General features: G+C 47.7%; 1 protein-coding gene across 2 annotated transcripts; it reads left to right on the plus strand.

Moving 5' to 3' along the window:
- The first annotated feature begins 52043 nt into the window (after positions 1-52043).
- Fyn (FYN proto-oncogene, Src family tyrosine kinase) lies at positions 52044-104976 on the plus strand. 2 transcript variants are annotated; one of them, XM_038340131.1, is made up of 11 exons: positions 52044-52296; positions 56863-56959; positions 65889-65987; positions 68080-68183; positions 69175-69324; positions 71825-71989; positions 74821-75000; positions 76498-76574; positions 76676-76829; positions 93484-93615; positions 104312-104976. In XM_038340131.1, exons 1-11 carry the CDS (start codon positions 52050-52052, stop codon positions 104518-104520), a joined length of 1614 nt encoding a protein of 537 aa, XP_038196059.1. In that variant the 5' UTR covers positions 52044-52049; the 3' UTR covers positions 104521-104976. The 2 variants fall into 2 exon arrangements, with proteins under 2 accessions (XP_038196059.1, XP_038196060.1); XM_038340132.1 differs by lacking the exon at positions 71825-71989 and adding an exon at positions 72358-72513.
- The last annotated feature ends 35445 nt before the right edge of the window (positions 104977-140421 follow it).

The raw sequence follows: 140421 nt of genomic DNA on the forward strand, positions 1-140421 counted from the left end.
AACTAGTTCTCAGGTGATGGAGTCATATCACTGGATAAAATCAGAGGCCCCCGAATTTGCCTGTCTGGGGCGGGGATGTTTGCCGTGGGAGTGTTTGATGTCCTCTGCAGAACTGGCGGTACTGTTGATATGTGGCACTCTAGGGAGTGGCGCAAGGATGCCGGCTGACCTGCAGAGCCTGGGAAGAGGTGTCTCTGTGACAGCATCTGTAGCACCCTGCTGAGGAGCACAGCTCTGTGCTGGACAGCAAGCACTCAGTGAAGCCAGGCACACTCTCACTGTTGGGATCTATGTAGCCCTCTGGGTTGAAGACCTCAAGTCCTCACTCCTGCTTCACTGGGAACTCTAGGCATGGAGTTCAGACAGGCTGTTCTACCGGCTGTGCATTGCTGCTCTGTGCACCAAAGCTGAGCACAGCATGCTGTGCATGTGCACAGATTGACGGATACCTTCATGGCATGGCCAACCAGTGCTCCATACTGCTCTTCCTCCATCATTGCCCAGCACAAGAGAATGGGACCCTTCTGTTTGGGGGAAAGATAAAGAGTCCAGTAATGCTCTGCCCACAGACTTTATCTAATCTCACCAGCCTGAAAGTGTTGGAGAGATGGTTCAGTGGTTACATGTGTTTCTTTGCTCTTCCTGAGGTCTGTTATTAACTCCCATCTTGGTCAGCTCACAACCACCTGTAGTCCCAGCTTCCGTGGACAGAAATATACACGTACACTTGCACACACATGCATACTATTTAAAAAGTACATTTAAGAAACCATCCTGATAGAGATTTAGGGGCCAGCATATTGATTTGGGATTTGGTCTGAGGTCTCATCCTGCCCTGTGGATTAGCACAGCCTGCCGACAGAGCTTTGTTGAGAGTTTGGTTTTGGTGTCGGCTAGCAAAGAAGCTGATAACACTGGTATGTTGACTTGAATCAGCACATGCAAAATTCATTAAAATGATAAAAGAAATACTGAATGAAAATCCTGAAAGGGAAGCTAGCCTGAATGTCAGTGTGGACAGCTTTTCACAGAAGGAGGTGCTGATACTATCTCCTCCCTACCCCTTCCTTCCATCTTTGGAGGCGGTAGTGGTTGTTTTGTTTTGTTTTTCCTGCCTTTCTCCCCCAACTTTTTATTTTTTATTTTGTTTTTATTATGTTTAGATATGTGTATGTTTCTGTGTCTGTGTAGGGCTTATGTGTATGTGAGTGCAGATGTACAGAAGCCAGCGGTGTAGGATTCCCGCTGGAGCTGGAATTACAGGTGGTCGTGAGCCACCTGGTGTGGGTACTGGGAATAAAACTCAGGTCCTGTGGAAGAGCAGTGCGTGCTCCCAACTTTGGTGCCATCTCTCTAGCATCCTACTTGTTATTTTCAAAAAGTGTCCAACCTACCGGCTGGTAGAGCCAACAAAGAAACAAACACCTCTAAGTCGTTTACTTAAAGTTCCCGCTTGTTCCATATTCACTATGTTCACTTTATTCTCTTCCAGTCGTACATAAAAATCACACTCATCTTATTTGTTTCTGAACCACCTAGAAACAGAGAATGTCTTGACATTGCAGTTTCAAGTGTTGTGCCCTGTCTAACCTAAGAGCGACAGCCTTCTTTTGTAACGGTACTGTCGATAACATCCATTAGTGTTCCCCATTTCCAGTCCATCTTCGGATTTCCCCATCTACCCAGGACTCTTTTATTTCATGAGATGAGTCCACTCCGTGTGTAGCCCTGGCAGCCTAGAGCTCACAAGTCAGATAACGTAGCCTCAGACTCAGAGATCTGCCTGCCTCTGCCTCCCACACACCCATGCTCTGGTCTTGGCTATTTCTTCATGATATCATTTAATCTGTTCTTCCCTTCCTAAAATGCATCAGATCTGGAGGGTTGCTATTAAAATAGGAAGAATCTGTCATAAGTGATGTCTTATGTCTAACATGACATCACATCACAGGGTAAGTGATGTTGGTTTGTTTACCATCCTTGGTGTTGTTTGGTGTCGGCTAAGGTGGGAACCAGACCTGGCTAGAAGAGGGTGCACTTTGAGTTGGCGAGTCACCTGTGACACCTGGGTACATTGTGAATGCTGTCCTAATGTTCTGCCGTCTGGTGGTGTGAGGGTCTGGATAGTCTTTGCCTGGATCTGTTGTTGTTTTGGAAGGCTGCCAGAAATTTTTTCCTCTTACTTGTTCTGAATTCTCTGCACCGTATAATATACGTCTTCATATGTTTGATTTCTGTGGTAGTCTGCTAGATCTTGTTGTAGTAACAGATTGTCCTACACAGTTTTCCTTCTTGCCTTAGGGATAGGAAGGAGTGACGTCCACAGAGCTAAATAAGCTAAATCTCTCACAGCTTCCTTGCTTGTACGGTTTCTTTCACTTTCTCCTTGCACACACTTCAGAGGGCTGAAGTAACTTGCACAGGTCACGCACGCCGTAAGGTAGAGCTCAGATAGAGCCACCTCTGTCTGCCATGCTTAACCAGGGTCTTTCAGCACCTTCTTGCCCAGAGTCCCCTCTGGTTGTGCTTCCCATTCTGCAGTTCCTGCCTCAGGCTGCAGACCCTGCATGTCTGGGAAGGTCCCTAAACTGCTAGAGAGATGCAAGCCCCCCACTTCTGAAAGGAATAGGTGCTGTTAGAGCCGAGGCGAGCAGGCCCAACACTGCTGGATCTGCCTGTTACCTACTCTGACTTCAGTATAGACCGCTGAGCTGAGCCCATTTACAGCCAGCACTGCTGCTGCCTATGGCCTGTTCACAAATGCAAGTTTTTCTTTCTTGTTTGTGTGTTTGTGTTTTTTTTTTTTTTTTTTTTTTTCCGAGACAGGGTTTCTCTGCAGCTTTTAGAGCCTGTCCTGGAGCTAGCTCTTGTAGACCAGGCTGGTCTCGAACTCACAGAGATCCGCCTGCCTCTGCCTCCTGAGTGCTGGGATTAAAGGCGTGCGCCACCACTGCCCAGCCTTGTATGTTTGTGTTTAACGTTCTCTTCTCCATGTAAGAAACTGTTATAATGGAACGAAACTGGAATACTGTTTTGACTTACAGGTAGTTAGATTTGGGAAGAAGGGAAAGTTGAGTTTCGAGGTCAAATGACCCTTTCACAAGGGATGCCCAAGACCATCAGAAAACACAGATATTTACATTCCAGTTCATAACAGTAGCAAAATTACAGTTCTGAAGTAGCAATAAAAATAATTTTATGCTTGGGGGTCACCACAAAATGGAGAACTATATTAAAGGGTCTCAGCCTTAGGAAGGTAGAGAACCACCGCTCTAAGGCATTGGATTTCCTTACATCAGAGTCTGAGATTTCTGAATTATAGATTAAAAGCTCACAAGTAGCTATTTCTTAGTTCACCTTTAAATAACACTTTCCTCTGAATATCTAGAGGATTTTTCCTTCTCAGACTTCCCCAAGTCTTGCTTTCGCCCATTTGTGCTTTCTCGTTCTTTCTGTGTGTATCAGTGAGCACACAGCAAGGGGAAACTATAAGCTTGTGCCCACGGAGGGGTAAAGCAGACAGAACAGGAACCGCGTCCAGGATGTCCCTGCCTAAGAACTGGCATGGCTCATCCCCGTTGTTCTAGGATCACTCTCTTTTGGATGGTGGCAACTGCGCAGACGCAGAGCCTCTGTCATGTTGCCTCGTTGTGCAGGGACTTCATCTTTCCACCATTAACAAACTAACCACCCTCTAGGCGCAGAGGGACAACACCCTGCCAATTAGACTTGATGATCTTGAATCTCTTGGCGTTGCTTCTCATGCTTCCTAAAGCAGAAATTGTCTGCCAGCAAGGAGAGCGTGTGACTTGACAGGTCATCTCATGGCTCGCTGTCTCTGCAGACCACCCGAGCCTTCCAGAAGCCGAGCCCCACCATGAGCTCTGACTCACAAGTGAAGAAGCTGTGGTCTGAACCAGCTCCATCCAATAGGAATCCAAACAAAGACTGTGAGTCATTTTTCTCAATACCAGGTTTGAAAAGTAAAACAGTGAACGTGGTTTTTATATTTTACTTAAGCCAATATATATATATAATATATATATATATATATATATATATATCCAAAACATTATTGTTTGCCATGTAAACCCAATATACAAAACGTTAATGTCTGCCATGTAATGTTTAGACTGCATCTCTAAAACTCAGTGCATCTTACTCTTCCAGTGAGCCTCACTCTGAGGGAGCTGCATTTCGGGTGTCTCCGTCCCTGGGCAGTGTAGTGGTTCAAGGTCACACCAGCTGGTTCTTTCTCTTGAATCTCCCCAGAGAAACCTAATCAGTGCTCTTGCCCCCCCATCCCCGCCTCCCCCCCCCCCCCCGCACTCTAATTATAGGGAGATGCTTGGGGCGACCATAACTGCCAGTTCAGCGGTTCACCTCCACCCTGGCAGCCACAGAGACCACTGCCCAGAAAGGCTGGTGCGTGCTGGAGCAGAGTTCTACTTTCTCCATGGTGGTTTCCATGTTTCTCTTTTTCTTAGAAGTTACTGGGTGGCATTTTTTTTTCAAGTCCAAGTTGCTGGTATAATGCGTTCTTTGTTAAAGACCTTCCCTAAGTAATAGATTCTTTAAATGTTTGTTAGTCGGTAGTTCCTCCGAGACATCATAGAGCACGTGGGTATTCTGTATTCTTAAATGGGGGTGATGGTGTTAGGGGATTGAATCTATAGCCTTGTAAGTGTCATGCAGGCACTCTAGCACGGAGCTTCATCTCTAGGCCTTTTACCTGCTCTTTGAGACTCACAGGGACTCAGCAAGTTGCCCAGGCCAGTCTCAAACTTGTTTAGTGGTCCCTGAATCTGCAGTCTTGCCTCGGTCTTCAAACGTAACTTGGGTTATAGACAACTCCGCCACACCCAGCTTTATCTCTCCCCTTTGTTGTTTATGGTTTGTGTCACATGCAAGCATGTGTTGCACGCATGTCTGTGGGGTTACACTTTCTCGTACAAGTAGATGTGGAGGCCACAGGTTGGCATCGATGCCGTTTTCTGTTACTTTGACCTCACTTTCTGAGACAAGTCTCTCACTGAACACAGGCTCGATGGCTACTGAGCCCCAGTGATTGTCCTGCATCCTCCCAGCATTAGGGTTAGAGATGGGTGTCACACACCTGGCTTTTATATGGTTGTTGAAGATCCTAACTCGGGTCTTTCTGCGTACATAGCAAGCACTTTATTTAAGGCGTCTCCTTAGTCTATGTTTTGTTTTGACTGGCCAACTATTTCTCAGTACATCAGTACCATGAGCATTGGAAAAGGTCAGGTTCTGTTTCTTCCAGGTGTCAAGTCTTTGTCTGTTGACCCCGTTGCATGAACTCTTAGACCATAATCTCAGGCTGGGGAAGAAGCTGGCAAGAAAATGGGACAGGAAGCCTGGGGTCTGTACAATGAGCTCCCATATACAAGCTCTGATTTATAAAAATTGAACTTTGGATCAGGAAAAAAAATTTTCATGTTTTTAACTGGAGCCCGGATCCACATCTCCCACTGCTCTCAGTGGTACGGGGGAGAAAGCAAGAATGCAGCAGCTGAAGGGAGGGTGGCTCCCAGGCCAGCCCCTCTCCTGGGAGCCCCATGAGTTTAGCTGATTCCCTCAGTGTTGATTGTTGAGGTTGTGACTTGGTGTGGCTTTTATATTCCCTGATTGTCCGAAACCTGCCATTTAAATTGCCCTAGGTATAAGGTGGTTTGGGATCAGAACAGTGTGAAAAGCCTTTCTCCTTACCCACCCCTTCCCTAAAGCAGTGCTTACTTAGACACCCCAACACACAACACTCCTTTCTCACACCTGTGTTGAAGTCATCTGTAGTTCCTTGAGTGAATAGCTCTTGTTCCTCTCACTGTGTCTTTTAGTGGCTTCTTGCTACGAAGAAGCCAGAGATTATCGCTGTCTCTAGAGAAGTGTCTTGGTCCCTAAGTTTAGTTTTCAAAGGTGGTCCTGAGTAAAAATGGTTTAGTTTTGTGTGTTATACTAATAGCTGAGAGAGGAGGCCCTGGATAAGCAGGGGAAAGGAAATAGCAAAGGCTCAGGCCAGACAGCATTTACTCAAGTGGCCCTTGACCTGGAACCTTTCTCCGCCTCTCTCGAGGAGATAGATTGTCTCAGTGCCCAGTTGGTGTCCTGGGAATGGGGACCAAGTAAGAGTGTGACAATCACCCCCAGCTCAATTGTGTCTTTTCTCTTAGGGAGACTGGGGAGCCTATACCTTGACCAACATGTCCTGCAGTCTGTGTACATATATAACTTCAGTGTTTTTCAAGCTTCTAACACAAGCCATCATGGAGAATATTTTGACTCTCATACCCTCTAGAATGCAGATAGAGTGCATGCTTGGAACAACCCTTCACTGCCCTGACAGGTCAGAGGGGCAGTCAGACGCGGCACGTAGTACAGAGGAATTTATTTCATGGATAAGCATAATAACCTGTAATTACCGTGTGTGTGAAAGTTGTGATATGAATGTACTTACAGAACAAAGTGGGAGCAGGAGACCCACAAACACACACACACACACACACACACACACACACACACACACCTGTACACACTCCTTTATGCATCTCTCTCACCGGAAGGGAGAGGGTGGTTGGTAGCACCGGAAGAATTCACTGAGAAACCCTAGCACCCAGCAGTGAAGGCTTGAGCACATCAGAAGGTGAAGAACATGTCACCTTTTTAGAAGCATTAATTCTTATTTCTAACCTAATTTTTAGTTTCAGTATATCTTAAGGTTTTAGGAGAGCAATAAGCAAAAAGATAAAGTGATCATTATATCTATCTTTCATTCATCACAGGAAACAGCGTTGTGCTTGCATGGATGCCGGATACTCATGGTATAGATAAGGTTTTCCTCACAAAATTTGTTGAAATTTGGTCTCCTGTGTAACCATGCAGAGAGGCAGGGTGTGTAAGGGCTGGTTCTGTTTAGATGGTTTGGTACTCCTCTCATGGGAATGGGTTCATTCTTCAGAGAGGGCTGCTGTAGCTGAGTTCTGCTCCTCAGCTCTCTCTTGCTCCCCCTCTCACCAAGCAGCCACTCTCCAGGTACCAACTTGCCTCCCGCAACCAGCTCTGCGCAGGTGCCAAGCGGCTCTGTAAAGCTGAAATCAGCCTCCCTTCTCTTACAAGTGGCCCAGGCTCGGGTACTCTGTTACCGCCACAGAAAATGAACTAGGATTGGAGAAGTATGGCGTGTTTGAGAGTGCCGGCAATGTTGCGCTGAAAATACCGTGTGGGACAGTACCCCTCCCTCCCTGCCACCTCTCTTCCCTACATTTCTGTAGCTGTCTTTCAGGTTCCCATTGCTGGTCTTTGATCCTACAGTGTACACGGGGGAAATTTCACCCTGACCTTTTCACTGTGCTGAAGCAGCAAAGGACATGAAAAACACAACTGCTTTGTTGGGAAGGCTGCTTTCCTCGGGTGCCTGTGTATTGGAGGCCCTTGTGGTTGGTTTTCCTGTTTCTCAACTCTAAAAGCAGTGTGAATTGCACATCTTCATTCTTATGAAAGGGAGGGTGGCAACCAGGAGCTGGCTTGGGACATTTTGTTTGTTTTAGTTTTTTGAAATGGTTTGTCTGTGTAAACCTGACTGTCTTGGAACACACTCTATAGACCAGGCTAGCCTCAAACTCACAGAGATTAGCCTGTATTTTACCCCCCAAGTGCTGGGATTAAAGGCGTGTGCCCACACTGGCCAGCAAAAGATGTATTTATGTGTTTTATGTTCATGAGGGCTGTATCTGCATGTATGCCTGCATGCGAGATGAGTGCATCGGGTCCCATTGTAGATGGTTGTGGGCCACTGTGTGGTTGTTGGGACTTGAACTCCAGATCCCTGGGAGAGCAGCGGTGTTCTTAACCTCTGAGCCATCTCTCCAGCCTGATTTGGGGCTTTAAGCAGAACAATGGGCAGGGCATCTCTTTGGTTCTGAGCTTGATCTGACCATCTGTGGAATCTTGGGCAAGACACATCACTTCTGTGAACCTTCCCTTGTATGTTTCCCATATCCGAGATGGTGGCCGTCTTGCAGATTAAAGAAGACGAAGAAACGTGTAAACCCATGCCGTATCTCTTCACTTTGCCCTCACCAGCCTGTAACAAACAGTCTCAGCATTCTTCAAACCTTGTAAGACACCCTTGGCCTTGCTCCCTGGCCGAGAAAGGCCCAAGCACTATTCAGGGCCTTTTGTGATTCCCGACCAGGCGACCTCTCCACCACATTCAGTGGTTAAACTTCATACCCAGTCCAGCAGCAAAACCAGACCAACTCTGGGCCTTCCTCGGTGCCCTCACCAGGCTGCGAGAGCTCCCTTTCTCCTCTCACCAGCCTTTCAGGGGAGCGGGGAGAATGGCCCAGCAGTGAAGATCACTGTCTGCTCTCAGAGGACCCAGGTTTAGTTCCCAGTGCCCACCACACTCAGCCTTACCCAAGGCTTATATTAAACGACACCTTCTTTCTGGTCCCTCAGGCTGAAACATTTACCTCTGTGGCCCACACTGTTTCTTTTTCATTATACTTGCTGGAAACAATGACTGGAGGAATGAGTCTAATATATTCTAGAACCTTTGGCACAAGCCAGAGAAACAAATAAAAGCCACTTTTGGATGCTTGTTTCCATCGAAGAGACGTCTGATGTATCAGTCAGGTCAGGGAGGTATAACAAAATGCCTGAGACTGAGGGCCAAGGGGAGTTTAAGCAACAGAAATAGATTTCTCACATTCTGGATGCTAGAAGTCAGAGGTCAAATTCCAACACGTAAGGTTTCTTGTGAGGCCTGCCTCCTGGGCCTGTAGAAGACAACGGCCTCCCTAAGCCTTCACATGTCCCTTTCTATATGTGCTCTTAAGTTCTTTGTCTCATTGTGTAGTGTAGCCCAGGCTGGCCTTTAGTTTGCAGCAATCTTCCTGCGAGTTAGTGTTGTATCTAAGCCAGGATTCCTCCTCCTATTTTATTTAGTTTTTTTGTTTTGTTTTAGAAAGTGAAGTAAAATTAAAAAAATAAAATAAAATAACCCCCCCCCAAAAAAAAACACCCACCAAAAACCTGGCTAGCCTCAAACTCACTTTGTAGTGCAGGGTGACCTTGAATTTGTGACTCTTCTGCCTCCACCTCCCACTGGGGTACAGATGTGAACCAACATAACAGGTTTTTTATGGTGTTGGGGAATCCAACCAGTTCTTTGTGCATCATGGTTAAGCACTCTGCCAGTCAAAGCTACATTCCTGTCTTCCTCCCCCTCTTTGAAGGACCTACCCCTGTGACCTTATTTAACATACTTACCTCTTTTAAAGTCCCTGTCTCCAAATGCAGTCACATTGAGAGACAGGGCTTCAGTACAGGAATTCTACGGGGACATATTCAGACTACTTCTGCTCCCGGGAAAGGGCTCCCCTCCATGCTGCCTCGTCCCTCCCTCCCCTCAGACATCTCTCTGCCTTCAGCTCCCAGTGAAGGCAGCAGAGAGACTGAGCCTCCGCAGGGAAGGAAGGAGCTGGGGGACAAGGACAAGGGTGGCCATTGTGTCGTGAAGGACACGACTCCTTCCTTTTGCTTCTGTGTAACACTGTCCCGTTCTCTGGGTCACTGAGTCTGAAAGCCGCTGAAGCAGCTCCTCGGTTGACAGAGAGGATGCAGTCCAGCCCTGACTTAACAGAGGGAGGCTCCTCACACTGTGTCACCCGCCGCAGATGAGCGGAAGGCACCAGCTTCGCGTTATGCAGAGTGTCGATTCTCACAATTAATATGCTGGAAAGTGTGGTTTCTACACTTTCTGCCAGCACAGAGGTTCTCACCCTGAAGCATCCAAATCACCTGGGGAGCTTTTACAGAATACCGCCTGATGTGTGCAGATGTGCACGCCCCCCTGCAGCACCCCGCCGGGGGAGATGATAAAGGCCTCCCAGCCCTGAATTAACCACAGCTTCGCCACTTCTCACTTCCTCAGACACAGGAAGTAATCGTCACAATTTTTATTTTTACTTGAAAAAAAATAATCAGTTTCCGATTTGTTTTTTGAAATATTTTATCACAGAAACTTTTAAATTACAGAAGCAAACAGAATAACCCAGGAGCCCTCCGTGGATTCGCCAGCTCCTACCGTGTGCTGTGCTTGATTCGCCTTATCTCTGGATTGATGCTATTACTTTTCAACTGATTCAATTTTGTTCTATAGCTAAGAAAGAAAGCATAGTTTGAGAACTAAAGTTGGCTGTGTGACTCTACCACGTACTGCGTCGGAGTGGGGCATGTATTTCCCATACTGTGTTGACCCCTTCGCAGCACTCAGAGATATCGCTGCCCACATGTCATGTGTAGAAACTGAAACTGTAAGAACCTACTTACCTGCCCAAGGCTCCCGGCCAGTAAAGGCCCAAGCATGCATCTATACCCCTAAGAGTGAAACCCTTTTTGGGGGGAAAAAAAATGAACAGTTGAAAGCTCTGTAATATAGCCAGATGGGCAGCTAAATCATAAAGCAAACACATTTTAATATTAATGGCAATGGCTAAGTGGTACCCACGAATGCTCAGAGTAAAACTTGAAACTTTCAGAGTGAAAACTCTCACACTAGAGTGTTGACGCAGGCAGGGGTTATCAGCAGAGTCAAGTTTCTCTTAACTGGCAAGCAGCGGCTGAGACAAAAGCTGTTTCCACAGCTTCTGTCGCTTGCTTTCTGCCCTATGAGGATGGGAGACTCGCTTAAACATCTCACAGGGAGAGAGATTACCCAGAGAGAGGATGAGGAGCGTGATGCCGAAGTGGAGCATCTCCCCGAAGGCTACTCAGCTGTGGGCCTGCTGGCCAGTCAGCTCTCACCAAGCTGCTCTTGGGAACTCCAAACCAAACGTAGGAAAGATGATTCTTTTCTCCAGTTTTGACTACTTACAGAAGAGTTCACGGTGATGTCTTTTCATCATACGTCCAAAAGAACACTGTGTACATAAAGCATATGTCCTGTTCCCGTGTGCAAGGGCATAACCACCTTTGTTTGTTTGTTTGCTTTTGTTTTTTGTACAACACAAGAAAGAGAGAAGAAGTAAGGGAGGGAGGGAGGTAGAAAGGAAGAAAAAAACCAGGCGCCTGCTCTGGTGTGCTTCAGTCCTGCTTTGATAATGAGCTGACTATAGTAACTGCTACATCATTATTCATAGGCAGTGGTGGTTGGGGTCAGACATTCTCAGTTGGGATACGTGAGGGAGTTTTCATGTTGAAGGGGAGAGGAAACCCGTGAGTCCCTCGTGTTGCCCCACAGAGAGCTCTTTGTGTCCCAGAAACTGGTGTGTTCTAGCTCAAGAAGGGCTCTGTATTTCTGCTTCAGTCTGCTAGGGAGAGGGGAGCCACTTGGGGAAGCCACCTCTTCAGAATCCCCCATGGTCCCTACAAATTCCAAAATGATGGTCCTCCCAGGAAACCAAGATGTTTTTAAGGACCACCCTTCTTACCAAGTACCAGCTCCACCCGCCAAATTCCAGTAGAATCTGGGAAAGCGACTCCGGCATTCATACGTTGAGGCAGTTCTTCCACGATGCCAAGAGCGCCAGGTAAAAGAGAAGCAGCCTTCTGCTTCATTCAGAAGCGTGATGAGCAGGCTTTGTCATCGGTCTGGGCCAGGAGTCCCTACACCATCCTCACTGCCTTTGAGATTTGGGGAGTTGCCCAGGTTGTTTGGGGCTCACTCAGAATAATTGTTTATTCTGAACTTGAAGGAAGTAAGTTCATAGACGTGCCACTCTTCTGACAGGTGTGGCATATGGTAGAGCTGAGGGGGGGAAGGGCTCTGCCCTTAGGTCCCAGCCCTGCTACTAACAACTGGTGGCACAACACATCTCTTCTTGTGCCACAGTTTCATCGTGTGAAAAGGGCCTGTTCTTCGAGATTCTGTGTGTGTTGTTGTGATCTGGGTTCTTTTTTATTTTCCTTATAAAAATACTGTTCTTTCGAGGTGTTTGAAGAGTTTTGCTGGGATTTTGATGGGCATTGCGCTGAATCTGTAGATTGCTTTTGTTAAGATTGCCGTTTTTACTATGTTAATTCTGCCTACCCAAGAGCATGGGAGATCTTTCCACTTTCTGGTGTCTTCTTCAATTTCTTTCTTCAAAGATTTAAAGTTCTTGTTACATGAGTCTTCCTCTTGTTTTGTTAGAGTTACTCCGAGATATTTTATGCTATTTGTGGCTATTGTGAGGGTGTTGATTCTCTGTGCTCAACTTATGTTCATAGCAGCTTTGTTTGTCATAGCCAGAACCTGGAAACAACCTGAATGCCCCTTGATCGCAGAATGTATAAGAAAAATGTGGTACATTTACACAATGGAGTACTATACAGCAGAAAAAAACGACAGCTTGAATTTTGCAGGAAAATGGATGGAGCTAGAAAACATTATTTTGAGTGAGGTAACCCAGACACAGAAAGACAATTATCACATGTACTCATTCATAGGTGGTTTTTAAACATAAAGCAAAGAAAGCCAGCCTACAAACCACAATCCCAGAGAGTTTAGACAGCAATGCGGACACTAAGAGAGACTTACATAGATATAATCTACAAGGGAAGTAGAAAGTATAAAAAGACAAGATCTCCTGAGTAAATTGGGAGCATGGGGACCTTGGGGGAGGATTGAAGGGGGGGGGATGAGGCAGGGAGGGGAGCAGAGAAAAATGTAGAGCTCAATAAATATCAATAAAAAATACCTTCTGCAGGGTGGTGGCGGCATACACCTTTAATCCTAGCACTAGGAGGCAGAGGCAGGCAGATCTCTGTGAGGTCAAGGCCAGCCTGGTCTACAGAACGAGTTCCAGGACTGGCTCCAAAGTTACAGAGAAACCCTGTCTGGAAAAACCAAAAATAAATAAATAAACAAACAAATAAATAAATAAAAAATAAAGATACTTTCCATGTAGCTACTTCCCTAAGAATGACCTGAGCATGAGAGTTATGGGAACACAAAAAGGGTGAAGGCTGGGAGGGATGAAAAACTGAGTTGGTGAGATTCCTGTCCAGAGAATAGGAGGACAGGATCAGAGCCAGCCTGAAATCAGAGGTTGGCATTTCTAAGCATTGAGAGTGGCGCTTGGAATTCTTGCCAAGGAAGGCTTACTTAGTTCCACCGTGCTGAAGAGCGTGGGTGCCTGCGTTTCCGGTCATTTCCCCTCTAGAAGGTTAATTGCAGTCTGGGCTCCTCAGGCAGCCTGTCGGGGGAGGCTGGCAGGCTGCTCAGGATGAGTGGCCACTGCAGCGTTCCTGCCCACGCAGGCTCCAGCTGCCTTTCTCCCCGCAATGATTTTTATTGTTTCTTGTAGTTGCGCTGCCCTGAGAGCTTGTTTGCTCAGCTTTGCATGACATACATTAAGCTTGCTGTTGGATCTTCAGTGGAGCCTTGCTTGTGGATGTCTGTCCTCGCTGGCCCTGCCTGCCACAGTCCTCCAGACACTGAGAACCTAAGTCCTGACTCCTCCACAGCTGCCAGGAGCCCAGGAGTTGGGTTTCTTTAAATGTAAGCAGCTGGAAGGGTGCCGGAGAAGTGTGGGGGCAATTAGAGGGCTCCTCCAGGCAGTGTGGGTTTGCTCACTCTCTCTGGGTGCGTGTCTCTTGCTTGGCTTTTATTTTCCATTTGGGCATTGTCAGGCTGTCAGGTTTGTTTTTTTTTTTTTTTTTTTTTTTTTTTTTTTTTTGGTTGCTGGTAGCAGGAGCTTGCAAAAAGTGGAGTAGTTTGCTTACTTCCAGTTTGACTGGACTTTTCATGGGGAGGGCCGAGTAGTGCACAACAGTAAATATGGTAACCTTCATATTTAAAGTGTTCTACAACTGAAACAATGTTTTTTTATCTACATCACTCTCTCATTTGGTGTGGACACAGGCTCAGAAAAAAAAAAAAATGAAGGCTCCACTCAGGATGGGAGAGCCGGAATCATCATAACCCCACCCACCCAAGGCTTTTCCATCGTCTCTGGTCAGACCACACAGGAGACAGGGAGAGAAACCTGCAGCCTCTGCCTTGTTCTCCTCTCTCGCTCTCTCTCTCTCTCTCTCTCTCTCTCTCTCTCTCATCTCAGCCAGTTAAATATTTCTCAGATACACCAGACATCCTTTGCTATGGGGAGCACCCCGTGGAGTTGGGGGAAACGGCATTAAAGCTGTGAGGTTTGGGGAAACAGTGCCTGGCATGTGGAAGATACTAAGTAACTAGGTGTTAAAGAGAAAAGGCAGGCAAATAGACAAGTGTGTGACATAGCCTGCTAGGGTCCTGAAAAGCAACAACATGGAGCAACAAAATGTTCCATGACCATAGAGGTTGCAGTATGCAGGACCTTGGAATGGGACTAGGGCCGGAGGCCCCATCCTGGGATGTCTGTATTCAGAATTTACCATCCATTTACATAGCTAAATGAGAGCTGAAGATCTTCAGGAAGAGAGTGGGTTGGAAGCAGGAAAATGATATTTTCTGATTTTTAAAAGTGAGATAAACAGCTGGGTAGTGATGGTGCACACTTTTAATCCCAGCACTCAGGAGGCAGAGAGAGGCAGGTGGTTCTCTGTGAATTCGAGGCCAGCCTGGTCTACAGAGCTAGTTCTAAGATAGCCAGGGTTACACCAATAAGTCCTGTCTTGAAAAATAAAAACAAACAAAAAAAGTGAGATCAACAGAAAAAGGAGGCAGATGAAGATAGACCAGGTGGGATAGATTATGCATAAAGACGAAAAAACACTTGGCAAAAATCACGGCACCTTGGCCATCCATCTTCTGAGTCTGAGAACCAATACCCTGTAGAAAACGTCTGTATTGCAGCCCTGCCCACAAACGACCAGTTGCTGGGAGTCAGCCTGGAGACTGAGGTGGGAGGACCTCTGCGGCCCGGGAAGCTGAGGAGGAGGCTTCCTGGAGGACAGAACTCCTGTGGGATCCATAGCTGCACAGCTGTGGGGACAGGGTATGTTACGAGCTGTGGCAGGTCGCTAGGGGAGATCTGGGCGCTGGTGTGACCACTTTAAAACCACACTTCAAGCCAGGAAAGCTGTTAAGCAGGAAGCGGTATGACAAGGGCATACACACAGTCGTTCAGTCCAGCACTCTGCATAACCAGCTGCCACACATCCTGGGCTAGCCTCGGCCATCTGTCATGCTGAATGGTGAGAGTAAGCAAGGCAATAGGCTTCTCGGGCTGACCATCTCTGGGTGTCACCCGGGGACAACTGGTAGACCTCGGTCCAGCATAGCTGCCAGCAGGTGTTTAATTGCTTGGGACCATCACGAAGGGAATTAATCACTATTTCAGAAGCCTCGAAAGTCCTTGCTAAATGGAGGTATTTTCATGATTGTGGGGTAATAACCTGTGTGAACAGTGCACACTCCATATAGAAGAACTTAGAAATACAGAAAACAATGGAAGTCACATGTTCTACCGTACAAAGATAATAACATGTTGTTAGGATTTTATTCATTATCCTTTTCTGCTATAAATCTAGATATTTTTAAATGTTTTTGAATTATACCAGGTGTTTTATATCCTACTTTAAAAAACTTTACAATGTATCATGAATGTTTTTCTGTCAGGAAATTTATTTCACAATACATTGTGCTATGTATTATTACAATATAAGAATGTACCAGTTAATCAGTCAATAGTCAGTAATCAGTCAATCAGATAGGAAGTCAGTCTCTCAAGTTTTGTTTATTTGGGTGCTTTCCAGCCAGTTAGGCTGTTAGCGTATTTTAAAGGTGACGTCATCATGTAGGATTTTCAAATAACCTTGTTTACTACTAAATGAATATGGAAAGTCAGTATTATTTGTATTCATTTGTATTTTGTACTTAATTTGTATTCACTTAATCAAAAATCACAGTGAACCAACCCCTTGGGAGAAGAGTGTGTGTGTTAAAGTTTGCTTTCCTGAGATGATTGGCAGTGTGCCCCCCCCCCCACACTCACTCCCACACCAACACTTAACACTGGAATGTGGACAAGGAGTCCAGATGCTGGATCAAGCCGTTCTTCACAGCTTCTTTCAAAGTTACCCTTAACTGTATTTTCAAGAAGATGAAGGAAATTATTCTTAGCCTTGGCTCTCTGCCCTCCTTACCCGTGTCTCCCTTTATGGCACCTGTCTCTTTCCCAATGTGGGTGGCGTTTTGGAGGCTCAGTTCCTGTTGACATTGCTTGTAAGTCATGCAGAAGAAGGGTATCAGCCTTGTTTTCCTTTCTTCTCATTGTGTGTGTGTGTGTATGGTATGTGTGTGTGTGGTGTGTGTATAGTGTGTGTGATTTGTGTGTGTGTGTGGTGTGTGTGTGCGATGTGTGTGTATAGTGTGTGGTGTGGGGGGCTGTGGTGTGTGTATGTGGTGTGAGTGTGCGATGTGTATATGTGTTATGTGTGTGTATAGTGTGTGGTGTGTGGTGTGTGTGTATGGGGAGGTGTGTGGTGTGTGTGTGGTGTGGGGGTGTGTGCAAGCACACATGTGTGGAAGTCAGAGGTCAGTGTTGAGAGCCTCTATAACCTCTCGCCGTAGTGTGTGTGTGTTTTGTGTTTTGTTGTTTTATGATTTTTGAGATGGGCTCTCACTTTGTAGCCCTGGCCAGCCTAGCGCTTGCTATGTAGACCACCAGGCTGGCTTCACTCCCTGAGATCTACCTGCCTCAGCCTATCTCTCTAGTGCTGGGATTCCGTCTTAGTGTTTGAAGCAGCACCTCTCACTGAACCCGGAGCTAACTGATTCAACTACCCTGCCTGGCCAAAGAGCTCCAGAGATCCAGTCGTATCCACCCTGCCAGCTCTGGGGTTGATTATAGATGGATGCCACAACACCCACCATTTATGTGGGTGCTGGGAACTCAGCAGGAACTTTGTCATCTGAGCCCTCCAGCCTCACTCTTCCTTCAAGGTGGAGATGCAGGATTGGAATTTCTGCCTGTGACTCTAATACTAAGTAGAATTTGGATTTTTGCATGGGACCTTAGAATAGACTGGAATCCTGAAAAGCTTCTGTGAGGTTGTGGTCCCTCTCTCATACTTTTGCAGTATGATTTGGTTACTTGTTTTAGTCATCCTGTGCTTATCTGGATAAGGTGCTTGGCGAAGAGGAGGAGATGCAGGTCAAGAGAAAGAAGCCAGTGTTCTCCTCTTAAATGACTTCTCTGACCAATGCTGTGCACAGTGTTTCCTACTGAAGTAATACTGTTTAGTGGCGCTTCTTCCCGGTTCCCAAACTTCACGGTGTTCTCTTAAGTTTTCTGTGTAACCAGTCGCACTGTCTTAATGCAGGGCAGTTTTAAGAAACATGGACCGTACAAGTTGTCTACTGATGATGAAGGAGGGTGGCTTTGCTGATGTTCCAGCCTTGAATATGATGCTTTGTTTGGGTTAAGAAAGGACCCCTTAGGGGCTGGAGAAACGGCTCAGCAGTTCAGAGGACCTGAGTTCACTTCTCAGCACCCTCTTTAAACAACTCGTAGCCATCTATAACTGACTCCAGAGAGATCTTCACTTCTGACCTTTGCCTTTGCAGGTAACTACATTCATGTGTATATTGCCTCACACAAACAAAACACGTATTTTAAAAACATAAAAGCTGAGTATAGTGATCCATAGCTTTAATCCCAGCAATCTGGAGGCAGAGAGAGGCAGCTCTCCTGAAAGTTGGAAGCTAGCCTGGTTTACATAGCAAGTTCCAGACAAATGGTGAGACACTGTCTCAAATAAATTATATATATATATAAATTATATATACATAAAATAAATATATATATAAATTATATATAATATATATATAAATTATATATATATAAAATAAATATATATATAAATTAAATATATATATATATATTCCCCTTGATTGTACTTTACTCAGATTTTACATTTTCAAAAATTGCAAAGAGCTCAAATTATTCTTGAATGCTTTTCAGCATCTATTGATTAAAATCACAGGGATTTCTCTTTTAATCTGATAAAAACAGGTGATTAGTATCAGTTCTCTAAAATTCAACTGTTGTTTATGTGTAACTCAGGACAAAGTTCTTTCTGAGTATGTGTGAAGCCCTGAGTGCTGTCCAGCGCAATAAAAAAGAACAGTTGCATTATTGGGGCTAGGGATGACTCAGTGGGTAAAATGCTTGCACACAAATATGAGGAATCCCCAAAATGCATAAAACCAGCTGTGAGTGGGAGCACCCATCCAACTTGCAGCGTTTGTGCAGGACATGGGACGTGGAGACTAAAGCTTCAGAAAAGTCTCTGGGCAAGGAACAACATAGAGACCCTGCCCCCAACATGGTAGTGGATAAAGACCCACAATAAAACAAAAATGGCATTATTGTTACAAACCAAATTAGTGGTGATATATTTTATGTACCCTTTAGCAGATTTTATATAGGAGTTTTACATTTGTGAAAATTAAAGAGGGTGGGTGTAGGTGGAGTTTTTCTTCAGTCAGCTCTGTCCCTCCAGCCCTGTCCCACCAGCCAGCTCCCCAAATAACCACACAGAGACTTATTAATAATTAATTGGTAATTATTATTAAGTTTTATTAAGCCAAAGTAAAAATTTTAATAACAATAATTAAAGTTATTGATAATTATAAATGTTCAGCTAACAACTTAGGCTTGTTACTAACGAGCTCTTACAACTTAAATTAATCCATATTTCTTATCTATACCCTCTGCATGGCAGCACCTTTTTCCAACACAGCGTGTTCATCTTGTTTCTCTCAGAATCTCCTGATGGCTCCACGTCCACCCCCCCACACCCAGCTATTGGCCCATCATCTCGTTATCAACCAATGAGAGTAATATACATTTACAGTGTACCAAAAGATTGTTCCACAGCAGGCGAGTTACTGTGTTGCTTTGTTTCTAGTTTTCTTTGAAAAATAATGGTTTTCTGATTTTTTCTTTCTCCTCTAAATCTCTCCAAGCCTAGTGTTGCATGGGTTTTCTTTGATAGGAAATGAATAAATTTGTAGCTACTGAACCAGTTGCTTCAACAGTTATACCCTGCCCAGGTTTCTTTCCTTATTTAAGTAATATTTGAAGTTTTCTATGATAGTCTTCATTTTAATGAAGTTTCAGACTTTATGGCCTGCAGTATTCAGAGTATGCTCTTGTTTTCCATCTCTGCTGAGTATTTTCTTTCATTCCTGTTATTAATATGTGCCTTTTTGTGGCTTTCTTGATTCATTTTGGTGAGTTAGCATGTTTTGTTAATTTTTTTCAAGTAAAACTTTTTATTCCTAGCTCTCCTTGTTTATGAATTTACTGATTTCTGTCCTTTTCCACTTCCTTCTTCTGCTACCTTTTCCTCTTTTGATTGTTTTCTTCTAAGTCCTACTTTAGAGGCCTCTGACACAGTATAATGTGGAATACTCTATCACAGTTACATAATGACTTCTATAACTCTTGCTTCTTTGATTCATGAGTTCTTAACAGTGATGTTTTAAAATTCCCAAATCAATGACAGTTTTTGATAGTCATTTTGTTAAGGGTTTCTAAATAAAACAAAACTGTAGTCCAAGAATGTTAATATGATTCCCACAAAATGTATTCTGTAGTGGGGCTGAGGTGACTGACTTCTAAATATATACACCTTAGAGTAACTCAGCGCACGCTCATCTCTTCTGACCTTATTATTCTCAGTTTCTAATGGAGTTGTTGATAAATCTCTTGCATTATTGTCGTTTTGTCTGTGTATTTCTCATGATAGCTTTTCATGTGGGTATACCAGTTGCCTGTTCTCCTCAGAACATGGATTTCTTGCTTTGGCTTCTAAGCAACTGGGAATCCAGTTTCTCACAAACCCTAGTCTCAGAGCATTATTTTCATATTGCGTAGTTATCTTCAGTACCATGGGCTATTTTAGAGAAGAAAAACCGTATCATAAAATCCTAGCACTCATGCCTGAAGGAACCCTTGGGGTTATCCAGTCCAAACAGTACCGATCATCTAGCGCTCCATCCATCCGTCTCAACTCCACCAGATGATCTAGTGTCTAGGTACGCACTACCACCTTAGTGACATCTCGTTAGAAATGAGTTGTAAGAGACTAGTTGTGAGCAAGGCCTGGTACTCTAGGACCGTGACCCTGGCTGCTATGGTGGCCAGTGCAGGAAGATTGCGAGTTCATTGCCTTCCAAGACTAAAGAGTTCAAGGCTTGGGCGAGCCTGTTTGAAAATTTGAAAAGAGAAAAAGGGGCTAGTGGAACAGTAGGCGGCTCGGGAGTAGGGTGAGTGTGTGTGAAGTCCTTGGTTCGGTCCTTCTCTGATGGAGGAGTGGTACTCTTCCGAATACCATCCATCCGTTTTGGGGTTACTTGCTTAACAGCAGCTTCAAGTGTCTCTGCTAAGCTGAACACATTTCAGTTTCCCTGCTAGTTTTTACTAACACACTCTCAGCTCTCTTCAACATGACTGCTCTTTTGTTGACAAGTCCTATTTTCTATATAGTCGAGGCTTGAGGGACAACTAAATTTTTCATGCATCATATGTCTATAGAGGCTGGTCGTGTGTCTATGTATGTATGTATGCATATTTCTATATGTTGTAAGGAATGTTTTATTGGAGAGATTACTAAGACCCGCTCTCAGGAAAATACTCTGTTCTGAGCCTTAAAGCGGCCTCTTGCATTGTAGGACTTAGGGAAGGACATTCAGGCTCAGGTAACAAGTGAGAGTAGAGGCTGCGGCTCTTGCCTGTCGTTCTTCAGCATGGACAATAGGTTCATGGGTTCGAGCTGAAGATAAGCAGCATCCTGCTTGAGGGAGGAGAAAGCACACAGCGGCAAGCTTCCTGTTTTCAGACATCATAACTGACAGTATTTAGAAATCATGCTGGCTGGCTCTCTGTGTTTCTCACCGAGGAGACGGAGACGGCCTTCGCTTGCCAACGTGAGGTAAGTGTTATGTTTGGAAGTAGCAGTTCTGCAGTTTACACACTGAGAACGAGTTTCAGAGACCAGCTCTGCATGGAACAGACCCTGCTGGCTTACAAGTAGTCTGTATGTAGGTCAAGGGTCACCCCGCCCCACCCTTATGCTCCTCTCCCGCTGTCAAGAGCACAAACCCGGATTGGGGTCCAGAGCTCTTGGGGTGACTGGAGAGTCTCTTCAGACAAACAGAGCAAGTACGGTATCTTCATATAACTTAGTAGTGTGTCTGAGGAGCAGCAGAAGGGCAGTTTATCGGTCCTGGGTCAGGTCAGTCTCATGATGCCTGAAGTTGCGTTATCTTTGCAGTTTAAAGACTAAGAGTTCAGACTTGCAAAGAATGGGCACATGTGGCTTCTAGTTTGTCCTTCCTCTTAGCCTCACTAGCTCAGTGGAGGCTTCAGGTGGGCAGAGTAATGACCAACAAAAGCGTTGCTTGGTCAAGTGTGGCTAGTTTATTAAGTAACTTGACCCAGCTTGTTCATATCAGAAGCACCCACTTTTGACATGGTTTCTGGAACAGTGACGCTGGAGCTAACACTGTATTTCACTAACCACCATGTTAAAGCACACTGTCAAGCAGCTGCGTTACACAGTTGACTCAAATTGAAATTACTTTCAGCTGATACCCCCAACGTCTTTCTCACACTTGCTGCTGCCAAACCACACGCCGCCCCCACCCCTATCCTGTGCTTGGTTACTTCTTGTCGAAGCCCTCATGTTTTCTCGCGTCACATCCCAGTCGTGACCATTACCCCAGCCTGTCCAGAAGCTCCTGTCACAAGCTGCATGAGGGGTAAGACGAAATGCTGACACACTACACCAAGATTCCTCAGGCACAGCTTTTCATCGGTGTGTCCTACCCTGAGACTTTTTCCCTAAGACCTTTCTTTCCTTATAAAACCAGTTATTACTGAGATTTAGAGTACAGAAAAGGACTAGATTTCACACAAAATTATCTTTACACATGTTTTGAGTTCCCCTTGCTCGCAGTAAACAAAACTATCAAATATCAGAGTGTATCACCTGGAATATTAGATAGAAATCCACCAAGTACCCCATCCATATCCCATCCCACCGACTGCCAGTCTGCCTTTGCATTCTGCCCTCGCCCTCTCTTCCTAAACCAAGGCTGACTTGAACCCCCAACCTCGGAGCTCTTTCTAGTCCCTGTCCCAGTGCTGTCCCTGCTGACCCACTCTGCAAGGGGCCTGGAGCTCCAGTCCAGGTCCTGTCCCTTTCCCTGGTGATCCTCTGCTCAGAGCAGCCATGGCCTTGCTCTTCAGACCCTACGCCACCTAGTGGACTCTTCACTCCTCCCTGGATCCCAAGTCCCCTGCTGCTTATGGCCAGGCGTGTCCCCACCTGCTTCTAAATACAGAACTCTTATTCCTTAGCAATAAACCAAGTGCTCCTCCCCGATGCCGCCTGGCCTCGTCTCTTCACCGAGAGACATTTCTGCATGCACTGAACTTCTCTCCGCTCCCAGTCACCGTGTTCTGTGTGTAGTTATTGTATGCTCTGGGGCAGGGTCACTGCTGAGTCATCTTTTTGGCTCACCAGGAGTAGACAGGCCATCCAGTGGATGTGTGATAGATGAGGAGATAGCGAGGATGTTCATTATGGGAGAGTAGGTGAAGAGACAGGATTGGCCCAAGACAGGATAAGGATAACTTGCTGATATCACTAATTTCCGCTAAGCAAATTAATAATAATGTTGGTCCCCAATTTTGTTATTAATATTTAACTAGCACCGCTCCGGAGTTTCTTCCATGGTTTTGCTTTGGTGTTTTTTGGATTTTTGTCGTTGTTGTTGTTAGATCTTTTAGATATTTTTGGTACTGTTGCTCACCACATTCTAAATGGATCACTCTTATGAAGATACAATTTGGAAGTTTCAGGAAGAATTTGAAGGATGTCTTTGTCATTACTTAAAGATTGTGCCACACAATTTAAAAACGTGTTTAGATGTTAGAAATATTTATCTTTTCAGCCCAAAAATCAGAATTCTCTTTAAAGAGTAGTGCCTTCTAGTTAGTTATGCCATACCTATAGTTTTGGTTTTTACTGTTGTTTAATGGCTGTTGCTTTAAATGATAGGACCCAGAAATCTTATGTTTAAATTAAGCCCTTGGATGAAATAACCCCCTACCTGAGAGAGTGCTTCTGGGGCTCTCTGGCATGATGCTGTCCCTGGGGCCCATTTGCCTCATTTGAATCTGAAAGGCAGCTGCATCCTTCCTGTGCCTTGGCCCTGTGTGCCCCAACAGTGCAATAGTGGGGAGTGAGGTAGAACAAGAAAAGGTAAAAGACTAAAACTACGTGGCGCTGTTAGAGAGCTTTGCTTTTTAACTGCTCCTCTTGGTGTTCTGTCCAGTGTGGTTCTGCAGATAATAGCAGCTAGAAAGAAACGTAGGGTTGCTTTTTCTACTTCCAAATAAAACTGTGATCATGCACAAGAAACCTACCGAGACTCACTGTAAGTCATGAGTTGGCCAGCTGTCTGCCACCCGTGAGCCTAGTAAATGAAGGTGGTGGGTTATCCTGTTTGAACCTCTTTCTTGCTTTCTGCAATAAGTTCCCCAGAAGTTATAGAATGGTAAAAGCATATGCTATTTGTTTCAGCAATTGAGTCAAAACTGCCAAATTATTAACTTCAGAGTTAACTAATGTAAACTGCCCTGGCGTGATATGTTGGTGAACTACATGTAAAATGAAGACCCGAGGGAAGCAAACAGAGCAGCCTGCATCCCACACATTTCCCTTCTCACCGGCCATTCCTTTTGTTATCTGCAGTGCAGGCAGGGCTGAGCAGTATCCCGTGTGCTGCCCCAGCTGCAGGGAGCATTAGGAAGAGCATGGAACCAAACACATGTTCCCAATGCATGGAGCAGGCCACAGCTTCTTCACCAGGGATTGGGGATTAGCATGGAGCACACTTCTGCCTGGTCAGAAGCTAAAGGAGTCAGATGCAGTAGAAACACAGAAAGGTTCTACAGAAATGGAGATATGAATTAGATTTCTTGCATGTTTGGAATTTCTGGAGATCTTCCTAACAAGCAAGGGATTTCTTTCCTTCTTGTGGCTCATTTATTATGACATTGTCTTAATTCCACATTTGTTTCCATGTATAGATTCAAGTGTGTGCTTTTGTAGAATGCTTACAGGACGTGAATGCTGATATTATGCTGAAACCTTCACCCTAGTCAGTATTTAAGTTAAAATTGTCTATGTAATTTACCCAAAAGATGTGGAATAATTTCTCACAGATAAGGGAATGCTTTTGAAGATGAGGGGAAGCAAGAAAGAGCCTAGGCTGAAGAGCAACTGCTCTGTTCCTTCCTGTGATGAATAGCTGGCCCTTGCCTGTCAGCTGTGTTTTGTCTGGTCATTAAAGAACTCTCAGGCTCTTCTCTGCTACCATAACTTTGTCACCTAACACTTTGGGCCATAGAGCAAGCAGCATCTCTCTTGCTTTCAGGGGCCCTGTCTGTGCACATGCCCCGCACACAGCGACAGCGGTTATTGTCATTGATAGCTGTTGCTCCAGAAGCCTCAAAGGCACATCAGCCATGAGGAGAAGCTGGCAACATCGGCGCTGCAAAGCCTGAGCAAATACGAGCTACGCATGTGTGGGATGCTTAATTCATGTTCACCTCCGAGCTGCTAGCTTTTGAGAATTGCCAGAGGCTAAAAATACCATCCCTAGAAGAACTTCCTAAGCATATTTGGATGAGCCACCGTAAAGGTTAGAGTCTGGAAATGGCAGCCAAGGCCGCCGTCAGGGCAGGGCAGAGCAGTGGGCGGCCTGACCTGCTCTGAGTCTTGTGTTTCCTCCCAAGGAACACACTTCTCTGCAAGGGACTCACTAGTTAATGCTATCAAGCCTGCAACTCAGGCTGATTTCTTCTGTCATGGAGTCTCTATACCAGTTGCTGTCCCAGGCATAGGATGCAAACTAAAACAGGGATAGATTGAGGAGTTGTCTCATTGCCATGACAAAACCCCCACCGCCGCGGTGTAAGCAAAGAGGGTTTCCTTGGCTCATAGTTTGAGGGTGCAGTCTGTCATGGCAGGGAAGTGCGGCCGCAGGAGTGTGAAGCAGCTGCTTAGATGATGTTCACTGTTAGCAAGCAGACAGAGGAGTGCCCATGCCCAGCTCACTTCCTCCTTTCCTGAGGAGGATGCCACCCACCCACACCCTGAGTCGGTCTCCCCTCTTTGTTTAAACCTTTCTGGCCGGGCGTATTAGACAGTGTGTGGGTCTGTGCCCTGATCAGGCCCAAACTGTACACCCAGTACACCCAGGTCTCTAAATTCTTGTTCGTGCTTCTTAGGGATTTCCTTCTTGATATGCCACAGTTGTCTCCTGGAAGCCCAGACAGGAAAGGCAATGTGAACACTGTAAAATGTGAGCACCCCTGGCAGCACACCCCTGTTCTCGCTCAGATGGATACTGTCTGATATATGAGTCCGCAAAGTAGCACCGTGCAGTTCTGCAGTTACTGTCAGCCGAGCCCTCGGCAGCTGCAGCTGCTTCCTGTGGGTAGCGTTCCAATGGCTTTCCTTGACGAGATTCCTCACCCTGGGAGTGTGCTGTCGGGATGATTATACATTCTAGAGGCTGCATCCCAAGTCAGTCTAATTAGCAATCTTCTAAGAAATAATTGTTCAGCTTTAACTGTATCTCTCTCAACAGTGGCATCGCTCACTCTGACCTAATTACAAGATGTCATGATAAAATGTATAAGGAGGAAGATCAAAGAGGGAGGTCACCGCGCCTTCGGTTTCTTCCCGGCTCCCCGCCTCCTCCTTGATCTTGCTTGGGGAAAGGCAAGGTAGAGAATAGTAATGAAAGCTGAAGCCCGGCCTGTTTATTTTGCTCATTTTTGAAACTGGGATCCCAATAGACTCATGAGAGTGAAACGTAAGAGCACAGTGTCTGGCCCATAATTGGTGCTCAACAACTACTAAATTGCTTCAAAACAATAGAGCGCTAACAAGTGCATCTCATCGGAGAAGTGAAAGGACGCCTACCAGGCATCCCGTAGGACATTATCCCCTTGGTTCTTGGAATCCACTAGGGCTCAGCTCGGTACTTCGTGTGTCTTCGGCGTGGCACTGTGAAAGGCCATCATTTCTGAGGGTGGTAGGCCTGTTGGAGTTAATGTGGCTGTGGTGTTACAGGAGAACAGTGGGCGATGGGAGCAGCATGAACTGACCCAAATAAACATTCCAGGTCGTCAGGACCCATCCACGCCTGGCTTTCATGGTGGATTCTGGAAGTGCTGCCGAAGACAGTGAGCTTCAGGTCGTCCCTGGGGCTCATCTGTGCTGTGCAGCTGCTTCTCCACAGAGTAAAGAAAGTCTCTTTAGATTAGGTCTTTTCAGCATCAGCTGCTGCCGTCCTCTGCCCCTGCCTCCTGGCCGTGCTTTCCCGTGAGCCTTTTTGGCTGAAGCTCACGTACTTTCTTGAGACTTCGGTGTATTATCCCTTGGTTGAGCATACATGAAGTTATCACGTGGTTACCGGCATGAATGCGGTTCTCTTAAAGGAAACCTACATGTGCTTTAGTAGGTGTTAATCGTTTCCTTTCTCGGCTGGACTGTCTTACTTCACTTCCCACAGTGTCACTTAAGTAAGAAAGTGACAGTAGGGAGGGGCTCTCACACCCTGAAAAGGCGTTGCTGTGGGCACAGCTGGGAATTTTTATTTTATGTGTGGAGTGCTCTGGCTGCGTGTGTGTCTGCACCATGTGCAGTTCAAGATCCCCTGGAACTGGGGTTACAGAGGGTTACGGTCCACCATGTGGGTGCTGGGAACAGAACCTGGCTCTTCTGAAAGAGCAACCAGTGCTCTAATCACTAAGCCATCTTCCCAGCCTCACATTTAATTTTTTTAAAACAATGTCTGCTTCCCAATCACCGAGATTCTTAGGAAGTCAACTTCTTTCTTTTAAGGACCATTTTCCATCTGTTCTTGTTACCCAAACTTAGTGCATTAGGACAGAGTGTTGTTGTTCGGGTGTGTCCTGGTTTACTTAAGTTTTGGCCCCCATGGCCAGTCACTAAAGGATTCGGAAGATGATGATTTAATATAGAGAACAGTTGACGGCTTCACCGGAGCTCACAAATACCATTGCCTTTCCCCTTTGCTTTGCTATGAGTCAGTGGTTGCATATCTAATTGAGAGAAAAAGAGAGAGAGATGGAGGGAGGGAGGGAGGGAGGGAGGGAGGGAGGGAGGGAGGGAGGGAAGGAGGGAAAGAACACTATTAAAAACCTGCCACACAGTAGTGGATTCACATTATAGAATAGCCCTAAGCAAGAAGTTACTGTAATGAACAAAGCAATGGGAACTCCTGCAGTACTCAGAAACAATAAACCATGTCAGGAACTACTAAGTACAATAGACACAGAGACTATGTATATTGTGTGGTTACATTTATATGAAAATCTGGACCAGAGAAAAACTACTCTGGTGGAGTCACAGCCTTCGGCTGGGACGGGGTTGGCTAAGTAGATCTTTCTAGAGTGATTGCAGTCTTCTGTCCTGATGGAGGACTATATTATACAGGTCTATCCTGTTCATGTTTATAGACAACTTGGTGGTGACCTTACAATCTGTAGTCTGTACTATATCTAAGTTGTATCTGAACACAGAGGGGAAGGGAAGAAGGAAGAAAACACTGAAGCTAGAAGATAAGGAGGAAGAATAAAGAAGACATCGGAGGGGAAGGTGGTGCTAACGAATGAAAGTCCACATGCCTTGTTCAACCTCCCCAGTCTACTGGAAATTCTTGTCGTTTATGAGATACTTCAAGACAGCCCCGGGCCACTAGTATGTGAGAAACAGTGTTTCCTGTTGACAGGAGGCTTTCCGGGAACTGTGTGCAAGATCAGTGCCTCAGGAGTAGTGTGAGGGAAACAGAAATCTCTGGAACTTTGTTAAGGGACAATGCATGTTCACTCCCCAAAGGGTTTATTTATATTTTCTACATCTGTGTGTGCGTGCATGAGAATGTGTTGCAGCATCGTGTGGGAGTAAGACTGACCTTGTAGGAGTCGGTTCTCCCTTTCCGACACTGTGTCTCAGGGATGGAGGGGAAGAGACCTCCCTTTCCAACACTGTGTCCCAGGGATGGAGGGGAAGAGACCGGGAATAGGTTCTCTCTCCAACACGGGGGGGGGGGGGGGCAACAGGGAAGAGACCAGGGGTCGGTTCTCTCTCCAACACTTGTCTCCTGGGGATGGAGGTGAAGAGACCAGAATTGGCAGCAGGTTCCTTAAACTTCGGAAATATGTTAATTTGGAGTACAGAAGAGAAAATTCTTAAACCAGGACTTTTCATGAAGTATTGGGAAATATAGGTATTTCCCTTTCATTTTAAATCTCCTTCCTTGGCCTTCTCAGGAGCAGGCTGCCTGAAGTTTAAATCCTTTAAAAATATAAATCCACGCTGGGCGACGGTGGCACATGCCTTTAATCCCAGCACTCGGGAGGCAGAGTAAGGCGGAGCTCTGTGAGTTCGAGACCAGCCTGGTCTACAAGAGCTAGTTCCAGGACAGGCTCCAAAGCCACAGTGAAACCCTGTCTCGAAAAACAAAAATAAAATAAATCTATATCTATATCTATATGTCCATATATCTATATATATATATATATAGATATAGATATAGATATAGATATATAGATATAGATATAGATATAGATATCTCCACTGTATGGCTGCTGCCTGGAAGCCTCCATGGCCTGCTGGCTCTTTCACATTAGGCCCTGCCCTTTACCTGACCTACTGGTCCCGGGATGGGTCCTGAATCTGTTCCTTTGTTGCCACCATTTCTCAGCTCAGGAAGCATGCCACCCACCCCTTCCTTCATCAGTTCTGTCTACAGACCCAGCCTGGGTGCTGTCTTAATCTGCTGCACATTGTCATAACAAAATACCTGAGCAGGCCCCTTAAGCAAGAGAGTGTGTGTTTAGTTCACAGTTCCAGAACTTGACAGTTCAAATGACAGCATAGACTTGTCAACAGCCAGCCCCTGACGATGTGAGGACAGCAGTGACAGGATCAAGGTCATGACTGGTGCTCAAACCAGAAGCAGAAAGTCCTAGATGGGGCATCCCTGGCTTTTAGTAACTCTCTGGAGAAAGCCACACACACAATCCTAGTAGCTTATCTCTGAAGGGTATGTTTTTAATCAGAAGGATCTCCCACTAGGCCCATATCCAAAAGGTTCTACCACCTCCCAGGACTACCAAGCTCTGGACCTTTGGGAGGATTCTCAATCACACCCAGCCTGTAGACCCTGGCTGAACACCCCCAGGCTGGTCTTACCAGCGTACCCAAGTTCCCTGAACACCACTGCTCAGCAACTAAGCAGAAAAGTTTTGTCTGTGTGGCCGCTGTCTCTTACACTAACCCACTTCATTAATGGGGACACGCTTTGCGTCTGGAATCCTGTGCACTGTTTGGATATGGTGTTGTTTCCTAAGCAGCGGGTGAATGGGTGCATCCATCCATTCATTTCGTTCCACAGCCTTGGAGCAGTCGGCTTCCAGGCAGTCAGTACCAGAATGCTCCAGACAAGCAGACTTTCTGGGGTTACTTTGTGGAGTTCCAGCCCTGCTCCCCTTGCTTCATTTTCCCAGGTGGTGACAGCCTGACAGTACTCCACCTGACCCGTGCTTTCTTTTTTTTTAGTTTTTCGAGACAGGGTTTCTCTGAGTAACAGCCCTAGCTGTCTTGAAACTAGCTCTTAGACCAGGCTGGCCTCGAACTCACAGAGATCCACCTACCTCGCCTCCTGAGTGCTGGGATTAAAGGCATGTGCCACCGCTGCCCAGCCAGACTTGGGCTTTCCACCTTGCCCTCTCCTCAGGAGGAAATCGCTACCGAGTTCTAAGAAAACAAAACCTACCACTGACAGTGTAATGGGAGGGGAAGGCTGTATGACAGCCATCGCTGAAGATAAGTTAGCTTCCTGCGTTTTCTCAACATCTTTCTCCTATGCCAGCTTATGTTATTTGTCCCTATCAGAATGAGAAAACCATGGGCGATAAGAGCTGGATGGTTTTCCGGCTTCCACATCAGGTCAGCTATAATACCGAGGGCGTGCCAAGAGCCCGCGTGTCCCCACCAGCCTGGCGAGGTGATGCAAAGAGTGAGTGCCCAGGAAAGATCAAATAGTTGCTGAAAAAGCACTTCGGAACAAGTCCAGGGAAGACAGATCTTTCCAGCCCAGTGCCTTCCCTGAGGCCGGAAGCGCGGCATCTGCCAAGTAGTTATTCTTTTGTCTCCTGCATAAACCACCCCAGGTCACGGCCCTGGAACCTGAGAGGCAGAGTGGCCACTGTGGGAATGAGCAACTGTTCACTTCCTGGTTAGAGAATGAACTCCCCCAAGGACACAGGTGTGGGCACTAATGCAGAGAGAGAGAGAGCTTTGTCCCCAACGTTGAGGCTGATCGGAGGAGAAAGTTATTTCTGCTACGTCAGTGTAAAACGTGAAAGCAAAGGATTAACAATAGGCTGCCCGGCTGCTAAAGCTGTGTTCTCAGCTGCAGCAGCACCATGCCTCTGGGGAGGATAAGAGGGCTCTTCTTCCAGTGCCCGAGAAGGAGCCGGGCCAGGAGCAGAAGACTCGGTCCTGCTTCAGGTTAAATGTCCAGCCTGGAGTCCACATTACACAGCCAGTGCAGGACTGACCGGAATGGTGGGTGTAATTTCAAGATCTTACGGGGACTCCGTTTTCTGTAGTAAATAAAACAACACACATCCTCCTGCGACTGAGAGCCCCCAAGCAATAAGGGACTACATGGACTGACTGTGCAGAAGCGACCACAGGCCGTCAAAACCTCAGACATGTTTATAGCGGTGTGTCTGCAAACTCGCTGTTGGAACCTCTTCTTCACAGCTCCGGGGACCCTCTCCATTCTCCCTTCACTCTGCCCTGCTCCCTCTTTCCATTTACCTTCCTCTTAGGGTTCCCTCTGCTGTCTTCCTGGGCCAACTGTCACAGCTGGAAAACAGACTTCCTGGAAAGGAGACTCAAAGGCCCTCTGCAGAGGGCATGGGAGACTGATCCCGCGAGCTATGGGCTACCTCGTGTGAAGCCCTTGTTCCTCTTGATGGTCTAGTCAGAATTCCCGTGAGCCATGAGCTACCTCATGTGAAGCCCAGCAAGGCTCTGATGGTCTAGCTGGAATTCCTGTGAGCCATGGGCTACTTCATGTGAAGCCCTTGTTCCCCTGATGGTCTGGCCAGAGTTGCAGGAGACTGATCCCGTGAGCTATGGGCTACCTCGTGTGAAGCCCTTGTTCCCCTGATGGTCTGGCCGGAATTCCCATGAGCCATGAGCTACCTCGTGTGAAGCCCTTGTTCCTGTTTATGCAGCTGTTTGGAAAGTCTAGAGCAACACGTGTCACAAAGTCACAAAGGGAAGAAACACGGGGAAACTGGTACAGAAAACATGATGGTTTTCTTATTCCTCAACCCACTAATATTTAACCTCGGTCTCAATTTGGAATTCCAATCAAAAGTATAATGTTAGAAAGTATCAACATATCTCTTTATGATCTCAGGACTTTGTCCAACTTGGGGTCATTTCTGACCATAAGGGCGTAGGACAAATTGTCAACCTTGATTATGTGGTTGTTTGTAGGTATGGAGACTTTGTCACCTAGACCTCTTGTCTCATTCATTTCTTTCGTGAGTGGAAAATCAGTAACTGGTTCCTAGTTTACTTTTGCCTAAAATAGAAAATTATATTCTCAGTTTGCACACATGCACGCACGTGTGGGTATAGGTATGTGTGTCCATGCACAAGAGTTCATGCTTGTGTGCACAGGTGTGTAGGTACAGATGTATGTGTGTACACATGTCTGTGGTAGTCCGGGATAGACTCGGATCCTTCCTCTGGGGCTCCCCCTTGTTTTTTGAGACAGGTTATCTGTGGAGCTCGCCTAGTGCTAGAATGACTGACAGCTCGGTTAGCTCAAGGATCCTCCCTCCTCTGCTTGGTCAGCTCTGGACTCACAGGTGACACACCACCACATCTGGCTGAGGATCCCAGCTCAGGTCCTCTGTGCAGTGGGACTGTTAACCAACTGAGCCATTCCCCAGCATGGATTGCATGTGTTCTCATCTTTGTGCTTGGCTTTTAGCCTTTCAATTCACGCTTTCTCTCAGAGAGTGGGGAGTTGTGTTCTGTGGCAGAGCCCTCCCTTTATAGGGTCTTCCCCCGACAGGTTGTATGTGGATTCTTTCTGTGTCACGGGTTAATAAAGTCTGCCTCCCACCACTTGCCTCACAGAAATCTTACTGCATCTCAGACCATCTTCATGTTGGATGCACGTTACTGGGAAAGATACATTTTTTATTATGTTGCTGAAGCACCATTCACACTCCTACAATCCACCCCCCCCCCCCCCGCCGCCTCTCCAGCAACTGGGATCACAGGCATGTGTCAACACATCCAACTTGTATGACATTGACTAAGTTAGGGTTCTATTGCTGTGAAGAGACACCATGACAACAGCAACTCTTATCAAGGAAACAGTCCAGAGATGCAGCCCATTAGCATCATAGTGGGAAGCATGGTGGTATGCAGGCAGACATGGTGCTGGAGAGGCAGCTGAGAGTTCTACATCTGGATCCAAAGGCAGCGAGTGACAGTGCCACACTGGCCCGGCTTGAGCTTCTTAGACCTCAAACCCCTTCCCCTCGTGACACGCTTCCTTCAGCAAAACCACATCTGCTCCATCAAGGCCACACCCCTAACAGTTCCTCTCCCTGTGGGGACCAGGTTTGCTCAGAGCATCACAGTCATCATATTCAGATTTCTTGGGGATGTTTATTTCTTCACTGGGGGCATTGATTCAACACTCTGGATGCACTGATGACAGATTTCAGTGTGAAAGTTGGAGAATAAGCATGGACTCCAAGGTCATGAAGCTCTGGCTTTGAACTAATCCCACTATCTCCTCTGAGTTCTCTAATCTCCCTGGGTATAGCCTGTTTGGTTGGCCATGTTGTTGCCTTGTAGTGGAAAGGGTTAAACAGACATAAAGTGTAGATCATCCAGCTACAGTGTCTAAAGTAATGTAAGCCTTCCTGCTCCCTTTCCTTCCTTCCTTCCGTAGACGATGGCAGAACGGGGTTTCCTGTGAGTTCTTCGATTGGAGCTGCTCTTTAAATTAGTCACTTTTCTACAGTAAGAGTCAGAAATACTGAAGGGAGCCTTGAGGGGCCGTGGGACACAGTCCAGTGGATTCAAAGCATAGCCTCGAGCTAAATAGCGACTGCACCCTCAGTACCTTCGTCAGAATGCAGCTTTCAGGGTTCTTCCCTTCCCTGCTACTGAGTCAGAAGTTTCAACAAGACCCAAGCAGTGTGTTTTCACAGGTCGTCCAGGAGACCGTCACTCCAGCATGAAGTCTGAGAACCACCAGTGTAGGGAAACACCTACACCGCAGGCTTCTCTTCTCTTCTTTTCTCTTCTCTTCTCTTCTCTTCTCTTCTCTTCTCTTCTCTTCTCTTCTCTTCTCTTCTCTTCTCTTCTCTCTTCTCTTCTCTTCTCTTCTCTTCTCTTCTCTTCTCCTTTCCTTTTTCTCCCCTGTGCTAAGCCTCATCCCCCCTTCCCTCTGAAAGGGGAAGGGCATGAAACCAAATAGCTTCTAAGGTCTTCCATATATATACACACACACACACACACACACTTTCTTGTCTTAAGCCAGCTGTGATGGCATTTTCTTAGCATGAGCACACTCTAAGAAATAGATGAGGGAAAACCTTAATTTGTTACCTCAAAAGAAAGCATTAATGGGATGGGACCTGGAGAGATGGCTCAGTGGTTTAGAACACTTGCTGCTCTTGCAGAGGACCCACATTGAATTCTCAGCACCCATACTGGACAGCTCAGAACCACATACCATTTCTAGTTCAGGTGATCTGTTGCCCTCTCCTGGCCTCTGAGGGCACCTGCACACATACACATGATAAAAATAAATAAGTGTTATTGCAGAAAATTGATTTTAAAAAGAAGAAACTTAGAAATATCCAGAATTTCAGTATCTTCAATACTGTCCCCTTGCCGCACCTCTTGCTTTGCGTATGTGTATGGAGGGGCACGCATTCACGTTTGTGTATGTGCCCAAGGGAGTCAATACTGGTGTCTCCCATGTCTTCCTCTATTGTGTGTGTGTGTGGGGGGGGGAATTGAACCTGGGACCTCTTACGTGCTAGGCAAGTGTTCTGTCTCTGAGCTGTATTGTTGGCATTCTCATACAGCTGGATTGGCTGGGCAGCGAGTCCCAAGGTGTCTTATGTCTTTGCGTACCTGGAGCTGGTGTGTGCCTCTTGGCTGGTTTGTGGGTATATCCACTTGCTAGCCTGCACACATGTAATGGTATACCCCAGTGAGATTACAGCATCCATCCACTGAGCGCTCTGTGCTAGAAGTAGTTCTGGGTGCTGAGGGCGCAGTCACGGAGAGCTTGAGTTAACATAGACCAAGTTCAAGGAGTGTGTGTCCAAAGAACAGGAAGGCACACGGTGTGTCTGGAGAGGAGGCGGCAGCAAGCATAGGTGGGAGCTGGAGCAGAGCTGCTAGAACACTTTAAACGTTTCCAATACAGGAGGAAAGCATTTAAAACTGTCTCCCGGAGTCAGTAGAGGATGGGTTAGAGGGCAGGGGAGAGTAGCTGCCAAAGTTCACTTCCCTTAACCATAGCATGGGCAGTCTACCACTCTGTCACATGGACATCTTAATAGCTGCATAGGGCTCTGTTAACATATGGGTGAGAGCCTAGATCATGTCCAGCTTTTCATTACCATGGATCGCACTGAATCTCTTACACATTTTTGTTCTTAGGATAATGTCTGACAGGGGAAGTCCTGGGCCGAGAATAGCATGCATTTGGAGACATTTTCCTGACTCTGGCAGTTCATTTCATCTGTAATTGTTTTATTGGTCATTTTCCAATATCTTAACACCTTTAGCTGATGACTCTCCCCAGGCTGAGCCCAGAGCGAGCCAAGTGAGGCCCTCTCTGGAGACACAAGAAGTAGTTATTTGTTTCTGGGTTTGAATCTTTTGCTGTGTGTTTGGTTTCTCTTATTCCCAGAACCATTTCCTGGCTTGTTAGTTACAGGTTATCATTGCATATGTTCATTGTCCTCCTTCATTCTCAGCTAAGTGTTGAACACAGCTACACAACAGATAACAGGTCCTAGGTACATGTTTGTCACTAACAGATATGTCTTGGGGCTGTTGTCTTCTGTGTCTTCCTCTTCATTGGCCTCATGATGGCCATGCCATGTGTGTTCCCTGGTCTAGCTCACTTGTTCTGAGTAGACTATCCGTGTGGCCCTTCAGAACAGTGTGACTTGAGTTTGTCACTAGCCTAATCCTTTTGTCCCCAACAGTGATCCAACTCCTCCCCACCACCACCAATCTATTCAGATTCTTGAATTCCCAGAAAAACTTGAGGACTGAAAGTTATATATAGTTGGAGCTGTTTTAACAAGCAAAAGAAATTAGCCAGACTCAAAAGGAGTGCCCAAACAGGTCCTCAGTTCTCTGTTTTGAGCCTCTTCTGTATATTAATCCCAGTTCTTGGTTTCTACCCAGAAGTCAGCAGTCTTTTAGATATTTTTCAGCACATAATTGAAGAAAACAAAGCTGTATCTTGGGAGCCATTGCCCCAACCTCTCAGGCACAGAGCTTTGCCTCATCGTAACACATGTACCTTGACTACATAGGTCCTCCTGTTTCTGCTGGGTGTCCACTGGACAGCCCATCACACCACACGACCAGGGCCACCGCCGCAGTCTCTCCATTGGCTAATAGGTAAACTGAGTTTCCCCTCTGTCCCTTTCCCGTTTCATCAGTAATTCTGGAGCCTCTCTGCAGTGAACAGGTGCCCGGTATGTAGTTCATTAGGTTGGTGGTTAGCAAGAACTTGTGCTGCAGAAGCCACAGTCCAAACTCTGAACCCAGAAAGTTGTAGAGCCACAACCGTCTGGGTTGTATCATGTATCATGGCTCCCTGTAGTCCCTCCATGTCAGCATAGGTGAAGACGGCCGAGCCTGTCTTGTTTAGATGGGTGAAACGGTGGCCTGTCCACAGCATCTAGAGACTGCTTGGGTTCCACAGCACAGCTGGTCTGTGGGAGTCATTGAGCCTCTTCTCCCAAAAAATAGAAAGGTCAGGATAGAGCTGGACAGCCCGGCTTTGCTGGGAACAGCACTGGAGGAGAGGAGAGGCTGAGGACCCTTCAAGGAGCCACAGAAGCCATCCCTGAAGAATTCAAAGGTGGCTGCCACAAACCCATACCATCTTGGTTCCCCATGAGTTGCTGACTGAACATCATTCTAGGCCACAAGGACGCTGCCTGACATGCCAGGGTTCTCAGAATGCCATTGGAGGCTTTAAGAAGAGTGGGCATAGATATAACCTTCCATCCTTAGACCCATTTGCTCTCCTCCGCTGTCAGTCATCAGAAACGAACTTCTAGAAGGTCTGTTTGAACATGGATATTTAGGTAAAATTAGCTTATTTCCTGTGGAAATGCCACTCATCCTAGTACCTTCTGCTGACTTTTTAGCCGGCCTGTGTAGATCTTGTCTGCTGGACCTGGTGTCTGAGGACCAGAAAGGATGGGGGAAACTACAGTTGGATGCTGTAGACACCCGGACTTCAGTTTCAGTGTCCTTTATACCCAGGTGTAGCAAAGAAAGCAGTGATCCCAGGAGGGTGTTTGAGCTGATCAGAAAAGCATGATCAAAAAAAAAAAAAAAAAAAAAAAAACCCCAAACAGACAAACATGCAAATAAACATCAGTAAGCACACACTAAATATTAACAGAGCATTCCTTTCCCAGAACGTTTTCAGGATAGATCAGTTTAAACACAATTTCCCGTCAAGTTCTATAGATTGTGTCTGAGAAGGCACAAAAGCAAGGCAGAAAAAGAAGGCCTTATACAGATTCAGGGTACACTGACCAGATTGGGCTTTATAGCTGTGATCTGACATCCAGCAAGAAGAAACATGTCTCGTGCATTGAGCGTAAATGGTTGTCACAGGAGGCAGGAAATCACACCCAAGAACTATCCAGGGAACAAATGCACCTGAGGTAAAAGGCCCTTTTGTCCTGGAGCCTCTCTCACGGTTCCCCAAGGCCGTGTGCACATGGGCTATTCTTCTGGCCCTTTCTTTTTAGTGAACCTGGAAACTGGCCCTCTGAGGATATGACGCCAGTGAGATTTTTCACGTTGAAAGATAAGTGATCCTCCACCACCGCCTCCCAAATAATACATCAGAGGTGTGTCAGCCTGGCTCAGTGGTGCACACCTGTTAATCTTAATGCAGGGGATGCAGAGGCAAGAAAATTGCCACAAGTTCAAGGCCACCAAGGGCTACTCTCAGAAAAACGACAGATGTGTTGGCTCATGTCTGTGGTCCCAGAGGTTAGAAGGCAGAGATAAAATTGCCTTGAGTTCCAAGCCAACCTGGGCTACATGGGGAGATGGTGTTTTAAAGGGGCAGAGGTGGCCTTGTGGGACAATAGTCCCACGACAGTAATTCCATCTGTAAAAGAGTAGGTTCCTTGCTGAATTGAGATCAGATGTGTTAGGCAGAAACACGGTGACCTCCTTCTTCCATTTTCTTTTTTTAGTTTTTAGCACAGCAAGCCATGTTGTTGTCACCTTAACTAACTCATTCCGTTCCGTCTAGGAGGTGGCTGGATGATGGCAATAGAGATCTACCTATCTTCCAGGTGCACAGCAAGGCTCTGGGTTCACTGGTTCCCAGGACAGACAGACTCACTCTGGCAACAGGAAAACACTTGGGTTCCAGCATGACAGGTCTCACCTGCTGGTGTCTAAGCAACTACTCTCGGTATGAGTAGATAATACCCTTAGATACCTGTTAGTCCGAACCACCTACAGTTGCCCCCTGGTACTGAGGGCCTCATCACGTGCTGGACAAGTCCCTAGCCATGATTCTGTCTTTGGCCCTTTTCTTTTTGGTTTTGCTGTGATGTTTTTTTAAAACATGCTCTCACCCAGTTGTCCAGCTGGCCTTGAATTTAGTCCCTGTAGCTCACACATGCACCCGTGGTCCTCCTGCCTCAGCCTCCCAAGGAGCTGGGGATGCAGGCCTGCCTGTGCCACGTGGCCTGCCCATTCCTTCCCTTTTACCAGTCGCCCCTCTCCAGTCGTTAATTGTAGAGCCGTGGCATTGGCACAATCCACGTTTTCCAGTGAATGAGCAAGTGATACCCTCACCGCCTTCCTAACCGAGGAGGCTCCTCACAGTCATGGCTTTCTGCCTTCCAAAACCTGGGTGAGTGGCAGCAGAGCCGTGGAAGCCATCCTGCCTCGGAACTGAGGGAGTGCAATGGAAATTTCACTCACATCTCTCCCCTACCTGCAGCCTCAAATGACGAAGTGCCAGGCAGGGGCCTCTTGGAAAGACAGACTTGGCAGTCGTCAGACAGCTCCCCACGTGGGAGGGGAGTGCTGGCGGGCTGTGGGACGGGGACCAGGTGCATGGGAATGTGCTGAGTGTCCTCCCTGAAACCATACCAGACTCCATTTGAGCTTCCATCTTCTCCTCACCTCGGTTTCCCCTTACCAGCCCCAGCATCTGGCGTCTTGCCAGACTCTGCTCTTAAGTTAACAATGCGAACAAACTGTTTCCAACCTCTGCATGTTACTGGTGCCGAGAGACAGGGTAGGTTTCCGGTGCCCGGTGGAAGCTGTACAGCATTTTTGACACGTTGAAGGTGTTTTTAAACCTGAAAGCCCTGTGGTATTCAGCTCTTTGCGCTGAGGGTATTTCAGTTCCAAGATAGAATCCTGGAGTGGACCTAAGAAGGGGGCTGCCTGGCCAGCCCAGGGGCTCCCCCACCTGTTCTCTAAGAGAAGGCTGCTGTTCTCGTTAGAAGGTGAATGGGAGGGAGGGTGATAGGGAGTCGCACAATTAACCCGAACAAGAAGTGGCAAAGCAGTGGCGGCAGGAAGTTACCCTTGCTTTGACATGCTGCCATAAAGTCAAGTCACCTGGACCTTGGGAAGTGTTTGCTGAAGGGTACCCAGCCTGCACAAATAGACACTTCAGCCTGTCTGTGCTCCAACCCCACTGAGGTGGGCCTTGAGTAGAACACCACCAAGCACTGAGAAGGCAGAGCAGCTTCTGGCCTGGATCACCAGCCTGCGGGGAAGTGCGGTCCAGCCCCTTAGCTCTAGCTCGGTGAGCTTTCTGGGTCTGCACCTGCAGGCCATGGAAAAGGACGGCCCCTCAGAGTCCTGGGCCTCATTCTAGGCAGTGCACGCATCCCCAGCTTCATTAGCCACGGTTCCTTCAGGTTGATGTAGGAACAGAGTGGCTGGAAAAGGTGGACTGCATCCTCAGTAGATGTGAGCTTGCTTTTTCAGAGCTGTGCCCGTGCGGATGCTGCCAGTTCTGTCCATGAGCTTCCTTGTTCCCCATGCTCACGATCACCTTTTCCTGGCACACTGAAAACCCTGCCAATACCACGGCCTCTTTATGTTGGAATTTCAGCGTTGAAATGAAGGATGATAGTTTGTGACAGGTGGTTGTGTTTTGCTTAGGCCAAAAGCCAAGTGAGTTGTTCAGGTTGAATGTCAGGTGGGATTTTTTTTTTCTTGTCTGTTATTTATAATGACACTTTAATTCTGAAAGAAAGGTGATAGCTCTGTCACCCGGCTTTGACAGGAAAGCCAAAGCCTCTGGTACCACAAAAGGAAGATAAAATTGTACCTATTTGTTTTGTCCAGAACCAGTCAAAACAAAGGGGAAATTTAAGGCTGCTGTTTGAGCTTGAAGAGTCAAGTGTGTGAAGCAGGAAAGAAATAGCAGTGAAGGAGCAGAAGGCAGGTAACCAGCAAGGGTGCCACAGAAGCAGTTGTGATACCCTGGCATCTTAGGAAAAGGTGAGCGAGAAGCCAGAGGAAGCAGGGCGTGGCATGACCTGTCTGTCCCAAGAGTTACAAAGATGCACAGTGGTTTGTAGCAACATTGTTACAGAGTAGACTCTATGGGGGAAAAATGTGGATCTTGAGGGAAGGGTGGGCTCTAGAGGGGTGTGCATCTGGGGACTGGCATCCATGTGACAGACAAGCCTGAGGGATAGGAGATACTAACTACTAGACCGTTGTATGTGGGACCATTTTTTCCCACTTGGCCTGCTAGTCTGTCTACAATCAGTCAGAGAGAAGTATGATAAAAACTGTTGCCTGACTTATTCCAAGCATACACCACTGCTGTTTACTCCGTTCATCTGAGTTGGCACTGAGCCAGAACTGGAGCAGAACACAAAGCCATCCTCTGGTCACCATCACCTGGAGTCTTGTGAGCCATGTTCCCAAGAACAGACCAGTTTGTTGTATGCTGGGAAAATGCACTGCTTCCCTGAGCCTCCCTCCGTGTAATGTCTCTTGCTGGTGGGAGAGCACCACCCTGACTCTGTATGTGAGCACAGCTGCCTGAAAACTGAACGGCGGATTTCATGCAGAACTGACAAGCAGCTGCCTCTTGTGTGCTGTGATAATGATGTTCCCATTTGACCTGACAGCACAGAGTCTCTGCAGATAAAGAGGGGAGGTGGACCCTTAGACTCCTAACCCCAGATACCAGTCTGCGTTGGAGACCAGCTGGTCCGTGCTTTTGTAGTGGGTGATGGTATCTCTTCCTGACGCCCTGCACTGCAGATGTGTATCTGCTATTATCCGTCCTCAGCACGGTTAAGCTGCCACCCACACAGCTGCACAACAAGCTGTCATCCCCCACCTCTAGCAGCCCCAAAAAATCACTGGCTCTTTTAGTGCGGGGACCTCCAGTAATGGAACTTACGTAAGCTCATGGAAAGTCACCTCTACGGACATCCATGGTTTCAGATCTTCATTCTCACACACAACAGAAGCTACCGCTTTGCTGTTGTGGGATGATTTATGGGGGTATGAATTATGCATAGATTGGTGGCCAGAATGGATGGAGCCATTTGTCCAGCTTAGGCAGTCACATCTCACTTAGCTGAGTCTCTGTCCACCGCCTACGCACAATCCTCCCACTCTTGGCCTCTTGACTGGCTGCTCTGTGCTCTCCTTCTCTCCCCAGTTTCAATGTGTATCTGTCATGGCCCATTTTACCTCCCACGAAATTCCGGATAACCGTGCGCTGGGTAATGTACAATTGCTCTGGTTTATTAGCCCGTGGTTAAGAGGGTAGGTCTTAGATTCTGCCAAGTCTTGGTTAAAATCCAGTTCAGACTAGCTGTGAAGCCTGATACAGGTAACTTGACCTCCTTCCGTTGACATGCCCATCTGTAAAATGGTGCCATTGGTATTTAAATGATGCTACCAATATTCAGCTCATGAGGCTGTTACTACATCACAGGGGGTAATTTTTATGTTGCTCAGAGTAAAGCTGCAGGCACTTGGTAGAATCAACACATACGATCTTGCTTCTGCTGCTTCTCCACTTTCTCTTCTGCCTGCTTCGGTTCCATTTAACTGAAAGCTTCACTTAAGCAGAGACCCAGTGAGGCTGGCCCGCCCGGCACATGCCTGAGTGCTCTATAAATAAGACCAAAAATGAAACCAGCCATGGGGCCGCTTACAGCTCCTTGAGAGCCTTGTGCTGTTTATGCACGCTCCAGTATGTTGATGTGTGCTCCACTGTGTTGTTCCTTACTTCCAACGGCACCGCTTCCTCTCCGAGCTAGTGGCCAGTCACCTTTTAAATCACCTCCTGACTTGAGACCATCCGTGTGCTTGTCTGTCTTCCTCCTCAGTATCTGTAAGCTCCTTGAGGGCAGAGACCATGCTCATCTGCACAGTGCCTGTCACGGAGAAGGGATCAGAATGGAGTTGCTGAGTAAGAACTGAGAGCAGAGATGAATACAAATCCAAGGGTATGGGCAGGACAAAACCCAAGAGAAATGAAACCCTGGAGAACTGGTGATTTGTTACTATGGTGATTTCTGGGTATCTTTTGTTGGAGAGATGGGATGGAGGAAGTTCCTTTATTCTTGCTAGTGTTTTCTTTCTTGCTTCCTCATCTGAGCTCAGTAGCAGCTGTACCCAGCAATGTCTGGAGTAGAACCAGAGTCAGTGGGCAGAGCCCCCCAAAGAAAGGGAGGAGGTAGGTGCTGAAGCCCCTGAGCCAGATCAGAAGCTCCCCTTCATACTAGCAACAAGGGCACATGGGGGTCTTCTGAACCTGCAGCTCGAAAGAACTCCTTCAGCCTACTCCAAGTGATCAGGTGTAAAACCGCAGGGTACAGGGAGCTGGCAGAGCACGTGAGCACTTACAGCGAGAGTCAACCCTTGGCCAGGTCACTGCATGAGTCCTCATGACCCAGAGGTTCAGCTTAGGGACATAGCTGTACTATTCAGGTCTGTGGACTCTGTGCTGCTACTTGAATCTGTGAAGAGAGGCTCTGGCTTCTTCAGCAATGTCTGCATGAACACAAGCCCTGCCAAGCTTCTAGTTGATGCCCATTGCTCATCAGTGAGGAACCTAGGCTTCAGGGTGTTAAAGGGACGTACTCCAGGCCACTCAGCATCCCTGATACTGGCTAATGCCACTGCTTCCGTCCCTTCTGTAAACAAGAGCCTGATACTAAGAAACTATGATGTCATAGACACTTGGGGAGATGTCCAAATGCAGAGTATGCACGTCAGAGACAGTGCGGTGTAGTATGTAGAGGCTGTGACTGCAGCAGTGTGGACTCAGATCTCTAACACACTCTTACACACTAGGTAATCCAGGCAAGTGCTTCAGTTCACTGAGCCCATTGCTCCTTACCTGAAATCCAGGGCATGGTGCCCAATGGTAGAGGGACATGCATGTGCCCAGCACATCCAGGCTTGATTTCCATGGTTACATTTGCTTCCCCCGATACTGTCCAAATACAGGCTGCCTGTTACAGCAGAAAAATGCACACTCCCTGCTGGCCCCTCTTAAACATGAGGACTCGCTCATGGCAGATGTTCTTGCTCGCCTCGCCCAAAGGTTAGAGCTAGTGACTTAGGGTGGATACGGCCATCCAAGGTTGCTGGTGTCTTGATGTCGAGCCCTTCCGTACTGGGCTGATCTTCTGTCTGTTCAAGCTGATACCCCGGCACCACACACGTCATCTGTGCTTCAGGAAGTAAGAAAGAAGGGGAGATACCCCAGAGACATTTCTACCTAGAAGATCAAGAACCTGGGTTTGTCACAACCACTTATAACCAGTCTGCCAGATGAAGTGACGTGGAGACAGGCATATAGAAGAAAATCTGAAAGTTTGCCTTTACTTGTATGGCCGTGGGCCTGCCTGAAACTCCCCCTGTGGGGTGGGCAGGGGCGGTCTAGTGGGATGCTGGAGCGTCTGGTGCATCTTCCTCCGCTGTGCCTCTGCTGTGCCTCACTGCCAGAGGTAGATTTGGGCCTCAGGGTTGTCAAAACTATTCTTTTGAGATATATATTTTTTAATTTTGTTTTTTAAGACAGTTTCTCTATTATATAGCTATCCTGGAACTTGCTATGTAGACCAGACTGGCCTCAAGATTCACAGAGGTCCGCCCGCCTCTGCTTCTGGACTGGAATGCAGGGATTAAAGATGTGCACCACCAGGCTTGCCCAAAATTATATTTTTTTAGGCCTTGGATAATCCTATCTAATACCAGAATTCTCCAGGCTCCTAATTATTCTATAAGACAATACTGATAATAATAGTAATGATAATAAAAATATTAATAATAATATACATGTCAAGTAAGGTCTCTGTTGGATTACCTTATCATGAATTTATAATCTATTAATGTGTATAAAAATGTATGGTAGGTCATAAAACATTTATTTTTTTTTTTAATTTGTTAAATTTTTTTTTTAACTGACAGGGTTTCTGTGGGGTTTCAAGCATGTCGTCAAGTGGATTAGCCACGGTAGCACCAGGTCCTTCCTTGGAGAGGAGTCAATTGTCACCCTGTCACTGTTCCTAAGGGCTGCTGGGAACCAATACGGCTGCCTGCAGGTGGCTCCACATTCTTATCTCCCTCCTGTAATTCTCTCTGACACTCCGCAGCAATCAGTGCAAACCTCTTAGGCTCCCCAGCAGGGAGGAAGCTCAAGGAAGGCAGGGACCAGCCTACTTTCCTCCCAGACTCAGCACCATGAAGAGGTGGGAGGCAGCTGGCTGGAGTCCGCCTCTCTGCTTCCTTTGTCGATGCTGCTTGCTCCCAGATCCCTGTAGAAGCCACAGAATCCAAGCAGAGTGTTTCCCCGACTGCCTGGTTTATCAGCATCCACAGTAGCAGTGAGAAGTGGTGTCTCCCTCGGATTGCTAATGTCACAGGAGAAGGTCAAGTTGCCTAAGCCATGGTTGCTCAGTATTCTGCACTCTACCGGGATTCAAGAAGTCATGACTCAAAAGTCAGTGCTGACTGTGCCAGCATGAAAGGGTGAAAACCAGCAAGCATACAGACAGATCTCCTGCCTCTGCCACTAGCCAGTGTTCAGAGAGCCGTGTGCTGGTTGCTGGTCCTCTCCTAGGACTGGCCAGTGCACAGCTTAGCACAGCGCAGCCTCTCCGCCCTCAGTTCCAGGAGCTTCCTGCTTAAGGACTCTCATTTCTAGATGGGTGGGTTCTCCACAGGCTTAGGACTTAGAGTCAGAGCTGCTTCTGTCCCTCCATGCTTGCTTCTAACTGTCACCCAGGTCTGCCTGTGTTACTAACAGAGTCCTCAAGTGTGACTTTAAATGGCTCCACTTGACCCGCCTTCGTAAGGTTTCCACGGCTGTATGCGCGTGTTCTCAACACCTGCTCTCTGCACAGCCCCTCGCTGCCCACCGAGGCTTAGGGAACACATTCGCGTCCTTGACTGGTTAGCTCTTGTGACTTCCAAAAGCTGCCTCTTCGTGTGCTTTGAATTGGCTCTATTCTCTCCAGCTTTATAGTTCATTCCCATATGATCGTTTCAGCTCACATCCAAATTCAGTTGGGAACTGAAACAAAAGGGTATTTCCTATGAAAGAGTAAAGACAGCTTAGTCTCGTTTTCAAGATGGTGCATTCTCGTGGTACAGTCTCAGTGTAGACAATCCGAGGAACTGTCATTCACTGTTCGTGGTACAGTCTCAGTGTAGACAATTCGAGGAACCGTCAGTCACTGTTCATCTGTGCATTTTGAAAGATGTTATCTCACTAATCTACACTGTTTCTCTGATGGCTGTGGGAAGTGGTGTTTTCCTCTTAAGTTCCAGAGGGGTGCATGTGTGTATTGCCAATGGTTTTTCCCATTTCCCACCTAATGGGTTCGTTTTATCTATATGAATCCATTTTTTAAAAAAATGTGTCTGCAAAATAAACTTGTACACAAATGTTCATAACAGAATTATTCAAAAGAGGAAGTAGCTAAGATGTCTGTAATTGCTGAATGGATGAGCACCACGTGACAGAGTCATACAGTGATGTCTTTTCTGTGATAAAAGGAATGATACTTTTGTACATACTCCATTGTGAATGAATCTTGAAAGCATTATGCCTAGCGAGAAGGAGAAAGTCACCAAGGTCCTGGATTATGTCATTTTATTAAATCCATACAAAATATCCATAGAAGGCCGAGGTAGCTTAGAGGCTGTCAGGGAAGGCAGGGATCGGCAAGTGATCATCTTAGTGCACAAGGCTTTATTTGGGGATGAAGAAAGCGTTCTGGGATGAAATGGCAGTGATTGGCTCCTTTAAATATCCTCACGCTCGCACGGCATCACACTTTAAGGAGGTAGATTTTATATTGTTGTTGTTGTTGTTGTTGTTGTTTTAAATATAGCACAAAAAAAATGTAAAAGTATTAACCAAAGGAACTGATGTGTGGTCTGGAAGAACTGGGGAAGGTGGGGTACCCTGTCCCCTCCTCAATTCTTTAATATAGATATGGTTCAAACACCCTTATTTGTATCAGCAACTTCACACTCCTGTCAGCTGAGAGATCCAAAGCAAACTGGGCACAAGAAGTGTCTCTACCCTCCTTTTAGAGCCTTCCATGGTTTGGTGTCAAAGCTTCATTTGGCCAATTAGGTTTGGAACCTCTCCAGCATCTGGCCAGCTGGCAGTGGTGCTGATGCTCAGGTCTTCATTCCACTCTGTGCTTTCAAAGCTCCGGGCCCTGCAAGCAGGAAGTTGTCCAGAAGGGACAGGCATTGCTGTTTCTCAGCCTGGGGCTTATCTGAACAAGCAGTGCCAGGGATGGGAAGCCCCGGAAGACCCAGGTGCCAGGAGTGGCTCTCCTAATGTGATCTGTCCTCATCCCCCGAAGCCCATGCGTCAGTCTCGCGTAGCCTAACTCTTAATGTCTCTGAAGCAAAGCTTTGACTTGAAATGTCGTAACTCCATTTTGCTGGCCACTACGTGTGACTGGTGTCTACACTGTGCACATTGCCACGGTTGCGTGGTCTTCACACCAAAGAACCTGCAGTATTTTGTGGGGGCTCTCCTTCACAGGATTCTACCATGAGTAGATACTTATTTTGTGTTTGGATGGGAGGGGAGTCAGATTATATGAACATTTCCCTTTATGAGGTAACTTGCCTGTAAAGCGAATCATGCGTTAAAGGCAATGCGAGAGATCACTTTTATACCAAGGAAACTGATGCGGCCTCCCTCGTGGTATGTATAAATATCCTTGCCACAACTAGGAATGATTGGGAAATTGAGGGCTACTCTAGTGTTGCTGGCTCAGTCATTAAGATGCCAGACCAGGCCGAGGAAGAGGTGACTCACTATACACTGTGGTCCCAGCGCCTCCATAGAATTGACTATTTGCGGTGTGGAATGTGGGTGGGGGACAGAGGCATCATACCTAAAACAGGGACTCTGCCCTCTGCGCCTAGAGGTGGTGTCGATGAGGGTCCTTCCCTGTGACCGTTTCCCTCCATGCCTCTAACCGCACCTTTGTGTGGACTTGCCAGGGCTCCCTGGTACAGGAAGCAGCTTTGTCACGGAGGTTCTGAATGTCCCACCCTGAGCTAAGGTGTAACACAGCCCCTAGCCTCCCTGTTCTTCCCTTGTGAAGTGTAGGAAAATGATAATACCCATGTTTGGGGAGTTTGAATTCGGTGTGAGCATTTTCCAGTGCACAGTGCAACACCTGGCCTACAGCGAGCACTTCTTATGTAGGCTATGACCGCCAAGATTTGGAGCCTTCATCTCTATAGTGCCCCATCCCATAAACATACAGCATCCATTTATTAGCTCATCATTCTGTGTGTCATAAGCTGGCACACAGCATGACTGACATCAGGGTGCCGGTGGAGCTGTCATCCTGAGACCTTGCTAGGGAGGAGTCCGTTTCCTGACTCTCACGGGCTCTTGATCAAGCTCAGTTACTGTCGTTGTGGGACTGACAGCCCAGTTCCTCGCTTCTGCCAGCTGTGAGCACTCCTCAGCTCCGGAGATCCCCACAGGTCTGTTCCCGGGTTAAGAACTACAGTCGAGGAGAGCCTTGCTCCGTACACCTCTCTAACACATCAGCTCTGCATGTCCAGAAGCAGCCAGTCTTCCAGGGCTTCCTCGATGAGGTCAGCTCTTCGGGATAACGTCTTTTTTAAAATCAGCTCTTCCAAGTCACACAGCCTGTCACCGAAGTGGTTGTCTCATTCACACATCCCAGGGGCTGTGCAGGGAGTGTTCTTAGGGGCAAGAGTCTTGGGAGGCAGCTCAGAATCTTGCCTAGCACAGCACAACCTTAGCAAGGCACATATTCTCATTTCTTCCCTCCAGCTGGCAGCAAGTAGATTTTTTTCCAAATGGGCAGAGCCCTCTGCTGTGCCAAGGCTGGTTGACCCCCAGCACCAAGGCCTATGTGGCTCAGCCCCCAAGATCTTAACAGTTGCACAATGCAAACCCAGCTGGACCTTTTCTTTGCCTTGGGGCCTCCAGGAGTGCTTATGTAACCAAGAGGCACCAAGATGGTCCTGCTCTTGGTGATACTATAGAGACCCCTGATACTATAGGATGTTTGCAATCACAGAGCTGTGTGAAGGGCTTGAGGCTACACTGTGACATAACAGTATAAAGTGATTACATGTGCTATGCGCGTGGAGCAGGGTGTGGCCTGTTGTGTCTAGCAGCTTTTCCCCAGTTGGGTCATGCTACTGGCACATTTGAAAAGATTTGCAAAAATACATAAACTTTAGTAAGCTGGGTCTTTCTGTTATATGCATAATAGAAACAGGGCTCTTCTGCTTTCAGACTTATTGAAAAGCAGGGGTTTGTTGCTATAATCTGGACATCTCTACCATGCACACACATGATTGGGTTGGTCAGATGCTCCCCTGCCAGCTCTGCTAGACCCAAAACGTGGACTGGAGCCATAGTATGTGATGTGGTATCTTACAAATTAGAACTCCAGGACCCATGTTTTCAGAGTGTCACTCACCCACAAATCCAAAGCAAGTGGGATAGTAAGGGTCATGAACCAGCCTCTACAAAAATACCACTCGCCAGGGTAGGGTTCTGGTAGCTCCAGTGAATACTCAAATTGCCCATGTTTAATTTCCAGTTGCTTAAAACACCCGGATCCCAAGAGGTAGGAGTAAGATTTAAAAAAAGAAAAAAGCAAAAGAAAAAAAGAACCTGCATTAACATGATACAAAAAAAATGAACAGACCAGATGAAGGTTGCGGGCTACATTCATGGTTAAACATTCTGTTGCTAGGACAAAACAAGTCACCTCACACCCTAGACCAAAACATTCTGTAAGCAAACCTCTCCTTGGGTGGAATTCAATGCTATCTCCATAAAGGAACTTAGCCAGATCCTTAGACTTTTGTTTGAGGGAGAAACACATCTACTTCTCTGTTCCTGAAATACAAGGTCTGGATATATTAGCCACACCTGTTGACAATAACCTTGAGAGAGCAGAACTCTGACCTAAATCTAGGTGGGACCTTTGTTTGAGGTAGAAACACAATGACCTTGAAGCAATGTATGTTCCAACTCCCTGACCTTTGGTCAACATGGAAATCGGCTCACGTTTTTGGGCTTCCACAGGTAAGTACACTCCATGTTGGTGGACATAAAAACCACAGCATACAGCTGAACAGGGATGCTCTTATGTGAGCCCAAATGCCTGGAAGTTTGCCTCACGGCAAGGAGCCTGATGACACTGAATGTAGTTCCTGTAATTTCCTGCGAGTCCTCATCAAGAAATGGTTAGACTGTGTGACCCAGTTGGGAGCGAGAAGACCACAAGCTCTCACACACATTTTCTCTACGAGTGACTCTTAGTGTCTGGATCCTGCATTATTTCTGTTTTTTCACGTTGCTATTTCTGCCTTTACTTCTGATTCTTCATCTCTGTCAGTCAGTAAGAGAAAAGAGCAAGCAAGATCTGCGCAGAAGCATTAGTCCACTCAGAACATCAAACACGTGCAATGTGCTCGCTCGTTCCATAAAAGACGATCTTCTCTGAAGTAATTTCGATTGTTTGAATTTACTCACTTGGCATCTGTACCTTGCTGCTGTGTGCTCAGCTCTGCTCCAGGCATTTGAAACCCATGTACCTTTGAAGCAAAGGACCAGCAGCCAATCCCTGACTTCAAGGAATGCAAGGAGTTAAGCCTTTCCCTCTACTGTTTAATAAAACTAATAAAATTGGTCATATATTACATTGTGAGACTCTTTTAGAGACTTTAGAAGGTTGTCTTTTCTTTGTTTGGTGGGATATGATGCCCTGTTTTCTGCCAGGGTTCTAATGGGGGTTGCTTCGTTGCATAAGAAAGATGGTTTGGAATGAAAGTTCTTGTTAGTGTTAGGTTTTCTCCAGGGTAACTCCACTAACATTCGAGTCAGGAACTGCTTGTTGCAGGAGGCCATTCTGTGTGTTGTAGGATGTTTGGCAGCAACCCTGGCATAATCCCACTAGATACACAAGTACCCTTTTCCCTGAGTTTTGACAACTGAAAACATCTCCAGACATTGCCTGCCATGTCTCTTGGTGGGCAGGGATGACAGATGTGGATGTGACCTGTGAGTCTAGGCTCACATCCTCTGCTGAAGTCTGTGAAACCCCCAAAGGAAAAAGCACTTGGGGCAGGTATTTTCTGTCTGGCCCTTGCCAACGCTCAGGGCAACTTTCTACCATGGAGGAGTTAATATAAAGTGAGCAAGATATTTATCAGTCAGATGGAGCAACATCAGCAGCAGTGATGAAATGCCCTCAGTAATCATGCCTTGGAGATAGTTCACATTTCCTGTTGGAAAGTTGTTAAAAGTCGCTCACTGACCGTAAGTTAGAGAGCATCTTGGACACAGCATGCTGTAAATTAATCTCGGATGATTTATGAGGAAATGGGTTCCAGATTCGGTGATCTCAGCTCAAGTAGTAGGCGGCTGCCTGATAAACATTCTCGTTCTCAAGAACTCAGACTCAACTCGCTGAGTATTTGCTGGGGTGGAGAGAGGAGAGCTTTGGAGTGGCTAGTGCACCATGCTATGGTCTAGGAGACCTTGGTGCTTGGGAACAGCCACTGGGCATGTCCTCACTCCTGTGACAGCCCCTACGTTGCTCTCCGATTTCTTCCTATCCTGTGCCAGCCCTGCCCTCCCCAGTGAGGATGTGTTATTAGACACGATGGCACATGTTTCTTATTTCACTCTTTGGTCCCAAAAGCTACTTTTCAGAGTTTGGCAGGGACACCCACTGCAAGTTCTGCCTGCCTCCTGTCCACTTACAGTCCAAAGTGGTGACGCTTGTTACCCTCCCTTCTATTTCTGAGTTATCTTCACTTCTCGCATACATACCAGAGTGTTAGAAAGTTCAGGACAGGGGCTGGGTGTGGGAGCTCACGCCTTTCAGACCAGCACTCAGGAGGCAGACACAGGCAGACCTCTGAGAGTTCAGGCCAACCTGGTCTACATAGTGAGTTCCAAGACAGCCGGAGCTGCATAGTGTAGCTATGATCTGCAAAAAAATAAATAAATAAATAAATAAATAAAAATTTAAAAAAAGGAAAGAAAAGTAGGACCTAATACTGATGAAAGTGACTGAGAGAAAGGTTGGATTTAGTAGAGAGAAAGAGAAAAAGAGACGCAAGAGAGAGGATTTTCACTCATTCCGTTGTTACTTATTCAGCAACTGCGTCCTGGACATTGGCAGTCGGTCTGTGAGGAATCGGACTTTAGTCCACAGGGCGGTGGGACAAGTGGACAGAACATCTTCTAATTTGGCACAGTGGCTCCCAAGCATCCCCAAGCAGTAGGCAGGAGCTAAAGCAGGAAGGGCAAGGTAAAATGGATGAGCCATGAGGAGACCTCAGATCTGGGTCTTCTTTGGAGGTTTACCCAGGTGAGGTAACCGCCCCTCCTCAGGGAGGCAGGTGTGAGGGGGTGGAATGACAGCTGCTCAGGACTCTCATCCCCCCCCCCCCCCGTTACCTCTGGAACACAGCAATGGTCTTCTTAAATGATTTTAAGAATGTCAAACACTTAATCAAAATTTGAAATGCTAATTAGCGGCTTTAAACGCTTGTTTCTGGAGGCTATCATGACAGCCTCTTCGGTTCTGCACAGTTCTGTTTCCCGTCTGTAATGACTTCATGGTTTTAATCCCAATCATCATTTGTGAGTAAAGATTAAGTGCCCACGAGTGTGGACGTCGAGTACGTAGGCTGTGTCCTGGCTGTGTTCTGGCTTTTCCAGCTTGCCTGACATCCCTCTTAGATTTCCTTTGCCGTATTGAAAGATTTGACGCTAGCGTTGGAAAACGGACCTTATTGCTCACACATTGTTTTCTTAGCTGACTTTAAAAAAAAAAAAAAAAAAAAAAAAGCATAAGGAGCTGGTGGGCTGTTCGGGGGCAGGTATGTGGTAATGTGGAGTTTCTAGGGGCACAGGCCTCTAGTGTGAGGGAAATTGAATGTGGTGGGCATTGCTCTCTGTGACCATGCCATCATCCAGCAGGTGAGGAACAGAGTATTGCAGAGAATGGAGCCACCTCCTAACACCAGCCCCTTCCTCTGCTCTTGTCAGCCTGGTCATTCGCCCCTCTCTCTAGGAAAGCAGCCAGAAGCATGCCTGCTCATGCGCCTCTTTTCTCTTCCCGTCAGGAACTTGGATAATGGGCTGTGTGCAATGTAAGGATAAAGAAGCAGCGAAACTGACGGAGGAGAGGGACGGCAGCCTGAACCAGAGCTCCGGGTACCGCTATGGCACAGACCCCACCCCTCAGCACTACCCCAGCTTCGGCGTGACCTCCATCCCAAACTACAACAACTTCCACGCGGCTGGGGGCCAGGGACTCACCGTCTTTGGGGGTGTGAACTCTTCCTCTCACACTGGGACCCTGCGTACGAGAGGAGGGACAGGTAAGCCGCAGACAGTTGGGCGAGCTGAGGGTGCGGCTGGCTGGGGTACAGCTGTGCTGTTTCTAAGCTACTGGTGTGTGTGGGTGTGTGTGGGTGGGTGTGTGTGTGTGTGTGTGTGTGTGTATGTGTGTGTATGGGGTGGGTGGAGGTGTGCCACAACGAGTGTGTGGCAGTCAGAGGACAACTTTCAGGAGTTGGTTCTCTCCTTCACTGTTCCAAGGATCAACCTTGGATGATCAGGCTCAGGCAGCAAATTCCTTTACCCCCGAGCCATCTGGCCAGCCCCTTGGCTGTGCCCTTGATTACTATGGCAGCTCTGTATTGATGCTCCAGTTGACTCACTTTGACTAGGGCTTTAGCAGAGAAGTTTCAGTCAACTTTACCCATCATCTCCCATTCAAAACAAAAGGCCCAAGTTGAATATCCAAGATCAAAATGCCTGGCTTTGGGACCTGAGAGGCCTCCTGTTAGTGCTCTGAGAATTCTGCATGGGTCAGGGCCCTGCGGTGTCCTCCTCAGCCAAGCGTTCCCACCTCTGGCCACCCTGAATACCTAACGCGGCTGCTCTAAAGCATGGCTCCTGAGCCCTATCCTGGGTCTTCTGCACCAGAGGCCTCAGGCCTGGCTCTGGGGTGCACCTCAAGGTCCCTACTATCGATGTACCCCTCCCTCACTTCTAGGGTAACTTCTGTCCCTCTTCTTCCCACTCACAGCCTGCCAGCCACCTCCTGGCCAGTGTGGTTATTTGGCAGCATGCTTTTACCATTAGCTCAAGTTCTCGGTATTTCAACCTGATAAGCCCTCAGCTTCTCGTATATCTCTGCATTTTGCTCTGTTATATTCTGTGTATGTGTGTTATGCTGTTTTGTGTGTGAGTTTTGAGACAGGCTATCACTTTGTGGCTCAGGCTGTTCTCAGACTATTAGCAACCCCCTGCCTTGGCACATGTTTGGGAGTACAGCCATGAAACATCACACCCAGCTACGTGTTCTGAAGTTGAGTTTTGTACACCAAGACATTTTCATCTTCTCTCCCTCTCCCTCTCCCTCCCCTCCCCCAGGCTTTCTTTTCTTCAATGCCACAAGGCTAGGTTTCACTGCCATCTCTGTTCGCTGACGTAGCTATAATGTTTTAGAACATATCTGGCGTACATTCTCACGTGTTTGCTACAGTTGCTGTGAGTTGCCTCATGCATCTTTAGTCTGCCAAATCCTCGCCCAGTGCACAAACCATGGTAACCAGATATTTGACATTATTTGTTCCAAAGTTGTTTATTACAAAACTTGAAAAGAATGTAGCATCTCTCAGCTCTTCTGGGGACAGATGCCTCCTGTCGTCTGTGACAGCTCATGGCGTCTTTCCCCTGGAGAGCTGATGCTGCTGAAGCCTTAGTAGGGTCTTTGTCCATGTGTGGCGTATGGCAGTGGAAGAGGGCACGGGCCTGAGCTGGACACCATCTCTTCCTGCGGTGCTCTGTCAGTTTCTGCCCCACAGAACAGATATCTGTGTTCATGCTGTGCTACAGAGACACCATCTCATCCTAAATCCAGCTGCATATGAGACTCCCACAAACCTCCAGTTCCCCTCCAACCAGGAGCCTGAGAAGGAAGCAGACAGGCAGTCTAGGGCTGTTTGTCCTTAGAAGATACAGAAGAAAGGGAAAGCTTACAGTACACTACACGCACGCACGCGCACACACACACACACACACACACACACACACACACACGCACGCACACGCCCTCCACTATGAGAAAGGTTGAGTGTTTTGTAGCCCTAACTCTTTAATTCAGCAGACATAAGCATCATCATGTTGATTCATTTATGAAGGCTGGGTGTGAAGACTGTACATCTCGTTCATTAAGGGCTCCAACATGGGCTCCTTGTCAAACCTGAGTGTGTACACCAGCCAGGGACAATCTTAGTGAAAGAGCCACCTGGCTCCTTATAAAGTTTGAAGCTTCAAAGGCAGTGCCCTGGAGCTAGAATGGTGGCTTAGGGGTTAAGAACCCATGCTGCTCTTACAACGGACCCAGGTCCTGTTCCTAGCACCCCCTTCAGGGAGCTCACAGCCACTCACAGCTCCAGTTCACGGGGACCCAGGGTCCTCTTCTGGCCCCACAGGCTCTGACGCATATATGGTGCACATGCATATACATAGGCAGAATCACATACATATAAAAATAAGTTTTAAAGAAACAGGGCCCTAGGATATTGGCCTATGTCCCTTCCTTGGGTGGTTGTGTAGTGTGTCCTGGCTCTAGGATGTTGGCTGATGTCCCTTCCTTGGGTGGTTGAGTTGTGTGTCCCGGCTCTAGGATGTTGGCCGATGTCCCTTCCTTGGGTGGTTGAGTTGTGTGTCCCGGCTCTAGGATGTTGGCCTATGTCCCTTCCATGGGTGTTTGGGTTGTGTGTTCCGGCTCTAGGATGTTGGCCGATGTCCCTTCCATGGGTGGTTGTGTTGTGTGTCCTGGCTCTAGGATGTTGGCCAATGTCCCTTCCTTGGGTGGCTGTATTGTGTGTCCTGGCTCTAGGATGTTGGCCGATGTCCCTTCCTTGGGTGGTTGTGTTGTGTGTCCTGGCTCTAGGATGTTGGCCGATGTCCCTTCCTTGGGTGGTTGTGTTGTGTGTCCTGGCTTTCTGGCAGCGTTGTCCTCAGTCCCCTGAGGCCACTAGCAGTGTCTGCATTCTCTCCGGCCTCCTGTGCTTCCTCCTCCATCCACCCCATCGAGTAAGAGGGTTGGAAGGTCTTCCATACAGAGGTGGCTTGCTTCTGGCTTGACATTATAAAAGGAGAGGCACCTGTAGTGTGATTAATAAAAACCTAGAGACAGAAAAGATCAGAAAAGCAAAGCAGCCAGCCACTGGCTCTTACCTCTACCTCAGATTAGAGGCAGGTGATCCTGCCTCCAGAGACTGATCCTGAGAGCTGTCTCCTCCTGTTTTATATTCCTCTCTAGTGCGGGGATTAAAGGCATACACCACTACCACCCAGTTTCTCTGGCAAACCAGTGTGTCTGCTGGGATTAGAGGTGTGTGCCACCCCTGCCTATTCTGTAAGGCTGACCAGTGTGGCTGTTTTACTCTCTGATCTTCAGAAAATACAAATGAAATACCACTACAGGCATCTGTTACAGAAATATGGAATTAGAGTAGGCATGACCGTAGAGGCACACAGATTTCAGTCATACTCTGCCACCCTGTCAGAGAAACCTTAAAAAAGGAAGACAGTACCGAATGAGCCCTGCTCTGTGGTGGGGACATCTGCCTGAGACAGCTGAGAAGATCATTCTTCCTCCAGTCCTGTGCTCTGGTCAGTCCTTGGGACACATCTCCCTACAAGCACCAACCTCCCCAGCAGTGTGACACTTGGGAGAGGTGGAGCCATGTGCTCTTAAATCATTGTGGCAGCATGTCCTTTGAAATAGGTCAAAATCTATGTGAGAAGCCAGGTTACAGAGAAATTAAAAGTTCCCTTCAGCTATCACTTCCTGTGTAACAGCCACTAAGCTTAGCAGCTCCAGCATGACGCATTGCGATCTCACGTTTATTTCCTGTGTTTCTGTGGGTCTGAATCTTGAACCGACAGCTTGGTCGCTCAGGAGAGGCCATGTTCAGGGCATGCTGACTACAGTTTTACTAAGAATGAACTGCTCCTCACTCCTGTAGTCTGGGCAGGATCCAGTTCCTGGCTGGGGGTTAGCCAGTTGATTTTCACGAGCGCCTTGCCAGCGTGGCGCCCTTCGTAATCAGAGTCCACAGGGTAGTGAGGCAGTAGAGAAGTCTGTCTCCTGAAAAGATGTATCCCACTAGGGACATCCTGTCACTTTGAATCGAGCCATTGTGTTCGTAAGGGAGAGAGGCTGCACAGAGCGTGAGAACCACACAGGAGTCACGAGCACTGCCCTGGAATTCCATCTGCCAGATGCAGCAAGCCCTAGACTGAGTGAGACACCAGGCATTTGCTTACTTGTTTGTTTTGCTTTTGATAGTAAACCTCTAGAATGGGGGAAGGGTCCCTGCGGGTGAGCAGATACCAAGACATAGGCTGGGTCTGAGGAAGATTGGGGAGACTGAAGACAGGTAAATTCAAGGCAGGAGAACAAAGCGGGCAGGAGATGCAGCAGGAGGGCCTCATGGCTGGTAGCTATTGCCACAGCTGCAGGTGCCAAGGGCAGTCGTCTCCAAGTCCCCCCAGGCTGCAGAGGAGGTCTCCTGTCCTTTCACTGGTATTCATTTTACCCAAGCCTTGTCACAAGTGTCCAGGGAAGCGGGTAGGCACATCTGGTGGCAGTAAGTGCTGCAGAACCATGCCAGGCAGAACCCTGCCTCTTCCCTAGTACTCACCCACAGTTGCACAATGAGATGTCCCTCAATTCCAGGTTTCTGTCATAACATCCCCTCTACAAAGACCGCGGTAGAAATCCAGCCATGGTGTCCCATGTTAATTACAATACCTCGTGTTATTAATGTTGAATAAACATAGATTTTTAAGGCTGAGACTTTAGCAGAGGTGTAATTTCTTAGTATACACCTGTATAATAATATCCTTCCTTGTTTTGGCAGGAGTGACACTCTTTGTGGCTCTTTACGACTACGAAGCACGGACAGAAGATGACCTGAGTTTTCACAAAGGGGAAAAATTTCAAATATTGAACAGCTCGTAAGTTTGGGCTGGGGGGAGATGAAGCACACACACCTTGTGCTTTGGGAAAAGGTTCTTGTGACAGTCTCATCAGATAGCTGAAGCTAAGAGAATGAGTTCACTAGCTCATAGCGGTACAGCCTGAATGAATGGGTGGTTTAAAAAAAAGTACAGTATTACTTGGCACTCTATGCTAAATTCCCCTCTCCAACTAAAGGACTTTTGAAAACAGAGAGCAGAGTTTGTTTTAGAATCTATTTTTTAATTTATGTGTGTGTGCATGCACATACGTGTGTGTATATATATATATGTGTGTGTATATATGTATATATGTGTGTGTGTGTACATATGTATATGAGAGAGTGAGCTGTTGTTTGGATGTGTGATGTGTGCAAGTGCCTGCATCAAGGTCAGGGGAAGCCATCAGGTGGCCTCTGTCACTTTGAGGCAGCTCTGTCCTTGGACCTGAATCTCCTGGTTGTCAGTTTGGCTGGCAGCCAGCGAGCCCCAGAAATCCTCCTGTCTCCACCTCCCCCCACACACAGCACTGGGGTTACAGGCTTGTGACAGGGATGCTGGGGTGCCAGTAGTCCTAACCACCAACCATCTCTCCAGCCCCAGGGTCTGTGCTTTCGCATTTTAGCAAAAATCTTAAAAGACCCAGCCTTCCCATCCCTCCTCCACACCACACACACACACACACACACACACACACACACACTCAGATGACTGGCACATGATTTGGCTGCCTGTGTCACTTGCTCTCTGCCTTGAGATTTTCCCCCACATTTCAGCTGTGGGCCCTGGCAGAAGTCTCACTCTTCAGGCCAGCGACAGGACCCACTACTCTTGACAACCGTGAAGGTGGCTCCAAGTGAAAGCGTGAGAGCGTCTGTGCTCTGTAAGAAGGAAGCAGAAGCATTTCACCCACGTGAGAGTGGCAGCGAAGGCTGTGTGTTAAGTGTGGCCACTGGGAACGGCTGTAAACAGGGAATAAAACTTAGGGCTGACATCCTTACCGAGCTCCACCTTCATCCCTTGCAGAGGAAGAGCAAATGGGGGCCAGGTTTCTCTAGATTCCAAAACATGACCCCTTAGATCCAGGCAGTGTGCATGGATGAGGGAACGGCAGGAAAACCCAGGCTCCTAAGAAAATGGTAGTGTCATGGCTCAGCACCTCACGTGTCTTGATGTGTGCTCCCCAGTCATGGGGAAAGATTGCTGCTGGGGCTGCGCACATCAGGGGTTCGCTTGTGCTACCGAGTCTGATTGCCTCTCTACTTGGATTTCATGGTAGCTGAAGGGTTAGAAGCTTGGCTCTTCAACCTCTTTAAAAAGATGAAAGAGGGAGGTAAGAGGTGACATACCCCAGGAGAGAGGGGGTGTGGCAACAGGGGACTCCTGTAACCTAAAGACTGCCTCCTTCCTGGGGTGCCCCTGGCTTGCAGCCCTGAACTCTGAGAACATACCAACTTTCAGCAGTAAACCCCAGTACCTCCAGAGACGCTGGTGACTCAGTGTCGTGGACGTTGTCTGCATGACACCAGGGATATTGTCAGTACTAACAAAGGAGTGGGTGTATGCTGTTTCTTAATTTGCTGAAGTACATGCAGAAATGTGCATATAACCATGCCTGGTGATGCTTGTATAGCAATGTAATTACTAACTTACTACCTTGCAAATTCAGACTTTAAAAAAAAATGTAAAAATTGATACCTTTATGTTACATGTCTCTTACCACAATTTTTTTAAACATAAAATTTATGTTACTCTCACAAACTAAGCTTGTCTATGCAGCCAGCACCCAAGTTGAAAGCGTTTCCCTCCCCCACTAGGGATCTGCAGACACAGGAATTTCTTTAATAGTAAACAGCTGTCATTTATTGAAAGCTCCTTATGTACTGCCCATGTGCTAAGTTACAATTGCTGTCATTTATTCTTCACGACAACTGTCTGAGGTCTTTGTCACAGTATCTATGTGACATCTGAGAGCTGGAGGGCACAGGTTAGAGAACCGAGCCCACAGTCCTGGCAGGTGGCAAAGCCCGGGGTGAGGGGTAAGGTTCAGAATTCCCAGTGTGATGTCAGGTGTGACCTTGGAAAAGCCCAGATGCTGCCATCAAAGGCAGCTGGAGTTTCCAAGTGACAGGAAAAGATTTAGAAAGTTGGCTGGCGAGTTGGAGAGGGGGAATTTGGCTTTGATCTCCTCTCATTTGTGAATGCTGTTAGTTTGAGTCTTCCATGAATGCTGCCTGTCAGAGTCTGTTGAGTGGGCTGATAAACCTTCCCAATGTGTACAGTAGTCTTTAAATGCCGAGGACGGCTAGAAAAAACTCTGTAGGCCCCCGGAAGTAAGAAGTAGGAGGGGTGGAGAGAAGCGGGTAAAGCTCTGGGCATCCACACGCTGGGCATCCACACGCTCCTGATGCAGACCTCTCTATTCAGGTTGCAGGGCACGGCCATGTTAGTCATGGCAGTGTCAAATTCCCAACATCCTCTTTGGTACAGGAAGGATCTACGACATCAACAGTGAATTCTAGAGAAACATTGAAGGGAGGGACGCTGTCCGTCCCACTCTGTATTTGTATTTGGATGCTTAGCTTTTAGTGCTTGCAGAGCCCTGTGGCCTTCTAATCCTGCTCTCGCAGAAGAGAACATTGCACAGGGGCTTTTCCCTTAAGAGTGCAGCTCTTCATCCTACGCGCCATCTAAGTGCCCCAGTTCAAGGTTATGGAAAAGAAAAGTAAGCTTTGTACCGCAAAGCGGTATGTGGAGTCAAGGGTAATAACAGGGAAGGAAAACCAGCGAAGGGAAAACAAAGCACCGACATAGAGCAGATGGCACAGAGGCCCTCCTTCCCTCCCCCCCTCCCTCCTCCCTCCGTCCCTCTCTCCCTCCCTCCCTCCCTCTCTCCCTCTCTCCTGCAGCCCAGCCCTGTCTCTCAGCCCTGGCAGGAGAGGGCTGGGGTGTTCTCCTGGGGGCAGCTGCTACCCCTCCTCTCACCCCTCCTCTCGTATGTCCCTCTCCTGACCCACTCCATCAAGAGGCCCTCACCCCCCATAGTGTGTACAGGGCAGTGCTCCAAAGGGCCCCACGCAGCGCAGACGGGTTGGAGGGCTGGTTGTGACGTTAGCAAGTGGGAGCTCACTCTGCGCTGTGTCTAAGTTCACCTATTTTATTCCCTGTCTTCGCACTTCGTAGCTAGTGACTTCACCATCTTGAAAGAACAAGTCTTTAAAATGCAATCGATATTTTACACATACGGAATCATGGTCATTGCCCGGAACCCACTGAAAGTTCTTGTCTCTCACAATCAGGAAAAAAAAGAAAAGAAATTTTTTTTTTTTGTATGTTTGTTTTCTTGATTACCCGGTTATGATAAAAGTTATTACATAGAGGTTCTCTCTCAGTGAGAAGGACAGCTGCCAAATGTAGGAAGAATCCAGTACTCCATGACTGGATAGGGCAAGGCTGGCTGCCCTTGGCAAAGCCACTTTCTGCCTCCATCTGGGCTCCTAGCACCTGGAACCACAGCCCCATGAGGGTCTTTAAGGCTTAGAGACAGGAATGGAGGAACAGGGGGCTATCATAACTACCTAGAAACCATTCTCAATCAGTGTCAGGGGTTAAATCATGGGTTTGATTCAAAACAGTAAGATATCTCACCAAGTGTGAATTAATAAGAGAACTGAACTGTAAGAACAGTTTAGAGCAGTCCCAGGGAGATGTCCCCAGCAGGTAAGGCCCGGAACCTAGTCCAGTCCCCAGCAAGTAAGGCCTAGAACCTAGTCCAGTCCCCAGCAGGTAAGGCCCGGGACCTAGTCCAGTCCCCAGCAGGTAAGGCCCAGAACCTAGTCCAGCCCCCAGCAGGTAAGGCCCGGAACCTAGCCCGGTCCCCAGTAGGTAAGGCCCAGAACCTAGCCCAGTCCCCAGCAGGTAAGGCACAGAACCTAGTCCAGTCCCCAGCAGGTAAGGCCCGGAACCTAGCCCGGTCCCCAGTAGGTAAGGCCCAGAACCTAGCCCAGTCCCCAGTAGGTAAGGCCCAGAACCTAGCCCGGTCCCCAGCAGGTAAGGCACAGAACCTAGTCCAGTCCCCAGCAGGTAAGGCCCGGGACCTAGTCCAGTCCCCAGCAGGTAAGGCCCGGAACCTAGCCCGGTCCCCAGTAGGTAAGGCCCAGAACCTAGCCCAGTCCCCAGCAGGTAAGGCACAGAACCTAGTCCAGTCCCCAGCAGGTAAGGCCCGGAACCTAGCCCGGTCCCCAGTAGGTAAGGCCCAGAACCTAGCCCAGTCCCCAGTAGGTAAGGCCCAGAACCTAGCCCGGTCCCCAGCAGGTAAGGCACAGAACCTAGTCCAGTCCCCAGCAGGTAAAGCCTAGAACCTAGTCCAGTCCCCAGCAGGTAAGGCCCTGGACCTAGTCCAGTCCCCAGCAGGTAAGGCCCGGGACCTAGTCCAGTCCCCAGCAGGTAAGGCCCAGAACCTAACCCAGTCCCCAGCAGGTAAGGCCCGAGACCTAGTCCAGTCCCCAGCAGATAAGGCCTAGAACCTAGTCCAGTCCCCAGCAGGTAAGGCCTAGAACCTAGTCCAGTCCCCAGCAGGTAAGGCCTAGAACTTAGTCCAGTCCCCAGCAGGTAAGGCCTAGAACCAAGTCCAGTCCCAGCAGGTAAGGCCCGGGACCTAGTCCAGTCCCCAGCCTGTAAGGCTCAGAACCTAGTCCAGTCCCCAGCAGGTTGGCCCCGAACCTAGCCCAGTCCCTAGCAGGTAAGGCACAGAACCTAGTCCAGTCCCTAGCAGGTAAGGCCCAGAACCTAGTTTAGTCCCCAGTGCCCGCAGAGAAAGCTGAGTGGGGCAGCAATACTTGTAACGGAGTGCTGGGTGAGCAGAGATGGGAAGGAGGATCGCTGGCCAGGTGGCTCACTGAATCAACTAGCTTCAGGTCCAGTGAGAGACCCCATCTCAAAAATAAGGTGGAGAGGAATTGAGGAAGACACCAGCATCAACCTTTGGCCTCTGTAGACATGCACACACACATTGGCACGCATATCTGAACACACATGCATAACACACATGTATTACACACACACAACTGTAAATCTTACAAATAATGATTAACTATAGCAGATCAAGTCAAGTGTGAAAGGGGCCCTCAAGACCTAGCAATAGCACTTTTGGGCAAATATCCAAAGGATGCGCAGTCATACCACAAGGACATGTGCTCAACTATGTTCATAGCAACATTGTTTGTTATAGACAGAACCTGGAAACAACCTATCCTTATCCATTCAACCAAAGAATGGATAAGGAAAATGTGGTACATATACACAATGGAGTACTACACAGCAGACAATAATAATGACATCTTGAAATTTGCAGGCAAATGAATGGATCTAGAAAACATCATACTGAGTAAGGTAACTCAGACCCAGAAAGACAAATATCATATGTACTCACTCATAAGTGGCTTTTAGACATAAAGCAAAAAAAGCCTACAATTCATAATCCCAGAGAATTTAGACAACAAAGAGGTCTCTAAGAGAGACATACATGGATCTGATGTACATGGGAAATAGAAAAAGACAATATCACCTGAGTAAATTGGGAGCATGGGGACCATGGGAGGGGCGAGGAAGGGAGCCGAGCAGAAAAAAATATATAGCTCAATAAAACCAGTTTAAAAAAAAAAAAAAAACTCGAAACGCTAAAAAAAAAAAAAAATAGTGAAAGGGGCATCTTAGAGACCCACTCCAACTCAGCACAGTGTGCAGAAGGCACAGTTTGTAGGCGAATCGGTGCTGCCCTGATTTATTTGTTTGCCTCATAACTTCTGGAAGATGTTTTGAGTCTGTAGCTCCTCAAGGCCCAATGCGAGTGAAGTCTGAAGGAAATTCCTCAGGGTGTGACATTTACCTCATACTGGGCTGTGTATCTGTCACTTGTGTGTTGCTTATAGGATAGAGAGAAAAAAAAAATGACCCTGGCCGTCCCAGCAACAGAAGTCCAAGTGGTGGACTCTTTCTTGTGAATCAAAGCACACTTATTGTTTTGATAACTGACTATTGGATTCTAATGTGTGATAAACTGTTTCGGTGCCTGCACCAAACAACAAAGTGAATACTAACTTAAACTGGAACTTGCTTCATTAACACCGAATCACCTGAATAAAACTGGACTTGTCCCAATTTGCAGCAAGATGTATTGGCTTCCTGCCCTCGTCGATATTCTGACTTCACCTGAAATTGATGCTAGCCTTTCTTTTTCTTAATTTAATTCTATTATAACTCCCTTGATGAAAGTTTTCATGCGTTGGAAAGTAAGCCTGTGCTACAAGCACTTCTTTTTCCTTCACCCTTTCAGAGCCTTTCCCAGGTTGGGGGACTGGATGCAGAGAGGAGCCAGTGGGTGATTTTTTTCTTAATGGTGAAATGTCTCCATCTAGTGGAAGCTCAGAGCAGTAAAGATTGTCACTGTTGAAATGAAGGTGATGTTTCCCAAACCTTTTTCTTGAACACACATAATGGTTAGCATAACTTCCATGTATACATTTAGATGCTGGACTTTCAGCAACATATACTCCTGTGGGGCTAGAAGTGGGAACCATGCCATGCCATGGCCTTTTTCCCCCCCTTCCTGTGGTTCTGGGATTGGGAACTAGGGCACACTAGGCAACCAACCACTCTGCCACAGTGCGCCCCAGTCCCAAGTCACGAGTTGTACTACAAGGAAGAGAGACACACATACAGATTGTAGCTGAATAGATGTCCATGCACTTGGAAAATGATACTGCATTCTTTGGGTATTTTTATCTATGTAAATTCTTTGATATGTATAAATATTTCAAACAAGAATAATGCAGCTATAGCTAAAGGACTTTATGGACAAGAAAACTACAGTATCTGTTTAAAAGGAAAGTCTGAGAAACTTAGGAATATGCTTGTTTGAGACGGCATCTCACTATGTAGTCTGGCTGGCCTGGAGCTCACTGTGTGGACCAGGCTGGCTTCAGACTGCCTCTGCTTTCCAGGTGCTGGGACCAAGTGAGCGCTCCAAGGAATAAGTTTTTATACCCTTAGAACTAGAGAGACAGCTCAGGAGTTAGAGCACGTGCTGTTCTTCCAGAAGATCCAAGTTTGCTAGCCACACCCACATCAGGTAGCTCACAGCCATTCATAGCTGAAGGGAGTCAGAGGCCTCTGGCCTCACCTCCACCCTCGTACACATGACACACACACTCACACCTACACATGGACACCTCCAGTCTCGTGCACGTGACCACATACACACACACCATGCCTACACATGGACACCTCCAGTCTCGTGCACGTGACCACATACACACACACCATGCCTACACATGGACACCTCCAGTCTCGTGCACGTGACCACATACACACACACCATGCCTACACATGGACACCTCCAGTCTCGTGCACGTGACCACATACACACACACCATGCCTACACATGGACACCTCCACTCTCGTGCACATAACCACACACACCCACACTCACGCCTACTCATAATTTTTTAAAAAATAAATCTTTAAGAACAAACAGACACCTCAGTAGCAGTTTGATTCCCTGTGAACTATTCTGTCGTCCCATGGCCACACCCACTGGACTAGTCGCCATTTTTTTTTCTATGGCTTCTAAAACCCACCGGACTCACCGCTCCTTGGTACCCCTGCTCAGAAGTTTCATCTGTAGAAACCCTGAAAAGACTCCGGGTTAACAGAAGGCTAGATGTTGTTAGATTGGAGAGAATGTTCCCCCAGCCCTATGCCAGAACATTTTCTTCTTGCCTGAGAGCATCAACAGAGCCCAGGCAAAAGGTGATTTAAAAAAATATATATTGTAACTAAAAGCCTGGGGTTTCTCTTGTTACCTCAGAGGACTAAAGGAAGACAAGGAGGCCATGTGTCTGTCATAGTCGCAGGCTGGGAGGCCTGATGTGCAGGAGGACAGCCCTGCCCTCCCACCACTCCCCTGACCTCAGCGGTAGAGAGTCACAGCTAAACTCCACACAGCAGACCTTCTGCCCACCCACTGTTAATGGGAGGAAGCCCACACTCCATCCCTGCCTTTTGTTGCACAAAACCCTGCATGAATCCAAGCAAGTGGACACCTGTTTTCTGTACAGTGACTTTATACCAAGTGTTGAAAGTGCCCCCACCCCCTCTTCACACTCCCCAGCACTTAGCTGCTGTGCCTCAGAGTTTGCTGCCCTCTGCATTTTCCTGCCCCTGCTGTCCCGCGATGCACTGGCCCACCCTGCCTCAGATTCAGGCAGGATGAAGCTGTTGAGTGTTGATAGACTAACCCCCAGTTGAAAGTCTCTGAGGAAAGCCTGCCTTATGGTGATCATTCTACCCGCAGAACGCATGCCTTCCCTCTTTCTTAAGAGCAGGCAAGATGGGTACCCTAAGCAAAATGCGTCCCTCTCTGCACCTCCTAACAGGCTTCCCTCCCCCAGATAATCTGCAGTTTTCCCAGAGTGAGCTGGGGCTGCTCTCTGTGCTCCCCTACACACCTCATCCAAGTTTGCCTCCCACCCAGAGAACCACTTTTCCTGCAAGTGCACCCTCCCCAGAACCCCACGGGAGAGAGTGTGTGTTTGTTTTAGAATATCTAGGCTTGAGGATGACCTTGAACTTCTAGTCCTCCCTCCATCTCCTGCTGGGTATCGAACCTAGAGCCTCCTGGTGCAAGGCAAACATGGCTCAGCTGCATAATTTCACCAGAAGGCAAGAGGCAGCCCCGGCTTCAGCTCATGGTGATCTGGGTTATGAGCCATTTGGTCTTCTTAGGGCCTATGTCAGCTGTGCAGAAGGGGAGCAAGACTGCAGCAATTGCAAGGCAGAAGGGCTAATTACTGCATCAAGTCTGACTGCAGAGCGCTGCGCCGGATGACCCGGATGACGCAGTCATGTCTCTGCTCTTGTTCCTTTGCAGGGAAGGAGACTGGTGGGAAGCCCGCTCCTTGACCACGGGGGAAACTGGTTACATTCCGAGCAACTACGTGGCTCCAGTGGACTCTATCCAGGCCGAAGAGTACGTTGTTGTTGTTTTCTCTAACTACCTGCTTTTAAAAGTTAATCGTCACAGTAAATGCCAGCGACGTGGCACAGGAGAGTGAAGAAATTTACCCCTGATTGTGGCTTGAGAGAATATAATGCTGCTGTGTTGTTCTGATGCCTCTGGAACACACTGTTACCAGCTTCATATTTTCCTTTAAGCCCGTCCATTTTCTTATTTAGAAGCTTTGTACGAGTACCCCAAATGAAAACCCAATAACTTGCTCTAGATTACAAACTAACGTGGTGAAACTCCACTGCGGCATGCATTATTGACAGCCCACAGTGCCCCTGCAGTCTGCTCCCTGGGCGCTGAGGCAAATCATTACTAAAGATTACGCTAGGAGTCTTCTCCCTGATAATCAGAAATACCGAGAGTCCTGAAAAGACACCTTTGGACCCCAGGTAAAAAGTATTTCACATACAGCAAGTCCCACAACTTGGAAAATACTACAGTTTCAAATGATGTTTTCCTGTGAGGTCTTGGTTGTTTTCACGGAGACAGCCATTGGCTAGCCGTTAGCTGGCCTCACTCCCCAGTGTAGGAACCGTGGTGGAAGACATCGGGGTTCTCAAAAGATGAGTGCCTGAGTGTTGCTTCTTCTACCAGTGCCACTTGGAGGACTCTGGCAAGAGGAAAGGGACATTGATGTCCCGAGCTCAGGAACTTGGCCTCTGCCCCAGCCCTTGGCTCACTGCGTATTTAAGTCATAGTTATAAGGATTCCTGATATTTGGGGTTTTTTTAAAGATGAGGATAGTTCTTTTTAAAATAAGCCATGTATGGTTTTTATACATGCAGTTAATTAGCATTACGTTAAAGTGCTACTTAGATAATAATCCATTGTTCACCAAGCTGTCCTTCACCACTGTTGTTATTGACACAAGGCAAGAAAGACATTGCTCAGAGGTAATTGCTGTCATATCCTTCACCTCAACTGTTGCTACCCTGGGATTGTGGAAAATGCTGGCCTTCTCAAGTCACTGGAGAGCTAGGGGTGGGGCTTATCTTCCGTGAGAGTCTGACACTCAGAACTAACAGTGAGCTTACTAGCTGCGTTCAGGTGTGATGGATTCATTTTTAAAACCAAAAATTTGTTCCTAAGCAGAGATTCTAGTGGAAGGCACCAAAACTCTTCCTTGGGCTCTTGGTGCACGTCACTATTCTTAGCCAAGCCAGTGCTGAAATGTGAACCAGTTGCCAGGCTGGGTTAGGGCTCGACAGCGCAGGTAGGAGACAGAAGACGCATAGGATCCCGAGGTGACTCCGGAGGATTCCTGCCCCGACACAAAAGAGCCATCAGTTTGTTACAGGGGAATGGAAAAATGTCTACCCCACCAGCTCGTTTTTCCGGACATGCTCGTTAACTGTGCACAGATCTCAGATGTGCAGTAAGCTGTCCCTACAGCTGTGTCAGGAGAGGCCCTGCTGCAGATCACAGACCAGGTGCCAGGTAAACGCTTGTCGATAATTTGAGCCCTCACACCTGCGGGGTGGAATGAGACAATGAAAATGGGCTTCCAAGGACAGCCGTCCTCTCCCATCAGGGTTAGAGCTGGCTTCCTTTCTTCAGGATTCTCATAGGTAGCGCTTGAGTAGAAATGTTATCCATCCTTCTGCTTTATCCATCCTGAGTGAGTCTCTTTTTAAAAAACAATGCTTGATTAATGAGCTGTCTCTATACAGGGCCTGGTATTTCCCTGGAGTTGTAATTATACTCAGAAATCAAGGGTCTCCTAGCGGAGCAGTGGAAGCCTCTCCTGCAGTTGGCATTTCAAACGAGGTAGCAGGCTTCTCTCTCTGGGCGTGAGGTGGCACTTTCCACACATGTAAATGCCTGCCGTCCTAGAGGAAAGGAAAACAACTCACAATTCAAATCTGATTTTTTTTTTTTTAAGAATGAAAGAGACAGAGAGAGGATAGAATCAGGGATAGATTGAAAAAGAACCAAAGGAAGGTAGGGGGAAAAAATCAGTTGGGACAACATTCGGGGAGAAGGAATTTCGGAGGACAAGCTACTTTGCTCAATCACAGGTGACCTTATTTTCTCTCCCCCATCTCCCTCAAAGGTGGTACTTTGGAAAACTTGGCCGAAAAGATGCCGAGAGACAGCTCCTGTCCTTTGGAAACCCAAGAGGTACCTTTCTTATCCGCGAGAGCGAAACCACCAAAGGTAAGATGAGGAGAGGACAGGGCGAAGCTGCCTCGTCTTTCGAATCTGCGGCTTCGTCTTTGGGTGGGAAGGCTTGGCTGCAATACACATGGTCTTAGCTGGCACAGCCCCTCCTGGCCTGGTACAGTCCTGCTCTGTAGTTCCCCTGAAGACTCTGAGCTGCAGACGAGGAGACTCCAGGAGCACAGGCCAGACAGCATCCCTGCCTCAGCCTCAGGTCTTGTTAGAGTCCCAGTGACTCTACAGGGAGGTTGCTTTCCTTACTTTCCCCTCATTCCATTTTGTTTCGTCAATGGAGGACTTCATTCCTCTTCCCTTTGTTTCGTAACTCATTAGAGCCCACAGGTGGAAGTCGGTCAACGCCGCAGACAGTGGTTGGTCTCGGGCTCCCTGTGCCTTACACGGGCAGCCTCTCCCTGCGAAGTGTCGACCCGCAGAATTCTGGAGCTCCTTTTAGAGGAGCACCATGCCATTTCTTTTGTGCCCACCTCTGCTGTCCATCATCTCTGCCCCCACCATCCCTGTCTCCCACCCCTCAACCATCCCTGCCTCTCAGATACCACATGGGAAATGAAACTGGGAGACAAACCCACCTGGAGTCTCCATACTGCTCTTGCTCTTGCCCAGTGTGATTTGTTGCAGGCTGTGTTAGATATGACAAAGAAACTGAAAGGAAACTTTAGAGAAATAGCTGAGAAGTTTTAGTTCCAAGAGCAAAGTCATTTTGTTGCTAATGTCTTTTTGACACTGGCAGGACAGCAAGACTTGTCTTTGTGTGTTACTTGAGTGGAGATGGTGTGTGTGTGTGTGTGTGTGTGTGTGTGTGTGTGTGTGTTATGCATGTGCCTCTCGTGCATGTGTGCAAGCATCTGTGTATGTGCATGGATGTGTGTTCTTTTGATAATTATTAGAATAGTCAAATAAATGAGACCTACAAACAGAGTGTCAATCAAGGCTGATTGACACTACTAACGCTTCGCGTGTTTGCCAGGTGCCTACTCCCTTTCCATCCGGGATTGGGATGATATGAAAGGAGACCATGTGAAACATTATAAAATTCGCAAGCTTGACAATGGTGGATACTATATCACCACCCGGGCCCAGTTCGAAACCCTCCCGCAGCTTGTGCAGCATTACTCAGGTAACTTGATCTACCACCCTCAGCACCTGGAAATGAAGGGAATGGGCGGGCCCAGAGCTGGGGGGGGGGGGGACAAGGAGGAGGTCCCTTCCTGTGCACACCCCTGAAGGCAGGCTTGTACCAGTGCCACCATTGCTGTTCTACCACAGAGAAGTTCCCCCAAGTAGAAGGCAGTGGTTTAAATCTTAAAAGTTGGTTTTGTCTTTATTTGCATCATAAAAGTCCTTGCAAGCTCTTTTCCTGTTGCCTTCTGTAATGTCACGCCTGAAAGGAGGAGGAGGAAGGAGTTGCCCCTGGGCAGGCTTGCAGGGAACACTTGCCCTGCAGTGGGCTCGCTCACACCTTCCTGCATTTCATGATGCTCTGTCTGCAGGACTCAGTGTCCCGAGTGCTGCTTCCTACCCAGGCTTCCGTGTGTGCAGCCACGGCTCTTCTAGGACTACTGCTGTGACTTTGTTTTTCTTTCCTGAGACAGGGTGTCACTGCGCAGGCCTGGCAGCCTCTTGACTCAGAGCTCCCCCTGCCTCTGCCTCCCAACTGCTGAGAGTAAAGGTGTCACCGCCACACCCAGCTGCTGTGATGACTTTAAGATTAGACTGCCTTCACAGCAAACGACATCATTCTTTTGTTCTTGGCAGTTTAATTGTTGGATATATGCATACACATGTGCATTTCATTTAACTGTGTAACTTTATGTGCAATTGTTTAATGTGCTGTGCTTGCTTTCCTTGGTTAATAAGTGTGCCCCACTATACAATGCATGCATACCTGACCTCCTCCTTCCTTCCTTCCTTCCTTCCTTCCTTCCTTCCTTCCTTTCTTTCTTTCTTTCTTTCTTTCTTTCTTGCTTTTGTTTTGAGAGAAGGTCTCACCTGTAGCCCAGGGTATTCCCCAAGGTGACCTTTCAGAGTTACAGCAATCCTCCTGTGTCAGCATCCTGAATGTTAGGATTACAGATAGGAGCCACACCCACCTTTTTTTTTTACCCCACCATTGAAAAGTATTTGTGCTATCTTTAGCACACACACACACAAAAAAAAAAAATGTAGTCTTCTAAAAATAACAATAAGAAATTCCTACGAATTGATTCTGGCCATTGATGAGCCATTGAAAAAAATTAACAGTACCTGAGTAACCAGTGATTCGGGCATCAGCTCTTGCTCTGTGTGGATTCTAATGAAATATTGAGAGAAATGGAGCAGAAAATCTCCCTGAGCTTCAGAGATATACACAAAACGCCTGCATGTTATAAGGATTTTTCAAATGCTGAAATATATTTCATTACAGGCAAACATCAGCAGGGTCCCCAGGGTTTGGATCATTTGAAAATAGTGTGCTGGAAAGGGCACCTTAATGATATCATAAAGCTGGAAGAGGGAGCAGATATGAAGAACAATAGACGTTTTTTAATCTCAGGGAAAGAAATCTATCTCGAGTTAGATTTGTTTTTATATTGGCTTTTCCTCCCTCCTCGCTCTCTTGCACGTAGCATGCCTTTGAAATACTGACACATAAATAATATCCTGCCTGAGCATCTCAGAACCAGATTCCATCAAAAGGAAAAGTGGAAAACAGGCTAGGAGATCCCAGAGAAGAGGCAGCTAAGCTTGTGCTTTGGATCTGAGGGGCTTCAAGGGAACTGAAGGGCTCTGCCCCCCTCTCAGCGCAGGCTCTGTGTGGCTTCCATCCGTCCAGAGTGCTTACTCTTTGTTGACACTTAGTCGCTCTCCCTGTTAGGTTCTCAGAGGTATATCCTTTCAAAAGGAAGGAGGAAAAAGACTCAGCTTCCCAGTAACCTGAGTAGTAGCTGCTGTCCTCCTAGTCTTTCATGTCATTGAGTTTCTGTGAGTGCTAATTTCTATTCTTTCTTTGAATCCAGACTCCTAAATTATACATAGGAAGCTGTTTAAAAAGTTGTGTCCTTGTTTTTGTTTTTAGTGGAAAATTGCCCCGAAAAGCACTGCAAGCGCACAGGACTGGTAGAACAGAATCAGAAGGACAAAGCATTCCCTAAAGAAATTCCCCGCTGCCAGGCCTGCTCTTGAGACTTGTTCTAACAGACCAGAGTTCTGTGGCAAGCTCCTAGGCTAAAGTCACATTTTAAACACATTTATACTGGGAAGATGCCTTTGACCCTTAGGCCATCTAGATATGCAAAGGAAAAGGGGACGGTCACATGTTTTATTTTTTATGTATGCACTTTTTGGAATTAAAGGCATTTTCAGAATTCCAGAATATGTATGCTAGTCCATTAGACTAAAGTGCCTTGCACCTGTATATGTGGAGCTAGCTGGGGGAGCCTGGTGGGAGAGGGGTGGATTGGGGGGAGGAACCTGGACCACATCTGAAGTGCCCTCGTCCACCTCCAGCGAATGTTTGCTTGTGTTTGTCACATCCTCTGTGGCCTGCGCCGCGCTCGCCGGCACCGCGCTGCCCACCTGTGCACACTGTTGTTACATGTTCTGCTCTTCTCTCCCTCGCCGCTGCCCTGCTCCTTCAGAGAGAGCCGCAGGTCTCTGCTGCCGCCTGGTAGTCCCCTGTCACAAAGGGATGCCACGGCTTACCGATCTGTCTGTCAAAACCAAAGATGTCTGGGAAATCCCTCGAGAATCACTGCAGTTGATCAAGAGACTGGGAAATGGGCAGTTTGGGGAAGTATGGATGGGTATGCTGAGACTCAATTACTCTTTGATTAGTTTCCCCGTTTGGGAAATCCCAAACCTCAAAGATGGAAGGTGAAAATAAAGGTATCTCTCATGAGCAGGAAGACAGATGATTTGAATTACTCAATTTTCATTTTTAAAAAAATTGGGAATTTCTCCAAAAGATAGGACTGAGCAAGAGTGACAGATGGTGCGGGTTTGCTCTAGCTGGTGGAAGGGCTGTTCCAGCCTGCGTAGAGTGTACCCCTTAGTGCCAGCTGCCATACTGCCGAGCGTTGGCTCCAGGGCAATCACCTTCCATCTTTCCTAGTGCATGCATGATTATGGATTATAAGGACTGTGTTTTCTTTATTAATTCCCTTTCCTGTAGAGAAAGCTGATGGTTTGTGTTTTAACTTAACTGTGATTTCATCAAGTTGTACCCCACAAACTTCTGGATTGGCTAAAGATGCTTGGGAAGTTGCACGTGGCTCGTTGTTTCTGGAGAAGAAGCTGGGGCAGGGGTGTTTCGCTGAAGTCTGGCTTGGTAAGGCAGAGGGCACATTCTGCTTTGGCAACATATCAAAGCCGGTGAAAAGGACAGTTTTGAACAGAGACGTGTATGTGACCATTGGGACAAAGCCCCTTAACCTGTGTCACCAGATGGGCCTCGAGCCCAGGTTTGCCTACTATGGTAGTACCTTGCTGTGTTCATCTGTCCTATTTCATGCGGTTCATTAAGCACCTGCAAACCGGAAGCCAGCACGCTGGGAATGTGGTGCTTTCTCGCCCTGTGAAATGGGACGGTAAGATGCTGGGGGTGGCAGTGATAGACGAAGGTCACAGGCTTTCTGTGTGCCAGGCCTGGGTCTAAACCCTTACTGGATGATTAAGCATAAACATGGGACCTGTCTAACACCTCTGAGCCTCAGTTCCTCATCTGTAAACCTGGAGTCATAGCTGCTTCATTGGATTATTCTGAGGATTTTACCAGGCGTGTTTAAAATCCCTTGTAGACCTTTGATTCATGCACGCTTTTCCTCACTTGGTTGTCAGTAATGCCAACGGCACTGGCCCTTGAGATGGCATCTCTCATCCTCCGGGTCAGCTGCAGCTTTGCTTACAGACAATCCATGGCCTTAGATCCCTCCCAAAAGCATCTGTCCATCAAATGACGACAAAGGGTTGGAATCTCCCTTCCTTAGGGTATAAACAGGTACATGTGTTCTTCAGATATGATCCACAGGCAGAGAGTTGACGTAATCAAACGTTTGAAGAACAGCAGGTCCCATGCAGACTCAGAAACAGATGCACACATGGACAGTGGAAGTAGACAGCCATGCATGTATATGTATTATCGATTGCACGTAAGAGTGATCACATTAATGTGCCCATCCCCGTCTAGACTTTATCTCAAGGGTTATAAAATCTGCTTATACAACTTGTATCTCATTATCTACCCAACTTATAATTGAAGTTGTTAAGTCCTGAGGAATTTCATCAGATCACGCAATCAGGAAGAATAAGAATTTTATCTTCAGACTTTTGAAACTGTCAACTTAATTAAATCATCATTTCACAGAGCACCAAGGTGTTGTTTCCCACGGAGCGGAAGAGTTGGGATAGAAGCCTAGACGGTCACCCAAGCTGCTAAGAGAAGACCACACTGGGCTTAAATTTTAGGAAACCGTTAGCAGTTAAATCATGAAGGCGGTTTAAAAGTTGTCAAAGTTCCCATTTACACCGAGTGGCAGATATTTTCTGAGATAATTGAACCCCTAAGCCACTGGCTTTTTCATAGGTTCCCCCCCCCCCCGTAGAATGCATGTTGTAATTATATGTTTCAACAGAATAATAAATACTTCAATATACAGGCTCCTTAGATCTGAAAGTCAGATTACATTTGAGTCAGTCTTGGTTTGAACCCACATTTTCCTTCAGATCGTAAGCAATATAATCTGAATTAGCAGATTTTTATTTTCCCTTTATAAAATTATTCTTCAAAGTCATCAGCTAAAAGTGGAATAAGCCTGAATTTTGTTTTTTTTTTTTTATTTGAGAACCAAAAGAGAATGGAAAGCTACTAGTCCATTCCCGTATTTTACAGATGAGCTAACTGATGATGACCATAAGCCAGGCCTCGCCTTTGGGTTAGCTAGGTTTTTAAAGAAATATTTAAACACTGTGTTTAAACGCTTCTCTGCTTCACTGCTGATTTTGCAGTCCACCTGCTAGAAGCCATTGTTCTTGGGGCTGACTCTCCAGAAGCCTGAGGGATTTACCTCCCCTGGGGAAGTATGGGCAAGGAGACAGTGTGTTCCTTGCCTGTGCTCGTGGGCACATTTAGCATGATTGCTGAAGGACTCTGTCAGGTAACTCATCCAGTGCAGACAGTTGAAAGCCTGGAACCGATTTCCAGGCATCCTCGGTGTGTGGCCCTATTTCTATGGGAGCACACCCTCTAAGATGGAATTTAATTTCTTCCAGGCTTTTCCTGTTATCTAGGGGACAGCTACTGGATACCCAGGCCAATTCTGAATCCTGGGCTTTCACCACTGAAATAAGAGCCCAAAGCTTTGTGGTGTAAATGCACGATTATGTGGATGAGCCATAAAAAGAGTGATGTCTATCTAGCGGGACAAGTTAGCGAATTATAAAAATGAGAGTAAACTCATTTTTTTCTGTTGAAATACATGACAGAGTCCTTTGTGATTGTCTTTGCTTGTAAAAAAAAAAACTAAGATTTTTTTTTAAAACTAAAAGTCTAATTTTATGCACATAGTTGCTGATCAAAATTATTTTTCCCGTGAAACGAGTATCCTTGGATTGACTTACTGCTATGGGCTATTTGTAGGTACCTGGAATGGAAACACAAAAGTAGCCATAAAGACTCTTAAGCCAGGCACCATGTCTCCGGAATCCTTCCTGGAGGAAGCACAGATCATGAAGAAGCTGAAGCACGACAAGCTGGTGCAGCTCTATGCCGTTGTGTCTGAGGAACCCATTTACATCGTCACAGAATACATGAATAAAGGTTGGGCAGCACTCTCCTTCTCCCTCCTCATGCCGGCTTGCAGGTTGCAGGGACTGTTCAGAGACAGAAACGGGGCTGCTGCTTACTCAGTCCCCAGTCTATACATGGACCCGGGATTCCCATCAGGAGGTGCCGGCTGTGCTCATTCAGGATAAGGCTTAGGAAAGGGGGAACTTTGAGTTCACCCCCAGAGTCTTGAGAAGCACAGTGCCTTTTGCCTGTTACTCATCAGGAGTGTTCTTCCTCATAAGTAAAACATCCATTTTATACCAGAGCTAATGTACAGGGCTACAAAAACCTGCTGCCATTTTGAATCAGTGGCTTCTGTTAAATTTCCCTTTTTAGGGCTAAATAATCAATCGCAGATGGTCACTGGATTAGTTCAGGCTCCAGATCAACATCTTTCCCCCAGTTTTCTCTTTAAATGTCAGGTGAAGAAATGACACGCAGTCATTCCCCGCCCCCCCCCGAACATTCGTGCGTTGGTGCACACGTGTGCATGTGTACATCATTATAATCAGACCAGCATTGTTGGGGGGGAAGCCAGAGAGCACTTTGTTTTGGAAAAAATAAATGAGCCAAACAAGAAACAGCCTTAAAAGGCCGCACGTTGTACATTAGGAGACACTAGTGTAGTTTTTCTTTTCTATGTACTTTCTCTTAAAATATAATTGGAATTTTTTTTTCCTGGCAGATTGTTTGCCCTTTGGATCCAGGGTTATTTTGTAAAGAGCTTTGTGATTAAAGCATTAAAAAAAAAAAAAAAAAAAAAAAAACCACTGACGACCGTCATGTGCCCCCAGCTCCTGCAAATGATTATCTCCGCCTGGGTGTCAGCTCTGGGCCTCCTCAGGCAGCTCACAAGCATGGCTCTGAAGCCCTGGCTGTTTGTCTCAGATGTCTGAGGCGGAGGCACGGCTGCCTGTGATCTAATTAGGAAGCTCTCTGCCCCACATTTCTCAGACACTACATTCTCACCTTAAAACCTGAAACGAAGTCAATGATTCTAAAACTTCCTTGTACTCTGAGTCACCTTGAGGGCCTCGGGAAACGCAGGTGTCTGAGTCTGACTCCAGAGTTCCTGCTGCAGATAGAGCCTGAGGATAGGCTCTTCCCACTAACCCCCTGGCAACACTGCCGCTACTGGTCCAGCAGTGCATCCTCAGTGTGCGCCCCTGGGCGGTCCGCATCACTCTCCTGTGCAGGGAAGACTGGGGCCCGAGAGGACGGACTCCTCCCGTGACAGAAAAGGAGATTCTGTTCTGTTACCAGACTCTGTCTTTAGAAACAAAATAATCGCTGTTTATTTTCAGATGCTAACACTTACTACTTAAAACCTGGGATTTGTTTCTTTGTTTTTATACAAACCTTTCTTTTTCCATCAATGGCATTGCCCCATCCCACTACCTTTCACTTACACTAAGGAAGTCAGGTACAGCCCGCAAGGAATTTTTGCCTTTCTGAGTAAACTAAAATTGCTTTATGTTCCATTCATAGGAAGTTTGCTTGATTTCTTAAAAGACGGTGAAGGCCGAGCTCTGAAATTGCCAAATCTTGTCGACATGGCAGCGCAGGTAGGTCATGGGGTGCCTTGATTCGGACCGTGGCTGTGTGAGCATGGACACATGAGGGGTTGTGATGTAATAGCTGTACCCGTTACCCTGCGTTTCCACAGGTTGCCGCCGGAATGGCTTACATCGAGCGCATGAATTATATCCACAGAGATCTGCGGTCAGCAAACATTCTGGTGGGGAATGGACTCATTTGCAAGATTGCTGACTTCGGGTTGGCTCGCTTGATTGAAGACAATGAGTACACAGCAAGACAAGGTGGGCGCGCCCGTGACAGAGGCTCCTGACTGCCTCTCTGCTCTGCACCGCCCTTCCTCCTTACCTCCATTTCCTCTGGCTGCCCTTTTCTTCCCCTCTGGTCTGGCAGGAGTATGGCAGTTCTCAGGTGGGGGACTAGTGGACCGTAGATGGGTGCAGCTCTGGTTAGAGAGTGGGTGTCTACTCCCATGGTACACCCACCTGCCTTTCTGGAAGTATATGATCCGCTTGATCAGAGTGCTCTGCTTTTGGAGAAAGAAGTATCTGGGAGACCAGGTTCTAGCTCCGCCCCAGTCATGTCCCAGCAGAAAGCAGGTGACCTCCAAGGAGAGACTTTAGTTGTGGTCTTTTACCGTGGAACAGGCAGGTTTTCAGAGTCTGAGAGCACTATGATGCCTCAGGGCTAATGTCAGGGCAGCAAAGGTTTAAGGTTTGCAAGGCAGCAGGAGGAGGGAGCATCCCACTGAGGACGCCTCCTCCTAGGGAGCCTGCAGAGGCCCATGGAGGCCAATCCTGACCTCACTCTGCGACTGCCTTCTGTGGCCCCGAGCAGGCCAGCCTGAGCAGAGCAAAGCGTGAAGGGGAAAGAGATGGTGTGGAGGAACTGGACGGTGGAGTTCCTTGAAAAGCCCTGCTTGCTTTCTTTGTCTGCCTCCACCCAGCGCTACAAAAATTCATGGACAGTCTTTGTGTAAAGCACACGGAACCCAAAGCCACCGCACTCGGGTGACTGTGAGTAAAAGAGCTGCAGACGCGAGGAGGGAATTCCTGAGGGTGTTTTCCGCCTTGCTGTCCAGGTGTGGGACTAAGTGAGGAAATAGCAACTGCAGCGGCTTCCGTGCATTTGATGCCAGGACTCAGCAGAGGGTGAGGTTCACTCGGCTTTGAACCACTCTGAGCAGTAACTGGAATATACTGCAGGGTGGCACTTTCAGAACAAATAGTAGCCACTTCACTCCTTTCTAGAACGTTCTCTTCCTAGTTTTCTTTCCTTTTTTTTTTTTAAAAAAAAATGCCAATTCTTCCCTTCTTTTCTTTGACTCGGAACAGAAGTCTGATGAGTGCTAAGGGAAATGTCAAACCGAGCTCCTGCCAGGTTACAGATACTGCCCAAATGCTCCACTCCACATTGGGCAAAGAGCTCAGCTATTTGAATTCCTCCACTATGTGGCATGTCTTGTCCTGGAGCCTTATACCCACACAGCAAGCCGCCTCAGGATCATGTGGAGTGGGACATGTACACAGACACACACCCAGAGTCGGGGGGAGGGACACAAAAGAGGACTGTGTCTCTAAGCAGAGGGGGAATGCAGGCATGAGTTTGGTGACATGCAGACATGAGTTTGGTGGCATGGGATGCCAAGAGGCTCTCAGTGAATGTAAGCAGAGCCCTAGAATAGGTGAAGGTTGTCAACCTGAATTCTTGATTTAGAAAAGGACTCCCTGAAGATTTAACTTAGGAAATGGCTCCAGTAGAAGCCAGGAATGTCCTTCTGTGTGAAAGAAAGTCTCAGTGGCAGGACGAGCCCTGCAAGGCTGTTTTCTCATTTTTTTTTTTACTTTTTTATTTATTTATTTATTATGCATACAATTGTCTGTCTGTGTGTATGCCTGCTGGCTAGAAGAGGGCACCAGACCTCATTACAGATGGTTGTGAGCCACCATGTGGTTGCTGGGAATTGAACTCAGGACCTTTGGAAGAGCAGGCAGTGCTCTTAACCTCTGAGCCACCTCTCCAGCCCTGTTTTCGCATTCTTAACCAGACTTTGGACTCTGCGAAGTCTGTGGTTAGCACCCTTGATGCATCCCTAAATGAGAAGGTGGCCAGGCCAGGAGCCACAGATGCTAACAGAGGTACTGTTGGAAGGGCTTGGGTGTGGAAGTCGCGCATCGTTCATTAAGGTACCCCAAACTGCAGCCTTAGGTGACTGGCACCTCTCATGTCAGCGTCTGCTCTGGAACCCACCCAGGACTCCCTCAGACTGGCCATGCAGCCTCCCTTCCTACACTTCCCCATCAGGACTGCCTTTCTGCCCTGCCTCCCCCATCACACTCCAGCCACTGTCCGGACTCCTTTCTGAGGACTAGCCTTAACCCTTGATTTAGCATTTCCTTGACTCTATTTCCCCACAGATTCTATCCTTACCTCTTTGGACATGATTTCCTCTTTCTTTCCTTTACCAGACTGAACACTGGGGAGGGATAGATGGGGATTCGATGAGCTGGAATATGGAAGGAGATACGGACAGTCCATGCTGTCTTGAAGCAGAGAACAAGGAAGGGCCAGGGCATGTGAGGAGCTGGAACTGCCTGACTTTCAAGGGGCAGGAGGAAACAGACTCAGAGAGTCATCAGAGGCATTTGTACAAAGTCACGAAGCTCACAAGTGGAAGAGCAGGATTTGGAAACAGGACAGGCATGCTCTTGAACTCTGCCTACTGTCTCTCACCAAGAGCAGAGTGTAAAAATGGAGAGAATTAGTCATAAGTTCCGTTTCCCCTTTATTTTATGGAAAAAGCCTTAGGGGCAACCTCTCAAGCTCACATGTGTCGGGGGACTAGAGAGAGTCTCATTTTCCAGCCTTGGCTAGCCCAGCTGTTCCTATGACTCCTCCACTGGGTCTGCCCGGCCCTGGCCTTTCCTCCTGGTAGGAAGGTCCGGCATGTATTTGCCAATGTATTCTGCGGACGGCATGTGTGCTGCCTGCGGACGTTCCTGCCGGGGATTAATCAGCTCCTCGAGACAGCTGGTCCGTGTGCCTAATAATATTTGCAAGTTGGGTTTTATGTCACCCGCAGGCCACAGCCGTGCCGCATCTTGATTATGGGAGTGCAGGCGGTGTTCCGAGACATGTGCCAAATGTAGCTATTTTAGGACCGTGAATGACAATTGTTTGCAAAACAGTTGTGAGTTCCCCATCTCAGGGTGCTCTGAAGTGTCTGTCACGACGCACCGACATGCCAGGCAACAAGGTGTGACAGCACCGGGCGCGGGCACCTCTGCAGTGTGGTGCTCTGTTCCAGGTCTTGCCCAGGACATTGCCTCCTATGAGCCCACACTCACCACCCACCTACCCTGGCTTGTGAGCAGAAGCCTGCTGTCAGAGAGGCTCGAGACCAGGCCCAGCGGCCATGACCGTAATCCTCCCCTGGCAGTATTCTAGAAGCAACTAGAAACATCTGGCATTCCTCATAGTTACCTGGACATCTCATAGTTAGAGCCAGTTCCTGTTTAGTCAGAAGCTCCGCTCTACATTCTGTCCATCTGGAGTCTCCGAAATAATGCACCACGTCAGGTGTTTGAAAAAGGAACTTGGCTAAAGGCCGTTAGGAAGACACCCAGGCCACAGCGAAGGCTTGTACCTTCGTAGTCTCCGCTCGTGGGGCTGAGGAGGAAAGGTCTCTTCGGCCCAGGAATTTGAGACTAGCCTGGGGAAGATAACAAGACTCCTAAGGAAGAAAGGAGGGAGAATATGATAGAGAAAGGCTAAGGGCACATAAGGGCAGGGGGCTAGCATGAGGAGACACCCAGGAGCATCAGAGTCAGGCAATGAAGCCCAGCAATAACATCCACTGGCCGGGGCCCGAGGCAAGCCGTCTTATTCTTCCGTGGGAGGACCGCTTATCTGTAAATGAAGATGGGTCTTACCAGCTCTGTCTTTGCGGTCTCACCCAGCGCCCGCTCGTGGGAGCTGTAATGTCATTACCCATCTTGTGTAGCCTTGCCCAGGACAGGACTTGAGGAGAATAAACAAATGGGTAGGCTTCCGCCATCCTGAGAAGACCCAGTTTCCGTGCAGCGCAAAGGAAGAGTGGTGGGTGATGGTTAGGGCGGAATTGGCAGCAGCAGCAATGCGAGAACATCTGGGCATCTTAACGTCAGAGAGGGAGCATGAGCCTGAGTTGGGATTTACTGCTTCCGTGAGAGGCCCGCTGGGGCTTCCTCACCTGAGCCACTGCCTCAGCTAGGTGAGCTAACTCTCCTCCTCTGTTGTCTCCTCCACCTCCCCAGGGCTCCGCTGACAGGCATCCCATCTTCCTGTTCCCTGGATCCTTCCAGAAGTTACCACAGCCCCCACCAGGGCTCAGGGCAGGGAGACACACCTCTCTCTCCCCGTCACAGCCCCTGGGCCATCTGTTCCTTCTTACAGAAAATGAGAATTCTCCACAGACATTGTCTTTTCTGAGCTCTCAAGCAGCTGAGGGCTTGCTAGTGTTAACTTGAGCCTAGCATACTCAGGTAGAGCTGGCTTGTGTTTAGCACTGGCTCACTCTTGTGCACGTGATTTTTTTTCTTTGATTTACGTTATCCAGTAAAATGAACAAATCTGGTGTGCAACTGACTATATTTTTACATGTGTACGTAGTCCTGAAACCTCCTCACAGAGGAGGACAAACCTGACCTGGGGAGCTATTTCATTCCAGCACCCCAGAGAGGGCTCTGTTTTCTGTCGCTGTAGAGAGAATTCCTTGAGTGTGGCTCCACGGACCCGTTTCTTTCAGTAACCTACCACTGCTAGGAACAGCGTCATCTAGCCATGACGTTCTGCTTGGTCTGCCCCCACCCCTTCACTATGTTGTAATACTGTTGTTTCCTGTGACGGTTCCTAGCTTCTCACAGCAGACTAATATTCCACTGACTGAGCACACACACCACAGCTGACCCATCCCTGTACTCAGGAACAGTGGCGCTGATTGTACCTGGGACCATTACAGATGAGGCTGCTGGGTAGGAAACACCCCCCCACACACACATACACACACACCATCTCCCCAGTAGTTGCCCTGTTGGAAAGGCTGGTCATGGCAAGCCTAGACTGCAATGGCAGTCACTGCCTCACAGAGCAGTAACACAGATTTAAAGGGCAATGAAGTTATGTCACTTACGTGGGTTAGAAGTCAGAATCCCCAGGATTAAACCACCTTTGTCACTGACGATCAGGGCATCCTCAAGCAAACCAGCAGCTACCGTTTGAGCCTCCTTTTCATCCTCTATCAAATAGTCATAGTAACCATAGTAACTGCCTCGCATGAGTAGTATGAGAATGAAGTAAGCAATATATAAAAATGCTTTGATGGTGGTAAATATGAAGAATTATTTTATAACCTTAACTTTCGATTGACATGTTTTCCATAGAAAAGATTTTTATTAAACAATACTTTAAAGAGAAAAACAGTAATCAATAAAAGAAAGGAACTTGTAAGACCATACATACACACACACACACACACACACACACACACACACACACACACATGCACACACACAAAGGGATAATAGACAGACAGATAATAATGGTAGTGTGAGTGTGTGTGTGTGTGTGTGTGTGTGTGTGTGTGTGTATACACATAATCATTTATCACCTAAGCCAGTCTGTTTTGTGTAGACAGCCAGCATTCTGGTTCTGTCCATGTGTCCTACAAGACCATCTGTCCTGAACTCAGCTGCTACTCAACTAGCCTCTGCCATCCCAGTGTCTTGTACAGCCCTTCATCCTTTCCTCCTGTTAGGACCTCTCCATGGTTGGCTGTGGTGGTGCACACCTTTAATCCCAGCTTCCTAGCACTAGGAAGACAGAGGCAGAACAAACAGAGTCTTTGAGTTTGAGGCCAACCTTACATACATAGTGAGTTCCAGGACAGCCAGGACAATGTATAAAGACTATCTCAAAAACAAAAAAACAAAGACCAGAACTATCCATGGCCCCAACATCCAGGCATAGGTTTTTTTTTTATACACACACACACAGGTTTTTTATTATTATTATAAACACACACGCACATACACACACACACAGGCACACACACACACGAACTTGCCGTGTTTGAGGTCAGGTGGACATGCTCAGCAGCGTCACACATCAGCACACCTGCACGTGGATGCTTACATTCATGGACCCTGGGCATCACTTCTTCTGGACATCACTAGAACAGGTCTTGCTGCTCCTCTGTGGGGATGCTGGCTTCTTGAACACGGAGCACACACCAAGTGTCACCAGGTCTTGCTGCTCCTCTGTGGGGATGCTGGCTTCTTGAACACAGAGCACACACCAAGTGTCACCGTTGGTGTGTAGCAGTGGAAATTGCTGTGGTACTGGCCTCCTCCTCACTCTTCTCAGACGTGTTTTTCTGCTCTCTAAGCAGTGTACACAGAGCTTCCAGGAAATCAAGTGCTGTAATTGCTGCAAGAACCCCCAGAAAGGGTGAGCTGTTCCGTCGGCATTGGCAGCACAGTATGTGCTTGTCTTTGGGGGATGGTGGAAGCTGCCGAGCTGGGTGGACCTGTGTTAGATGCTAACTCTACCTTCGACCTGGTCTTAGGCTTCTCTGAGCCCCTGTGTCCTCGCCTCTGAGCCACCTGTCGGGTAGCTGTTGGAGTAGAAAGGAAAGAAGCTATCTGGTCTCGTTACCTCTCATCTTTCCCCCCACAGCACTTCCCTTTCCCCAGTCCTCTTTCCTTCTTTCTCTGTGCTCCCTGCTTCACTCCCATAAGCTGGCAAGGCCTGAGCTGGCTAAGAGCATGCCCTATGAAGTCAAGTTATTGTAGTATGGATCCTGGCATCACTTGTGATCTGCCCTGAGACCTCGGATAAGTTACCCCGAGCCCATCTTCTTTTGAAACCAGGTAGAATTGTCAGCACAGTCTGGGCATAGACAGGAAGCACCTACCACGAAGGACCTAGTGCAGCTGGCAGTAGCATTGACAACAGTAGTTGTACAGTTGACGCAGTGGATGCAAGTAGCCATGCTCAGCGTGCCCACACACAGGCGGTGCATTCAACCCATGCTGCAGTGGGCCTGCTTCCTGCCAAGGCTCCTCCCACATTTGAGTCCACATGAAGAGCATCAGCAAGGGGTTTCTCTGTGACTTTGGTTAGCCAGTTGGTTTGTTCTGAAACAGTAACCAGATGATCACCTAGGAAGCAGATGTCCAGACGGTGTCATCTTTGAGTCTGTGGACTATCTGAACAAAACAGGGACATTTAGAACTTTGGACAAGACCATTGGTTTGTGTATTAAGTAGGAGAAGAAAAATGTGTCTGTTCAAATACTCCCAGTATTGAGAATTTAAATTGAATAGATTATTGTCTGGAGTAAAATTCACATATAAATTAGACTACAAAGAATTCATAATTGTTACAGTTTTCATGTTCATTATTTCACGGTAAGAATTGTTACTGCATAAATTAACACATTCTTTCTTGGAGAACATATTTTAGAAAGATTTGTTACTTTAATAACTCTCTGTGTATTAGAAATCCCAGATGCCCGTGCTAATTAAATATAATCAGATTTTGGATTCAAAAAGCACAGTAGCCATTTAGCACAAACAAGCCGGCAACTAGGTTGACACACAGAGCCAGGAATGACTGGGTCCCTGTTTCCTTTAGGTTTCCAGTTTCACAATGCAGAACTGTGATTTCAATTCCTGTCCTTCCTTTGTTACAATGACTGGGGATTATTAGACTCGGGGCTCCCGCGTTCCAGCTCAAGGGCTCCTGCAGAATTATTAATCAGCTGCTTGAGAGGCCCCTGTAATCCAGTGGCAGATCAAGGCTGATCCCACCATGAGATGCCCTCCCTCTGCTCCCTTCAGCCTATGAATTCCTTGTTCTCTGTCAACAACAGCATCACCATCCCCACACTGTGTGCTGTGACCTGAACAGCAAATGTCAGCAGAGAGAGGCGGTGGGGAGGGCTCGGAGCCCTGTTAATTGTTGAGTTTAATCTAATTCTTTCCTTGCTAGAAAAGTGGCTCATCTTGTAACAAAAAGCAAACCTCTTCCTGATGCAAGCCATTGTTTTCGAACACTAGGCAGAAAACTCACTTGTCCTCCAGCAGAGCCATGAAAAGCCGCATCACGAGGCCACACCACCCCCCAGCCCACATGGGCAGTTTATCATCCCCAGAGCTGCCAGCGGCCATGTGCTGATCCTGGTGAGCAGAACCCAGCCACGCTGCCTCCATGAGCCTTCCCGAACAGAGTTTGGCACACCTCTGTGAGTAGGCAGGAGTCGCCTTCATTTGTATTCTGCCTCCTCAGTCTCTAGGCTTCTTACACCAGCCTTCCTGGGAGGGTCTGCTTTGTTTATCTGCTGAAGCTCCAACACAGATTAGTAGTCAGGGGAGCAGGTCGGATGCTGGGAAGCGGAGACAGAGAACTGTCGGGAGCGTCGTTCCCTCCTCGCAAAAATGTCTTGAAAGCTGGAGGAAATGAAAGAAAGGGGACTTTAAATCATCCTTTTCTCCCCAGTTCCTTTTAAGATTAAAAATGCTTGCAGAGTGGGGGAGAACTGATTTCTGCCAATCACATCCTTAGACAGCTCTCTGAGTTAGCCCAGAGAATGCAGATGGGCCTGATGCCAGCACAGGTCACCAGAGCCGGCTCTCTGAGTACCTCCCTCTGTCTGCCCAGCCCAGGGTAGCCCCGCCTCGTTCTGACAAGGGCATCTCCCTTCCCTTTGTGCTGTTCTGGGCAGGGCTGCCGGGCAGTTGTTTATGAATGGTCTGCATAGCCCACGTTCCTGGGTGATCATCAGTAAGGGAGCAGATGGCCACCCTCTGTGATTTTAAAGTGTGTAAATAGGAACCGCAGGCTGCCATCAAACATCAGAAATGTCTTTTGGCTTCCTTATTGTGCTCTGCTGGCAGAAGGAACCTTGTTTGCATCATCTGGATAACCGGGGACAGTCGGGGGCACTTGCAGACTGCCTGCAGCCTCAAGCCTTTCTCTCCTCACTGAAGGAGGGTGCCGCGCCCAGCACGCTGGTCTCCCTTGGGTCCCAAAGGCATAGACTCTGCCAGATGGAAAGCAGGGGACAGTTTTAAAAGCAACCTGAAGTTGTGCTTTCCTCCCACGTGTCCCCTCTTCCTGGGCTTCTTCCTAGACTCACAACCAGGCCAGCATGATGATCCTGTCCCAGGCTGTGTCCCCAAACCAGTGCTGTCCACACTGCCTGACGGCCAGGTATGGTCTGGGCCCCTCTGAGGGTGGCTGAATCTGTGCTACACCACATTCTTAACCTAGTGCTGGGCTCACCAAGATTCCTCTCTGCCTGTGCTCACGGTTCAGCTTTCCTGGGAGCTTGCTCTCTGTTTCAGCCTAAATGTTTCTTCTGTGGGTTTATCCCAACCAGACCTCGGGTCTGGGCCTAGTTAATCAGCCCATTGCTTTGCAGCATGTTCAGGCCCAGCTTCTGGCCCTTGGCTCTTTTGGTTTCACTTCCCCCTCTTCTCCCAAGGTCCCTGGTGAGACAGGACTCTTCCTTAATCCTCCTCACCTTGTCAGACTCCCTACCCACTGGCATGATGAAATTTCGAAGGGAATAATAATAAATCCATTGTGCCCCTGGGTTTTCATTTATACTTATTCTAAAAACATGATGCTAAGCTCTTACAAGCTTAAAGCGGACATTTTAGCAGATATGTTACCGGGGTAACTGGAAACACGCCGTTTATTACTGCAGAGGCATTTGAACAATTTGCCCGTCACCCCCTTGGCCTGGTGTGAGAATTGCGAGTTTTCCTCTGCCAAGTTTCCCCAGGTTTGAAATTATTGCTGCGTTTGAATCAGCGCAGAGTTCCAGGCTGGGTCCTAACACGGGATGTCCTGGCTCGCCCTCCTTGCCTTCTCCAGCATGGAGTCAGCTTCCTGTTACTTACTGGCAGGGTGACTTTACAGCCAGAGGCCTACACGTTACTTAGTATTGTATGTATTGATTTGCGAAGTTTGTGGCTTCATCATTGAACAGGCTTCGGATGGGTTTTTTTTGTTGTTGTTGTTGTTTTTTTGTTTTTTTTTTTTTTTTGGTTTAGAAAAGCAGGATGTGTTGTTGAAGCCGATGCTCCTCCTTCTAGGAAATGATGTCGGGCACAGACCATGTTGTGTGGGGTCGATCTGGCATCCTTTGCCCTGCACTGGCTGTACTTCCTCCACTGGCCCGCTTCTTTAGCTGGAGGAGATTGCGCAGTGGAATTGGCACCAGAAACAGCCAATGCTAGTGACGTGCGGCGGTGTCTCAGGCTTGAGCTGGGAAAGCCGTGGGTCACACTGCATCCCTTCTCTGTTGCCGCCTCTCCGCCATCCTCAGTTCACTTCTTCATCTCCTGAGCCATCGTCTTCAGGCCGGTGCCACAGTTTAGCTCTCTGGCGGTTTAGATTAGGAGCTGTGTTCGTTCAGCTGTCTAGAAAACTCCTACAGGCGGTGCCCTACTCCTGATGACCTCAGAGTGCCTCCCTCTGTGCTCGGGGACTTCGTGGACACTCGGGAAATTCTCGGTGGTCGATGGATGAATGTGGGGGGTGTTCTTCATCTTCTTCCTCTTGTGGAGTTTTGAGGGTCGCCGATGCTGAAGGCCTTTGTGTGCAGCTGAGTGCCCTGCTCATCCATCCAAACACAGGGGTAGCTGCACTCTCTTAGCTGTCCCCAGGCCCCAGACACTCTGCTGAGTCCATCTAGAAGCAGCCAAGTCAAGACCCCTTTCTGTCTGAGACAGAAGTGGAAGGCAGGCTTCCCGACAGGCCACTGGGCACACAGCGATTCCTTCAACCAGTCTGTGACCCGGCGTTGGCATGGGCCGTCCTGTTGTCAGTCTGTCTTAGAGCTGAGATCACTGAGTCAGGTAGGCTGAGAAGACTGTGCGAACGAGTTCGTGCCCAGCATGAACCAGCAGTGAAAAGCTGTGGTTGTAACGTCAGTACTTTCTCCGTGGTCTTTAAAAGTCTCTAAGGACAGGCTCTAGAAACTACAGGGAAACCCTGTCTCGAAAAAACAAAAAAAAAAAGTCTCTAAGAAGATGGCGTCTTTGGCCATTGGGTGTTGGATGAATCACTGCTCACGTTGGCCTTTTTTTTGTTTTTCTGTTAGCACATCTGCTCAGCAGCTGTGGTCTAACAGGGCTAGTGAAAGTACTGTAGAAAGTGTAAGTGCAGACCACGCCAACCTTAGAAGACCTGCGTTGTGCTAAGAGCTGCACACACACAGGCAGCGCGCCACAAGGTGTCAGAGTGCTCTAATTCCGGAGCCAGGCTCCTTCCGCCCAGATCCCATTTCCATCCTTTACACTTATTCCTCAACGCGTGTTCTCTCAGCTGAAGAACGGACATGTTGTTTACACATGTAATTCATGTGTCAGACACGTGGCACCCTTAGCAAGTACCCACTATCTGTTCAGTAATGCTAGGAGCTCGTGTTGCCCAGCCTTACATTGTTGCTTCTGATCTCATCCCAGAAGATTCAGGAAGGGTGGAGAGAGAATGTTGTCGCTAGGCAAGTGGAAGGAAAGGTGGCATTTCAAGCCAGCTAGCACAACAGAAGGAAGTGCAATCACGCCAGGTGTAGGGCACCTGTTACAGGAAGGTGAAGCAAACTGAGCTGGATTAACTGTATGCTTGCAATGGGGAGAACCAGAGTTGAATAGATGTGTGGGTCCCTGGGAACCAGATGGTGGATTTTGATTCACTTCAGCAGGGACCTCCTGTGTGGTGGAAGAAGGTGGGACAGGAAGCTGCAGTTTAAAAGGATTTAACTGGAAGGGTGCTCAGCTGAGGCTAGGTACCAGGGCAAGAGGACTTAGCGGATATGATGGCTGGAGTCTGGCTTTGGCCATGAGCTTAAGCAGGAGAGAGTGATTTTGAGAACAATGTCAAAGAACAAAGCAAGAGGCTGACATCAACAGCAAGATGATGGATTAGATCGAGAAATAGCAAGAAGGGAAAAAGTCCCAGCTACCCTTGGTTTTCTGTCCCAAAGCCTGGGCAACATAGTGATCGACCCCCAGAAAGTGGAGGGTAAAAACAAAACCAAACCGAGGGGGATTTTCTGTTTGTGTCGTAGATTCGCAAAGTAAGAATTAAGAGTTAACTTATAACTCAGTCATTTGGTGAAATTTCCTGTCTACTTCAGGAATCTCTTGCGATCTCACACGTAGTGAGATATAAGACAGTACAATGAGCAGCAAACTCAGCCTACAGTTGCTGTATTTCCTGTAAATCCGGGACCACCTAGAAACCTCGTCCCATAGATATGTGGAAATAAAGAACCAAGAATCCAAATAAGAAACATCTGAACGCACCCACCCCCGCCCCCTCCCACAGACAGCAGGGCCACATTGGTAACAAGAGAGGGAGATTTCCAAGGGAATAGTGGAGAGGAGAGCGTGGGTCTCAGGGCTCTGCCACACTGGTTAGACCATGAGTGAGGAACAGGGGCACTGGGGACCAAAGAAAGACAGAGGCAGGAAGGAGGCTGCATTTGCTGCCCTGAAGAGAATGGGGTGCTCTCTGTGGGGAAACTCTAGACCTGGTTATGGCAGGAAGGAGAGAGAGCAGGGCCACCTCAGCAGTGGTAAGGTGGGGGTGGTTGTTCTTATGGGCAAACTTGGATAATTGAATAGAACCCACACTTTCCTGTCTCTGACTTAAAGCATAGGTGATTATCAACCCTGCTTCAGATGAAAAGGGCGAGCACCCCTGAAACCGGAAATGACTGCTGCCCACTTTGCCTTGCTGGACCACTCCGAGGCTCTTGTTCCCTGTCTAATAAAACTGCTGCCCGTCGCACCTGGTGAACTGGCCCCACGTTCTTATCAAAGCAGAGCTGGGGCTTCCTCTACATCCCAGATTCACTCTGAGTACCCTGTCTTTAAGGGTTTTTAACTTTCACTGGTGTGTGGCAGGTGCTTTTCTGTTGTAGTTAGCAGTTGTCAGGCCTTAAACAGCTATCCAGATGCTGACACCAGGAACAAGGGGAAGATGGCCCAGAGGTAAGAGACCAAATCAGTTGCCTGTAAGAAACCATGAAGTGGTAAGAAAGCGTGAAGTAGGGGAGGAGCGCTGGAAGCCTAATCCACTGCCCAGCTTCTCTTGTCATCTGGTTGGTTCTCCCAGGAGTCGCCTGTTCACCAGACATCCAGACAACATACCCAGCCCTCAGGGCAGCACCTCTGTCAAGAGCTGACACTTCTGACAGCCCATGCATTCATCAGACTTTAAGCCATGACAGCTCCAAACCCAGGTTGCTGTGGCAGCCTGGAGCTGGGGACCTGTCCAAGTGTTCCTGGTGAGGTGGAGGTTCCTTGGGCAAGTAGCCAAGGGCAGAGAAGCAGGGGTTAGCCACAGGGTGGCAGTGGATGTGACTTCTTCTGTCTTGCCTCCTTCCAAGTCTCTTCAGTTCTCTAACTTGACCCAAGTTAGACACTTACTGTTCCCGGAGCCTTTGGGACTGTATGGACTGTGACATTAGTGAATGGCCTTGGATAAACCCTTCTCAGATGCGGGTTTCACACTGTGCATCCTGCACAGCCATCTGCAGAGACACCAGGCAGAAGCAACTGCCTAACAGCGCCCCCCCATCTCAGAGCCACACTCTGGGCCAGGAAGCCAAGCCAGGAGGAAGCGGAAGTAATGAGACGAGCAGGAAGTGAGCATGGATTAGTTCTTTTCATTAGTAGCTTGTCATTGCTGGAATCGAACCTTTTGTCTTCCTTGGAAAAGAAAATGTTATCTTTAAAGAAATTTCTGGGGAAAACAAAAGCAAAACAAAGTGCACACCTTTAATCCCACCACATGGAAGCAAAGGCAGGCAAGTCTCTGAGTTCAAGACCAGTCTGGGCTACATTGTGATTTCTGGGACAGCCAGAGATAAACAGAGAAGCCCTGTCTCAGAAAACAAACAAAAAATCTGTTGGGGCTGGAGAGATGGTTCAACATTTAAGTGAACCAAAGACCTGAGTTCAGTTTCCAGCCTCCATGTCAAGTGGCTTTACAACTTGCTTTGTCTCAAACTCCAAGCGATTCCACTCCCTCCTCTGGCTTCAGAGGGCACCAGCACATAAGTGGTACAGATGTACACAAATAGAATAAGTCTTCTTACGTTTCTGTTGAAGGTAGCTGCTAAGAATTTGGAAAAAGACATCCTTTCCCCCTCCCCTTCTAACTACCTGTTGGTTGGTGTGGAAAGTATTGTATGGCTTACAGAAAAAGAATGCAAAATAAATGCATGTAAGTCCCTGTGATCCTTCAAAGTTCATACCTACAGATGCATTAGGGTCCTGTCAAAGGTCCATTAGATAATACAGACTTGGTTCTTTTATGCAAAAGTTTGCTTATTGTTATCTTTACTGTTCCTATAAAATGAGAAAATAATAAAGCAGACTAGTGTCGCTGGGTGATATATTTACTTTTTAAAACTGCAAATCATAAACATCCTCCTCCAGAAAATCCAAATGGAAGCCTGATGTGGTGGCCCACATCTCTAAGCCCAGCACTTGAGTAGTAGCAGCGAGGAAGACCAGGAGCTAAAGTCTCTCTCACGGAAGGGAGACCAAAAGAACTCCACCCAAACTGTGATTGTTTGCTTCCAGGACTCCACACTCAGCCAGTCCAAGGAACACAGAGGGCTTTTTTCCTGCTGATAGGGGACAGGAGTTTATCCCACACCAGAGTAAAATGGTTCTGTCATACTTTAGACATGGTCAGACTTCAAAGCAATTTGGCTTCAGAGATGGTCTAAGTTAGGATGACTTTAATGTGGCTTCATTTATTGTAAATAAGAGAATTTGAACTGGTATTTGGTCCAGGGCAGTCTGCTCTTGACACTGGAGAAGACTGTCACCCTAGCTCCAGTGGCTTGGAGTCCACGCTGCGTGGACAGAATGCCCAAGGACAGAAAGCTATATGAAGAATGCTTTGAAAGAAACTTTAAAACAAAACGACTGCCCAGAGAATCTCAGATCGTGCAGGCAATTACCAGCACTTAGGAGAAGATGGAAGCAAATAGACTTTAAACATAATGTTCAGGAGCAGAACTGCTTGCCTGCTCCAGCGCTAACGTGAGATACCACGGAGGGAAATCGCAGGATTCTTTTTTCAATTTTGATATCACACTAGTGTAAAAGAGATGGAGAAGTAAACTGCATTGCTGGAAAATGCCAGGGTATATTTGCTAAAGTTGTTATCATGTACTGTATTTAAAACAAAAATGTAATTGCTATAATTTATCACGTCTGGCTATGAAAACCTCCATAACTTAAAGATTTTAATCATTTGCTACGTTTGCACAGTGACTTTTCATAGATGATGCTGTGAAAATTCTCATTTTTATCAGCCTTTGTGTACTTTCTAGTGGCTCCTAACATAATTAGTATGCCTTAAGCATATCACTGTTTGCATAACTAATGCACAATCCTTATGTTCTTCCTGTGGTCTGTTCAAGAAATGTCCAGAGCTGCTTTACAGTTACTGGTCCTCCCGTAAAAACACAGGCTGCTGGCTCCATTTTCCCTGTCCACACATTTTAGCAACATGATGAGCAGGGCGGGCCCCCACCTTTCCTTTAGATGTGGAGAAAAGAGGATTCTCCACAGCTCAAAGAGACATTTTAAAGATGCAATCTACTGCCTTTGACATGTTTGCCACTTGACCCTAAGAAGTCAGATTCATAGGACCGTCATCACGGTGAGCCCTATCTTATAAGTCCTTCGGTTGAACCATCTCTGACTGGCAGGAGGAAGGTGATATGCGGTGCAGCATAAAACACTTCGCAGGGCTGAAGATGGCTGCTACGGAGAGAGGAGAGAGAAATCAGCCACAGACGGGATCGCTGCTCTGTGATCATTGCTCTCGGGGAGGGGGCGTGGAGGAAACTGAGGAAATACAGCCCATTTCAGTGTATACGCGTGCTACATCCATTCACCTCTGCCCTGGGAGAAGCTGGAACTTTTGTAGCTTTGTGGCACCTCATAAGGGGCAGCTTATAGTTTTAGATAAAGAGGACACAGGAGAACAGCATGATCTAATCCTGTATGTTTTATTAAAATATAGTATTGTTTTGGAGGCATATACACGTCCATATGGTCTTAGTGTTCTATTGCTGTGAGAGACACCATGACCATGACAACTATAAAGAAAATATTTAATTGGGGCTTGCTTATGGTTTCAGAGATTTAGTCCATTGTCATGGGGAGGAGCGTGGTGGCATGCAGGTAGACATGGTGGCTAGAAAAGTAGCTGAGAGTTCTATATTCAGACCTCAGGCGGCAGCAATAGAGAGGGCCATTGGGCTGGCCTTGGGCTTCTGAAACCCCAAAGCCCACCCCCAAGTGACATACTTCCATCAATAAGGCCACACCCCAATCCTTCTAAGTAGTGCCGCTCCCTGTTGAGTAAGCATTCAAATATATGAGCCTATGGGGACCTTTCTTATTCTCTCTCTCTCTCTCTCTCTCTCTCTCTCTCTCTCTCTCGCTTCCTCTCTCTCTCTCTCTCTCTCTCTCTCTCTCTCTCTCTCTCTCTCTCTCTCTCTCTCTCTCTCTCTCTCTCACACACACACACACACACACACACATTTCCTAAATCACAAGTCAGGAACCACACTCCAGATCGAGCCCATACCATTCAATGTGATTGTGAATTCATGTTCAAGAAGCCAGCTCCTCTTTTTGCTGAGATATTGAGGGTTTTGAAGCCCAGTCCTTTGAATGGAGAATGAAAGTGGTTTGGTTTAAGTCACAGAGGCCAGGCCTGGGGCATACATCCTCTCAGCCGCCTTCCTGCCCTCCTCCCTCAACCTGTCCCCTGAAGATAACTCCCCTCGTCCTTCCTCACCTGGCACAGGCTCTCCACCTCAGAAATAACCAGGTCTTTGTTCCGCAGGTGCCAAGTTTCCCATTAAGTGGACAGCCCCTGAAGCAGCCCTGTATGGAAGGTTCACAATCAAGTCTGACGTGTGGTCTTTTGGAATCTTACTCACAGAGCTGGTCACCAAAGGAAGAGTGCCCTACCCAGGTAAGAGCCCCAACCTGAGAAGTGGGTGTCTGAGAAGTGGACTCCCCCTTGACTGAGTTTTATAGAAATCTTGGCTAGTTACCTATCTAAGCCCTGGGCTCAGCCTTCTGCCAAGGTGTTTAGCCAGGGAAATGCAGAACCAAGCACCACCATGACCTGTACACCGAGCTCAATGTGCCAAGCAGAGGTATAAATGTTCCAGTTCCCACAGGTCGTAGAATTTGTCCTGTCTCAGTAGGTGCATGTGTCATGCCTCCCGGAGCAGAAATGTCACTAGCTGAGCCTGTGCCCAAATGGAGTTTGTAGACATGTCTGGAAAGAGAAAGGTTCCTGGTGCTTTTGATCACACTGTAGAACAAGCCTGGCAGGAAGGTGCCGGAACCTGTTCTCTTCTGAGGCTCCAACTCCAGATGGCCCCAGAGTAGAGGCGCATGCAAGGCATTTAGAGTGTTCGCCTGTTGCTGAATCCACTGCATGGAAGGGAGTGGATTATAAAGGGCCTGGAGCCTCTTGGAGCCTGCAGTTGTTCCGTAGCGTCGTATGCTTCCTCTCTGAAGGAGCTATGGGTTAAGGTTATCCGTGCTCAAATTCATTAACTTAGCCCGACGGAGACATAAAGGACTCTGGTGCCATTTCACCTCCACGCTTTACTGGTTACAGTACAGGGACGATCTGCTGTTTGAAATGTTAAGGACATATTTTTTAGTTACTGCTGAGCAAAGAAAGAGCATAGCTGGCTCACTCCCTTCATTCCCTGCCTTTAAAAGAAAAAAAAAAAGAAGCTTAAAAAAAAAAAAGCCCGCAGTGATGGAAACGATAGTAGAGATTAATGAGGAATGTAGGTCTCTTGCAAATCCCGAGCTTGTAATCATATCTTTGCAGAGGAGCCAGCAAGAGCCGATTAATTTGTAATCCCTTTGTTCATTTTGTCTGATTGTTTCTGGTCATCGTCAGAGAGCAGAGCAGTGTTCATGAAGAGCCTCTCTTGCCTCAGCTAGTACAGCCTCCAGACCTCTGAGAGAGCAAGGTTGGCACTGAGGCAAAATTAACAGAGTGCTGGCCTCTGAAGCCCCAGCGGCCAGCGTTTGGAGGTGCGGGTGTAAGTCTGTGTTAGCAATGCCGCTGCAGCCGCTGCCACCAGCATGCACAAGTGGGCAGAGTCTGTGGGGCTAGTCAACCAGCAGAGAAGAAAGGGCTGCCCAGGAGGGGGCGGGGCACAGCATGGGTGCTTTTGAATTGCTTCTCAAGGAGGGAGAAGATATGCCATTCCAGATTTTAAAGATGAGAAGGCACTTTTATTTTAAAAAAAAATGTATTATTGTCTACATTTTGAGCTAATTTCTTCCTGATTTCCCCAGGTTTGTAGACACCCGGTGTGTTAAAAGCAATCACGGGAAAAGGTTAATGTTCTGTATTTCTGTGCGTCCTTCCCTCCCGTAATTCTAAGCTGCTTTTTGTTTCCTGGGTCACACGCTGAAGCCAAGACAAAGAGGTGGAGGCGGGGGCCTCAGAAGAGAAGGCAGGTGTCTTCGGAGACAAGGTTTTGTCAGGCTGGGTTTTAGCCCAAAGAAAATACAAGTTAGATTGGATCCATTCACTCGTCATCATTCAGTGTGACCTGTGCTAGTGTTTGTTCCTTTGGGAAATGGTACAGAGTAAGGCATTCGGCTCTCGGGTGGCACAGAGCAGTGCCTGTCCCGGAACAGGGCATGCAGGGAGAATGGTGAGCCAGGAATAAATGGAGACCTGCATGCATGGAGCTTATTGTCAGGTAGAGTAGGCGTCAGATCCAGGACCCAGTCAGCCTTATTCGTGCTGTCTTTATGGAGGGTAGATTCCTAAGTATACCAACTGTGTGTGCCCCCAACCTTCGCTCTCATTGTATGGCTGAAACAGGGTCGGAAGTAGGCCCGACACTAAGAGTACCATGAAAAGAGCAAAGGTGTTTGAAGTGAGAACTGAGTCCAGCATAGTATGTGGATTTCTGCTTGGATTTCTGCTGGTCAGCAAATGCTTATGTAACTGCACCTGTCTGCAGGGGCCACGGGGGAGGCAGAAGGCAAGTACACCAGACGGCAAAGGGCAGGAGGGTTTGCTCACAGTGAGGAAGCCAAGTCACTCCACACCCCCACCCCCGGAAAGGCAGTAAAGATTACTCCAAGTTTAAGGAGCTGTAGGGAGGGTCCGAGAAGAGGGTACCCCATGTGATGATGCTCCTGGAAAGGGGCGGAGCCAGCTGTGAGGGGCCTCTGTGCTGCCCTGGAGAGACTCTGGAGCCTGGCAGGTTGACTTGAGAGCCCAGGGAGCTGTGTCAGGGAGCCGGTGACATGAGCTGCCGACACCACAGAGAGCCGTTCCCAGACCTGCTTGGATAGCCACAGACACTGCTTTATCTTATTTTTTTTTAACTCAGCTATAATCACATTTAATTGGACTTCTGAATGTGACAGAAAACTCTTCTTGAGGGAGAAGCTCTGCAGAGGGATTGCAATTACAGGACCATTATCCTAACAAAGGGGAGCCGGGCCAGGGCACAGACAGTGTCATTAAGCATTATGCAGATGTCACCATGGTTGTTGGTGTGTCCCAGTCAGTCAGCACATACTGCAGGGTCACCTCGCTTCAACTTTCCTGCTCCGGATCTCTTATTCCCTGCCAGCAGGCGTCCAGGACAGAGTCCCAAACCCTGTTTATCAGACGCTTCCATTCTGTTCTGTGTGTGAGATGGTAATTTCTCAGGTGCCTAGAATGTAATTTCAGATAATTCTCCTCTCGAGAATGGTGGGTGGTGGTAAACTTTCCTGAGTTCTTTCATACCTGAGAATGGTCCTTTGTGGCCATGTCACACAGGAAAGGTGCCCTGGCTTGGAAGTGACAGCGAAGTGAGAGAGGGAATTGATTTATAAGTGAGCTTTGCAAAAGCTGCTCAGATATTTCTGCCCGGCGTGAAAGCTAGTCCAGAAGTGTGCCTTGGAGAACTCAGAGTATAACGTGAGAGGCGTGGCCCAATGATGGGCAGGTTGGCAGCGAGCAGACCACATGCATAGGTAGGGAGCACTCACTGGAGACAAAGGAAGGCGGAATACAGAAGCCGAGCGAGGGCCTTGAAACCAGAAGAGGCATATTGAAATGTCCTGAGAGCGAAGGGAGGTGGCCAGATGAGAGGGGCTGCTTCCAAGTTGTGTGACAGTGAGGGACAGCGTTGCAGAGCACAGCTGCTGGCTGCCATCCCTGCTGCAGCCTGACCAGTTGCACCCTCATCGTTGGAATCCAACCTCGCTTTCTGCAGGCAGGGTTGATTCTTTGCATCAAGATTAGAGCTCTTTTATTCCAACCATTGTTGGACATTGAGAAACGGGAATGCTGGTGTCAAAGCTGCTTCCTGGGCTTGATGCATAGAGCCACGGCTCTGCGTCTTAGCCTGCCGTTTCACCTCCACAACCTTCCTCAAATCCTTTCCCCTTCTGCCTTCGCTGCCACTGCCCATATCAAGCTGTCCCAATGGAACTTCCTGCCCTTGGTCTCCCCCTCCTTCCCTTCTTCCACCACCATTCTGTCATTGTCAACAGCAGAAATGGTATCCTGGAAAACAGATGAGTTATCTCACTCTGGCCCTGGCTAAAGATGCCCAGACTTCCCTTTGGCCTCCAGATAACTCCAGGAGGCCGTGTCTTGAGCAGCGCCCTATTGGCGTTTCCTTCACTCCGTCTACAAATATTACCAAATGCCTGTTCTGTGTGGAGTGCTGCTCCAGACCCAAGGGTTATAGCGGTGAGACAGTGTGAAAACCCCCGCCCGCAGGAAGTTTTCCTGAAGAAGATACACAAAAAAGACCTATAAAATATGTTCACACTTGCTAGCAGTGTTGAGCGGGAGAGAAAAGGGGGGTCGCTAGGAAATGGTGGCAATGGAAGAGTCACTAGGAGGTACCCTCTGCGTGTAACTCTGGTGGGAGCTGAACTTGGGCCAGGGGGTATCTAGGGGGACTGTGCACACATGCAGGGGGCCAGGGAGCAGGAGGTGTTGACTCCTGGCAGATAGGGTCCTGCAGGGTTGTAAGCAAGTATGCTTTCACTCTTTCAGTTGCTGTTGTTCATTTTGAGATTATAAAATAATTAACATTTCCTTTGTGTCTCCCAACCCCAAGCCCTCTCATTGACCCCCCACCACTCCTGCAAATCTTTATCATCTTTTTCATCGTTATTGCGTGTGTGTGTGTGTGTGTGTGTATACACATTCCTAAATGTAACCTGTTGGGTACATACGATGTTACTTGTACTGTGTTTTCAGGGGTGCTCATTCTGCACTAGACAACAGTTAGTGTGTTCTCCCCTGGGGAGGGCCATCTCTCTGGCTCCCAACTTTATAGTCTGTTACCTGCAGTTCTTTGTGTAGAGTTTAGACCTGTGGGCTTTTCCCTGTGCAGTGTGGCATGCCTATTAGTATCCTCTTTGTTCATGTTTGGGCAGTCATGTTGGTGAGACTTTACAGGTATAGCTTCTGGTGTCACTAGGAGACAGTGTCACTGAGCTCCCTGACCACTGGCTGTTACTATCTCCCCGCCCCCTCTTTCAGAGTGCCCCCCGAGCCTGAGGTGGAGGGGTGCTTTGTAGGTGTAAGCTTCTCCTCTTAGTGAATGCCATGTGAAGTGAGTGGGGCGGGGAGAGTAGCACAATCTGTCCCCCTCCCATCACATTCTAGCCTGGACACACCAAGTAGTCTTTGTTTGTGTTTGACAGGTCTCACTGTGCTGGGCTAGAACTGGCTATGTAGACGAAGCTGACCTCAAACTCACAGAGGTCTACTGCCTGCCACTGCCCCCTCCCCAGTGTTGGGTTTAAAGGTGTGCATCAGCACGTCCCAGGTGTTTCTTTTGAAGCACATCTATCAATTCCCAATAGCTCTGCCTTCCTTGAGGGCAACAGGACATCTTTCATGATCTACAATTCCCGACAGTGTCTGCCCACAGTAGACTCCGTGTAAGCAAATAAAGGGATGGATGGATATGACAAGGGAGAATTTTCAAAAAGGAAGAGCTCACGGGGTTTTTTTTTAAACACTTTCAAGGTTGGCCCACGGCCCGCAAAGCCTTTCTTACCCTACTCAGTTGTCTTGCTCACAGCTGACAGGGGATGAATCCTCCCAGCTACAAGGTAGCACCTGTCCCCAGAGTTCTAGGGTGTTGACCCTGTTCTCAAATACCATATCCAGTAACCTGATAGGCAGAATGTCCTGCCTGTGCTTTGCCATGGCCCTTAACGGAACACCTGCCTATGTTCTGGCAGGACCTGGCAGAGCAGGAATGTTCTCGTAAGCAAACCTATCTATCCATGTGTTTGAAGAGTCCTCAGATCCTTCAGAGAGTGCCAGCTGCTTGACTTTCTTGAGCATATGTAGTCACTTGATAATGCCTGAGAGAGGTGAGGGAGGCAGGCCAGCCATTCAAGTGCTAGCGCCTTCTGGAAAGAACAGAGCCCCCTGCTCCCTCCCCCCTGTGATTCCTCACTGCACAGACATAGTCTCATGTTCAAGCTGCCTAAAGGGACGGGTTCTCTGTGAAGCAGGAAAGTTTGAACTTTCCAAGTAGAAGGGGGGTTGAGAAACAACTCAAAGAGGCCAACCTGGGCCAATCTGCCTCCCCTGCCTGCCTGTGGTCCTCTGTGGTCCCCAGGGCCAAAGGCCTCCAGTTCAGAGAGGGAGAGCCACCTGAATGCTGTCACCTCCCCTGCAAGGTTTGTCTTGCAGTGTGGTTAATGAGAGGAAGAAAGAGCATAGGAGAATACATGTGAGCTAGGACACTGGGAAGGGACGTTCGGCTCCTGGTGCATTTCGAACCCAGCATGCTGCTTCCATCCAGTCTCACTGCGCAGGCTCTCCTTCCACGTAGGCACCTTCACCCTCCTTGTTCACCTCTCTATTCAGAGGAGAGAGAAGTTTCTTATGACACTGTCTTTTCAAAAGGCAGCTATGGTTGCCAAGGCCTCGTAACCCCAATGCTCAGGAGACTGGGGCAGGAGGATTGCTGTTAGTTTGAAGTCAGTCTGGGCACCATGGCAAGACCTTGTCTCCAAAAAAAAAATAAATAAACAAAAAAGAAAAGAAGAAAAGCCCAAAGAGCATAATATTGCATCATCTACTTCCAACAGCCTTTGCGTGTAGCGCGCACCGCCATCACTTCCGATTTTATTAAACAGTGTGTTTAATAAGAACAGCTGCCCCCAGGTGATTGGCGAGGTGGTCCACAGTAAACAAAGCCAGTAATTATCGTGTCCTCTCAAGGTTGGTCGTTTATTTCTGTCTGTACTCTTTGGCCAGCATCCCTCCGCCCCGGATTTGTATGAAGCCTGTCTCAGAGCCTTCTGGTTGTTCCTGTAAGATGAGAAAGCACTCGATAATCTAGTAGCACAAGTGTGCGCGATGGCGCGGAGCACGCTCGTGCTGAGCAAGCGCCATTAACTCCGACGTCCTCTCAGCACCATGTGGCCGCTCTCGACAGCGAGTGGGCTGATGAGGTTTTTAGAGAGCTTACGCAGAGAAGCGAAGGGCCTCAGACAGAAGGCTGCATTCATACCTAATATCGTACCATTCCTTTTCACGACAAAGCTCAGTTTGCAAACAAAATCTGATTATCAGGCAACCTGAGTATCATTTCCACAGTTAGAACATTTCTTCACACAGCGCAAGAGTTCAGATCCCCACAGCCATGGTGAGGTCCGGGTGCCAATGTGAATAGACAACAAACCCACTGAGTGCAGATAGGGCCCCTCGGAGGGCCCTCGGGAAGCCGCACAGACGGAAAGCAGGGAAACATTAATGCTTCTAAGATTTTTGTCCCAAGCAGCTGAAGTAAGGTGAGGGCTAAGGTGTTTGGTTGACCAAAGGAGACATTGAGGCATGAGGAAATCAGGTCCCCTGCCGAGGGATGCCGAAAGCCGAGAAGTGACGTCAGTGGTGTTCGCTGCTCTGCCAGTGAAAGCCATTTTCATTCCTTCCCTCCAGAACTAGAAGGGGAAGTGGGGACGGTCTCCTGCGTTCAGTACAGCTCGAGGGACACTGATGCTTGCAAGAGAAGGAGAGGCAAAGAGCACAAGGATAAGGGAAAAACGATGTCTGTGCATGCGAGAATCCATGTTGGTGCCTGCACAGTCAGCATCTGAAAGGGAGAGTTTGAGAAAGAAGCCAGCAGAATGACTCAGGAAGAATAACATAACCATGATGTCAGGAAGCAAATGAGTCCAGGTGGCCAGAGGGTCCCAGATGCAGGGTTAGGGGCAGGAGGACAGGAGGTACTAGAGCCATGGCCATGTTTGTACAGACAAAGATTTGAGGGGAGACCTCGGAACAGCAAGTGTGTGTGACCTGTGAGGTCAGGGCCACCTCGCTGGATCCTGTGAGAGTAACCCTCCAAAATGGCCCCTCTTTGGGAAAGAGCAGGGGCTTGCTGTTCTCCAGAGCGGTGGGAGCACAGAAGAAGCTTGAGACCAGACTGGGAAATGGGTATTTTTCAAAATATAACCATGATGCATTTAACTGAGGTTCTGTCTGTGGAAGGAAAACTAGCTGAACCCTTGCTGAGCGGGAACATCCTGACTGCACTGAAGGTTTGTTGAGGAGCTACCAGGCCTGCAGGACAGCCCACGTGTGTCCTGGCCTCTTTCTGGTCGGGTGAGAGCTAGTCCCAGTCCCTGTCTTACTTGTCGCTCTCAGCCAATTGTAGAGTCTGATAGCCTGCTTTTTAGCCAAGCTGCTGTTGACACGTTTCCATTCCCTTAGTACACAGCACTGTTCATATATTCCCCAGACTCTGCATGGTCTGGAGAGAGAACACATGGAGAGGAGGAGGAGGGGTGGGAGGTGGGGTTGCTGCAGGAGAGGAGGTAGCAAGCTAGGAAGTTGCATCAAAGCTGACCAGGTGGCCCTTCTGGTCTGGCCCCGTCATCGTCCCGCATAGACTGAGGTGTGGCTCCATCCCATGACTACAGCTATCCAGGAAGGAGACCACCCCAGCAAATGAGGCATGCCGATTCAGGTTGTCACAACCGCTATGTCCAAGTCTTGGGCAGAGCACTGGAAAAATAGGATTGACCCAAATGACCAGTTAAACTTTCCATTGGCAGAGACTGAATTAAAGTTTAAAAGAAAAGAAATATTTCCATTGGAGGAGGTTGGTTTTTAATGAAATAAAACAATACTGACATAAGATCCACAGAGTCGTGGGAAAGTGGTTGATTGAATTCTGTGGTGCTTTTCTGGGCACTTGGTACCAGGTTAAAGCCCTGAGATGAATCTGGGACATCGTAGCTTCTCCGCTAGAAGCCTGTCACAGCTCTGAGCTACAGGCCTCTTCAGATCTTTCCTCTAGTTCCAGGGGTTCCCAGCAGGAGTCAGAACAAGGGAGACTCATGCAGACTCAGACTGTGTGGTTCCAGAAACACTATAAACTAAGAATTTTATCTACTATATTGTGCAGTAAAGAGTTGCTTCAAAGAATGCAAGTCCCGGTGTATGACACCCTCTTTTTCTGAAGTCACTTGCGCCCCCCCCCCCCCCGCTTCTTAGCCAACCCCTGGGAGCAGATGATACACATTTGAATCAGACATTTTTTTTTTTTTTTGAAAAGTGAGTGCAGCACAGGCGTATGTTACATAACACTGAAGGAGACTCTGGGCTGGAACACAGGCAGAAGTGAGTACCACCGTGGCATGGCGTCAGGGAGGGCATGTGGCTAGTTCAGATCTGCGATGCTGCCAAACGAATTCCAGTGACTTTCTGATTTCCGAGCTTATTGGAGTTTGGAGATGTGGCTGAGTAGATGCTGGCCCCTGGCCCCGTCTATCTGGAGGACCTTGGGGAAGGGCTGCAGTCGCTGTACCTCCCTTTGCCTCCAGATCCCTGCCTAGTTCCTAGCTCTTCAGTACTGGGAGGAGGATTTGGGCTCCTTAGCATCAGGCAACACCCAGCTGAAGATGGTAGTCCCATATTGAGCTCTGACCTCTCCCCAGGCAAGGGACAGCCTGACCTGAGTGAGGTTATTGGTTACATTGAAGGTCTGCTTCAACACGGCCACAAGAATGTGTGGGTGTTATCATCTCTGGAAATTACAAAGTCGGAGAATAAACTTCCTGTTAAGAGCTCTAACAAACAAGTGACCAAAAGTGGTGTCAGCAAGGAGACCTAGGCTGGGCCCAGCTTCCAAAGAGTACAACTAAGAATCACCTGCCAACCCAGTAATGCATGTTCCCCACAAAGAGAACAGGACACAGAACTTCGGCCAAGCGACAGGGTTCTGAGCAGGTGGTCCCCTCTGTCCCCAGAATGAAAGATGGCTGCAGTGCGTATATGTGTTTTCCCTATAGCTTACAGTGGTTGTTCCTGTAAACAGGCAGAAAAAGAAAAGAATTAGGCAAGGGGGAGAGAGAGTACCTGAGAGTAGTTGGGAAGGGGTCACACTCAGGGTGGTAGTTCCTGTGCTGTCACGTGACCGGCTGCGCTCAGCCTCCCGCAGTGTGCAGTGTGAGAACATCAGCTAGGGGCAGCTCCTGCAGAGGGGCAGAAAGGTCTCAGATGATAAATGGCCCTGCCCTAGGTCATCCATAAACAAAGGCTCCAGACGACACCCTGCCCACCTGTCAAAAGTTCCCAAGCCTCAGAGCACTAGGAGGGTCACCAGGCCAGATGATGCCCAGGCCTGCAGGCATGTGGGCAAGTCTCAGACACCGTGCACAGGCGTGGTGAAGACCACAAAGGTCCCAAATAGATCGTGTATGTCCTGCAAATAGAAGCCTGCTTGCTCGTGTTCCATGGGGTATTTGTGTGCGTGTTTTATTCACAGAGAGGCTTCTTTTTTCACTGTGTGTGTGTGTGTGTGTGTGTGTGTGTGTGTGTGTGTGTGTGTATGTGTGGATATCGATGCATGTTAAGTTCAGGTATCTGCCAAGGCCAGAGCTTTCTGATCCTCTGGAGCTTACAGGCTGCTGTGAGCCGCCCAGTGTGCATGCTGGGAACGGAGCTCAGGATCTCTGCCAGAGCAGGACACACTCTGAACTGCTAAGCCATCACCCCCACTCCTGCATTTTTATCTGTTCAACTGAGGTATAATTTGCACGTAACAAATTTTCCTTTTACAGTATACTTCCATGCATTCAGACTAAGAGCCACGTCAGTACACACATGCTACATGAGCATCACAGACTGCAGCCCATGGGCCAAGCCCGGCTCCCAACCTGGCTTTCTTTTAAACCCTTCCAGAGGCATAAAGAAAACAAAGCTTGCATTAGCCCACACAGACAAAAGTATTTGCTGTCGGCCCTTCACAGGAAGAGCATGGGCATCTGACACGCCCCTTCTCCCACCTTGTAGCTCCCCCACCTTTCACCCGTGCCCCTACCCCACAGCCACCACTGGTCTGCTTTCCACCACACAGTCTCTTTCCTTTCAAGGGCCTTCCATAAATGAAGCCATCCATTTTGTTTCTGGCTTTTCTCCCTTGCAGGGCTTTCAGATTCCTGTCTGGGCTTCTGCATCTATGAGTTCTTCATCCCTTTGTTCCGTTCTCTGCATGGTGTGACAGCCGGTTAAAAGCATGGTTCTCCTGCCGAGAGGGTGGATGGCATCCTTCTTCTTTACCACGGGCAGGCTGGTGGTCAGGGCCTGGCGCCCAGGAATGCCCGCTTCTCACCGCCTCTTGTCTTTGCAGGTATGAACAACCGGGAGGTGCTGGAGCAGGTGGAGAGGGGCTACAGGATGCCCTGCCCACAGGACTGCCCCATCTCCCTGCACGAGCTCATGATCCATTGCTGGAAGAAGGATCCGGAAGAGCGCCCCACTTTTGAGTACTTGCAGGGCTTCCTGGAGGACTACTTTACGGCCACAGAGCCCCAGTACCAGCCAGGGGAAAACCTGTGAGAACCCGCTCTTCGGAGACCTCTCGCCAGAGGCCTCCCCACCCCTCCCCATTAGCTTCCAATTCCGTAGCCAGCTGCCCCCAGCGAGCAGCGAGAACCGTCCAGGATCAGATTGCATGTGACTGAAGCTGACGACCTTCCACGGCCCTCATTAATGACACTTTTGTCCCCAATCCGAACCTCCTCTGTGAAGCATCCGAGACAGAACCGTGTTATTTCTCAGACTTTGGAAATGCATTGTATCGATGTTATGTCAAAGGCCAACCTCTGTTCCGTGTAAATAGTCGCTCCCGTGCCAACAACCCTAGTGCTTTCCTTTTTTAAAAAAAATGCAAATCCTATGTGATTTTAACTCTGTCTTCACCTGATTCAACTAAAAAAAAGAAGTATTATTTTCCAAAAGTGGCCTCTTTGTCTAAAACAATAAAATTTTTTTTCATGTTTTAACAAAAACCGATCAGGACAGGTGTTTTTTTCTTTTTTATACATGAGTATATATATATATATATAAACATGTTCCTGTACATACACCATGTGGGTGCTACCATGGAGACTGTGGCCTGCAAAGGCCACGTCATCACAGGACCCAGAGGGAGGATTGCTGCAGAAACCTGCATCTCAGCACGGGTGTCATTCTCAAAGCCAGTGGCCTCATTTTTTTGACTTCTAGAAAGCATGAATTTTTTTCTCCCTTCCTTTGGATTGCACTTTTCGGTTCTTAATCATACCTGTAGATTATTGTTCGTGTGACTCTTCTCAGGTCCCTGAGCTGAGTTTACACATTTTGGGACCGGTTTTTGCTCCGGCGTACTGTGACCTGTTCTTGAGACTTGAAAGTGAGCACATTTAAGCAAGCAGACAGTCCTGCCAGGAGAGCACGAGATGGAGACCACACAGACTTCCTGTATAAATATGAATGCTGAAGTGTTTCAAATGTTCTTCTTTTATTTAATAAATCTTGTAACCACATTTAAATGGTCTAAAACCCATATAGCATTGTAGTCATGGCAACCTACTAAACTTTCTCATGCAACTAAAAATTATGGGGAAGGCAAGGGTGGAGGGTTGTACATGTCCCCTTGTAAAATAAGTGTTTTCATGTCCTGTACTGCTAATGAATGACTCTCCGTGTCCAGAGTACTCCAGTAAATAACTATGCACTACTTTACATTTCATGGGGGTGCACAAAAAAAGTATTACATTTTTAGTTGCTGTTTGTACCAACCTTGAATTACATATGTTTAACAACAACAGAGCAATTCCTATTTCTATTGAGTTTTTTAATACTGAATAGCAACTCTGAAGTCTTAACTCCTTTTTTGTTAATGATTTATTTGTGAGTTTACATTTTTAAATTGTTTAACTTTCTTAATTTAGTAATTAAAAAGAGAGCATTTTACATTTGAAACAATTGGTTCATTTGTGTACGTCACAGGCGGTACCCTAGGCGTTCTGTGGCATATCTGTCCCGCACCAGATGGTGAGAATCACCTGGTGAATTTGGCCATTGTACAGCGATTTCCAAATGACAGAAAGATGCAGAACATCTGGAGACGCTCCCCCACCAAAAGGCAAAGCGATTGGCTGATTCCGAGAGTTGTTACAGCAAAACTGGGCGTGCCTGAGCACTGAAGCTTATCTGACCTAACCCTGTCTCTAAGTGGAATGCACTGGGCTTCACTTGTCGAGTCTTTCCTGATCTCAAGACAAATCCGTTTCCAAGCATCCCTCTACTAGTATAACGAAGTTGCTCAGCGGGAGACAGTGGTGCGGTGCGTGGAAAGGGCGGTGGGTGGGCCAGGTGACACCCAGGCCTAGATCTACCATCATTCCCTGAAGAACCTGGAGCAGCCGCCAGCATCTCAGCTACAGGAGGGTCGGTGCGGAGGAGGCTCAGGTGCATGCCAGCTCCTTGCAGCCTTAACTTCTTAAGACGCCAAGGTCACCGGTGTCAGATGGAGCCACATAGGAAGAAAAGGCTTTTATTGTTGCTGAAATAACACCTTTCAAAAAGGTTTTTTAGCATTTTGGGGGGACATATGAAACATTTTAAAATCAAAACTGTTATTTTGGATATGAATATCCTTGACAGGATTTCAGACTTATTAGGTACAATTTTTTTATCATGTCGGATGACTCATTAACAGGTTCTAGATTTTTTTTAAGATAATGATTTTCAATCCTTACTTCACATGAGGTAATTTGCAAATATTCTCTGGAGGATTTTTGTTTTGACTTACTGAAAAATCTGAAAAAGAAACTTTTAAGCAGAAATTCTTTGAGGTAAAAACTATTTGCTTTCCATTTCATCAAGTGAGTCGATTGTGGATTCTTGTATATAAGGAAAAACTAAAGACATAGGTCATCTCGAGGGCACACTTCTGAGATCAGAACCTGGGAACATTCCAGAATGTGGGTAGAAGAAATGCAATCAGGAAGAAGTCAGGCAAAGATCCAGGTTTTTCCAAGTGTCCAATGAGCTAGTCCCCAGGTCACCTCTAGGGAGTCCTGATTCACCCTGAGGTCACCTCTTGGGAGTCACCAGAAGTTGGGGTCAGGTAACTGCACCTGCTCACTGTGAAGGAGGTGAAAATGTTTATGTGATGGGTGGGGGGGGGAGGTCTTTTTTTGTTGCTGTTGTTTTTCTTCAGTTACCCGGAATGACGAGGTAAGTACTTGCTCTCGAGGAGAGCCACCAACTGACATTGCTCAGCGCAGAGGATGCCTTCCCAACAAGCAATTTTCACTTCTGTAATAATCAAATACGAAGCTGACTGGAGAAGTCCATTTTCATAGCCCACAAGTAAAGGTCGATAAAAGGATCCCTCTTCTCTCCATTGACGCTGCACCCCAAACTCAGACTGCAGCGTCGAGTTACCTGATAGGGCCCTGGTAGGTGCCAGGTCCCATGTGTCAGAGCGTCAGCCACACGGACTTTCAAGGGTCTGCCGTGGTGGGAACAGGTGCTTCCATGGGGAAAGTCAAGGGGAACGATGATCCCACAAAGCCTGACATGTGACTCAAGATTCCAGGTGTTTACTCACCTGGAGACAGATAGGAATCCTTCTGTGGCTAAATCTTGGCAGCTGAGGATTTTTCTAGCAGCACCAGAGCTGTAGAATTTTTATTTGCGATTTCCCACGGGCCTATAACAGTGCCTGCCATGTTAACTGGAATGGTTCTTTCATGGGAAGGTAAGATTCTCGGCAGCATGCTGGGGAAATAACACCATAGCTTCCTGTAGAAGAGATGCCACCTCTATTGTTGACCGTGATGCAGAACAAGAAAACGCATGGGGCAGGCGTTTGTTTCCTAACAAGCTGTATTCAAGAAAAAATGGTGTTTGATCAGTTAGTTCTGAAAGAGATTTTAATAGAGTCGGATGACTTTTGTTGGCTTGCTTTCCACTGCATGTAACATACACTGTGAGATTCAGTTAGGCTGATGTCAAAAGCCTATTTTCTGGAAGGAAGGAGATTGGCTTTGATCCTGGAGGAGACAAAAGTAGCTCAGCAGCTTCATTATCTATATTTACTTTTTTTAAAAAAAAATTCTCAAGTGTAGATTCTAACTCCATAGAACATAATGAAAAAATAATGCCTGTAGTATCTTAAATACCAAATGAAACTTCATGATTTGTATTTATATCAATATTCAGAGAAGCTTCATAACAAACATCCAAACCATTCCACCTCTTTACCCAACGCAAAATAGTCAGGATCCCACGAGGAGGACATGAGGAGGACCAATGTATGCTTACATTAAGTTAGAAGTGGAAGCACAGAGCTAAGGGCTAGAGCACCTGCCTTGCAAGCTGAGGTCCTGGGTCTCCAGCACCCTCCCTGCCACACCAATCTAGAGGCTGAAATACAAATAAGTGGTTTTGTGGTTTTGCAGGAACAGCCCTGTAAGAACATAACGCTTGACGAGTGACTGCTCTCCCACCAGCTAGAACAACGTGCTTCTCTCTGAAGTGCCCAGAATGCACGTCACCGTGCGCTTCACGCCACCAGGGTGTTCAGTGCATGGCTCTTCTGTCGATGTGTTTTCCAGCGCAGGCAGAGCACTCCTCAAGACCGGGAACTGCGTGGTACTTTGATTTCATTCTTCTTCACCTTGAACGATGATGGGCTTCCGGCCGATGTGGGGATGATGCATGGGTGGATAGTTAGATGGATAGTACCCGCCAATCAGTGGGGTGATGGCTTGCCTTCCTATGGCATTCTCATCCGAGAGCCTGCTGAGCGTGAGGGGGCTGCACTATGCCTCCCCAGCACTAACCTTGCCCATTACGATGTGCAGTGATTAGTCTCCAAGATAACTGTGAAGGCTCGGGCTGCAGCCCGAACCAAGTACAACCAGTGGTTCCACACCTTCCCCCAGGCCTCGCCCCAGCACCCATGGGTAGAAACTCAAACTTCTTAAAGCATGCTAGCTGACTGCACAGAGTAAGAAGTCACCAAGTGAGGTGTACTCTACAGTGTGGTCCACGGGAGGTCCTATTTGAATTCGATAATTTTATGAAAACTCTTTGTTCCATTTCCCAAGATAACAATCTTTGTTTTCATATAAAACTGTTTCTCCAAACCATCCAGGTGTGCAGTGTCCCCAGCCAGTGGCTTGTAGTGTCCCTGTTGCAGCAGGAACAAGTACTTCCGGCCTGTGTGAGAAGCACTGTATGAAGTGGTGGCTTGCTTTTGTGTGGAGACTGAATGTGGGAAGAGTATCATTGCCCCCTCTCACGAGGCTTTTCTGACTTCCCTTCCCACTCAGCCGAGAATGGCCTCACGACCGAGGGGAGAAAAGACAAGAGAGAACTGATGGAAGGGAAAAGGTAAGCCACCCAGAGCCTCCTGGAGAGAGAGATCAGATTGGCCTCCTTAGCCAGGATGTCACAGGGAGGAGATGGAGGGATGGAGACCTTTGGCAAAGGAGAAGAAGCCTAGGCTGGGAAGAGAGACGCTCTGGGCCATGGCTCTCTGGAGAAACGTGTTGAAGGCATCAATGACGGTGGGTACACGTGAGTGCTGGTGATTATGCCTTGCTTCAGACTTCCGGTGTAGGCTCACGATGAGCTTGACCATGTGCTCCCAAAACTCAAAAGACATACAATTAACATTCACAGACAGGTGAAGACAGAGGCCCAGAGGACCCACTGCAATTAGCTGTCTATAGAGGAGAAGCCAGTGTCAGCTCTGCGTGGGATCTGCAGGGGACCACAGCCAGCACTCCATGGAGGTGGCTTAGGTATTGCGGTGTAGGGACACTTCCTGACTTTCAGTGTGAAACCTGATTCCCATGCTTCGAACACAGAAGTATGAGTCCAAAGAGAAAACAAAGCAGTTGCATTAAAACTCCCTCTCTCTCTCTCTCTCTCTCTCTCTCTCTCTCTCTCTCTCTCTCTACTTTCTAGAAAGCGGGGTGGTAAGTGACACCATTCAAGGACAGAGGGTAAGACGCTTTTGGCGTTTTTTGTTTTGGGGTTTTTTTTTTTTTGGTAGATTCATTGGTTTGTTGGGGTGTGTGTGTGTGTGTGTGTCTGTGTGTATGTGCGCGTGCACTTGCATGCACGCGTGTGTGAGTGTAGGCAAGTGCATGCCACAGCACACATGTGGAGGTCAGAGGACAACCTTGGGAGTTAGTCATTACCTGCCTCCTTGTTTGAGATGGAATCTCTTGTTTGCCACTGCGTACACCAGGCCAGCTGGCCTGAGAGCTCCCAGGAAGTCACCTGCCTGCCTCCCACCTTGTCCTAAGAATGCTGGGACTGCAAATGTGTGCCTCTGTATCCAATTTAATGGGTCTAGAGATCCAAATCCAGTTTCTCGTGACTGCATAGCGATTCACCCATCAGGCCATCTCTCAGGTCCAGACAGGATGTTGATGCCAGGTTCCTGCTGGAGTGTGGCTGGGAATAGAGAGCACAAGCATCCAAGAACTGCTAGCCGAGGCTTTGTACCAACTTGATACCTCTCCTTGCGGCAGCCGATAGAGAGAGCTCTCCTATTGGTGTGCCCATTATTCTGTACCTGCTAGCCACACCGTTTCACTTGCTGAGTCATACAAGATGTAAGATCCTGGAAGGTACTACTCAGAATCACAAGGTGCTCTGGTTGTTTTGTTCTGGATATTTCTCTTTTAGCTAATTATCTAGTGCTTGCTATGTAATAACCAATGGGTGGCTAATTGGAAGCAGGAGAGGATGAAACGAGTACTATTCAGATAGTGTTTTAATGAAGAGCACACATGCGGTACTGTGGGGCACAGCACGAGAGCTGTCTTCCTTCTTTCTTTCTTTTTTGCATGTGTTTATAATGGATTCACCTAAGCCTGTCACAAACTAAATCCAAGCATGTGTACCCTTTCGTTTCATATTTTCAGACACCCCCAAGAGATAAGCACTGGAGGGTGTCAGGAGGGAGTCAAGCCTCTGGAGATAGGGCTCTGGAACCCCAGCCACCCTAAATGGAGCTGGAGGTCTGTCAATCCCCAGAGAGTGCGCGAGGAGATGGTTAGCGCATGACAGCCACTGCCTAGAGGATCAGAAAATGAATAACAATGCTTTCTGGTAAATTAGCCATATTACACTGTGCACAACAAAGTGATGGAGAGGACTGTTAAAGCGGAAGGATAATTTGCCCGCATCCTTAACATAAAATGCATTGATTTCTCTACTTTGATAGACGTCTTGATTTTAAAACATGGGCAGCTCCAGGGGCGCTCAGCAAAGCACCATCGTGAGACAATTAGGAAGTGGAGGAGGAAACCGTGCAATCAGCAGAAACCTTCGTGAGCCGCTTCACCTCCCTCCTCTCACCTGTGAATATCAGGAAATATTTGTTTGTACATTCCTGAAGGTCTCCTAGTGAAAACGCAAGGCATTAATCATTGTCTCTGCTATCGCTAAACCGTGACCTCCCCGTGTTAGAGGGCAGGAAAGCGATGCTTCCTTCTGTCCGCATTTGTCTGCTCTGATTCAAACAGTTCCTGTGTTTTGAATAGCAGAGGGAGGATGGAAATGGAGCAGAGCTGTACTTAAAACGGCAAGCCAAGAACAAAAGCAGCGTGCGTGCAGCCAAAGGGGACCTTGGAAGATACATAGATGAAACAAAACGCTGCGCTTGGCTGAGAGTCTGTTTTCGAAAGCAAATGCAAAATGGAGAGCGTGGCTCCAGCCGGAAGGGTTTCTCAGCCTCCCATTCGATTGAAATAAAAAAGGGGTCCTGTAATCTGCTCCGACAGTCGGAAGCTGCCCTGTTGCTCTGAATTATGATATTTGCTCTCGACTAATACAGATTTTTCCAAAGCAGGGCAGCATTTGTAGCTAGAGCGTGCCCTGCCCCTCGGCAGAGCACAGCCATGCCAGTCAGCTCTCACTGATGCCTTTCCTCCTCGTCCCATCCCCCACACCCTTCCTCTTCTTCATGTTCCAGTCACCACCATTTTCATGCCGTCCTTTGTTTGCTTGTCTGGTCTCCCTTCCTAGGGTCCCTATTAATTTAGTAAAGGCAGACTTTTTTCTTTTAAAGAAAAATTCTCACTATCCATCCTGGGCTGACCTCAAACTCAAGGTCTCCCTACTTCAGTCTTCCAACTGCTGGCGTTCGGGGCGTGGGCCACTATGCCTAGCTAAACCCTTAGGTCTCTACCCTTCAAGGCAAACCTGTGGCTGATGAACTATCCTGAGGAGGCGTCCTGTGGGAGACCTGCCCTGTCTCCTCTGTATGCTTGCTTGTCTCAGAAATCTGAACTCTGTACCTCACAAATCTCAACCCTTCTCTTCTGGACTCCCATTCTCGGCAGACAAAGGGCCTTCCCTGACCCCACTTCTCCCACCCCCGTCCCCAGCCCTGCCACTGACCTATGATTGATCAGACACCAGCTTTATACCTGTGTCTCCTGCCACTTGCTATCAATCAACTTTATGCAAATAGAAAAGGCGCCCCTACCTCCGCATGCTTGCTGCCGTCTGCCAGGAAATAGCTACAATAAATATGCAAAAGGATAATGACTCAAATGTGAATACCACCCCCTCAAATTGTGCAGTACAAACCGGCACAACTCTGTGTGTCAATCCCGCCACGTGAAATCGTCAGCGCTGTCCCGAATCCCTGCAGAGACATCCTAGCCTCTGTAGGTCAGCCTTGCCTGGCTAGAGCTTTAAAATTGAAGCTTTTCAACCATGATCAGAAACTGTAGAGAGACGGTTTCTGCAAGAGACAGTCCCTGGGTAGCAGTGCCTGTAACAGTGGCAGACTTCAAGGACTTAGCCAGAGCTTGGACTGTAGTGTTGAGTAGACAAAAGCATCAAGTTAGGGAGCTGTCAAGCCTGACTGTGAGGGCCCCAGGGCAGGGACTGTGCTCAGCCAGGGTCACCATCACCCCTCTCTGTCTCTGCTTCTCACTGCTTGTCCCATTGGTTTTCCATCCAGCGTAGCTCCCCACTTTCTGGCAATCTTTTACTACATAACAGATTACCCCCAAAACTTCCTGGCAGAGCTAGAAGCAAGTCCTGTATTTTGCTCAGAGATCTGCAGCTAGAGAGGCTCCTGGGAACCACTGGCCTCTCCTCCCCAGAGCAGCAGCTGGGGATCTCTTGTGATAGATAGCTCGCTAGCTGTTGTCCCTAGTTGCTGAGCAAGAACCCAGCTGGGACTGTGGGTGAGGACTTGGGCTCCCAGGTGGCCCGTGGGCTGGCTCACACAGCGGCGCCCCGTGCTCAGACCTCCGAGCTGACTCACAGCAAAGCAGAGACAAGCTGCACCCACCGAGTCCTAACTTCAAGTTTCTAAGCAAAAGAAACGGCTGAGGATTCTAGCCACCAGACTAGAGATTGTCTTGCAACAGCCCATCACCAGACAGACCATGTAGGCTGGCACAGCTCTCTCAAATGCCGCCCCCAATGCTGTGTCTAGGGACATGAAAACTGCATCTCCCAGACTGCCTTGCTGTTTCGACCACAACTGTGAATTGGGCTGCACCAGTCAGATGTATTCAAGAAGAGTTTGGAAGGCAGAAAGGCCGTGTATGCCAGGTCCCTGCAGCCTGTGCTATGTCCTACCAGGAAGCAAGGTCATGGAGCCAGTGATGTCTCCTCTCCAGTCATGGGTGTCAAGATTCAGTTGGTGAGGTGCCATTGGCTAGGCTCCACATTCCAACAGGCACTCAAAAGTGATGGTGGCAGCCCATGCCGTTCCTGGCTTCCTGGCTACCTTCTGGCCTTGTTTTGGCAGTCACAGTAGCTGTAGCTCCAACAATGGTTTTCTATATCTCAACCTCCTGGTCTGTGTAAGAGGCCACAGGTCTGCTGGCAGAGTGGCTCACCTGGTGACCTCTTCTAATAGCCCTTCCAATAGATCCTTAAGTTGTTACATCTTTCTTCACTTAAACACCCACCTCCTGCACTAACCCCCAGGAAGCCTCAACATTCTGTCCCCCGTCTGTCTGTCTTTCCTCTCTAGCTTTCTCTCACTAGTCATTCTTTACTTTGGTTTTCTTTCCATGATGGGAATTGAACCTAGGACCCACATACACTAGGCAAGCACTCTCGGCCCACTAATGGTTCTTTTAGTATTTACAGAGTATCTACACATGTGCCAACCAATGTCTCTCATGACTGAGAAACATCCATGAGATAAACAGATCTGCATCGTCCCTCATGGGAGAAAAAGAGCAAGATCCAGCAAAACACACCCTTGGGGCCCCTTGGCTTGCTTTCTTTTGGGTGTAAAGTTTTCTGGAAACACAGCCACACCCATCTGGTTCTGTCCTGTCAGAGCTGGCTTCACCCAGTGCTGGCTATGTTGAGCATTGATTGACCCAAGAACCCTGAAAATACTTACTTTATAGAAAGTGTTTGCCCATTCCATCTTTAAGCAAGTTCCTGCGGCCCCATCTGCAGGCAGTTGTTCTCCCTATGGATTCTGCAGAACAGTGGGTCAAGTGCCAAGTTCAGGGTTCAGCATTTCATGAACATCCTCTGGGCTCATCCTCAACATCTTGGGGACATACTGTCATCATCACTATTAATCTTTTTTGTTGTTGTTTTGTTTTGTTTCTGTTTTTCAAGACAGGGTTTCTCTGTCCAGCCCCTGCTATCCTGCAATTCAGTCTGCAAAGCTCGAGCTTGGAGATCCGCCTATCTCTGCCTCCCTTAGGGGTCACTGTTATTATGACCCCTGCTTTACTGGCAGGGGCACAGAGTTAGAGCGAGTTGGGTTCAGGTGACTGATGACAGCGCTGTTAACAGAGAGAGAAGATACAAAGGAGGACCAGAAAGGACAGACTCACGGACGAGTGATGAGTGAGGCCCCTGCAGACCCATGCAGGGAGTTGTATCCTCTCATGTCTTGCTCCATGAAAAGTGAGGGCTTCAAATCAGTACAGATTTGGGATTCAAACGCCATTCTGTCACCAACTAGCTGTATGACTCTGGGCAAGCTATGTGACCTCATTTGAGCCTCTTAGCTTCTGGGTCCTCGTGTAGAAAGTGGCCTCTGAGGAGAATAAGATATCATATGTGTGGGGCCTGAAAGCAGAAGCAGGATAGTGGGGGAGGGGGATGGAGGTCAGCAAGAGAAAGAGGAACAAGAAAGGCTAATAAAGAGGAGACAGACAAAAGCCAGGAATGAGATAACATATATTTTAAAAGGTAAATAAATAGATAAAAAGCCATCTGCAAACAGCAGTGCTTGGCACGTGGCAGAAGTTCGAGACATGCTGGCAGCTCGCCTTTCATTTCCAACCTCACCCTTTATCCAAGAAAATCTACAATTACGAGTTTCATTGCATCATTCTCTTGCTGACCCTCTTCACTGGAAGGAGACTATGCCTGAAAGATCTGCCTCACCCCCACCCCCCACCCCCAGGATGTGGCTAGTCGTGTTTTAACATGTGACACCCAGTGTAGCCAGAGGGAAGCAAGTCTTTAGCTACTGGCTATTCTGTCATCTCCCCTAGGCTGGAACCAAAACTAAGAGACTAGATAGACGCTGGGCAGTGGAGCCGGGGACAGAGATGGCTTCATGGGAGAAGCCAAGTATAAATCTGCAGAAAGAAACTGGCTGGAGAGAGCCCTCAGAGAGTGGTCCTGGGTCAGCTACTGCCTACAGTCTCGGTGGGGAGTCTACCACGCTGCCTTGAACACTCTTTGGGGTCATCAGACTCATCTCCTCGTGTGGGCTAGTTCAAGGGACTCCACTCACAGCAACGGGCCCCACTCTGTCCCGTCATCTTACCCTGTCTTCAGGCTTCATAAAATGATCCACACCCCCAGACTTGCTGTGCCCAGTCCTCTTTGTAAAGACTTTACTCCTCCTTCAGGACCCTAACATCAAGAAACGGCTGCCCTTCTAGAAGCATCTTGTACCTGGTTGCTAGTTATCCGGCGGCACGCACCACTTCCCCACCTGCTGCGGGTGTCAGTCTGTGTCCTAGAGTTTCCTCTGGCCTCCAGGTTCACCGAGGGAGAAACTTGGCACACTTCAGACCCTCTGATATTACGCTGAACTCAGTCCAGTGACTGGAATCCTCGGTTGCTGTCTGAGTTCCTTCAATACGAAGTATTATGCCAGCACAAGGCTTTTTTTTTTTTTTCTAAAATGGAAATGCATTTAGAGAATGCTTCACATTAAAGGGATGAAAAATCAAAGAACGCATTTTTGGCTAGAAGTTCTGAGTCTCAGAGATGCAAATAAATTGAAGACTTTTTTTTATTTTGTTTCCTGAATTGATTGGAACCACGACACTGGATTTGGTGCTTAACACTAGACTTTCTGGAACTTTCCGCTGGGTAGAAATGCTATCAGCCCTTTACTGTGTTAGGATGGCTGTAGCCTCCAGTTAAAACACTAAATGTGACAAGAACAGCTGGAACACCCAATGCAGGAGACTTCCATGTTGATAGGGAGCCTGCAGCCCCACCCTTAGCTGAACCAAGAGGTACCCCTGACTTTAGGCTTAGAGAGAGAGGGTATGTGTGAGGGGGAGGTAGAGAAATAGAGAGAGGGGGGGAGAGAGGGAGGGAGAGAAGGAGGGAGGGAGGGAGGGAGGGAGGAAGGAAAGGAGAGAGAGACAGAAGGAGGGAGGGAAGGAGAGAAAAAGACATAGGGAGGAAGAGAGAGAGAGAGAGAGACAGAGAGAGAGAGAGAGAGAGAGAGAGAGAAAGAGAGAGAGAGAGTTGGATACATGGTCACTCAGGTGAAAGGTTCTATGGCTCCAGGTCAAGAAGAGCTAGCAGCTCCCTCAGGCAGACCGCGCTGAAGGGTTAGCTGCGTTGTGCCAGCATGTAAGAATTTCCCATGGCAATCTTGACTCCAGATGTGGGCCTGGCAGCTGGTCTGGGGCCCTGGGCTTGGGGTTCATCCAGCTCCAGACACCCTCAGCTTAGTGACTACTCAGTGCACAAATGTCTCAGCGTCTATCCTCCACCCTCATCCTACAACTTGATCTCATACCTCCCTTTCCCTCTGTGGCCTGTGATTGGGGTCATAGGTCATAGATACATCAAGAACTTGTTCTGAGCCCTCTCAAAAGAGGGAGAGACTCCCAATGGCTAAATAAAGTACATTTTCTTGCACTGACCCCGACCCCTCCCAAGCTTTCTGAAGAGAGAACAAGCAAATCAACTTCGAACCACAGATCCTGGGCCTGCATTGGCATGACCTAAGTAAATCCTTACAAAGACTGGCCCAGGCCTTCCCTGGACCTGCTCAGTCAGGCCTTTCTTTGGACAGGAAGCCAGAAACTTGTCTCTAACATGTGTCTTAGTCTGTACTGGCTGCTACAACAGAAATGTCATAAGCCAAGCGACTTACAAGCAGCAGGATATTGGGCTGGGAAATCCAAGATCCAGGCCTCAACAGGTTTGGTGTCTGTCCGGCCACCAAGATGTCTGTAGACCGTTATCTTCAATTTGAAACTTTCTTCTTCTCTGTCTGTGGTTACATCAGTACTTTTTTATTGATGCAATAAAGCACCATGACCAAGGCAACTTACAGAATGAATAATTCATTTGGACTTATGGCTCTAGAGGGATGAAGGAATCATGGGAGGAGGTGGCAGAGATGGTAGCAGGAATAAGTGAGTGCTCACGTCTCTAACAGCAAGCAGAAAACAAAGAGAGCAAACTGGACTGGCGCTGGCTTCTAAACCTCAAAGTCCTTCCCCAGTGACATATCTCCTCCAGTAAGGTCCCATCTCCTAAGCCTCCCCAGACAGTGCTACTAACTGAGGACCAAGCATTCCAACGAGTGAGACTGCATGTCTCTCTGTGTACTACCTATGTGCCTAGTATCTATGGAGACAAAAACGAGGGCATTGGATTCCCTGGGACTGGAGTCACAGACCTAAGCTGCCATGTGGGTGCTGGGACTTGAACCGGGGAGAGAAGCCAGTGCCCTTGCCTGCTGTCTCTCCAGTCCAAAGGCCATCTTCTTGTTGTGTTCTCACGTGGCTGAGATGGGAGAGATCACAGCAGCCCACTGAATGAACTCTCACAATGATCTGATTGCCTCCCGACACCCCATCTTCTAATGCTGTCCCCTGGGAGGTAGGAACACAGCATCTGGACCCAGGGCGCAGACTTCAGTTTGTAGCACAGTGCTTACCTTTGCTCTCTTTTTTTCCTCCTACTGAAAACTCATGGCAGCAGAACATTCCTTGGCACACACTCGTGGTCCAGGTCCTGCCCGCCTGGCCTCATTGGCTCAGCCGGCAAGGCTCCTGCCCTTAGCCTTGACCTGAGGAAGCAACTGTCCCACTCACCACCCTCCCTTGCTGGGATGAGAAATACGATGCCCCCCCCCCACACCGCCATCCAGGAAGGGCCAAGGACTGTCTCCTGTCTCAGCCTGGAGCGTTTGGAGAAGCCAACCAAGCCAGGTCACGCCAGATAAGCTCAGCAGGCCTCAAACTCCTGAACAAGCAAGTCCATGGGATGACAGCTCTAGCAGCCTGGAATCAGGATCCTGGGAGTGGCTGTGAAGCCGCACTTGGGACTTAAGAAGCACCTGCCTCATGCTGCCCCAGGTGGGGGTGCCCAGCTGCAGTCCTTCTGCTGTAGCTGATGCTGCAAAGGGCTAACTGAGACCCCAAAACGTCAAGGAGACACTGCCCATCTTCCAGGAGAGTGCCCGAGGATCACAGATTTGCTGGGCATGGGGGCGGACGCTCAGGGAAAGCTCCTGTCTTATAGATGGACCATCAAAAGCTACACTGCCAACTCTCATTGGTCCTCGTCCTGTCCTCACCTCAACTTCTCTTGACGGTGTCTCCATGGGGAGTGGCATCTGGTGTCCTGTCCCCCACCCCTTTTAAATGTCCCCCTCACTTCTTTGTAAATGTAACTACTTCATGTACCTACTCTCCTCCCCCTAAGATCCGGGCACACTTCTCTAGGGTGGGGCAGATGGCCGTCCTAGCCATTGTCAGGGACCTTCCCCAGGGAACAAGGGGCTGTAGTGCCCACCTTTAAAAAACCCAAACCACTGTGCTGGCTGGCTATTTTTCTGTCAGCTTGACACCTGAGAGGAGGGAACATCCATTGAGAAAAAGCCTCCGTAAGATTTGGCTATAGTAAGCCAGTGGGGCATTTTCTTAATTAGCGACTCACCAATATGGGAGGGCACAGCTCACTGTGGGCAGGGATACCTAGGCTGGTGGTCCTTGAGTTCAATAAGAAAGCAGGCTGAGCAAGCCTCGAGGAACAAGCCAGTAAGCGGGGCTCCTCTGTGGCCTCAGCATCATCTCCTCCCTCCAGGTTCCAGTCCAGTTTGAGTTCCTGCCTTGGCTTCCCTCAGTGGACTGTGATTCAGGATATATAACCTAAATAAACCTTGTTTCCCCCACGTTGCTTTAATCCCGGTGTTTATCACAGCAATGGCAATCCTAAGACAAGCATCTTCGGGCCTGAGAGGTCTTCTGTTCCCGTTCATAGGGATAGGCGCTCATGCCATCTGCCCTGGCATGCTCAGGTTACCCATCAGGACAGCATTTAGTTAGACGTAGATTCAGGGACTCCTCTCATTTAAGGGGTAACCCCCTTTTTAAAAATCTACATTTTTAAAGACCCAAAATGTAAATTTGCACTGCAAATTCATGGCATAGAAACAGCAAACACTATAGATAAAGTAACACCTCCTCCCAACACTGTCTCTTCTGAAGACCCCAATTCATTTTGTTGGCGTCTCTGTGGCCCTTCTGAATCTGCAGACAGGGCTGCTTCCGACATCAGCTCTTGCCAGCTCTTCAGCAAACAATGCTTCTCAGAGAACTTGCCCCATCTGCACATGTCTACCTTCTTAACAAACAACACAGAATCACATACAGCAGAGACTTCATCCTTCATTTAGCCATGCTTCTGTTAATAGTTTTTGCTATTTCTGTATTCTCAGTGTTAGAGCCAATTTATGCCTTCGCATGTTTTAATGAATAACAGCAAGATTTTGAAAGCTCTAGAGCTAGAATTGTTTCTATAGTAATTCAGTAGACTTTTTTTATTTTGAGAGAAGGTCTCACTATGTAGCCCACGTGGGCTTGAATTTCCAGTCTTGTTGTCTTGGCCTCCTCAGTGCTGGCCTTACAGACACCACCACACTGCTCTGCTTTAACCTATCCTTGTATTTCATGTCTCATGCGGAAATGTCTAGCCAAACTGTTTGGTCAGTGTTTGTAAGCCTCTTCCAGGAATCTTCATTCTGTGTAGTTGTGTGTTTGTGGGTGCACACGCATGTGTGAATGTGTAGAAGCCAGAGATCGATGCTGGGGGCTTCTTCAATTGCTCTGCACTTGACTTTGACAGAGTCTGGAGCTCATTGGCTCTGCTCAACTGGCTGGCCAGCAAGTCCTAAGGATCCTCCTGTCGCCATTTCCCCATTGCTGAGATGACAGGCACTCAGTACCACACCTGACTTTTTTTTTATGTGTGTGCTAAGGATCAAACACAGGTCATCACATTTGTGCAGCAAGCACTGTTATTGACTGAGCCATTTCCTCTCCTCCTCCTCCTCCTCCTCCTCCTCCTCCTCCTCCTCCTCCTCCTCCTCCTCCTCCTCCTCCTCCTCCTCCTCCTCCTTTATTTTAATAAGCATCTAGATGATGTAAGTATCCAGGGAGCATCCTTTGAGAGTACAGAAGATCATTTGCATTAGTTAGCTGTTACCACAGTAACATTAGCCTTACAGGAAAGATTCCAAACCTCAATGGCTTCAAATTGTACGTGTGTCCCTTTCCATCATGAGTCTACAGGTGAACCACCAGCCTCTGTTCTGGACGGCTTTGCAGGCTCAGAGTTCCAGTTTTCCTTCCTAGGTCTCGGCTACAAGCTTCAGGTCAAATCCAGGTATGATGTGTCCCCTTGCCCTGGATCCCAGAAAGAGGGCAGCAACTTCCTGAGGAATCCATACATGTAAAGCTATCACCAAATCGCCTATCTCAAACCAAGCCTCTCCTACTCTTCCAGGGTTTGCAGATCTGACTGCATCATGATCTCTACCATTGACTGGTGTGAGATAATCTTTTTGTACACTGGGAAGGCGGTCGCCGTGATTGGTTTAATGAAACGCTGATTGACCTATCGCTATGCAGGAGAGAGGAGGCGGGACTTCTGAGAAGAGAGAGGAAGTCAGAGGGATGAACTGAGGTGCGAGGGAGATTCTGGGGAGATGCAGAGTAAGGCAGACGCACGGTCACAGGAGAGGTAACCAAGCCATGTGGCAAAACGTAGATTAATGAAAGCATAATTCAGTTATAAGAGAAGTTGGGGGAAAGTTTAAGCTAGCGGCAAGAGTTTCATAATTAATATTAAGTCTCCCTGTCATTATTTGTGGGCTGGCAGTCCTGATGAGAATATGTTACTACGGCTGTTGAGACAAGTCACGTGGCCAAACACAAGTCAGTGGGGCTTACAAGTGTACCCACTCCTGGTGTGTGGGCTCTACAAAGTTATGTCAATGGGGAAGAGAAGGCAGGACCACGTCTTTCAACACCATGTACAGCCATAGTTACAGCTCAGGCTTTGGACCCCGAAGCGTTTGGGCTTGCTGCCTTTCTTAAGTGACACGGGGAAAATTTTCTGACCCCCATTGTCACGTTGAGTTGAATGTCATCAAAGTAGCTTTTATTCATTTTTAGCATCTGGCTTACATATTCTGATTGCTCGGACAAGAAACAATGTGGAACCAAAAGCAACTTAATGGAGGAAGAGTTTATCTATCTCACGATTTGAGGAGGGAAAGTGTGCATCATTGGGAGAAACCTTGGAGCATGGGCTCACGCATGAGCTGGTCACCTGCAGCAAGGAAGCAGAAAGCCATGAATGGCGGTGCCCAGCTGGCTGTCTCCTTTTGATCCAGCCCAGCACTTAGGCCCGCAGCAGAGTGCTTCCTGTATTCAGAGTAGATCTTTGCTGCTTAGCTCACCCTCTCTGGAAAGGCATACTCAGAGAGGCGTTTCCATGGTGATTCTCAACCCAGTCAAGTGGACAACGACGATGAACCACCATAGCTTAGAAGAAACTAGAGCCGAGAGCCTGAGTCTGTTATGACAAGAAAGCGTTAATGGCATATCTGAGCCAGCTCCCGCTTCCCTGTGAAACACGCGTTTCCCCCACTGTTCCTTAAAGCTCTTTTCTTGTTCGTGTGGCTAAGCTTTGCTTACTTCCCAAGTCTTTTTCCCCCATAGCTAGAAAATGAAGTTAATTACTGCAGTTCTTCAAAAGTTTCCATTTTTTAAAAGTACAATCCAAAATAGATTTGTTGGGTCTTCCAAAAAATTTATCTATTTCCATGTTATTTTTGAGCTTTTCATTGAACTCCAGAACACGAATACAGATGGGAACATTTTTAGTTGAACAGGATCAAGGGTTCCAGCAGAATTCATTACTGCAGGAGATTCGGCCTGAGAAATTGTTATGTTGAGAATTATTGACAATACTGAATACTTCAAAATTTTATTTCTCAGTAATTGTCATTTCCTCCTAAATTTAGAGAATCTTACTTTTCTGAATTTAGGAGGAGGGGACCCTCAGAAATTCTGAGGTGTTGCTTATCAAAATGCTTCCATAGTTTGGTGGGGAGGGGGAATATATCTCCAGGGTAAGGTGCTTGCCTCACATGCAGGAGACTTTGGCTCCCAGCATTATACAGAATTAATAATATAAATAATAACAATGATTATGTTTTCATAAAAGTCAACTTTCCATGTGCTAAAAACATGACCTAGTCTAATAGAAACATTTTTGAAATATCAATTTTTTTACAGACATATTTTTAAATTATGCGTATGTGTGTATATGAATATGTTCACATGAATGTAAATGTCTTCAGAGTCCAGAAGAAGGTTCTGGATCCTGTACAGCTGGACTTACAGACTATTCATGGCTAAGGAAGCTAACAATCAACATGAATGTATTAGTTTGGGAACTGCCAATCAAAGTGCACAAACAGTAATCCTTTAAAAAACAGAAATGCAACCAGGCGGTGGGGGCACACACCTTTAATCCCTGCACTTGGGAGGCAGAGGCAGGAGGATTTCTGAGTTCGGGGTCAGCCTGGTCTACAGAGAAAGTTCCAGGACAGGTGGGGCTACACGGAAAAACCCTGTCTCAAAATACAAAACAAAACAAAGCAGACATACAAAATGCTGTAACCCAAAAGTTTGGTTTGTTTCGTCATTATCCTCAAATAGCATTTCCTCTCTGCACACACATTTCTGGTGTCTCTCAGTGTGTCCTAACATCCTGTCACATGGACCCCGACAGAGTGAGGTTTACCCTAAAGGCTTCATTTCTATTACCCTAAAAGCCCCCACTGCAAAGGGCCTATATTAATTAAAATGAAGTCACATTTTGAGTACTGGAAGTTAAGACTTCAAAATATCAATCTAGGAAAACACAGTTCAGCCGATAAAAACAGATCATGGCCCATTATGGTGTAGCAACGCAACTACTCAGAAAGCTGATATGGGAGGATGGCTTGAGCCGAGGAGGTAGAGACCATCCTGGGAACCCTGGGAGACACTGCATCAAAGAAACAAAATAGATTATGGTCGAAATTATTTACAAATTGTCAAAAGCATTATTGAAACATAATTTACATGCCTCACACCTTTAAATTATAGACTTCAGTGGATTTTTCAATATTCACCGGCCTGCACTGTCATCACCCCTTGCCCCTTTCAGAACGTCTTCATCACCCTGGGGAACCCTCACCTATTGGCCGTCACTCTCCCGGTCACAGTCCTGGCCCTGCCCTTTAGCATCCACTAATTTATTTTGTCTCTGTACCTTTATCTCTTCTGGACATTTCTTTTAATAGGACTCATGCAGCACATGGCCATTCGCAGCCCTCAGTATGATTTCAAGGCTCATTGATGGTAGAATGTGTGCTGATTCTTGACTTTTTTGTTGCTGACTAATATTCTATGTGGTGGTTTGAATAAAAAATGACCACTATTGGTCCATAGGGCATGGCACTTTTAGGAGGTGTGGCCTTGTAAGAATAGGTGTGGCCTTGTTGGAGGAACTGCATCACTGGGGCCGGCTTTGAGGTTTCAGATGCTCAAACCAGGCCCAGTGTCTCACATTCTCTTCCTGCTGCCTGCCTGTCTGGATAGAAAACTCTCAGCTCCTTCTCCAATACCTTGTCTTCATCCTACCATGCTTCCCACCATGACTGTAATGGAGTAGACCTCAGAAAATAAAAGCCAGCCCCAATTAAATGTTTTCCTTTATAAGAGCTGCCATGGTCATGGCGTCTTCACAGCCATAGAAACGCTAACTAAGACGTTCTGTTTGTTATGTATTCACATATCAGCGGATGGGCATTTGGGGTGTTTCTTCTCTGGCACTGGTGTCAATAAGGCTGCTCTGTGTGTTTGTGTAGATTTCACATTCGCTTCCTTTGTGGAATAGAAATACTTAGCCATCTGAATGCAATTAGAGTGTTGCTCAGATTATCGCTATTCAAACTAAATGATCAAGAACTGATAAACTATCTTAACAGTTAGAAGACTTGGGCCTTCCCTGGAGAGACATTTCAGCAGTGAAGGGTACTTGCTACTCTTCCAGAAAACCCAGGTTTGGTTGCTAGTACCCATCCTGAGTGGCTCTCGACTCCTGTAACTGCAGCTCAGCAGCCTCTTCTGACCACCTCAGGCATTGGTGTACACATAGTGCACATGTGCATTTGTGCACATGCGAGAACACACACATCCTTAAAAGCCCATTTATCTGTATGTTTAATAATGGAATACAATATAATTAAGTAAGCTTTTCTCAATTAAAAAAAGTCATTGAGAGCGAGTACTTATTTAAGAGACCTTACTGAGGCCTAAAAATACAGTGTTAAAGCTGTGTGTCATGGCACACCCCAGTGCTGGGATAGCAGAGGCAGATGGATCTCTGTGTGTTCAAAACAAGCTTGGTATGCACAATGAGTTCTGAGACAGCCTGGGCTATATAGAGAGGGATGCTGTCTCAAAAGCAAAACAAAACAAAAAAGTGCAGTGTTAAATAAACTTTTCTGAGCCTCAACTTTCTTTGGAGAGTACACTGTTCTCAGGGGTGTTGATTTGCTCATGAGGAAGTGCCTATAAAAGTGTATGTACCATTTTCTCCTCAGTCTCCCCACCTGTAAAGTGGATATCAAAGTGTTCCCTATCAGAAGGTACTTCTGAGCTGACTCACTGAGCGCAGAGCAGGTATAATATAGGACAGAGTGTCGTGTCTGTCAGTCTTATGAAATCTAGAGCCGGGAAGGTTGGATGTGACCTACAGCCGTCCAACAGGGCTGAGGTGACAAGCTGGCTCTGCTGACTGTCCACTCATCCATCTTCCTGCTGGCCCACACTGCTAGATGATGGAGCAGGATCCAGGGAAATATCGAACCTGTAGTTATCTTCCTGTGCCTGGCCCTCTGAGTCAGCCTGTAGATCTGGGTCCAGGAGACACTGTGGGGCAGGAAAGAGATGTCCTACTAAGTCCCTTTTTATTCAAGTTCTGTTCCAAACAGTGGCACATGGTAAGGCCTATCACCCCCCATATCACAGCTCAGAAAACTTGCTCAGGCTACACAGCTAAGAAGGCAGGAGGCCAGAAGCCCAGCACAAACCAACAGTACCCAAGCCACTACCCAGTCTGCCTATCTTGCCTCTCAGGGGACTCAGCTTTTATGCAAACCCTTCTGGCTCACAAATCCCTCCTGGATGCACTCTGCCTCCTCTACCCACACCTCTCCTCTCTTCAGTCTGAGGAACCAGAGCAACCACCTTGGCGTCCAGATCAGAGTTCATTTTCTGTGTGCCTCTGCATCCAGACCCTCAGTCTGCCTCTTTTCTCTTTTTTACTGGCTTCTGGGAGGCAGAGGGGCCAGTGCTGGCTTTGGGGTGTCCTCATATAACTGAGATGGATCATCTTACATCTCCTTAGGATGACACTCCAGCCTCCAGTCCAACCCCTCCTCCCCATCTCATCTTCTCACTTCCAAGTCCAGCCTCCCCTTTCCTGGAAAGCGATGTTTAAGAACTTTGTATGGGCTCACAGGTGCCACCAGCAAGCCTGGACTTGGGCCCTTATGAGAAGCCCTCAGCCCTACAGACTGAGGTCACCCCATGGTCACCTGCATTCACGCATATCACAATGACAAGCTGAAAATCATGAGAAGCAGATCATGAGGCAAACCTACAGGGACAGGGCCACGTTAATGTCAGTATTAAAGCCGCAAAGATGTCCAGATTTAGTGCCTTCTTTCAGAGGTCCATGGGACCCACGCAAAAATCCTCAAGTAAAACTCTAGAGAAGGTAAGAGAATACAAGTATGTTCGCTTCCTTTCTGTTCCCCCTCCCTCCCTGGAGTTCACCAAAACCCCCAGAAGGAGGAACTCTGCCTGGGTTTAGAGAGAGCTGTCTCCAGTGAATCAAGCGAACGCCACAACATAAAAAGGAGTTTGGGAGTTTGGATTCAGATGCCAGGTGCCAGCTTGTCCTTGCTCCCTGCAGACTCTGATTTTGCTCCCTGCTGCCAAGGCCTCCAGCTGATAGCATCCGCAGCCCCGTGACTGGGGTGCGGGGCGTAAAAGCACGCCAGCCTAGCTGCCTGTCACCACAGGAAACTCTGCTCTTTCCAGACCCAAATTTATGTGCATCCTCCATAAACTTTATGCTGCACCGTGCTGCTGCTAAGCGTGATTTACTTGTAGGGTGTTGGCTCACGGGGTGCAGAGCTTAGGAGAGCCGCGCTGACTTGACCGTGTCACACAGGCTGAGGACCTCTCTAGAGGCCTCACCTCACAAAGGCTGGGGGCATGGGCTCCCAAGCTGAGGCCTTATTAGAGAGGTCTCCTGGTGTATATGAAGCCCGAGGACTATGAAGGGTACCTTGCTAGATTTTGCAGCTTGGAAGGAAGCCCCCATGCTAATGCATTTCTTTTTCCGCCATCCACATCCAAAAGGAGCCCATAGTGGGAAGTTTGTATGTAGGGAAATGTGTAGGTGTATTCTATACGTATTTAAGGTAGATGTGTATATTTTAAAATGGAGGAAATTCGGTTTTCTAAATGCTTGGAAGAGGAAACAAGTATGAATAAGAAGAGAAGCGTAGACCCCGGAGAGAACCAAGTGAAAAGCGCACCGCAGCCTCAGGGCTCCCCTACCCGGTGTGCTGACCCTGGTCCGACTTACCCTCAGCCAGTCCAGCTGTATGCACCACTTCCAGTCTACTCGTGACAATGACCAGCTCCCAGAAAGGAGGAAAAAGACAGGACACCCGGACAATAAGCCTCATGGAGACTTTGTTCCATGGATGTATTAGGTTTTTTTTTCATTTTTTGTTTTGTTTTGTCAGCTTTTTATTTTTGTTTTTATCGGTTTGCTTTGAGGTGTTTGTAGGCAGAGGGCCGGCTTGTTCATCCGGGCCACTTGGCTAGCTTAGCTCTGAAATAACCACACAAAAACTGTATTCATTAAATCACTGCTTGGCCCATTAGCTCTAACTTCTTATTGGCTAACTCTTACATTTTAATTTAACCCATTTCTATTAATCCGTGTATAGCTACGTGGCAGTGGCTTAGCAGGTAAAATTCCCAGCGTCTGTCTCTGGCTGCTCCATGGCGTTCCTCTGACTCTGCCCTTCTTCCTCCCAGCATTCAGTTCTGTCTTCCCTGCCTACCTAAGTTGGCCCTATCAACAGGCCAAGGCAGTTTCTTTACTCATTAATGGTAATGACAGCACACAGAGGGGACTCCCACATCAGGTGCTGAGGTGTTTGTTGTTGTTGTTTTTGTTGTTTTTGCTTTTTCGAGACAGGTTTCTCTGTGTAACAGCCCTAACTATCCTGGAACTAGCTTGTCCTGGTAGACCAGGCTGGCTTTGAACTCACAGAGAGTTGCCTGCATGCACCACCACCTCCTGGCTAGTTACATTTTTGTCCTGTAATAAACATATTTGATAAGACCATGGAGATGGTTCAGTGGATATGCTGGACAGTTTTATGTCAACTTGACACATGCTAGCATCATCTGAGCAGGGGGAAGCCTCAGCTGGGAAACTGCCTTCATAAGATCAGGCTATCGGCAAGCCTGTAAGGCAGTTCATTCATTAATGATTGAGGTAGGCGGGCTAGGTATATTGGGTGGAGACCCGTTAGTCTGGTGGTCCTGGGTTCCATAAGAAAACGGGCTGAGCAAGTCAGGCAAGCAGCACCCCTCCATGGCCTCTTCCTCAGCCCCTGCCTTCGGGCTCCTGCCTGACTCGAGTCCCTGCTTTGGCTTTCTTCAGTGAACTGTGATTCAGGGCATGTTAGCCCAATAAACCCTTCTCTCCCATCTGAGTTAGGCTTTCTATTGCTGTGGAGTCACCGTGACCATAGCAGCTCTTAAAAAGGAAAACATTTAGTTTCAGAGGTTTAGTCCATTCTCTTTATGGTGGCATGTAGGCAGACATCTGTGTTGGAGAAGGAACAAGTTCTACATCTTGATCCATGAGCAACAAGAAGTGAACTGTTCCACTGGGTGTGGCTTGAGCATATAGGAGACTTTAAAGCCCACAGCGACAGACTTCCTCCAGCAAGGCCACACCAACTCCTACAAGGCCACACCTCCTAATAGTGCCACTCTCTATGGACAAAGCATTCAAATGCATGAGTCTATGGGGGGTCATACATTCCCTAAGTGGCTTTTGGTCACAATGTTTCACCACAGCACTAGGAACTGTAACTAACACTTTGAGTAGGGACCCTGCTGCAAAAGCCTGAGTTCGATCCTGGGAACCCATATGAAGGTGGAAGGAAAGAACCAATTCCACAAAATAGTTTCCTGACTGCCCTGCCATGTGCACACCATAGCCCCCATGTGCCCCTCTCCCCATAACAGACAATAGCAAATGAATCAAATGGAAAATAGCCACTGAGAACAGTGGAGAGGAATGTTGTTACTTGTGGTTTCAAGCTGAGTCAGTGATCAGCTGGTTCCCTTGTTTCTGGGCTGTGGTGAGGTGGGACTTCATGATAGAACACCTCACAGTGGCCAGGAAGCAAGAAGGGAAGGTCCAGGGCTAACACACATGCTTCAAAGCCACATCTTCCAGTGACTCACTTCCCCTGTAGGCTCATCAATCAATAGCCATTCACATATAGACTCAGAGTTGGGTTAATCCACCAATGAGGTTAACTGGCACCTTTATGATCCAATCGCCTCTCCATAGTGTCACCATCAGAGGACCAGGCCTTCAACATGAACCCATAGAGGGACATTTCACATACAAAATATTACAGTAAAGTGGCCAAGGGGCCATGCTTTGTCTTCCTCACTGGGCCCTGTGAAATCCCTCTATGAGACACACCACAAAAGAGACTGTATGACTCAACTTCTCCAAGCAAGGGAAATTATGGGCCCCGTGGGAAATTATGGGCTCTGTTAAGTTTGAGAATGAAATTATGCTTGAGTTCTTCATTTTCCTAGTACATCAGTCACAAAAATTCCAGCTTTCTCTGAGTCTTGCCCAATTGAACCATGTGGAGTACGGGATGAGCAGCCCTCCTGAGTGTCTCTACTCAGGGCTATGACTCAGGCTTCCAACATACAAAGCCACCACCCCTCCCTAATGCTCCATGGGAGTCCTCCAGCAGCCTGCCTTCCTCTGGCTAGCAGCAGCAACTTTCTGGAAGATGCCCTGGGGGCCGCATTCCAATACCCATGACTTGGTAAGTCTCCAGAGCAAAGCTGACTGGAGAGTACTGTCTCTTCACGGGTTTAGAAGCAGAAATAAAGTTGGTGGGATCTAGCTGTTCCCCCACCCCTGCATCATCTAGGCCTAGAGATGAACTTAAGAGTTGAAGGTATGTCCTGCCTCAAAGCAACAGTTGACAGTCTCACCTGATCCTGATTTAACTTTATGTCACCTACATCCGGATTCACGGGTCCTTGAGATAGTCTCCTTTGAGGAGCTTCCAAGCAGTTGGTAAGTGCTTGCTTTGTAAGCAGGGGGACCCTTTTAATTCTTCCCTTTTAATTCCTGCACTGGAGGTGGAGACAGCAGGATCCCTGGGTGGCCTGACCAGCCAGTCTAATGAGAGACCTTGTCTTGATGAGGTGCGTAGTGTTCCTGAGGGTGACACCTGAGATCCTTGTCTTTCAGCCTCCACAGGCAAGTATGCACGCATGCACACACACACATGCATGCACATGCACACACAAAGACACTTTTGGCTATGTTCTCCTTTAGCCTATTGCAGAAATATAGTATTAGAAATCCATGCTGCTGAGTGCATTCATTTCTGTCTTATTTAATATTTTGGGTATGACATCTAGAGGAGGATGTTATGCGTCTTCCTAGTCACTGTCTACCTTATTTCCTTACTGGGTTTGAAGCTCGATGTTTTGGCTGGGCTATTTAGCTAGAGAGCTTCAGACCTGCCTGTCACTGTCCTATAATGCCAGTGTTATGGGTACATTGACCATATCTTGCTTATTTTTTTTAATGTGGGTGCAGATGGAAGTTTTTGTCCTGTCCAGTCCTACAGCCATTCAGTCCCAAAGAAACACGCAGAGGCTTATATTAATTATAAACTGTTTGACCTATTAGCTCAGGCTTATTATTAACTAGCTCTTACAACTTAAGTTAACCTATAATTCTTGTCTATGTTTATCCACATGGCTTGGTACCTTTTCTCAGTGAGGCATTCTCATCTTGCTTCCTCTGTGTCTGACTGGTGACTGTGTCTCTCTGCCTTTCCTCTTCCCAGAATTCTCTTAGTCTGGTCACCCCACCTATACTTCCTGCCTGGCTGCTGGCCAATCAGCGTTTTATTAAACTAATGCAAGTGATCTTTACAGTGTACAAGAGCATTATCCCACAGCATGTAGGTGATGGATTAGAACTCAGGTCCGCATATGCAGCAAGCATTCTTACCCGCTGGACTGCTTCTTGTCTTTTAAAATATGTGATAATTGTCAACACATTGCTTCTCAGCTTCATCCATATCCTTCATTAAATACTCTTCAAAATTGGAAGGTTTTCCTCTGTAGTGAGTACCATGTCAAGCTTTTCAGTAGACGGCACAGGAGAGACGGTGGGGAAGTGGGGTCTACTGCCCTGGTGCCCTCATGCTCACCACGTCTGCCACCCAGCTCCTGCAGCACCAGCTCCTGGGATGTACAGCAGCCAGCAGCACTCGAGAGCAGCAGTTCCCTGGGACTTCCCCTACCTCAGGATGCGCAGAGGAGCACCTATAGTGAGCTATCTCTCCAACTCTTGTTGACAACCACCCAGAGGCCAGAGTTCTAGTATGTGTCTCCACTGTGGTATCCCAGAGTCTTCTCTGCCATCTTGTGCCATCACCATGCCCTCTTCCACAAGGGCTGAAACTTGGCTCTCAGGCATTCATTTCAACCTTCAAGAGTTGTTCCATCTGCCATTTTTATATCATTTAGTCCCCTCTTTACTTCTTATTAGCCAGCTCTTTGTTGGCTTGATCCCTTATTAGAGTGAACAATTCTTTGTATTATATGTTGCCTGTTCAAATTACAGTGTAGTTTGTCCTTCTTGATTGAATCCAGACAGACACAGACTTCAGACGCCCTTGGGGTAGAAGTCACAGGGAATCAATGACACTTTAGTATAAAGTAGATTATTTTGTTTTCCTGGCACTGGAGAACAGTAAATACCTTAGGGGTGAGCTGGGAAACTGTAAGGAAGAAAAATCCAGCTAGTGGGAGGGAAAATTCTGATACTGAACTTGGCCTATTTCACATTTGTCATGGGGCTGACAAGAACAGTTATGTGTTATTCTTTACGTCACAGGAAGTGACTTTGGTGCCCCAGGGTCAGCATAATGGCACCAACAAGAGAAGGAAGACTGGTTTCTTTGGTGGCAGCCATTGTCTTTGATAAGTACATTTGCCTTTGTTGCTTTATTTCTTAGCCACACATTAAAGTGTGCTGCCACATAAGACACTGAGTTCTGCTGAGCAAGGCCAGTTGAATCTCTCAGTATACATCAGCTCCTCCAGACAGGGCACTGTCCAATTCTGGCTGTAAGGAAACCTCAGTTCTGTGAGCTTTCAGCACAGGAAGTGTCTCCATTAAGGGAAGACTAATATTGTCTTTCTCTGGGAGCTTTGGAACACAGGAAAGTCTGTGTGTTCCTGATGCAGGGCTGGAATAGAAACAAGATGACAGCTGTCCCTTCCAACTCAAAATCTTTGTATCAGTGCATCTGCATAGTTAAGAATAGTTCATGCAGAAGTCACATGTCCCCTCTTCCTTCTCTCACAGCCACTGATTCCTGATGGCCAGTCCTCCTTATGTGAGGTTACACAAACAATGCCCTCATCATTGGTGGACAGGTTCTTGGAAGCATGAGTCACATGGAAGCTGTCACAAAAGTCCTTCCACTCTCCTGATTGTCCCCTCACTCTGCTTGGCTCGTGAGTACTAGGCCTTCCCACTGCATGCTCCCACCCCCACCCTTTCTGATCCAAGATGGAGAGCTGGTTGGCACATACAAGAACGAGAACGGGCTAAATTGATCTTTATCCGTTCTACTGGCAGTTAATCCATCCACACTCCACTCCATCCCCAAATCCATTTCTCCCTAGTGCTGTGATACCACCCAAGGCCTTGCCCAACAGGCCCAAGTGAGCTAACTCTGTTTCAGTGAGTCACCAGCCCACACCTGAGCTCGGTCTCACAGCCATTCATCCATCATCTTTGCTCCTAAGAACAGTTTGAAAGAGAGCTGAGCAGAAAACACTCAAAGAATCCATCCTTATCTAGGCTGGCGTTAGTCACAGAAAAAGCTGGGATATCTATGGTTAAAATGGGGGGGCTTGGTTAAGGGGGGTCATCATCAAAGCTTCTCAGCATACAATACATTTTAGCAATCAGAGCCAGAATCCAAACGCATAATAAAGAGAGGCGGGTGGAAAATGCTTATAATCGTCATATTTTAAATGCCTCCTTTCCTGCCAATCTTACATCCGCTCCCAGAGACGCAAAAGCTGCCCACTCTGCCAGCCCCCTTGCCAGCTGCCAGCTGTTACTTCCCTGCACAAAGGGTCAGAAGGCTGCTGGAAGCTAATAGCCAGCCAGAAGCTGCGTGTGAGAAGTGTCCCTCGTGGGTTGGAGCTGCTGGCTGATTGTCAGGCAAGACCTACAAGTTCTGGTTTGATAAAAGCCAGCTATAGATTTCAAGCCTTTTTTTTTCCTCTTTATTTTTTTCCTTTTCCATTTGTGCTCTGAAATTGTCATGCACTCCAAATGGTACTCGATGAGCACACAGGCCTTTGTTCTGCCTTGCTTGGCACCAACACGCACAGTCCTCTCTAGATAGTCACTTGGTGGGGTGGGGAGCAGGGTGAAGCCACATGGGATGAGGCAGGAGGCAGGGCTGGGAGCTGCCCCTTGGCGTCTGTGTGTGCCAGAAGAGGATACAGGCCAGAGTACTTCCTGCTCATTCTGAGACAGAGCCTCAGATTCTGGTGGTTTCTGTGACAGCCGGGCCGAAGGGGCGGCCTGTGCTGGCAGGTTAGTAAGGATTTATTGACTGGGCCTCCTGAAATGAATTGAGTCACCAGCCATGTGCACCAGGCAGAAAACCCAAAGCTTCCTCTGCTCCCAACTGTTTATATAGGCCCGCAATCAAGCACTCGCCCATCTCTGAGCTCTGTGGACTTCAGGGAGTCAGGCCAGGGGAAGGCAGCAGCAGGGACGCTCACTGCACAACGGGGTGTGTGCCCTAAATTCAGATGCCTCGGGCTGCTGTGTGCAATGTATCAATGGTGAAAAATAAACACCCAGCAGAGGCTGGCTTTGAGTTAAGGCAAGCACACAATAAATTTCAACTGCTGCAATTAATTGCTTGCTGCTTGTTGTGAAGAACAATCCCAAGGAGAGCGCTGGCTCGCACTCCATCAAAAGACAGGGGAAAGCCGAAGGCAGAAAAGCATTTGGGGTCTTTAACAAGGCGGGGGTGCTTACCCGTGAGCAAGCGTTGACACTGAGTCCCAAGGAGAGGCCCCTTCTGCTGCCCGTGCACAGCTGTGCCACAACAGTGCCTCTGTGCTGGCCCGCTGTCTTCACCTGCCCTCCTCTTGGGTCCCTGAGGATGGGTGTGGGGAGGCAGATTGCCTGAAGGGTAAAGGATAAACGACCTCAAACTCCTCATGAGGTGTGTCTAGGCTATGATAAAAAGTATACACAGCACAATCATTACTGTTTTTGTTTTGTTCATCTCCAAGGGTAAAATTCATACTGTGTGGTGTGGCCATTGGCATTATCTGTCACTAAAGTCCAAATAGACCATTATCAGTAAGTTCCCCATCTCCCTTTTCTTCTCAACTCCTTGTAACAACTATTTCACCTTTCTGTATCTGGGAAGCTGATATTTATTATTCTCTCCCCTCCCCCCTCTCTGTGTATGCGTGCATGTGTATACAGGTACACATATGCACACGTACCACAGTGTATGTGTAGAGGTCAGAGGGTGACTTTGAGGGGTCTCTCCTTCCGTGGTAGGATCGGCTTGCACAACAAACACCTTTAGCCACTGAGCCGTCTCTCCAGCCCTGCATTATAATTTAAAGGCTTTTCTGTGCTGTTACCTGAGTCAGAATGCAGCTCTTCTTAAAGGTCCAGTCCCTTGTGTGCATGTGCCTAATTCTGCTTGCCCATCTGCTGGTAGACACTTGCGTCTTGGTGCTGCTGGGCTATTGAGACTGACTCTGCCTTGAACATGGGCGCGCACACAAATCACTGCTCAAATACCTGCTTCCGAGTCTCGGGGCTAAACCCAGAAATGGAGTTACCAAACTGTTTCCTGATTTCTATTTATTTATTTTGCCAGTCACTTCATATAAATAAAGCAGAGAGATAGGATTGATCTTGGTGGTAGGTGGCTGCCTATGGAACCACTATGTCTTTACGGGACGTGGTTGGTTGTGAAAAGAGTCAGAAATAGTTGAGAGAGCATTGCCATCAAGCCAAGGGAAGGCATTGGATAACACTGGCTGATAAAGCTGCAAGAATCTTGCCTTCCTTGTGTGGTGCTGAGATGCGGGTCGGAGACCCTGAATGGAGGAGAAGAGGGCTCTGGAGAGAGGCAACACCGGGGGTGAAAGCTGACCATAGAGATCCTCGTTTAGGCGAGGATGCCAGACTGACTCCTGACCCCACACTGTCCATTTTAAACCATTTACTTGCTCCTCTGGGATCTGAGATGCCCCTCAGACATCCAGCTAAAGTCTGTAATATATGACAGAATTGCGATGGTGGCCTTTGACCTTTAGAAAGACTGACAGGACAGTGGTGCAGGGAGCAGCCATCTAAACTGGGGCAGGGGTTGGGAGAAGGGGATGGGGGTGATCTGCATCCATATTTTGTGTGAACAGGAATTCAGAATAGGAAGTAGCTCTGAGGCGCTTCAAGAATTCTCCAGAGTGAGGTGGGGGCTTGTGGCCTCTTAGAGTCACTCCAGAGAGGGAGAAGGATTGGGAGCTTTCTAGGTGTGCAGAGAACATCAGGCCTTTGCGCAGTAACGTGCAACCGCTGGCTGTTGCATCTGGACTGAGGGAAAATGCCAAGTCACGCGCTGGGCAGAAAACCTCTGCTTACAGAATGTCCAGCAGACCGCAGTCAGGACTCCCTCTGGGAGACAAGTTTGGCTATGTACAGCCAGACAGAGTTGCGTGGGTTTCAGGGCACTGGGAGTCACCCAGACAGCTAAAATTATATCTAGCCTCCCCTCACAGAGCACTGTATCTGTCAAACAGGGCTCTCCCAGGGCAGGGTTGTCTCGGATGCAAGGCAGAGACTGACCCTAGGATGTGGACGTAGTGAGGATGGAATTGAAGGGTCTCCAGCAGGCCTGAGCACGGCGAGGCATAGCTCTAGCAGGTCTTGCCTTTCTCCCGCATTCTCTCTGCCTTGCTGAAAACTGTTAGATTACATTCCTAAAGCTAGCCACCAAGGTCTATTCCCTTATTTGGCCACTTCTTCCTCCTGAGGCTGACTACCAAGGTCCAGCTATCGAAGTATTAAAGTCCGACAATCAAAAGCCCCCTTTGGCTCACCTTAATAACATGCCCAATTAAAATTAAACACCTCATCCTATCACAGGGTTTCCCTTTTATCTTTATTTTTCTGTGGGCCACGTCTGTCTCCTCTCTATCCGGAGGCAGTCCTTTGCCCCAGCTCCAGAAAAAGTGTCTCTTCCCCTTCTCCCCTGTTCCCTTCCCCTTCTCCCTCACCCTCTATCTCTTGTCTTTGTCTCTTATTCCCTCAGTTTTGTCCCTCTGGGGCAAATAAATCTCCGTTGTGCTGAGAACTTGGTCTTGGGGGTCCTGAGCCGACTCCGAGGTTCTCTACAAGAATCAGCACAGGATGTCAAGATGCACCCGGCTCTGTGACCTCAGTCGGGGTGCGTCTGTTTAGGTCTCCCTCTGTCCAAGCAGGAGCGTCCTAACTCAAGACTTGAAGAAGACTTGCAGGTAGAACCGGGTGCTCTGCTAGCCTGCTCATGGACATTCACAGCACTGACCACTATGCTGAGTCCACTGTGTCCAGGATCTGAGCTCTCAGCCTGGGACAAGAAAGAATGAGGCAGATGCTGGCTTGGCAGGTCCCCTTCAGCCTGCCCTGCCCTATTCTCACCCCACATGGGCACTCAGCGCAGGAGCCTCACAGGTCAGGACCTTTCTCCTGGGGTCTCAGTCTTTGCTAACATAACAAGAAAGGACAATCAATAAAGAAAACAAGTCACTGCATGCACATTCCTGAATTCTGGAGGTTAGGTGGTGGGCAGGGCTTGTCACTCTGCTCCCTGCAAAGATCAGAGACCCCCCCCCCAATATTCCAATGGGAGAATTGCCCCTCAGTGGGTTCTGATCTGCCTTTTGTTGACCACAGGGTGAGCTATCTATTCATGGATGTCTGGCTCTTCAGAGAGAAATGTCTGATTTTCAGTGTATGCCAATCTCCATGGTGTAAATACTTCTCCTGTAGCTCATGTCAGAAAACCAGTATGATGTTAAAGATGGGCAAGGTCAAAACAGTGTGGTGACATTTACCTATAATCCTGCACTTGGGAGGTAGTATCAGGAGGATCAGGAAATCAAGACTGTTCTTGGCTACTTAGTGAGCTCGAGATTACCCTTGGCAAAACAAAATCCCTTCCAGGTGTGGTGGCACATGCCTTTAATCCCAGCTCTAGGGAGGCAGAGACAGGAGGATGTCTGAGTTTCAGGCCAGCACAGTCTGCATAGCAAGTTCTACACCAGTCAAAGCTACATAATGAGAACCTGCCTAAAATAACAACGAAACAAAGAAGCAAAACCCCACTCAGAAACAGACATAATATCTATAGACTGAGCTTTCAAGATCCTATAAGCAGCTGTTAGCGCTGGCTGGGGCCTCTGACACCCATTCACACTGGGCTTTTCCATCCCCTGGGGCTTCCAACACCCATTCACACTAGACTTTCTCATCCTCCTGGGGCCTCTGACACCCATTCACACTGGGCTTTTCCACCCCCTGGGGCCTCTGACCCCCCCATTCACACTGGACTTTCCATCCCCTGGGGCTTCCAACACCCATTCACACTAGACTTTCTCATCCCTCTGGGGCCTCTGACACCCATTCACACTGGGCTTTTCCATCCCCTGGTAAGATCATGGGGAGTCCAGAATGTGCAAGACTCTTCCCAAAGCAGGCAGGACAGACTCTAAACATTAACCAAGGCTGGGACGGGTGGGTCTATGGGGAATCAAATACTTTAATTCCATTACTATGGAGGCAGAGGCAGGTGGATCAATAAAGAAACTGTGGATCACCCTAATCTACAGAGGTGAGGATTAGTCATTCCAGACTACATAGTGAGACCCTGTCTCAATAAATAAATAAATAAATAAATAAATAAATAAATAAATAAAAAGCATGAACTGAGCCAGGGTGTTCACACAGAAAAATCCTCGTGTGTCGGGTTGCGCTCATATGAAGGAGTGAGGGAAGGAGACAGCAGGAGATGAAGTCTTCATCTGAACCTCATTCCATTCTGCAAATACAGGCTTGGGCCTGGGGTAAGTGATATCCCATTTTGAATTTCCAGCTCTTACCTTGAGTTCAGTTCTGGGTGGTGACTCTCTGTTAGCACCAAATATCCAATTCTTAGTTAACAGTTGGCTTGAGGCGATTGAAGGGTGAGAGAAGAAAGACTATATATACCCTTGAGCAGGGTGAAGGAAGGGAGAGAACAGCAGAGATTCATCCTGCTGGGAAAACCCTAATCAGACAACTAAATCACGGTCAAGCGTGAGGCTGGATAATGTTACAGAAGGATTGTAAGTTCTGGTATTTTCAGGAACCCGGTTGCCTTCCTTCTCCATCCATCCTTCCTGGGATGTTGCTGCCACAACATGGTCGCTAACAGCTCCCCACCACCATTCCATTCGGGTTCTAGTCTGTGGTCTAGGAAGGACCCCAGAGCCCCACACACCACTTCTCAAGTCTCAGGACAGGTGACCATGCCTTCCCAAGGCTGAATAAAACTGTCTTTCTTCCAGGTAGCCGTTAACCCTACTAACTGTCCTATGACTGCGGCGGGGGTCAAGAATGGGTATTGGGGTCCAGCTGTTGGCCTCCTGGTAAAGGCCAGTCACCCTGCCTTCTAAGGGGACCCAGGTGAACATAGAGTGGGGGATTGGTTGGCACATCTTCAAGTAACAAGGGGGCCCGTGAAGGCTTTTCCCAGAGATCAGAAAACCGGGTGTGGACCTCAGGGCCTATTCTCACTAAATGGGGAAGCACATTACACAGGCTTCTCTTGAGTCCAAACCAAAAGAAAAGGAGCGACAAACGCAGAAGGGTTCTGAAGTGTTTCTGGAAGGACCGAACTGGTCTGAACAAAAAGAGCTTGAGTGTGTGTGTGTGGGGCGGGGGATCACTTAGCGGTCAGAGGACAACTTCAACTGTCATTCCTTGAGTACTGTCCACCACTGTTTCTGAGACAGGCTCACTGACCTGAAATTGCCAAGTAAGCCAGGCTAACCGGCTAGAATGCCTCAGGGAACTTCTGTCTCCATTTCTCCAGTGCTGGAATCGCAACCATGAACCACAAAGCCTGACTTTTATTTAAAAAAAAAAATACCATGGGTTTTGGAGATCAAAGTCTGATCCTCAGGCCCACAAGGCAGCTCCTGAGTTATCTCCTTAGTCTCTGGGTTAACTCTCACAAGGAGCAGGGGCCTTTGCCCTCCGGCCAGTTTCCCCAGGGTTGGGCAGCTAGAGGAGAAGTTTTGGGGTTGGGAGGCACACACATTGTAGAAGTGCAGTTTCTCTCCTGTTTCTGTATCTCTGTCTTTGCCCGCTGTCTCTCATCTTTGTCTGCGGGTCTCTATGTCTGTCTCTGTTTCTCTCTTTGTCTCTGTGTCTCGCTCACCCTCTCTCTGTCTGTCCCTGTCTCTCTCTCTCCCTCTGTGTGTGTGTCTCTCTCTTTGACTCTGTTTCTTTTTCTTTGTTTCTGTCTTTCTTTTTGTTTTTATGTGTCTCTGTCTCTCTATCTCTCTCCCCCTCTCTGTGTCTCTCCTTGTCTCTGTCTCTCTCCTTCTCTATGTGTCTCTCTCTTTGTCTCTGACTCTGTCGTTCTCTCTGTCTCTGTCTGTTTGTCTGTCTCTGTCTCAGTATAATCTTCCTGGCCTCTCTATGTAAGCTGCAATTCTAAGAACGTCTCGTTTTAGACAGTTCCACGAGCTGTGTTTACTCTTACTTCTCCATGCAGCCTGCCAAGAAAGCAGAGCTGAGAGAGGAAAATCTCTTAAATTAATGGAATACACAATTTTTCTTCTTCTAGGAAGGCATTCGTCTCCAGGCACCAAGCTTAGAGAGTGAGGACGACTCTGCTGAAATTCAAGGTTTCAAGTGTTGTGATCTCCAAGATCAGTTTGTCCCCAGAGGGACCCCTAGGCAAGGCAGAGCAGAGCTGAGGAGAGGCCAAAGGGGAACTCGGTTTTCCCTTTGTGGATTCTTGGTCTCATTAATAAAATAATTTCAAATAGACTCAGAGGGAAGCTTAAGGACTATTTTATTGGAGCTCGAGAGTAAACCACAGGGCCAGCAAGCTATAAACCTTGACAGCTGCTTGGAGGAGGGAGATGGAGAAGGAATGACTGATAGCTTCCTGAAGGAGGGGGATGGAGGAGGGGGATGGAGGAGGGGGATGGAGGAGGGAGATGGAGGGGGGATGGAGAAGGAATGACTGATAGCTTCCTGAAGGAGGGAGATGGAGGAGGGGGATGGAGGAGGGGGATGGAGGAGGGAGATGGAGGGGGGATGGAGAAGGAATGACTGATAGCTTCCTGAAGGAGGGAGATGGAGGAGGGGGATGGAGGAGGGAGATGAAGGAGGGAGATGGAGGGGGGA

The sequence above is a fragment of the Arvicola amphibius genome, chromosome 8 (assembly GCF_903992535.2).
Source record: "Arvicola amphibius chromosome 8, mArvAmp1.2, whole genome shotgun sequence".
NCBI lineage: Eukaryota > Metazoa > Chordata > Mammalia > Rodentia > Cricetidae > Arvicola > Arvicola amphibius.

Excerpts from the sequence above, each read along its gene's own strand:
- Fyn (XM_038340131.1), top strand. The coding sequence starts at position 52,050 with ATGGGCTGTGTGCAATGTAAGGATAAAGAAGCAGCGAAACTGACGGAG. Across the intron at positions 52,297-56,862 it reads GCGTACGAGAGGAGGGACAG|GAGTGACACTCTTTGTGGCT; the intron begins GTAAGCCGCAGA and ends TTGTTTTGGCAG. Across the intron at positions 56,960-65,888 it reads TTTCAAATATTGAACAGCTC|GGAAGGAGACTGGTGGGAAG; the intron begins GTAAGTTTGGGC and ends GTTCCTTTGCAG.